At 38.8% G+C, this 118,567-nt stretch overlaps 17 protein-coding genes and 1 long non-coding RNA gene across 29 annotated transcripts; 8 read left to right on the top strand and 10 right to left on the bottom strand.

The window, feature by feature from the left end:
* The first annotated feature begins 1,066 nt into the window (after positions 1 to 1,066).
* Positions 1,067 to 1,738, top strand: LOC103971219 (auxin-responsive protein SAUR64-like). Its single transcript, XM_009385188.3, has one exon. The coding sequence runs from the start codon at positions 1,163 to 1,165 to the stop codon at positions 1,598 to 1,600; it is 438 nt and encodes a 145-aa protein (XP_009383463.1). The 5' UTR covers positions 1,067 to 1,162; the 3' UTR covers positions 1,601 to 1,738.
* A 3,522-nt stretch (positions 1,739 to 5,260) lies between these two features.
* On the top strand, positions 5,261 to 10,413 carry LOC135631378 (rop guanine nucleotide exchange factor 1-like). Of its 2 annotated transcripts, XR_010494376.1 has the most exons (6): positions 5,261 to 5,795; positions 5,922 to 6,038; positions 6,129 to 6,670; positions 8,638 to 8,985; positions 9,273 to 9,859; positions 9,938 to 10,413. XR_010494376.1 is itself a non-coding variant. In XM_065138998.1 (5 exons), exons 1-5 carry the CDS (start codon positions 5,570 to 5,572, stop codon positions 9,687 to 9,689), a joined length of 1,650 nt encoding a protein of 549 aa, XP_064995070.1. In that variant the 5' UTR covers positions 5,261 to 5,569; the 3' UTR covers positions 9,690 to 9,919. The 2 variants fall into 2 exon arrangements, 1 of the variants encoding a protein (XP_064995070.1); XM_065138998.1 differs by lacking the exon at positions 9,938 to 10,413 and having other exon boundaries at positions 9,273 to 9,919.
* An 869-nt stretch (positions 10,414 to 11,282) lies between these two features.
* Positions 11,283 to 12,536, bottom strand: LOC135631523 (pentatricopeptide repeat-containing protein At5g56310-like). Its single transcript, XM_065139260.1, has one exon. It carries the CDS (start codon positions 12,534 to 12,536, stop codon positions 11,283 to 11,285), a length of 1,254 nt encoding a protein of 417 aa, XP_064995332.1.
* A 9,091-nt stretch (positions 12,537 to 21,627) lies between these two features.
* On the top strand, positions 21,628 to 28,435 carry LOC103971199 (protein DETOXIFICATION 33). 4 transcript variants are annotated; one of them, XM_065140580.1, is made up of 9 exons: positions 21,629 to 21,933; positions 24,714 to 25,255; positions 25,339 to 25,425; positions 25,507 to 25,563; positions 25,647 to 25,885; positions 26,128 to 26,246; positions 26,357 to 26,443; positions 26,509 to 26,656; positions 27,727 to 28,435. In XM_065140580.1, the coding sequence occupies exons 1-8, from the start codon at positions 21,661 to 21,663 to the stop codon at positions 26,605 to 26,607; spliced, it is 1,503 nt and encodes a 500-aa protein (XP_064996652.1). In that variant the 5' UTR covers positions 21,629 to 21,660; the 3' UTR covers positions 26,608 to 26,656; positions 27,727 to 28,435. The 4 variants fall into 4 exon arrangements, with proteins under 4 accessions (XP_018676518.2, XP_064996652.1, XP_018676514.2 ...); XM_018820969.2 differs by having other exon boundaries at positions 27,677 to 28,435; XM_065140579.1 differs by having other exon boundaries at positions 27,621 to 28,435.
* Positions 28,436 to 34,264: 5,829 nt separating this feature from the next.
* LOC103971190 (uncharacterized) lies at positions 34,265 to 41,009 on the bottom strand. The gene is made up of 7 exons (XM_009385152.3): positions 40,824 to 41,009; positions 40,654 to 40,738; positions 39,169 to 39,241; positions 37,713 to 37,806; positions 35,209 to 35,325; positions 35,059 to 35,125; positions 34,265 to 34,976 (listed from the first exon to the last, which is right to left on the bottom strand). The coding sequence occupies exons 2-7, from the start codon at positions 40,684 to 40,686 to the stop codon at positions 34,593 to 34,595; spliced, it is 768 nt and encodes a 255-aa protein (XP_009383427.1). The 5' UTR covers positions 40,687 to 40,738; positions 40,824 to 41,009; the 3' UTR covers positions 34,265 to 34,592.
* A 2,592-nt stretch (positions 41,010 to 43,601) lies between these two features.
* LOC103971182 (aspartyl protease family protein 1) lies at positions 43,602 to 46,854 on the top strand. 2 transcript variants are annotated; one of them, XM_018822423.2, is made up of 10 exons: positions 43,602 to 44,044; positions 44,169 to 44,292; positions 44,595 to 44,830; positions 44,915 to 45,139; positions 45,252 to 45,387; positions 45,472 to 45,551; positions 45,642 to 45,741; positions 45,813 to 45,873; positions 46,228 to 46,284; positions 46,370 to 46,854. In XM_018822423.2, the coding sequence occupies exons 1-10, from the start codon at positions 43,728 to 43,730 to the stop codon at positions 46,582 to 46,584; spliced, it is 1,551 nt and encodes a 516-aa protein (XP_018677968.1). In that variant the 5' UTR covers positions 43,602 to 43,727; the 3' UTR covers positions 46,585 to 46,854. The 2 variants fall into 2 exon arrangements, with proteins under 2 accessions (XP_018677968.1, XP_009383415.1); XM_009385140.3 differs by having other exon boundaries at positions 43,603 to 44,044; positions 46,213 to 46,284.
* A 452-nt stretch (positions 46,855 to 47,306) lies between these two features.
* On the top strand, positions 47,307 to 50,221 carry LOC103971176 (uncharacterized). 2 transcript variants are annotated; one of them, XR_670675.3, is made up of 2 exons: positions 47,307 to 47,733; positions 48,084 to 50,221. It is a non-coding gene; the product is annotated as an uncharacterized LOC103971176 (long non-coding RNA). The 2 variants fall into 2 exon arrangements; XR_010494363.1 differs by lacking the exon at positions 47,307 to 47,733 and adding an exon at positions 47,740 to 47,990.
* A 1,420-nt stretch (positions 50,222 to 51,641) lies between these two features.
* LOC135631350 (expansin-A11-like) lies at positions 51,642 to 52,846 on the top strand. Its single transcript, XM_065138952.1, has 3 exons — positions 51,642 to 51,828; positions 51,913 to 52,234; positions 52,314 to 52,846. The coding sequence occupies exons 1-3, from the start codon at positions 51,687 to 51,689 to the stop codon at positions 52,621 to 52,623; spliced, it is 774 nt and encodes a 257-aa protein (XP_064995024.1). The 5' UTR covers positions 51,642 to 51,686; the 3' UTR covers positions 52,624 to 52,846.
* A 1,910-nt stretch (positions 52,847 to 54,756) lies between these two features.
* Positions 54,757 to 56,508, bottom strand: LOC135630894 (putative UPF0496 protein 2). Its single transcript, XM_065138178.1, has 2 exons — positions 56,310 to 56,508; positions 54,757 to 56,085 (listed from the first exon to the last, which is right to left on the bottom strand). The coding sequence occupies exons 1-2, from the start codon at positions 56,377 to 56,379 to the stop codon at positions 54,902 to 54,904; spliced, it is 1,254 nt and encodes a 417-aa protein (XP_064994250.1). The 5' UTR covers positions 56,380 to 56,508; the 3' UTR covers positions 54,757 to 54,901.
* Positions 56,509 to 58,858: 2,350 nt separating this feature from the next.
* LOC103971142 (uncharacterized) lies at positions 58,859 to 62,335 on the bottom strand. 2 transcript variants are annotated; one of them, XM_018821856.2, is made up of 7 exons: positions 62,141 to 62,335; positions 62,007 to 62,055; positions 61,777 to 61,903; positions 61,603 to 61,673; positions 61,445 to 61,517; positions 60,095 to 60,218; positions 58,859 to 59,308 (listed from the first exon to the last, which is right to left on the bottom strand). In XM_018821856.2, exons 1-6 carry the CDS (start codon positions 62,310 to 62,312, stop codon positions 60,105 to 60,107), a joined length of 606 nt encoding a protein of 201 aa, XP_018677401.2. In that variant the 5' UTR covers positions 62,313 to 62,335; the 3' UTR covers positions 58,859 to 59,308; positions 60,095 to 60,104. The 2 variants fall into 2 exon arrangements, with proteins under 2 accessions (XP_018677401.2, XP_009383379.2); XM_009385104.3 differs by having other exon boundaries at positions 58,859 to 59,214; positions 62,141 to 62,334.
* Positions 62,336 to 62,477: 142 nt separating this feature from the next.
* LOC103971119 (bZIP transcription factor 27) lies at positions 62,478 to 71,328 on the top strand. 5 transcript variants are annotated; one of them, XM_065140105.1, is made up of 5 exons: positions 62,478 to 62,698; positions 65,470 to 65,618; positions 68,760 to 70,731; positions 70,807 to 70,884; positions 71,007 to 71,328. In XM_065140105.1, exons 3-5 carry the CDS (start codon positions 70,276 to 70,278, stop codon positions 71,127 to 71,129), a joined length of 657 nt encoding a protein of 218 aa, XP_064996177.1. In that variant the 5' UTR covers positions 62,478 to 62,698; positions 65,470 to 65,618; positions 68,760 to 70,275; the 3' UTR covers positions 71,130 to 71,328. The 5 variants fall into 5 exon arrangements, with proteins under 5 accessions (XP_064996177.1, XP_064996178.1, XP_064996176.1 ...); XM_065140104.1 differs by having other exon boundaries at positions 62,480 to 62,698; positions 65,473 to 65,618; XM_018820558.2 differs by having other exon boundaries at positions 62,480 to 62,698; positions 65,473 to 65,618; positions 70,990 to 71,328.
* A 7,505-nt stretch (positions 71,329 to 78,833) lies between these two features.
* LOC135631522 (1-Cys peroxiredoxin-like) lies at positions 78,834 to 79,945 on the top strand. Its single transcript, XM_065139259.1, has 2 exons — positions 78,834 to 79,202; positions 79,928 to 79,945. The coding sequence occupies exons 1-2, from the start codon at positions 78,834 to 78,836 to the stop codon at positions 79,943 to 79,945; spliced, it is 387 nt and encodes a 128-aa protein (XP_064995331.1).
* Positions 79,946 to 81,579: 1,634 nt separating this feature from the next.
* Positions 81,580 to 85,542, bottom strand: LOC103971111 (proteasome subunit alpha type-7). The gene is made up of 3 exons (XM_009385068.3): positions 85,245 to 85,542; positions 84,742 to 85,156; positions 81,580 to 81,918 (listed from the first exon to the last, which is right to left on the bottom strand). Exons 1-3 carry the CDS (start codon positions 85,415 to 85,417, stop codon positions 81,757 to 81,759), a joined length of 750 nt encoding a protein of 249 aa, XP_009383343.1. The 5' UTR covers positions 85,418 to 85,542; the 3' UTR covers positions 81,580 to 81,756.
* A 2,925-nt stretch (positions 85,543 to 88,467) lies between these two features.
* Positions 88,468 to 90,577, bottom strand: LOC103971101 (cytochrome P450 CYP94D108). Its single transcript, XM_009385057.3, has 2 exons — positions 90,439 to 90,577; positions 88,468 to 90,168 (listed from the first exon to the last, which is right to left on the bottom strand). The coding sequence occupies exon 2, from the start codon at positions 90,084 to 90,086 to the stop codon at positions 88,581 to 88,583; it is 1,506 nt and encodes a 501-aa protein (XP_009383332.2). The 5' UTR covers positions 90,087 to 90,168; positions 90,439 to 90,577; the 3' UTR covers positions 88,468 to 88,580.
* LOC135631827 (cytochrome P450 CYP94D108-like) lies at positions 90,538 to 92,456 on the bottom strand. The gene has a single exon (XM_065139797.1). The coding sequence runs from the start codon at positions 92,356 to 92,358 to the stop codon at positions 90,811 to 90,813; it is 1,548 nt and encodes a 515-aa protein (XP_064995869.1). The 5' UTR covers positions 92,359 to 92,456; the 3' UTR covers positions 90,538 to 90,810.
* Positions 92,457 to 103,210: 10,754 nt separating this feature from the next.
* Positions 103,211 to 109,635, bottom strand: LOC103973669 (peptidyl-prolyl cis-trans isomerase CYP19-4-like). The gene is made up of 6 exons (XM_065139492.1): positions 109,502 to 109,635; positions 104,909 to 104,956; positions 104,343 to 104,368; positions 104,051 to 104,252; positions 103,620 to 103,695; positions 103,211 to 103,533 (listed from the first exon to the last, which is right to left on the bottom strand). Exons 1-4 carry the CDS (start codon positions 109,574 to 109,576, stop codon positions 104,066 to 104,068), a joined length of 336 nt encoding a protein of 111 aa, XP_064995564.1. The 5' UTR covers positions 109,577 to 109,635; the 3' UTR covers positions 103,211 to 103,533; positions 103,620 to 103,695; positions 104,051 to 104,065.
* Positions 109,308 to 111,403, bottom strand: LOC135631712 (uncharacterized). The gene has a single exon (XM_065139490.1). The coding sequence runs from the start codon at positions 111,386 to 111,388 to the stop codon at positions 110,525 to 110,527; it is 864 nt and encodes a 287-aa protein (XP_064995562.1). The 5' UTR covers positions 111,389 to 111,403; the 3' UTR covers positions 109,308 to 110,524.
* Positions 111,404 to 111,539: 136 nt separating this feature from the next.
* On the bottom strand, positions 111,540 to 117,143 carry LOC135631713 (uncharacterized). Its single transcript, XM_065139491.1, has 6 exons — positions 116,815 to 117,143; positions 115,117 to 115,316; positions 113,944 to 114,084; positions 113,786 to 113,866; positions 111,996 to 112,120; positions 111,540 to 111,903 (listed from the first exon to the last, which is right to left on the bottom strand). Exons 1-6 carry the CDS (start codon positions 117,035 to 117,037, stop codon positions 111,855 to 111,857), a joined length of 819 nt encoding a protein of 272 aa, XP_064995563.1. The 5' UTR covers positions 117,038 to 117,143; the 3' UTR covers positions 111,540 to 111,854.
* Positions 117,144 to 118,567: the final 1,424 nt, after the last annotated feature.

Here is a 118,567-nt window from a genome sequence, read left to right as displayed (position 1 = left end):
ACAAGCTTGCCCTCCTTGTCTGAAGAAACTGTCCATTGGTACAAGTGGGTCTTTCTCAAGCCCCAGTTCCATGTGACATCACAATTCTCTCTCTCTCTCTCTCTCTCTCTTTCTTTCTCTCTCATGGATGGCAAGAGTCTTCGGTGAGTTGTATCGAACTGCATTCCAGAAAGATCTTCAAAAATATAGAAAAAAGAAGTGCAAGTTGGAAGCAGACAGAATATCAAACGTTGCATGGCATGTACGATAGCATGTCACAGAAAGATAGCCACAAGCCACAATAGGATGATAACTGTTCAGATAAGCATCACTATCAATGAGGCATGGATCCAACCAGTTCAACAAGGGTAACTCTCAGATCGTTTTCAGGTCTCCCAAGCACATGACTCTGCCTCTCACCAAACGATACCGAAGAAAGATACAGATTCACCATGGTTTTTCTTTCCTTCTGATACTAGACAATGATGCTTGTCAACAATGATTGCCATGCATGATCCACCAAGAAAGAAGAAACTCCAAGTTAGAGGGACATTATCACATGCACTTAGCTTTTAGAAAACATTAGCATATTCGTACATCAACATCTTTGTAATTGTGGCACTCATGAGCAGCAACTCGTGTTATGTCCCAAAATAATAATAATAATAATAATAATAATAATAATAAAATATAAGTAGTGAAGACGAAATTTAGGTATCTTACGATATATTGTCAAAATTTTTACCAATTAAACTATATGATGTCTTACATATAATGTCTTGCATTATACAATGAACAAGAGCATCTAGGCTAATCCTATCATGCTTCATCTCAAGAGCACCTGCCTATTTGGTAAGCTTGTCATGCTTCATATCTTATATAAAAGGACAAAATGATATTGGCCCAGCTACCATGTGGCTGTTTCCGTGTTGTCTTCCCCACCTCAAGAGGCGAGTCTTCGCCAAAATCCAGACATGCAACTACAAGGGCAGCTAGCTTATCCAATCAGCACATGGTTTTGGTCCATGACTCCACTGCCACATGGAATGTCCTTTCTTGCTCATCTATCTATATATGTACTGCTCGATCCGTCCTATTTCTTTGTGCCTCACAACCCTCACCAACCCTGTTCTCCTACATCTTGTGCCTCAAAGCATTCTTGTAGCCTTCACAAACAGCAGCCATGCTGAACCCAAAGAAGCTCATCAAGATGGTGAGGAAGTGGCAGAAGGTGTCTGCCTTGGGTAGGAGAAGAATCATGTCGAAGAATTCAGATACTAGTGCTACAGCAGACTCACCCAGTTCTCTGGTTGCAAGCAAAGGCCATGTGTTCATGTACACCACCGACGGCAAGCGCTTCATGGTGCCCTTGAAGTATCTAACCAGCAGCATCTTCCGGGAGCTCCTGAGGATGTCCGAGGAAGAGTTCGGTTTGCCGACCGATGGGCCGATAACGCTGCCGTGCGAAGCCGCCTGCATGGACTACATCATCTCCTTGCTTCACAGCCGAGTCCCAAGAGAGGTGGAGAGAGCTGTGCTTGCCTCCATCGCCAGTAGTCGGTGCACCACAGCTTTAGCTCCAGAGGGGCTCAACCAGCAGCTGGTCCTCTATGGCTTCTGAAAGAGTCACTTCCAAGTAGGATCTGTACATTGTATTCTCACCCTCGAAAATTTTGATCCTAATAATATCAGCGATCAAGTCTAACTTCGGGTACTGTAACTTCCGAGCAATAAAGCTGCACAGTAAGCGTGAATGATTCATTACGGATTTGCCATGCTCTATAACGCATGAACGATGACTGATACAGCGTGGAGATGATAAACCATTTTTAGGTGCTGATGACCATAATACATCAATTAGCACGTATAAAATTGTGGATTCAATTCAACCAAATTTCTTACTGTAACTTGCATCATGATCGTGAGGTCTTCAACAAGAAGGTTGATCCCATTGTGACAGATTTCAATTCATTAGTCAATTTATAACGTAGTAAAGCCCGAATATATGTTAACATATATCGGGATTAACACCGAATCAACCCTTCAGTTTCTCGATTATGAGTAGTAGAGTTTACATCTTTTCCGATTCTACGGGACGATTCACTCATCTGCGTCTATCCATGGCAATATAATTTATTTTTATTTTTGGCTCTAAGATCATATCAAAAATTTTGAAATGGCTAATTTGAATCATTCTAGTTAATGTTAACATATATCATGACAGATATCAATTCAATCCTAAAATTTAAACTTTTAAATTATGAGTTAAATCTAATATATATATAATCTGACTCTTTCAATAATTAATAATATGAGACTATTCTCTCATGATACTTATATAAATATTTCCAACAATTGATTTCTAAAGCACCATACTAGTTCGATCATGTTGGCCTTCAAGTTGACATAACTTCTGGGGCACATGAAAAATGCACGATAAAGATATATTAAGAAGCTTATCTTTTCTTGGTTGCAGGCATAGATACGAATACTTCACTAGCACCCATGTTTTCCTAAATGCTTCTTGGAAGTATTTGCCAATGGAGCTTCCAGAGGAGAATACTATGTCAACAAGTGGTCGAACTGCTTGATCTCATCTCTTATCTGAATAATTCAAAGATTTAGTATCCATAGATCAAACTCATCCTAAAATGTCTTGTAGAAATTAGGAACTTACTACGTTCGTGAAAACGTAACGGAAGCAGTTCTGATGGAAACAGTGGGCACCAGGTGAAGGACAGCCACCAATCGTATCCGGGCTGCCTGCCGCCTCCTCATATTGGAGCCCCTCGGCCGCGCAAAATGACGAGCGGCGAGCAGGCGACGCACATGAGTTGCTGCAGATAGAAGCTGGACCCGCCGTCACAGAGAAGGGGACCTGGTCACAGAGCTGCTCCGCTGCGCCCACAGTGTGCCCTCCCCAATCCCCCTCTTCTTCCAACGCAGATTCGTACTATTCTCCGTCGCCCTACGTATTATTAGTACTGTACCGTGAGCTCGATCAATCACACTCTCTCTCTCTCTCTCTCTCTCTCTTTCTCTGTCCGTCCTAAGCAGTTAATGTTGTGAGGGTCACGATGCCGGTTAACTTTGTTCTATAATCTGTGCCTTGTTATGACTTCACCCACGAGTGAGACAGTGCAGCTCGTTTGTCCGCTCAGAGAAAACTCCTGTAGCATTTGAATCCTCCAACTGCTGGCACTAAACAAATTAAAGAGAAATGTTTAGCTACTCTTGGTTTGCTGGCTGTCATTCTTCACTGAAACAAGCTTACACAGTCACGGCAAGTTAAGATATCAAACGGATGATTAGTTCAAGGAGGATGCTCCTTTATGCTCTCAGTTTGATCTTAAAAGGGATCAAATACTAGATTGTAAGCTCCTACCTCGTGCTGCTAATTAGTAACCCAGCTAATAAGGGAAGCAAACGGAACTTGGAATTTCCATTCTTGAACTTGTCCATTCTCGAGGAGCTAAGGTTACATTCGACGTAAGGTTACATTTGATGTCCAGTTCCTATATAACAGGTCGATGTCGAGAAAAGGGATATGCCGCTCATTCTCTTCGAAGTTTAAGTCAGTTTTTTGATAATAATAATTAATATCCTGGCATATGTCCTGGAGTAACGTTTTATACCTTTCGTTAAAGATTAGTTGTATGCGAGCTTTTAATGACTGTCGACATTCCAAGCGATTGATTCATCCACTCCGAAAGGCATGAGCCGACTGTTCCGGTTCTATACCATGCAGAGATATCTTATTCGATTTTGTATACTGTTTCGTATGGTCCGAGCGACGTGGTTATTATTATTTTTTATCTTTTTGAGATGTGATTAATTGTGTTACTTTTATATATGCATGTTATGTAGATTCGGAGATATCACGTTGGTTCCGAGGTAACTATCGTCGTAAGGTAATACCAAAATATCTCATATCACTGTAGAAATGGGAAGACTTATACGGCAAACTCATTATATTATGTTAATCAAACACTTATTCACGTGCAATCGTAGAACAAGCGATGATTACTACAAGTGCTCCAGCAAAATAGTGCTTTTACGTAGCTTCGGTAGGCATTGCTTGTTCCTTACGGCTTCAGAATCGCGAGGGCGTGATCCATGGGATTCCCAGCTTCATGATTGCACCACGCCCTCGTCTTCTCTTTCGGGAAGCACGACTGCACCTCACCGGAGAACGAAACAGCAGCCAACAAGTCCTCACGGGTCGAGTAAAAACCAGAAGCTAACTCTTGCAGCTACTCCTTCGCTCCACCACCTCAACCATCCTTCTCCCTGCAACCCTTTTCCTCGTGGATCGGTCATGAATGGTTCAGCATTAATGGAGTGAGTGAATTCTCTCATTCTGTGCGGAAGATGATGCTACAATGGGTCACAGAGAGCATAAACGTACGCTCACTTATGTTCTCCATTTATTTCACTTTCTGAGTGCCATAAAACTCACCCGTCCCATTTCAAGGAGGACGAGGATCATGCACCTTTCTATAGTTCCTTAATAGAAACTGCAAACCATATGTCTACTAATGAAAGTTACAAGAAAATAAAATAAGGAACATTAACTTCAGTCACTTCTCAACAGCAACAAGATCAAAAAGCTTTTGGATATGATTGTCCGATTTTTAATACGTAAGGCTCAAACTCGAATATTAATTGTGCAAAGTCTTTGCAATGGTCTCTCTGGCCTTCAATTTATTGATAGGTAATTTATGAAATGAGTTATTATTCCTCATGTTCAACTCAAATCCGTAGAGCAGATGAAGATATCATCACTAGGGAAATAATTAATACGTGTAAGCTAAAAAGGAATTTATGCATTGGTAACTGAAATATTATGATTTATGGATAATTTACTTTGAAAAGTTCATACTAATTAATTTTTAACATATAACACAGCTCTATTGAAAAACTATATATATATATATATATATATATATATAGAACCAATTTAGAACCAATTCAGGTCAACCTGTGCCGCTTCTTCTCCTCTACCTCTTCTTCCTACTCCACCCGTTCTTGCTCCCCATCGTTTCGGGGTCATGGAGAAGATGGGCGAAAGAAAACGAGAAGGTTGAATCAAATCGAGTTGGTCTTGTTTAATTCGATTTAACACAAAATCATGTAATAAAAGTTAAAGATCATATTTGTTCATTTATTAAAAAAATCATATTTGTACATTATTTCTTGTCACGAGAAATTAATGTAGAAAAAAAAGTCGGATGGACCAATAAAGAACAGAGCAAAAACCATTGTTTTATTATTTGAGAGACGGAAAAAAGATGACGACGGCCGGCATCGATCCTCGCTCCTACCCTTTCCATTTGTAACAGAGTGAGAGTGAGAGGTGGAAAGCGAGAAAAGTGAGAGCTCTTCGCTCGCGGCGCCTTCTTCTCTCTCTCTCTCTATCTCTCTCATCATTCTCCCCCACTCTTTTCTCCGATCTGAAACCCACCCCTCAGGCGGACGAGAGAGAAAGCGAAATGCGATCGCGGCAATCCCTACAAGAATCCGACGGCGGACGTCCCGCATTCTTTACCTGATTAGCTTCGGCATCATCACTTCTCCCCGGGCTGCGGCGATGGGGAGCGTCTCCTCCGAGGAGGCGGAGGAAGAGTACGCCTCCGACCAGCCGAACGATGGCGGGGGCAGCCACAGCCACAGCCCCAGCGCCAAGGTGCCCGGGTCCGACTCCTCCATCGATTTGTCTGGCCGCCGATTCCCCGTCGCCGGCGTCCCGCTGCATCCCGGAGGGGATGTGCTCTTCTGGGAGGCGAACGTGGAGGAGAGGGCGACGGATTTCTCCGGTTTGCAACCAACATCTTTACCTCATTTCCGCTTTCGAGTCTCAATCCCTTTTCCTTTTATTGACTCGGTTATGCTGAAACAGATGCGCTAATCAGCCTGACACTATGCTTTGATTTCTTTCTCAGAGGTGGAGATGATGAAGGAGAGATTTGCCAAGCTGCTCCTTGGCGAAGACATGTCGGGCGGTGCCAAAGGCGTCTGCACCGCTCTCGCGATCTCAAACGCCATCACGAATCTCTCCGGTGATACCCTGTTCCTTCTGTTTGCTTCACTCTAATTTGTTAGAATTACCATGTTGACATTTTTGTTCTTGTTATGAAATGCTGAATCAGCTGCAGTTTTTGGGGAATTATGGAGATTGGAGCCCCTGGCGCCGCAGAAGAAGACAATGTGGCGAAGGGAGATGGATTGGCTCTTGAGCGTAAGTGATTATATCGTGGAACTCGTCCCCTCCATCCAAGAGTTACCCGGCGGCAGGTCGTTCGAGGTGATGGTCTCTTGTCACCGCACTGATCTCCAGATGAACCTCCCAGCGCTCAAGAAGCTCGACGCAATGCTTCTTGGCATGCTGGATGGATTCTGCAATACTGAGTTCTGGTATGTAGACCGGGGATTCCTGGTCACTGATGCTGATGAAGATGCAAGCAAGACTTGTCCATCTTCCTCGTTCAGGAGGGTGTCTTCGAGGCAGGAGGAAAAATGGTGGTTACCTTGTCCGGGAGTTCCACCAACTGGTCTGTCAGAGGAGGCAAGGAAGAGATTGCAGCTGTCCAGGGATTGTGCGAATCAGATACTGAAGGCAGCCATGGCAATCAATAGTGCAGTGCTCTCTGAGATGGAGACTCCTGATGTCTACTTTGAAACATTACCTAAGGTATAGACCATGACTAGCTTGTTTATTTATCCTCTCCCTGGTTAAAATGAAGCATATATGTGACATAATACTATATGATTGAATGAGAGACATTGTTGAAACTATAGAGAGGGAGAGAGAGAATCTTTGATCCCAAAATAGCAAATCTGAAGCTATATGTTGTAGACAACTAAATCTGAAGCTATATGTTGTAGACAACTAAATAGATCAACCCTTGTGGATGTGGACATTGGGTACATCTTTGCTTGTTTTTGTAATTTATTACAATGACATTGGCATAGTTGATCATCTACAACTGTGTAATTTTTCATAGTGAAGAATACGATTATTCACAATTTTAAATAACTCTTATTTTTCTATGATGTAGCAATTTTAAGATTCATGTTAATTCTACTTGTCCATGAATATTTCATCTTTCACATTCTCTATATAATCCAAGATGTGGACTGAAGACATGCTCAACTAGTGCTAGCTTTAACTATTAACAATTGATTCACATTCACTATATATTCACATTCTTCTTTGCCACCCTCGAAGGATATCTAGCAATTGATTCTTTATATAGACATAAATTATCATTTCTATATGGATTGAAGGTGCAACATGGTTGCAATACCAAATCTCTTTTCTGTAAAGGTTCTTTCTTCTGATCAACTGCCTTTTATGCTAAGTGTCCCATAGTAGGAAATCATATAACCTGATTGTTTATTTAGATACTTTTAGTAACTATTTACTTGTAATCAAAATTTGTCATGACAAATAATGTAAAAAGATGAATTATTTAACATGTTCTTGATGGGAAGATGGAATCCTTTGGGAACTTTCATGAATTTGCTGACTGAAGTTCTTTGATGCTTTGTTGTTGGTGCATTATATTAAAACTGACACAGACATGCATTGGACTAAAAAAGAAGTGATTTTAACATTTGCATGAGAGCAACTGTTGTTTTGATAGGGGGCCTTTTCGTGCTTCTCTGTAATGAATGCAATAAGCCAATGACATGGCATTGTAAGGCATATAAAGGGAAAGAATTTTATAAGAAATGTTGTGAAGAACTCATGTGATATTTGATTTGTACCTGTTTTCTCATCACTATAGATTGTGTTATTTTGAAACCAAGGAACAGAAAGGCACAAAGGAGGACAAGATTTAGTTAGGAAGAAGATTGTCAAGAATGCTATGGTTATCCTCAACTGGACCCATGACTGCATGAACAGAGAACAAAAAAGTGGTACTGATTGTTGTTTTTATGATGATATACAAACCCTGTAAACACTTCATGACACTTTTAGCAACATACCCTTGATACCCTCTGTTGCTGGAATTTAGTACCCTGAAAGAGGACAAATAGCAGAGTGATTCATGCTTGGGTAGAATAATAAAATCATATACACCAAAGACAAGAAAACAACAGATTGATATGTTAAGGGAATTTTGAAATGAGCACACATGATAAATGGGATACATAAAAGATGAACATGATTCACAAAAGACTGGGTAGAAAAGATGCAAAAATAGATAAAATAAAACATGAGATGACACAAGCACAAATAAAAGCAGGGAACACATTGTTGATGAGTTTAGATGGCATAATATCCAAGTTATCTGGCCCGAGATAGGAGCATGATCATGTAAAAACCTGAATGTCCAATAGGAGTGCAATTGTCATAAAATGATCATACATGCAAAAAAAAGATGCATTCAGTGGAGACAGTTGTGATGTTCTCGGCTTTTCCAAGTAGTTGAGCTGGTACATGTCACATTGAGCTGTTGCAGATGTTGATCTGGAATTACTTCCATCATATGTAAGCTTCAATCAGATAAAACAATGTAGCCAGCCCCCATCTATTCTTTCTTTCTTTTTCTTAAGTTCACGAGTCGTTCTAATTGTATATACCCAATAAAGTTTATCACATCTCATTATGCCTGAGTTTCTTCATTTTTCTTCAATTGTGATGAATTGCAGTATGGGAAAACCTGTTTAGGTGACATCATCTACCGCTACATAACCGCTGATTCATTTTCACCTGAGTGTCTACTCGACTGCTTAGAACTTTCATCTGAGCACCATATTCTAGAAATAGCGAATAGGATTGAGGCGGCAATACATGTTTGGCGGCTGAAGGGCCAAAGCAAGCAGTCTCAATCGAAGGCAAAGAACTCATGGAGTGGAAAGTTCATTGGACTTGTTGGTGACACGGAAAGATTTCTGTTCCTTGCAGAACGGGGTGAGGGTCTTTTGCAGAGCTTACGACTTCGTTACCCTGCTCTTCCACAGACTATTCTTGATATGAACAAGATTCAGTACAATAAGGTAATTCATAACATCCTCTTAATAGCTGATATTTTGCCCAAATGGTCTCAGACGCTTCTAAGTAGAATATTTCTATTACAACTAGCGGTGTATATTACTTGTTAACATACAAATTCCAAGCATAGTTCCTCCAAATTGTCTGTATTATTGGCCGCATCATGAATGTTAGTTGTACATTATGTGTAGTGAAATTACACCAGCAGTACTGAATTTTGTTTAGCAGACATGATTATCTCATGTGAGAAACTCTGGGGACATGTGATTAAGCATGTTAACCTCTCTTTCAGGATGTAGGGCAGTCTATACTTGAGAGCTACTCGAGGGTTATGGAGAGTTTGGCATTTAATATCGTGGCAAGGATTGATGACTTGATCTTTGTGGATGATGCTACAAAGAATTGTGCAGCTCCGGAATCCATTTCTATATTTAACCGGGGAGGAGTGGGAGGAATTCCAATTCATAAGAGGATATCGCCCAGCCCATTCTCGTTTCAGAATACGCCTTCTGCCTCACCATTTTGTCCTTCCACTCCACTTATAGGAAGTCCAGTAACAGTGCCATCTTCCTTGAGCAAGGGGAGTCGACAAGAACAACAAGAGGGGAAGGTGGAGAGGCTTATTTCTGGCAATGCAGATGAGGTATGGTCATATACTAGGGAACTATGTTCGAGAAAAGAGACAGGTGATGCCCCTGAAAGGAACTGACATGAAATAAAAAGTTAGTCGATTGGCCTCGTGAAAGATGGATCTGGCAGCCATCTATCACATGGAAAGCTTTGACGATGAGACATGAGCCGATGGTTGTCTGATTGATGGGCTTATTCCTGTACAGAAGTAACCGATATCAAGTTTCGCTCTTTACACTTTAGATGCAGGTATGGATCTTGTTACATGTCTACCTTCAACTTATTTTTTAAGAGAGTTGTTACCTATTAGTATTTTGGTTTTAAAAGGTATTCAAAACAACATCACCGGTGAAACTGTTCATGAAATTGATATGCTAAGCCTTGCAGAAATGTTGTGCTTGAAAGATTGAACTTCATAGCATGGCTGGGTCAAGTAATGGTTACTACAACGTCTGAATGGGGTGTAAAGAATGCTAACCTCTGCAAATCGTGAGAGTTATAGTGAATGTTTAGTTGTATTGTGATGTATGGCCTCAGACTTGGGTTTGTCGCACGACTTTGGAAACTTTCGGATTAAGACCTTTAGTTGATGCTTTAACTAATAATCTTTGTTTTCTTGGACAAAAAATTGTGATGTCTAACAGAAAAGTCCAAGAAATCTGTTCATTGGCTGATGCCATCCCCATCCTCCCTAAAACAATTACACCATTTAGCCCTAAACAATTTTGTGCCACTGTATTCATTGATAATTACAAATTGCAATGTCTTGAGCATCAAGTCGGTGCCCAACAGCCTTTTGTCAAAGCTGCTCTACGAGATCCGATGATAGAATCTGATTAAGAAGATGACAATTTATTGAATAGCCCGAGATGCTGTGATTCTGATTAGATCCCTCATATTGGTCTTGTGCTTCAGTGTAGAACAAAAGAACTGTCCGTGTGAGCATATTTTGTGTGTTGGTGCAGTGAGATGTCACCCATGCAGTCTCTCATGCGTCTCATATGGACTCATGTCATGTTCTATTTGAGGGAAATGTACGCTTCTTTGGAAGTAACTCATGCCCGAGAAGATTTGATGCTCATCTTCAAGTGAGAAGAAATGACACAGTGCAAAAGAAAAAGGAGATCAGTAAAGGCGAGGGACAAAGATGGATGATAGTCACCAACATATTCATGAAATGAAAACAAAAGACAGCATTAAATGCAAGTATGTGCATTTGGGGATGCAGCTCATCCCAAGTCACCGCCTGCAAGCCTTCCACGTGCTCACTGCTTCCCCTGCCTTAGCCAACAGATGACCATCAGCACGCATCTCGTAACACTGTAGAACCGCCGACCATGGCTCCCTCGCCGCCGCGAGGCACCTTATCCTCTCCGGCGCCGGCTCCTCCTTGGCATTGCCTGCGCGACGCACACTGGCCCATCTCATTAGCCTGCCTCTAACACCTACCTCTTTCGGAGCAGACTATATAATAGCTTTCTCTAGCTACGCGACTCTGCCAAACATCACTCTAGCTAAGTCTCATGGTGCCAGTATCCAAGATCTCCCTCCATTAGAGTAGACATTAGATCTCAAGCTAGCCGAAGCTACAGAGCTCATCTTTATAGACATTCTCCCATGGGGCCTTCCAGTATGCATTTACCATCACAAACACATCTTTGGATCGTCAATGTCACAAATCTCCTGCTAAGAACTCATGCACAACGCCTTCAACTTCAATCATACTTGTCCCTGAAGACCGCCTGATACCCATATCACACATCACCTTTCGCACCCTCAACGCATCTTCTGTTCTACCAACCATAGCATAAAGATTCTGCAGCGCTACATATCGACCTTCTTCCAATGGTTGGAGCTGAATGAGATGCACAGCAGCTTCTATGCCTAGTTCATACTTGCCGTGGGCAAAGCATCCACCCAAAAGAGCACCCCACGCAGATGCATCAGCTTCATATGGCATGCTCTCCAGTAGCGATCTCGCCTCATCTAGATGTCCTCCACGAGACAGAACATCCACCAGGCATCCATAGTGCTCGGCGCTTGGCTCGATCCCGTAGAACCTTGTCATGCAATCCAAACATCTGCGAGCATGGTCAACCATGCCAACGTGACTGCAAGCCATCAAAACCCCGACGAAGCTGATCCTGTCCGGCCTCACCCCAAGCTTCATCATCTGCGAGAAGAGGGAGAGAGCACAGGTTCCGCATCCATTTATCGCGAATCCAGTCAACATGGTGTTCCATGACTCCAAGTCTCTGGAACCGTGCTCAAGAAACGTATCCAAAGCAGCATTAATCTTTCCACACTTCGCATACAGATGCACGAGGGAATTGTTCAGCGTCGTCGTGCGCCTAACCTCCGGATGCCTCCTGAGATAACCATGGATCCATTCACCCAAAGCAAGACAGCCTATCTGAGAGCAAGCCGAGAGGGCACCGATGAGCGTGACCTCGTTCGGCCTACAATTCGACAACTGCATTTCCCTGAACAGTTGGAGAGCATCCTGCGGGAGCCCGCAGTGAGTATAAGCGCTCAACATCGCGTTCCAAGCAACAACGTCCTTCTCCATCACCCCATCGAACAAGGCCCTCGCTTGGGTAATTTCACCATTCTGGGCGTAGCCGATGAGCAAGGCGGTCTGAAGCGCAACATCCTTAACAAGAACTCCGTCGAACGCCTTGCGGGCAGAGTCCAAGTCGGAGCAGGAAGAGTAAAAGCTGATGACGGAGCTGGCGACGAATCTGTCGGTCCCCAGTCCGGCCTTGACGACGCGAGCATGGACGGCTCTGCCGTCATGGGAGGACGCGAGAAGGGAGCTCGCCTTCATGGCGGAGATGAGGGCGGATTTGCTGGGCACACGACACCGAGGGAGAGCGTCATGTGTGCTGTGGGAAATGGAGAGTTCCGAGGGTAGCGTTGCCGCCATATCCTTTGCTCTCGTAATGTTTGCGGGTAAAGAACGTTGTTTATGCTTTTGCTCCGTTCGACGGCTCCAATTGCAGTGTTTCTCGGCAATCAGAGCCACCACCACATACATACACACGAGATATTTTCGAGTGATGCTTATGGCTATCATTGTCTTGAATGATACAATTTCTTGATGTGGTTGAAACATATATATATATATATATATATATAGTTCATTCATTAAGGTTGAAACAGAGTCTACTGAGGTGGTTCCAATATTTACTGGGCCTTCAGATCCATCGTTTTGTGATCCATGGTTTGAAGGCCAATTCAAATCAAAATAGAATGTGGATAGACATTATCTAGCTTGAAACAATAAAACCAAAGAATGATTTATACTTTTTTTTTTTTTTATTGTAGAGGACACATCAAGAGAATTAAAAGAAGTATTGCCAACAAAATAAGAATTTTATCTTATCATGAACATACAAGAAAACACCTCAAGTAGGTACGAGCGCAAAGGTAGCAAGTCTTCTCCAAAAATAAAAGAATCTCTTCAAGTCAAAATACTGAGGATAGTTGACCTCCTCTGTTATCATCGCCATGAATAAAGAAAATTGGTAGAGACTACAAGTAGATGTCATTGACTTGTAAATGCAATTTAGACGATTTAGGTGGACTCAATGTCTATGATTTTTAAGAATAATTCAGTCCACTTAAATAGAAATGATCCAAAGTGGAGATGTGCATGAACTAGGTAGGTGTTGAAATATAATGATCCAGGAGAATCTTATTATTAGAGCCTAAAACCAATAACAAAAAAACATGAATAGCTAATGGCTAATGACACACATTTAGGAAATAAATTTCTTGCATCTGAATTCAAAGCAGCATCTCTCAAGAGTTTGAAGGCTTTATGTTCCAAACATTATGTATCATCTTCACACAGTACTTGGTGGAAGCTGTTGCCATATGGTTTTTGTGCATCATTGGAACTGTTTTGACTATGAGAAACCTTTTACAGCATTACAATCACATGAAAACTTGTGTCTGTCAAAACTGCAATTCCAAATCTCTGGAGTCAATCAGAAGAACACACCCCACAACATTCAATCTTTTGATGATTTATGAAAAAAAAAATCTAGTAATGAACTTTTACCATATTTAATTTTTATCAGAACACTTATTTTATTTAAAATCTTGTTAATATTGTAGAACCAAATTGTATTAAGCATGATCGATTCATAGACCGAGTTAAGTCAATTCGGATAAGATCCTTTTAGATTAAGTTGTGTTGGGTCAAATTTCCTCTACCAACCCATGAATTATCTCCGCTTTCTCCTCCTCCTACTCCACTTCTATTGCATCATCTCCCTCTCAATTAGTTTCCTCCTCCATCTCCGTCATCTCCTCCTCCTCTTCCTCCTCTTACTCTACCTCTATCACCTCCTCTCTCTCTCTCTCCATTAACTTTCTCCTCCTTCTCCCACTTTGTCGCCTCCTCCCTTTCTCCATTGACTTCCTCCTCATCCCACTTCATCTCACACTCCACCTCCATCGTCACGTCCTTTTTCCACTCTGTCGCCTCCTCCTCTTACACCACCTCCATCTTTACATCCTCCTCCTACACTATTACCTCCTCCCTCTCTCCTTTGCCTTCCTCATCCGCCCACTCCTCCCCCTCTTTCACTGTTCTCTCCCTCCCCCTCACCATCTCTGCTTCCTCATTCTCATAGTTTTACCTAAAATTTTTTATTACACTCGGGTTACAATCATTCACACAATCTATTAAAGATATATTAATTTTTATAAAAAAATATTCTAAATTCACCATAAAATAAAAAATTAGTATAATTTGTTAGAATTATATTATAGTAGAATTCTCAAAGTTTTGATAATTAATTATCCTAAAATTATCTAAAAATAAAAAATATTTATTTTTAAGATAGGTTAGGTGATCGCATTTAACTTAGTTCAATTTCTAATGTAACTAAGCTAACATAGGAAATAAAAAATATATGATTTTATGATTAGTTTTATGATAAATTTAAGATAATTTTATATAAAAATATTATATTTTTAATATATTATGTGAATGAGCATAACTTGAGTGTAATAACTTTTCTAAATAATTTAGGATAGTTTTATATAAAAATTAATATATTTTTAATGATAACTCATTTTTTAAATTTTATGATAAAATTAGGATAATTTTATATAGAAATTAGTATATTTTTAATATATTCTATATGAATGAGCGTAACCCAAGTGTAATAGTTTTTTAAGGTAATTTAGGATAGTTTTATAATAAATTTAATATAATTTTATATAAAAATAATATATATTTTAATACGATTTGTGCATGAGTATAATAACTTGAGTATAATTACTTTTTAAAATAAACTATGAGAAGGAGAAACAGAGGAGGAGGGAAAGGAGGGACATAAAAAGAAAGAAAGTAGAGGAGGAGGCCAAAAAAAAGAAGGGAGGTGATGGCAAAGTGTAAGGACGAGAAGATGTGGAGTAGAAGATAGAGAAGAGGAGAAGAAAAGGGAGGAGGAAAATGATGAAGAGAAAGGGAAGGGAGGAGGAGGAGAAGAAGAAGGAGGAGACAAAGTTGGAGGATAATTTGGAGAAAATTAAAAGACAATCTAGGATTCAATTGAACCAAATTAGATGATTAACATTTAGTTAAATCGGTCTGATCTGGTTCATCATAAAAAAAAAAAAATCAGTTTAACTCTAAATAATCATCATCTTTTTATAATTTTATTGAGGATATTTTAATCAAAATAAAAAAAATACTTCTAATAAAAAAAACAGAATGCCATATGTTAAAACTCGGTTACTAAAAACGTATGTTTTTGATAAATTACTGAATTATTTTCTTAAGCCATGTCTGCATCTCATTTTCTTGTTATGACTGCTAAGACAGTGCAACCTCAACCTTATAAAGCTGTACTCATTTACAGCCTTGTTAAGATGTAAGGAGTGATGCAGACTGTGCCTCCAAGAAAGCAATAAAAATGTTGTCTTATGTGCTTAACTTGTTCATAGGCCCAGAAAATATATAAAGTTAATGAACTTTCTGAATTGAATTGGTCACACTTTTTTCTTCTCAGCGACTATTCCTTCACCTACACCCGTACTGATGTGTTCGTGTTCTTAACCCTATTTAGGGTTTTAAGATTGAACAAGCGAGTCGCAATTTAGGTTGATTCATTTCAGAAAACTTTCTAGGGTGATTCGACTGTGATTTTATTTTGGGGGGTCTAAAAATATCGACCACCTTTATGTAAATAAAAATGCAGTAATTTTCGTGGACCTCTTGCATAATAATCACAATGCTAGTTAGGTTGATCGTGATCCAACCTAGATTTTTAGGTGACAACCATCCGTCTTCTCATTGATCATATATCTTCAATTTGGAGATCAATGATTGCTTCTTTAAAGTGAACCTTTTCTTTTTTCTCTTTTTTTTCTTTTTTCCGTTCTTAGATACAAAAGATTTGATATAGAGATCTTTCTCTATCTCTTAGTACAACAGCTATTTCTCTATGAAGTACTGCACATATCCATATGATCATGACGAGATTTAAGGTAGGAAAAGACTTTGATGTTAACAACGAATAGTTTTTATTGCCATCACACTTCCATTTTTAGGTCTACTTTCATGGCATTTTAATAGTTTCAATAAGATGCAGGAAGAAAAACTGAAATGTAAAAATTCTAATTTTTTTAATAAAATAATACAAATGAGGAAGAATTTGTTAAATTTTACCATTACAACTGTTATTACATTGAGGCTGCCGACTGATGACAGCTTGGTTTGGTTCAGAAACTATATATTCATCCTGGAGAGTTGACGTGGCGAACTATTATGGAGAGTCGACGTGAGGCGTGAGCATACAGAGCCACTTTGGAGAGCTGGCCTACGGAGATAGGCATGAGGCACCGACGTCGAGAGCAAACGTAGAGAGCTTCTTGCTTGTGGATGGAGCAAACTGGTTTAGGAGGATGAACCGTCTTGCTCATGGGGGAGTCATCTCGTAGTACCTCCTTTGTTGCGCTGGAGATCCTGCATGACAGGTCAGCATCAAGGGATGTCTCGACGTGACCTTTCTGATACTTAAGCCAGAGGGATGGGGGAAGAAAGAGTTAGCAATATTCAGGAAAGTATAGTGTTTACTTGCTTGCCCCTATTTGGCATGGGGCTCGATTTTTATAATGTAGGAAAATCTATGAGCGACATTACATACGTAGCGGAAGAATATAAAACAAAAATCTCAAATTTCCCAAAAAGGTGTTCGTCGTCGTGCGAAAATTGGTACGCAAAGACCCACGAAACTGAAAACCACGTGTGAGATAGTTGTATTACCTAGGGAGATCATATGTCCCTAAATTCCTATAGATCTGTAGAAACAGATAAAGGAGGTCAAGTGTTCTCCTCTCTAGTGGCGATCCACACGATAGGGGCTGCGAAGACACTCCTCAAATTGCTGCCCAAATCTCTATACCTGTTGGCTAAGGAGGAGAAGGGAAGAGGAGAATAGGAGATGACAGATAAAAAATTTAGTCTATGATCTTTTGGTTCCCTCTTATTTATAGAGGTCCAATGTCAACTTAATGGATCCTGCCCTATTAAGTATTGTATCTCTACCAATTACCCAAGCCTCTTAGATTAGTAGGTCTCTATTCAATAATCTCTTATTAGCTTTTATTAGATCTCATCTATATGTTCTAATAATTTAGGGGCTTAATGGATATCCAATAAGATATGGGCTCCAGCGGATATATGATATCTGAACCTCTACTCATCACAATACCTACCATATATGTGTGACCTTCTAAGCCCAATATCAAGCTGACCGTTAGTTATACCTGTTAGTACTCCTTCTAACTCAGTAAATTATTATCTTCTTAATAATTCACTCGACTTATCGACTGCGGACGTACTAGACCACTACGCCATAGTCCCGAAATGATATAGGAGAATCTTGTTAGGACTGAAATCGACACTAAGAGGGGGGGGGGGGGGGGGGGGGGGGGGGGTGAATCAGTGCTTTCGTAAAAATTATATTGATTTGAAAATCTCATTTGATAAAACTCATATCGGAAAGATATTAACTTAAAAATACGTTCATAAGCGTAGTGAAAGTAAAAAATCAATTTATAATGTAAATAAAAAACATAAATTAAATACAAACAAGATTTATAGTGGTTCGGTCGTCGTGATCTACGTCCACTCTTGATTCCTCTTCACTTGAGGTCACCAACTTCCGTTATCGATCTTCTTTCAACGGGCGAAGATCAACTACCCTTACAACTCTTTTTTCCTTTTCATAGGTTTAGGAGAGAACATTTACAACCTCTCTTTCTTAGACCTCACTTCTCCGAACTTCTAAATACTAGGAATAAGTGACCCTACACTTCAAGAGAGATTACAACCTTTTTTTCTCAAGAATATTTTTTCCCTTTCTACTCTATTTCTTGCTTATCCATGTAGGAATATCTAGGGTATTTATAGACCCCAAATAGCTTAAAAATGAGCGAAAAAGATTTTATCCCATGTTTCCCAGGTCTTGGCGATACCATCGCCATTATTGGGTGGTACCACCTATCGACAGACTAACAACTAGCGATTCCACATATCTCAGTCTAACATTGATACTAGGCGGTACCACTGCCCAGTCTAGAAGATTGTGACTGGCGGTACCACCGCCCAAACTGGTAGTACCATCGCTTGACATAGTCTAGGAGACTATGTCTAGGCGGTACCATCGCTATTATAGGTTACTGAATAGGCTAAATAACAAGCCTAATTTAGTCCTGATTCAGGCCCAATGAGCCCCTAATCAAGTTGGCATGGTTACAACTAAAACTAACTCAATTAGACCTAACAAACTCGATCTAGACATACACGATTACAAGCACGAATCTTTTATTGTCCAACATGTCATTGGTTCATCCAACGCTTCATCTAATCCTTTCGACGTATCGTCCTCTCTTATGGTGTATTATCTAATTGACATGTTGACCTCCATAATATCTGATCTTCTTAGCGCAATGTCCGATCCTTCTGGCCTAGTACCCAAACTCATGGCATGAAACCTTCTACTGATATGTCGACCGATCATCCAGCCCGACGTCCAATCTTCTTACATGTTACACTCTGGCTCAACGTCCAATTGCTTTTGCTTTAATCGATTTGCCTTTTCTGATCGAAGTTAGTCCCGCATCACTCAAAATGTAGATTAGATCGTAAACTCATCAATTGATTTCATCATTAAAATCTAAGATTCAACAAATCCAACCCTTTGGACCTATTTGTCCTTAGTTATCATGTACATATAGTCCCTCATATATCTAATATCTTAGAGACCATACACCGGGCATAGTGTTGTCAGGCTCATATAGTTACTTCTCGAGTCTCACTCTAATAGGATTTTCTCAGAGAACTCTTTCTCTCTCAATCCAAATGACCTTGGCCAAGGAAACAATGTCATGAGTTAGTTTATTACTAATTGAGTCAGTTTTCGGATTAAACAATAACAACTCAAGTCAATTGGGCCTGAATTAGGATTGAATTGGACATGTTGTTTGGCCTATTTAGTGGCCTAGTAAGGTCTGACTGTGGTACCGCCCAAACTGTGTCTCCCAAACTATGTCAGACAGTAGTACCACCAGATTGGACAGTTGTACTACCTATTGTCAGTGTCAAACTAAGTGATTGTACCACCCATTATTAGACTGACAGGTGATGGAACCACCATTTATTAGTTTGTCAAAGGTGGTACCGCCAAGATTTGAGAAACCCAGATGAGAACTTTTTTTGCTCCATTTTTGAAATCATTTGGGGTCTATAAATATCCCAACTATTCTTGCTTAGAAAAGCACGAATTTGAGTAAAAAAGGGGGAAAGAATACTTGAGAAAAAAATTAGAAACTCTCTTAGGATTTAGAGTATCTTCCTCCTAGAGTTAGAAGTTTTCTAAGGGAAGAGTGAGGTCTAAAAGAGAGGTGTAAAGGTTCTCTCCTGTGAAAAGGAGAAAGAGTTGTAAGGGTAGTTGATCTTCGCCCGTTGAAAGAAGATCAGTAGTGGAAGCCGGTGGTCTCGAGTAAAGAGGAATCGATAGTAGATATATGTCACGACTATCGAACCACTATAAATTTGGTTTGCATTTACTTTAAACTTTCATTCTCATTGCAAATTGATTTCTTACTTTCACTATGCTTAAGAACGTTTTTTCAAGTTAACATCTTCCCGATATCGGTTTTCATCGAACAAGAATTTTTAAATTGATGAAATTTTACGTAAGCACTAATTCACCCTCCATTTTAGTGTCGATTTTGATCCTAATAATATTGTCCCGAGGTTGACAACGATGCTGGGCGATCGGGATGGCATTCTCTGTCCGACCTTTTAGCCGCTGTGCGTTAAGCAAGAGTGATCCCTCCTTCGGTCACCTAGAAGAGAGGTGGGGGAGGTGAACCATGATGTCATCCATTAATGCGAGGGCATGATCTTTTCTTCAACCGTGGTGTCAATAAAGAGTAGGTCTTGCGAGCTTTTTTTGGGAAGTCGGGACATGCATGGATCGTGAGCTGATCCCTTGTTGGCGGCTATAGAGTATTGGTGGGAGCTTTCATACTTTTACTCAAGTGGCCTTCTCGATCCGAGTTGTGTGATGAGTTTGTACTGCTAGTATTTTTCCTATCAATAACGTTTTTTAACCTTCAATAGAATGTCAACTTACATGCTGTTATTTTATACTTGCTATGTTTATCTATGACCTACATGCCAACATTAATATGTTTTTGTCTTTATTTCTAGATGTTGATCAAAATTAGGATACATTAACCACAACAATATTAGAAGCCTTGGAAGATTGCTTGTCCCTTCCTTTATATACTGAAACGATGGGGCCATGCATGTGATTTTTAAATGCGATGATCTGGCATCTCAGAATTCACCGTATCGGCAAGATGCAGAGTTCCACCGCAACACACAACACACACACGCAATCTATTACTGTGATAAATAATCCAACTATCAGCACGACAATTCGTCGTGCATGACCTACATATAAGTAATATGCCTGATTTTGTGTAACTGCAAAATATACTTTAAAAAGGATGAATTCATAAAAAAAAATAGTTGGTTTTAGAAAGTATCTCTTATTTTCAGGAATCTGATTTGGAATTAACATGCTTTTCTTTTTGAGCCGATCTCAAGATGTATTTCTTTGAGAATCATCTAAATTTTATTTACATCAAGAAAAATTTTAATAATATCTTTCTGATGCTTAAATCAATTGATAAATTGGACAAGTGCGGTGAACATATTTAGTGTGCCAAGAGCCCCCTTTTATAGTGGGCATTCCAAGTTGTTACAATAATCTATTATATGTATCGTACGATTACAAAGATATAAAATTCGATCGTAACTATCGCTTGTCTATGATGAACTCGGGATTATGTAGCCTTTTAACATATGATATTGATCGGGCATGATCAATTGTTATATATATATATATATATATATATATATATATATATATATATATATATATATATATATATATATATATATATATATATAAGTCTTCTCGTTGTCGAGTTTAATTAGTGTGGAATTGAATGACGATAATACGTCACATCCGTCTTAAAGACTCCAGCTATGTGATTGAATGATACTGTTCGGGAATTATCGTCACATCCTCAAATGAAACGCAGCATTTCTTTTTGATGTCATCTTTGGCGACGAAGACGATATTATCTTTTATTGTCACGAAAGTTAAAGCATGCCAATTAGATAAGAACATTTGTTCAACGGATCATTTCCCACTTTTATTGAAGGGAAAGTTAAAATTTGAAGTACTATTAAAAAAATGCAAATCAATAAATAATGTGGTTTTTCTTGTATTTTGCGATAGGGTTAATCTACGGTATGTGAACGAGAAGCCATGAGGGAATCTTTTTCTATCTCATATGGCAACAAAGACCAATCATTGAACGAATTATGTTTTTTTGATGTCACAAAAAAAATAATTGGATCAGACACAGAGTGGCCACTTCCTTTTGATATATAAGGACTTGGTAATAGGAGGAGAGGGCCCAAAGGAGAGATAGGAGGAAGAGTTATGGCCAGTGAACAGATGGCGGAGCCTCTGCTTGGGAGCGGCAAAGAAAGAGGCGACTTGGAGGAGATCAGGAGCTTGAAGCAGTTCCTCAAACAGTGGGTGGAGGAGAACAAGAGGCTGTGGTACTTGGCAGGCCCCTCCATCTTCACCTCCATCTGCCGCTACTCCCTCGGCGCCACCACCCAGGTGTTCGCTGGTCATCTCACCACCCTCGAGCTCGATGCCGTCTCCACCGAGAACATGGTCATCGCCGGCCTCGCCTTCGGCATCATGGTAATGCAACCGATCAGATCATCCTCTCTTTCTTGTCTCAATATCCTTCGCTTTCTACTTTCCCAGATAAGAACAAGAGTAAGACATAGTTATGTTCATGGATATGCATCCGATATGTATATTGGAACCTGATATTATCCTGTCATGTCATGGAATCGGCTGTCTTTTATTTGGATTTTGTGGATCCAATCCATTGTTTTGAGTAGTTCAAATCAACCTTGCTGCTATTTCTCTTTCCAATCTCCTCTGCTTTGATCAATTGCAGGATAAAAAATGCCCTGTAACTCCTAGAAATTAATGATAACTCTTGTCCTTATGCTTTTATTATCTTTTGGAGGGTAATAGAAGATTATAACAGATAATAATTTTATATTTTTTTAATATATTTTAATCCTCAATCGATTTAAATATATAATTTAAGTATAGGATCAATTAATCTATAGATCTGATCACGGCCTCTCGCCCTCCTTACTGCTGCCTTAGAGATCTTCAGATCAAGCCCCACTCTTAACACTTGATTTTGATTTCCCACTTTTAGATTCTAGCATCGTCCGACTCCTCATATCTCCCGTCTGTAATTTCACATATCTAATCCTCCCTTATGTACTTCTCAATCTCATTCATTAGATCAACAATAAATCAGATCTTTACCAACTATGCATCCAAATCAGTTAATTCTATATTTCTCCTTTTGTATCACAATATCTTCGTCTTCCTCATCTTTATTTGATATTTTAATTATTATTTTATCAGAGAAATAATAATTAATTTTAATTTATAAGATTTATATATATTAATATAGTAACTCTCCAAAGACGATAACTATGCATCCTAACGAGTACAATTCATCAACCTCTTCTTTGGATATGATTAATCATACTACATTGATGAATCTCTTAGTTGTCCATTAGAAAAAATTCAAATATTATGAGAACATATTCCAATAACAAATTCAAGAACATTTTATTCTAAAAGTCATTCAAGGCTCAATCGTTAGCTCTATAACACCACTAATCTCTTCGTGTAGTATTACAGTATAACATGGTCCAACTTATAAATCACTTTTGCCAATCACTCTCATACTTGTATGCTAAGTGTTTATCTACTATAATGAAAATAAAAATAACACAAGAGGGAAGTACTATTGTTGAATATATATACAATCTAAAAGTTATTAAAGATGAATTAATTTTAATAGGTCATTCCGAAGAAGTCATTGTTCATACTCTTGATGACTTATGAGACATATAAAAAACTAGTGATAGTAATTCGAGCATATGACTCACCAATATTATTTGAAGAATTGTATGACAAGTTGATTGATCATTAAACATATTTGAAACGGAAAAAGAGGAAGATAGGACTAGCTACTATAATTTAATTTAATAAAAAATCTAAAAAAAAAAACAATCAAAGAAATAAAAATTTTAATATGGGACTGAACAAGATACCTCCTTGATACATCGATAACACACAAAGTCATCATCCTTCATTACACTATTAATTCTTCAATCATGATGATAATTTCAAAGTAAATAATTCAAGAAATAATTTCAATAATAATCACTACAACTATCGATAGTTTTATCATCCAAATAATAACAATCAACAAAAAATCATTAATTAGCTCTATGATAAAATTAGACATACAGTAAAAGTTTATCGATCTCGACCCAAATCTATTGTTATACACAACTAGGCTCATCTTAACTACTTTGACTGTTCATGCAATATAATTATTAACTTTGTTACTTCTCATTATATTACTTTTGATCTATAAAATTTATCTATTTACACTAATTATAGAGACAATGAAGACATTATCATTGGTGATGGTAATAGAATCTCTATCACTCGGTTCCATAATACTTAATACACACACAAACACTTTTACGATTGATTATGTTTTGCATGCACCTCATTTCAAAAGGAATTTTATTTTTGTTTTTCAATTTTGCAAATAATATAACGTTACTATTAAGTTTTTTTTCCTGATTCTTTCTTATAAAGAATCTGAGCACGAGAATATCATTATTCCGAGGCTAGAATAAAGACAATATATACGAGTAACCATCAATTTCATAAATCATTCCATTAATCGTTCTTGCTTTAGTTACTGTTCTAGTTGATGTGTGGCATTGTCGTCTTGATCATTTGTTATCCTTCATTCAATAATAGCTAATTTCTCGTTATTCCCTTTCAACTTCAAAATCAAATAGAGTTGCAAATATGCTTGCATTAATAACAAAAGTTGTATAGTACCTTTTGAAATGTTTTTTATATCTTATATTAAGTCATTTGAAATTATTTATATTGATGTATGAGACACTGTCTCAACCATTTCCTATGATAATTTTAAATTTTTATGTAATTTTCGTCGATTGCTTCACTAAATATAGATAGTTATATCCTCTCATTTTATAAAGATGATGAAATTTTTTTTTTCAATCTATCATTAAAATAATTTTCTCATATAATAACAAGCTCTAACATTTTATCTCTTATTATGTTGAAAACAATATCTCTAAGTCATCAACGCACCTCAAATTCTTTTACTTTCTAAGTTTAGTCATCCAAATGACGATCAACTATTGTAAGAACTTGCGATCCCCTCCCCTTCCTTCCCTTTCACTGTATGGTCCAGCAGAGACGGAAATTTCATAGCTGTTCTGTACCTGCAATGCACTTGGCATTGTGCCCTTTGCTTGTGATCGTCTTCTTTTACAGTGTCAAATCGAGCGTCGTTGAAATGGAGACTTAACATCTCTGAGTTCTACTAGATGGGCATGGGAAGCGCCCTGGAGACACTGTGCGGCCAGGCCTATGGCGCGAAGCAGCTCCACATGCTTGGCGTCTACATGCAGCGGTCCTGGGTCATCCTTCTCACCACGTGCACCTGCCTCTTGCCGGTCTACCTGTTCGCGGCGCCCATCCTTCGTCTGTTCAAGCAGGACGCGGATATCGCGGAGCTCGCCGGGAGGTTCTCCCTGTACATGATCCCTCAGCTCTTCGCCTACGGCCTCAACTTCCCCATATCCAAGTTCCTGCAGGCCCAGAGCAAGGTCATGGTCATGGCGGTGGTGGCGGCGATCGCCCTCGTGTTCCATGTTTGCTTAAGCTGGCTTCTGATAGTCCAGTTCAAGCTCGGCCTCGTCGGTGCGGCAACCTCACTCAACATAGCTTGGTGGATCGTAGTGCTCGCACAGTTCGGCTACATTGCCATGGGTTACTGCCCTGGTGCTTGGAATGGCTTCAGCTGGGGGGCTTTCAGGGGATTAGGATCATTCGCCTGGCTCTCAATAGGATCTGCTATCATGCTGTGGTGAGTAAACCTCTCATCTTTAATGCATTGCACCAAGTCGTTGCTATCTCAATCATGCTGCATTACTCATCTACGATTTCTAGCTTGGAGTTCTGGTACTACATGATCATCATAGTCTTAGTGGGCCGCTTGGAGAATGCTCAGATAGCTGTGGCCGCCGTATCTATCTGGTGAGTTACTCGTTGATACATGATCGTAGACGTAGCCAATTGCTAATGCTTGATTCTCAACTATTTGTCTTGCACTGGCAGCACCAACATTAATGGTTGGGAGTTCATGGTGTTCTTCGGATTCAATGTTGCAATCAGGTAAATATATACTCACTTCCCTTTGTTTTCGAAGCACAAGAGGCTTAATTACCATAAGATGTTTGGTTTGGGTAATGGCATAGCGTGAGGATATCAAATGAGCTCGGAGCAAGAAGGCCGAGAGCAGCCAAGTTTGCGATAGTATGCGTCATTATGTCGTCGTTGACGCTGGGACTCATCTTCTTTACCCTCGTCTTGGCTCTTAAAGATGTGTATGGGATTCCCTTCACCAACAGCCCCGACGTAATCCGTGCTGTCTCAAGTCTCGCGGTGATCTTCTCCTTCACACTCCTCTTCAACAGTGTTCAGCCAGTCCTAACAGGTAGGAATTCACCCATGGCTTTCATATGCTCGTGAAGACTAAGTGCAGAGTACAGCAGATGGTGAAGATCTATATCGTTCATAATCAAAAAATTTGATGCAAGCGAGGCAGTTCTGATCCCAACTAATACAAGAAGCATCAGGAATCTGTTCTAAAAAAAATAAAGAGGTTTCGACTAATATGCTTGAGGTAAAAGAGAGAGAGAGAGAGAGAGAGAGAGCTAATCCGGTGCAGGATTGCAGGTGTTGCAGTAGGAGCTGGGTGGCAATGGCTGGTGGCTTACGTCAACATGGGGTGTTACTACGCGTTTGGGATTCCCGTGGGCTGCTTACTGGCGTTCCATTTTGGCTTTGGAGTTAAGGTATACATGTCACAAGCTGGAAGAGGGTCTCCCTGGTGGTTTATGTTTCCTCCTCCGATCCTTTGCCTTGTTATGAATGATTCTTATTGAGTCGAGTTCATCAAACGCAGGGGATGTGGAGCGGGATGTTGTCGGGAGTAGTCTTGCAGACCATGATAATTGTAGCCATGACAGTGACTACAAACTGGAACAAGGAGGTCTCTCTCTCTCTCTCTCTCTCTCTCTCTGTGACAGACATCTGACCGTGTCTTGATCATTTCAGGCAATGGAAGCAGATTCTCGAATAAAGAAGTGGAGTGGTTCAATCGAAGAAACAAGTATGAATTATAGAACATCTGAAGGACCAGATAATCTTGCATAGTTCATGGTCGTCAGTATTAGCGAAGATGAATTCAATAAATATTCATTCAGTAAGATCTATGTTAGCTTTTTTTTTAATTTTTTTGTCAGAATATATTTTTGTTGTGTGCTACAAAAGGTTTAGAATTCTCACACTCACAAATATCCATCTGAACTAATGCAAAAATCATGAAAAACTATTTTGTTGTATTTGGAGATTTTTAGGAAACAAACGCTTTCCTTGTTGATTGCTACCTTTGCGACTTCCATACCATCTTCACAATCTAATGGGGTGCAAACCTTATCCTAGTTCAGTTTCAACATCAAAAATCTAAGAGCAAATTGAATTTTATTTTTCTTTTCAACATACAAAATCTTCACGAGAAGACGAAGAAAAAGGCAAGTTATATCAATTGCAGAAGAAAGAAGAAAAAGGTAAGTTATATCAATTGCTATCCATCTTTATATTTATAAGCCCTCTTTGTTTCTTACATTATGTAATTCTATTTAATGTAAAGTTGCATGAATTGTTATCCATCCTCGGATCAATCAAGTCCTCTTTGTTTGTTAGATTATATAAAATTTTTTAGGAGATGATTTTGATAAGAAAGACTCTTATAATCACATATCTTAAATCCTTTATTCTCATTTATAGATAAATATGACCTCCTATATATTATATATGATACATGATCTATTCTATCTCTTTTTAACTCATATTCCATCGCTTATATTATTTCTTTCGATGATAGGAGAAAAGCTGAAGATAAGTCTAATTCTCTTGATCAGTATTATTGAGTTGTACGGATCAAATAAAAATATTTTTAATAGTATCGAAAGGCATGCATGCTAATAATATGATTATAATTTTATATTTATAATTAATATTATAGTTAAATTAATATTTTATATATTAAATATTATACTTTAAATATATATAGATATATTTTGCATTTAGATTTATTTGTGAATATCATTCGCTAATGAAAAGTATTATTGATCTGGTTGTTCATCTTTCCTTCTGAGAAAACGAAGGTTTCCTTGCCCACGGTTGAAGGATCGTCATGAACATTGGGTTTCCTGTGTTGTAGCTGTGGTCAGAAGCGGGCGGCGACCTGATTGAGGGCTGTGGGCATTGCAGGCGGCCGAGGGCGATGAAGTCGTGCATCGCAGGAGTTGGTGGTGAGGATCTCTGCGGAACAGTGGCACAAGTGGGACTCGGCCGCGCACTTGGTCGTGGCCGAGTGCTGTACTCGGGCGTTGGTCGCGGCCAACAATGCCGAGGGCTGTGAGGTTTCATAACGCATGCGAGCGACAGACATCCGCACACAGTCGACGCCGCAAACAGCATCGCCGTCGTTCGATTGGGGACAGATGGTGACGGAGGCGACGCCCAACGACGATACAGCGTCGCGGCAGGGTTGTCCTCGGCCAAAGATGACGCTGCAACGAGGAACGATACTTCCCCGTGTTCCTTCGCTGGCAATGGGCGTCGCAGTGATGTTGGCAGCGACGACGCGTAGGACAGACGGCGGTGCAACACTGTTGATCGCCGATGAGGGATTGTGCAGACGTCGTGCACGACGGAGAGCGGCGGTGAGAAATCGCTGCAACTGCTCGATTAGGGGAAAGCCCTAAATTTCACCCGGTCAACTTCCCCAATTTTATTTTGATATGGTCAAAGTTCTATTTTGATCGAGCAAACTTAATTTTTAACTTTACTCTCGTCGAAGTTCTATTTGGTCAGATATGTCCAAATTGGTTTTTGACCTAATTTTGACATGCCTTGGTTAAATGTTTGACCAAAATCTTATTTTCGATCCTGATTTGAGATTTTGATTGGATTTTCATTTTGACTTTTGTCAAAATCTAAGTTTGATCCAGATCAATTTTACTTTTGGCTGACGTAATTGGATTAATATTTACTTTTGATAGCTCAATTTTGGGTTGTCCGATTAAAAAGGATTAATATGTCTAATTTAGGATTTCATATGATATTTTAAAAATAAATTATTAATTTTTTTCTATTTTTTCATAAGAAATATTGATAAAATTGTAATATTTATGATATTTTAATTAAAATTATTATATTTAAATATTTATTTAGTTATTCATCTACATATGTTTAAAAATTATGAAATAATATTTATTTTTTAATAAAGGCATGATCTTTATTTTATCATAATTATAATATATTCTTTTATATTGATTAATATTTAATAATTATTATGATTATTGTTATATTATTATTATGTTATTTTTATATAAATTAGATTAATAAGAACTTAAGTAAATATTATTTATAATTTATATTCTTAAGTTTTATCTAACTAGTAGTCGTTAAAGTGATATATTTATCATCTAAAAGATATGAGATATAAATTGTAATAAATATTTATCATCTATAAGATATTTTAAAATATATTTTATATTAGTTGTAGATCGTTAAAGTGAAATGGATTAATAATTTATAAAAATATATTAAAAAATTAATTTTAAATTATATTAAAATAATATTTATAAATAATATATATAATTAGAAGATCTAGAATCTACATTAAATAATTATATGATTTGGTAGGATGATATTATTTTAGGATTGTATATCAAAAGTAATAATATTATTTTGCAACGATGGTATAAATAAATTTTGAATGAACACTAGATATTTAATATTCCACTTATGAGTAAAATATGGATGAAATCAATAATCATATTTTGAAAACTTAAAGTATTAATATTATTTTATACTTTATAACAGTACTACTTTCTAAGTATTCTCATACTTTTAATGTTCTTGTACTCTTTGATTTAAATTATTGTTACAATATATATAGTCCACACTTGGTATATTACATCTTGATATAGTATTAGTTATTGAAGGGCTCATAAACTTGATTGATAAAAGCACTATAAAATAAATTAATGAAATGAATGTTTAGAAAAATACTAATAAACTTCGTCTAATATTTATAAGAACAATAATTGTAAATAACATCAAAACTTAGGCTAGTGCACAAAAATATTTGAGAGCTATTGAAGACAAACATAAATATACTAATAAGTCATTAGTTGACACATAGAGAATTTACAACGACTTATGATAATACTCGAGGGATTTAAGATCACATCCCTAATATAACTGATAAAACCATAAAACTTAAAGTATTAAACATAAACGTAGATAATTTTTTTCTCATACAATTCATCGTTAATTCTCTTCGTCGGCCTATTCATGATTCATACAAAATAAATAATGATAAATAAGGTTTGAATAAGTTAAGTAGTATGTGTGTTTAGGAAGAATTAAGTTTAAGTCATGAACGATCTTATAATGTTTTGATTATTATTCTAGGAGTTGGTAAAAAGAAAAAGGTTACAACGTTATCCACAAATTAAATTTGTTAGGTTTGAAACTATTAAACAGACTAATAAAAAGAAAGTCATCATAGCAAAATATTTTTTTGGTAAGAAATAACATATAAAAAAGGACTATGTAAGACTTAGTTTGAAAAATATATATATAAACTTGACCTTTATATGTTTTAAATTAAATATTATAAAGATTTTTTTAATACTTTATAGATTGATTTTGGTACTTCAACTCATATTACTTATAATATGTAGATATTTTTTTGAACTCGAAACTAAAAGAACATGAAAAAATTATTATTATGATAAATCATTTTAAAAAGAAAGACGACTTATGACCTATGCCTATAGATGAGTAATCTAATGGATCTTACATACATATGTTATGTTTTTACTAATTCTAGATATTTAGTTTCTTCCTATAAAATTGATGAGTTATTATATTATATTTCTTTAACCGATGGTAAACTTAGTATATTTTATGATTCAATAAGAGTAAATTTTAAAATTCTATGTGATGATTTATACAAAATTAATTGAGTCTAAGTTTACAAAGTCATCGGTGATCTTGTAATCAAATTTTGGATCGAAATATAATTTTAATGATAAGAAATTTTCTATCTTGTCACATGGATATTTGAAATATTTCTCCAATAAAAGAATCAAAATATTGGTAAAGAATAATATTTTGAAAGATTTAGATTTTACTAATTTTGTTTATATAGATTGCATTAAAGGAAGAAAAAATAAGCACATAAAAATAATACCACAAGAAGTAAAATACTCTTTAAGATTATTCATTGATATACGTTGACCACTTCATATTTTTTTGTTTCAGTAGTAATAGATATTTTATCATATTTATAGATAACCTATCAAGATATGTCTATATGTATCTAATACATAAAAAGTGATACTGTTAAAATGCACATAAATGAATTCGATAGATATTTAGATAAAAAATTAAATTATCAAATCTAACAAGGGAATTAAATTTTATGATAAATATGATTAGTCAGAATCTTGGTCTTTTTGTTAGATTTTTAGAAAATCGAGATATTTATACTCAGTATGCCTTTACATGTATCTCACAACATAATGATATTGTTGAATGATAAAATAATATAATTATAGATATGATTGGGAGCACAATGAGTTATTTCTTTGTACTCGAGTCGATGTAGGGGTGAAGCTCTTAGGATAGTTATGTATATCATAAACAAGATTCATAGTAAATAGATTTCTATTAGGAAATCTTGTTTGAGACATCTATATATTTACAATTGTCAAACAAAGATAAGAGTCTTTAATTCAAATAAAAAAAATTGGATACAAGAACTATTTCTAGTTATTTTATTGATTATTCAGAAAAATTCAGTAGATACAAATTTTATTACCTTAATCATGAGAAAAGTAGAATCTAGTAATTTAATATTCCTAAAAATGATAAAATTAATTGGAGTAAAAAATCATGAAATATTAATTTTGATATAGAAGAAATACAAGTTGATGCTCGTTTATCATTCCCTATTCGAGAGATTGTTGTTTCTCAAATTACTAAATAACAAAATAACATTAATGAACTCGTACATGATGTTGGTGCTAATCATCATGTAGAACAACCATAACATATATTTTTGAGAAGATTTTAAAGAGAAATGAGACTTGTCATTACTGATGATAATGTGATATATCTACAAAAATTAGATTATGGCATACGAATGAAAAGAGACCTATTATCATTTTCATAAATCATTGAAAGCAATGATCCTAAAAGGTGGTACAATGTAATAAAAGAAGAGTTAAAATTGATGAACCAAAATAGTATTTGAAAACTCATTGAATTACTCAATAATTATAAAAAAATCAATTACAAATGAGTTTATAAGGTGAAACTTGACTCAAAAGACAATATCGAATAATATAAAGCCAAGCTTATGGTCAAAATTTTTTCTAAAAAAGGAGACATCAACTGTAATGAAATATTTTCTCTAACGAGATAGATGTGAAAATAGTATTTTTGAATGAGAATCTAAATGACAAAATCTGCATTGAACAACTTGGAGGATTCATATAAAATGAAAAAGAAAGTTAGGCTTGCAATTTTAGGAAATCCATTGATGATCTTAAATAAATTTTGAGATAATAGTATATAAAATTTTATGATATCATTACTTCCTTTGAATTTAAGAAAATATTATTGATCAAAATATATATATATATATATATATATATATATATATATATTTGTAGGTCAATGAGAACAAGCTTATTATATTTGTCTTATATGTGAATAATATTTTACTTGCAAGTAATAATCTTGGTTTATTATACAAAACTAAGGTATTTCTTATTATGAATTTTAAGATGATTAATAGGAATAAGATATGTAGATGAGACAACTTATGTTATTCGCATTGAAGATATTTAGGGATAGATCTATATGATTGTTAGGAATGTCTTAGAAAAAATATATTGATCGAGTTTTAGAGAGATTTAGTATGTAGTTTTGTTTAGCTAGTGATCGCCTATAAATAAAGATGAAAAATTCAATCAAAGTCAGTGTCCTAATAATGACTTAGAAAGGAATCAAATGTTAGTTTATTATAATGAAGGATGTTTGTTATGCATACATAAAGGTCTATTATATATTCAAATATGTACAAGATCATATATTAGTTTTATAGTTGGAATGCTGGATAGATACCAAAATAATCTGAGAATAAAATATTAAAAAGTTATAAAACAAAGTGATGATATGTCTATAATGGATAAACGGTTATATGATTACATATATGAAATTAGATCTACTTGAAATGATGGGATATTCATATGCTGATTTTATAAATTATCTTGACGATAGAAAGTATATTTTGTGATTCATATTCATATTAGTTGAAGGGGCAATTTCATCTAAAAGTATAAAGTAATCACTTATTACATCATTAATAATGAAAGCTAAACTTATGATATGCTTTGAAATCATATATTAAGCTTTATGGTTGTAGAATTTAATCTCCGGACTTAATGTGATTGACTTAATTACCAGATCCGAAGATACTTTAAGACAATATTGTAATAGTGTTCTTCTCTAAGAATGATGAGTACTAGAATGGTTCAAGCATACTGAGATAAAGGTACTTGTGGTTAGAGAATATATTCAGAAATAACATGTGTCAATTGAGAACTTAATTACCACTTTGATGATCGATGATCTACTTACTAAATTTTTACAATCTTAAATGTTTAAATAACATGATTGGGGTTTGTGAGCAACTCGTAAAAAATATGATGATATATTATTATTTATATTTATATTTTATTTAAAATTACTTTTTTTGCTATCATGTTTATATTTATGTGTATATATATTATAGTTAAATATAATAACAAGATTGTCTTAAGAAGACAAAGTTATAACGATTATAAAGGAATACATTATGAAAGATCAATAGTATTATGGTATATAAAAGAAAATATGACATTAATAACATATAATCATTATGATTTATATTAGTAATAAAACTTAATGAAGTATTATTATATTTATTAGATTTATTGACTTATTTTAAAATTCATGATCATATGTAAAATATTTTTTAAAAATTTTAAAATCTAATTATATAAAATTATTTTTAAATATTTTTTTATTTTTTATTTTTTATTTTATATTTTTTATTTTATTAATTAATGAATCATGTGAAACAATATTAAATTATATTATCCTGTTTAATTGATAAGATATATTATAATTTTGATTGATTTTTTATTATGATTATCAACTAATAAAAAGAAAATTCATAGTAAGATGCCTCAAAGGAGATGATGTGAGGAACTCTTGTTAATCATTTTTCCAAACCCTCTAATCTCACTTATAAATAAATAAGAATTCTTATGGAGTACAAAACACACATAATCTATCCTCATTTCCCTTTAATCCATATTATATTATTTATAGTGAACTAGGATAAAAAAAGAGAAAAATATTTTGATGTATCAAACTATAAAATATATTTTATAAATAATCTAAATGACATGGATAGATACACATCTTAATCTCGATTTATTATTATTTGATTTCATATTTTGACATTAAATTTATTTTACATAATAACATAATTATAAATTTATTTTACATAATAACATAATTATAAATTTATTTTACATAATAACATAATTATAATTGTATGCTTCCACTCTTTTCTCACAAAATTATTTAACTGTTTATAGTCACTTATAAAGAGTGTTAACTCTTGATCATGATTAATTTCATAACTATTTTTTGCTCAATATATTTAAATAAAATGTTTCAAGAACTAGGAAACAATTAGAAAACTATTGAAAAATCCATTACAACACAAAACACTAATCTGCCAGTGACCTAAAACTATTGAAAAATCCATTACAACACAAAACACTAATCTGCCAGTGACCTATTTGTCTTGACAAACCTAAAGATTAATAGAAATGCTACTATAGCATTACATCCAGCATTAGACATGAACCATCAATCAGTTGTGTATCTGACCCAAGTTCCACTAGCGCGCTGGACATAAGGAATAGCCAAAATGTGCAGTATGAAATTATTTACAGAACAAGATAGCTTTGTTAGTATCATCTGGGAAATCATATTCTCTAATCTTCTTTGTCATAATCCTCGTCCTCATCTATCTGCATTGTTAATTGTACAAGTCTTGATGGTTCTATGCTGATGCTGCCTACTCCATCGGGAACAGGCCAAGCTGGGTGCTGTTCTTGCTTAGTCTCCATGGGTGAAGTTGCAGCTACATCTGTAACTGCAGTCGAGGAAGGATGTTCACTCTGATGAGTGCTTTCCTTCTCTGCATCTTCATGCTGACCTGGCAACGCCGAGGGGGCCTCATCATGTTCACCAAACATGCTGCTGTCATCCTCATACTTCACATATCCTACATCTCTATGCCTTGTAGGTGGTCGTCCTCTACCTCTTCCTCTGCCTCTTCCACGTCCTCTAGGGTTAACATTAGCATTTGTCATAGCCTGTCATAAAGTCAGCTATCAGAAAAAGGAAAGATCTAATTACTTTGCAGAAAAATCAAGCAAATACGAGCACATATACTACCATCTTAGAGGACCTTGACTGGAGATCCTCATTGCTCTCAACTTCATCACCATGTGGTAGTGTCTTCCTGACCGTTTTCTATGACAGTCAGTGATTCATTATTCATAGAAATAGTACCATGGTCGTAAATGAACATGATTAACAAATTACCTTCTTCGACAAATTCCTTTTTCATCTTCACAAGGTTCCATGCCACCAAGGTTTGGTACCTTGTTGACAACACCAGTTAAGAAATCATAAGCATTGTAAGTCTTCACACACTGTTTTCTGTAAAGGTCGGAAAAAGACAATGACGAACTATTACTAATGACTTCCACTGTTCCAATCAGCTGCAAACTTGTTTAACTTTTTAAAGAGAATATGTAAGATAGAATAAAAGAATTTGCTATAAAATAAGATCAGTTCATAAATAGGTTTACCATCAAACTTAAATTATTACGCACATAATAAACTGCATGTGTTTTTTGGTGAGGAGCGAGTCTTGAAAATTTGTCAGGTGGACCTTTCTCCTGCGCAATGTGATGATTTTTGGTTTTGAAAGCCCGATTTACATGGGAGTGTTTCTACAAAATTTGCTTATGCTTTTCTCCTCCCTAACCAATGTGGCTCGGTTGACTAAGGGGATTGGTGGCGCCAATTGTGGAAGCTACCATCGATACCTCATATTAGGGTGTTTTGCTGGAAGCTTTTACACAGCCGCCTCCCCTTGGCTAAGAGATTTGTCAAGATGGGGATGGGTGAGTCATTCCTTTGTCCTCTTTGTGCTGATGCCCCTGATTCTCTTGAGCATTGTTTCTTTTTGTGCTAATTATTCATCTTCTTTTGGCAGCTTGTGAACTAAAAACTTCATCTTAATTTGCTTGCTCCTTCATGGTGTATGGGTGAATGGATCATTAAAGGGGCTGATTTGGAGGGTGAACTGGGACTCAAGGTCACTGCCCAAGGGGAGGTGCTGGTTTTATATTACGCAGTGTGAGTGTTAAGCCTATTTTTGTTGGATGTAGGTTTTTGGAGAAGGGAATGTGTGGGATTGCAAGCGGTTGTGGTAGTCGTGGCTAGATTGCAAGCGGTTGTAGCTGAAAGATTTCGGCGAGTATATGTGAAATCTGATTCATTTGATCCTTATCAATACTTTAAAACACATTTTGCATGTTCCATGGTCCATTAGAAATGTTATTCTTCATATTTGGGCCGCGTTGGATTGTTTTGATGTATATAACCTTTCCATGTGTATAGGGAGGGTAATGAGATGGCCAATTGGTCGGCCAGGTATGCTAGGGAGTCTCAGTCTTTTATTTTTATAGAGAGGGGAGTGGCCCTCTTGGCTGAGTTTTTTGATCCACTCTAATGCTAGGAGTGTCTTTTGTAATCCTTTGATATAGTTAATCAAGTTTAGTTTCTTTGGGAAAAAAAAGAAAAGAAAACATCCCCTACCACAAGGTCACCTCATTTTTGAACATATATCTCTTTTTATTGTGCAATTAATACCAATTGAATTACATAACTAAAGCTGGATAAATGAATCTTCTCCAACTGTTTAGCTCTATTAAAGACCACATCCATTAATCAAAAAATCATCAAGATCACTAATATTTCTAACCTGGCTGTCTTTGCTCTTCCTGCCCCTTTATCACATAATATTTCTCAACCAACAAAACAAAGTGAACATTTCATCAGCAACTGCAAGAATCATTATCAAATACAAATGCAACAACTTCATAAAATCACTTAAGACTTCCAGATCCACTTCTGATTTCTGTTAACACCAAAAGTTTCGAGGATCTCTAGACAAGTAGGTTAAAGGGTTGCATTGAGTTTCATTGTGCTGAATCTTCGAAAAAGCAAATTATTCTCTCCCAGAAGGCATCCAAGTGAAGGCCTACTTAACAAGTAATGCAATTGGAAACAACATGCATGCCAAAACCAAGGTAGTAACTGATCCCAACTGGTCTCAAAGCAGAACCGATATGGACAAGTTATATTAGTTCCACGAATTTAATGTATCCATAACATGTAAGTTTCCAACCCCAACTCACTGTCGCACAGTTGCGAATCACAGATTAACTCCCACGTGCTCACTCCCAGGCATTCAGACCTTCCATTTCTTATAGAGTTCCTGAAAGCGACTCGGATATTGAGATTCATTTCTAGAAGCATATGCTTCCTATCACTTTTCTCGAACAAACTCTTTATGCAAAGCCAATTGTACATGTTTACTGCACATATACATAAAGTTCCTGATGGAACCTCGGAAATTATTGTTTCTACAAGCATGCTTCCTGGTGCTATTCTTGAATAAATACTTTGTGCAACATAAGTCAACCATACATGTTTACTGCACATGTACTATGTACGACATTCTTAACTCACCTTATTTTTCTAGTCATATTCAAATATCAAACATTGAGGACCATCATGTTTAACATCGAATTTTCAGACGGGAATGCAACCATAGTACAAAAATAAAGCAAATCCAAGTACTAATATTTCAGTCCTGATATCCTTTGTTAAACTTATCATAAAACTAAAAACAGTGACCAGGTTAGACAACTTAATAATTGTTCCTTAGATATGATAGCAATAATCAAATCTGCTGAATTTTAAATATGAAACTGCAAGTTCACTAAGGAAAAAAAAGGTGTGAATTTTCTTACAAGTGTGATGAATTCAATGTCTTGGCTCCCCTATGAAGGGTGATTTCATATGTCCTGTCACAAAGATCTTGCAAGAATAACTCCAAAGCTTTTGCTGTCAGTCAGTCAACAAAGAAGACATCAGCCACTCATAAAATGGCTGCCACTTCCGCAAATAAAAGATAAAAATTACAATATTTCAAAGATAAGAACAGAAAGTATTGGCAGAGCTCTACTTGTTCTTTCACGATACGCACATACTGAAAAAGAGGAACTTTATTGCAGTAACTTGCAGAAAGTAAAAGCAAAAAATCATAAGACACACAAGTGAAATAAAAATCACATACCAAGATGAATTCTAACCGATCACCTACTCATATTTCTGAAGAAAAAAAAAAAGAGAATCAAAGGATTCCCTTTGATTGTCCCGGCAAGAAAGTTGCCAATCATAGTTCCTCGTGATATAAACATTGGCTTCTCTTGAAATGTCACTAATGCAATATATAAGCAAACTAAATTGCAACTTCATTAGATTCAGCATGGTTCCATGTACTTGTTCTCTTCAGTAATAATTTAAAGGCTTAGTCAAGTTAAAACATGCAGTAATCATACGAACTTGATTTTATGCATCTAATAGATACATGTGCACCTATAAAACATTAAGAAAATAGGTTTTTGCCAAATTGGGCACACAATACAACTGCACCAATTTCTGAAACGTGGATTCTTTTTTTTTTAAATGAAATGCCAATTATAGGCAAGATATGGCTCAAAACTCAGCAGGTATTGTTAGAGGAGGCTAACTATATCATGATAAATACAACTTGATTTAAGTTGCAAATGATCTCAGCACAGCGCCATCATTCGAAGGTCCATGATGGTCAACTTATGAAAGCCAATGTGAAAAGTATTGTCTCCCCGCTAAACGAATCTTGGTCGACGGTAGCAGTCACAGGACTTCCGGTGCATTCATGCCTTATTAGTCAACTATAAAATTTCTAGTTAAGCCTTCTATCTTTTGAATGTCAAATGAACTGGATATGCAAAGGAACATAAATGAAACATACATTTATGTTTCATTAAGGTTCGAAATTTTCTACGCATGAACTGGATATGCCAAACCTATGCATCAAGGTTTGAAATTTTTACAGCTACTGGTTTCCATGAGAAATCCTCATTATTGATTAGTGCACAGGCTGAAGCAGGTAAGTGGCTAGTAGAAAAGATGTTGACAGCTAGTAGTACAACAGAAATCTAGCCAAGAGATATAAGTCATCACAAACCCAATAAACTATCATAGTAATGTCAAAGCAAAGCACAGGAGATATGAAGAAATAGATCCTTTAAAAGAACAATGAGGGAGCAGAAACAATAATGCAAGTTCATCTCTTGTAAACTAAATAATGAGATACAAGTACTTCATCAGAGACAAAAGAGTATTCTACTGCATGGTGACTAGAACTGCTCAAACACTTACAAACAAGAAGAGGCACAGCCGATGCAATTTTGCCAACATCTTCATCTGCTTGCATTATCTTCTTTATTCGTGACTGTTGAAGCAAAAATAAAACAAAAGGCATCAGTTCCAACTCATTGCTCAAATGACAACACCATAGACAAAGCACCAATTTATTTTCCCAATGGCATGACAATGTTAAACAAAGAAAGTACAATAAGTGGTTTCCTCTAGAAGATCATATACAACAACCACCATGAAAAATTATCCCTTAGTGATACTTCATTGAAGTAACTTCAGAAACAATCATTTAAATCACAAAAGTAAGCCGAAAAAATAATTTGTTCTGATAAGTTGGGTCCAGGATAGACCGTTGCACTAAAGATCAATAAATTTTAATCAATAAATTTTTAAATGTATAAGATAAGTGGGAGGTGATGACACACAATGACCAATCCTGAAAGACACTTACCTAATATACCAGAAGCTAATGGTGTGCTTGCACCATGACATCTACAAACATGGACAACACAATACAGGGAAGCAAACATAATCCATACGACACCAAATATTAATGTCATGAATTCATTGACTGTCAAGAAATCAATTAAGACTAAATCTAATTATAAGAAATATCCGAAGTGAGACAATTGACGAAGAAAAAGGTTCACTTAGTAATCATCAGATTACAAAATAATGTTATGAGTATATGCATTCAATTGTAACACAGTACATTTAAATCCTAGGTACATAGAGAAAGAAGCAAAGGATTGTTGCCAACAGTCCATCACTGACACAGAAAAGGAATCAATAACTTGCACTGATATGGAAACGCCGTGTATTTTATGTATGCTTCCCAATATATGGGAAGCATCCAAGGAAACCAAGCTATCTAAATTAAAAATCTGATGGACTGTCGGATGGATCTTTTGGATAGAACACATTGCTCAGACCTTAGGATTATTCAAGCACATAAGGTTAAACTAAAAGCCAAAAGCAGTCGTACCATACAAAAGAAAGATTTGGATGAGAACACTGTTCACCACATGCATGTTTCTTTACCACCATACAATGATCCACCTCATGTGCGTCAGACGTATCAGCAAAGGTTGCAACCCTAGGCATCACCGTGTCAGTGGCTGAAAACATACTCACCTGTCCAGTTTCTTCACTGGCTAATTTAATCCCCAACCGATGGCTATTTGACTATTATTCTGACATGCAGCACCACAATAGTTCCCTAAACTCACATGCTCTCTATGCGCCCATGGTTAATGGAGAAAAGAAACATAATCAACGATATTGGAAGATCCAAAATGAAAACCTAATTTAGGGCCTCCTCGATCAAACGAGCCATGAGGCAAATCAGAGATCCCACAGAAGAAAAGACCGATTCACAAATCAAACAACAGATCCACCAAAAATCCCTCAAATCATAAGAAAGCCTAGCGAATCCGTCGTTCCAAACGACGGAAAAAGACGAATGGCCAAATAAGGGGGAATTACCGCAGGGAACCGAGTACCGAGCTTCTTCCTCATCTCCTAAATCCTCTTCTGCTTCCTCCTCCACAAATTACCGATCCAGATCTCGCTGATGGATGCAAATTACAGATACAGCATCAGCAAGGGTGAAATTTACGCGAAGCAAGGTGACAAAAAGGGAGAAAGAGCTTTACCGGTCGCCGCATATGATGCCGTGGTCTTCGATCGTGATCTATCGTTCCATCGATCATTCGGCTTTACCTTGCCCCTGCCTTCCCTTCTTCTTCCTCGTTTCGCTCTCGATTTCTATGTACGAAATAGAACGCGAGCGTCGGATCGGAAGGAGATTCGGGGCACGGCTTCGACCTTTTCCCCGTTTCTTTTTCATTTCTTGCACTTGCGGTTTTTTTTTATTTTTTAATCGAGATAATTAGGCAAGTCACAGAACACGTGGCCACATCTGCGAGACTGTCACGGTTACGATTCCGCCGTCAAATTGTGATCGTTGACTTTGGAGATATTCTACTTGAGGTCCTTCAAATTCAATTATTCTTGGTAGACTACCTAACCTTTTAACGAATAAATTTGGATGATTTTCTCAGAAAAAAAAAATCATTTTTTCATTTTTTTTAAAAAGCCTCCACATTTTTATTTTCTCTAAATCATACTTTTAATTTAAAAATATCCAAATTACTCCTAAGTTATATTAGATGGTTGAATTTGGTTTAATCATTTAACCAATAGTTTGATCTGAAACAATTAAACAACGATTTCATATAACACTACATTCTATAAAGGACTATGGTCCAAATTAACTAAAGCAAACCTTTAGCTAATTCAATTCCAGACTATTTTTAGAATTAGAACAAACTTCATGTATTGCTTGGGTTAGTTCGGTTGACATGGCAAAAATTATTTTAATATTTTTCATTTAAGTTAAATGTAATTTATGAACTCTCATCTGACATAAAATATTTAAACTCATGTTAATAATATGTTTATTAGATTCTTATAATTCAATACACTTTTATTGTTGGACTAAACCTGAATGTGTCTTGTTTAGTGGCAGCTCCATCACACATTGCTCATGTATTACCATGTTTAATTGTTTTTAATTTTTATTTATGTTAAACATAATTAATCATAAGTAGTACAAAGGTTCAAAATATTTAAGTTCAAGTTAACAGTAATATACCATCAAACTTTTGTAAAACAATCCACATCTTTTTTCTTACTTATGAATTAAATCAGGATTTTTTTCCTACATCAAGTCATAATACAGTGTATATGAAATCTAGTTTAGTAGTAGTTTCATATTGTTCTAATCTCGCCTATGGATGCCTTTTTTTCATTTGAATCCCTCATAATATTCAATACTATTGATTCATAATATTGAAATTTAATTTATTAATAATAAATCCATCCACGACTGTACCCATTGAAACACTAAATCTGTAACACTGTTGCTTTTGAGTTTGAATTCATTCATCACTTTTGATAGTCGTCCTTTACACCGTGGTAAAGGGGTCATTACGGTTTGGTCCGATCCCGGGTGCGTAAAATTGTCCACGTTGGTGTTCGAGCGACGAAGATCGTCGTCTGATTCGATCAGGCTCAAACTCTAGCTTCGAAGATCGAAAACTCCTCTCGGTTGATCGCCTGCTTTTCTAGCGTCAGTCCCTGCACACGGGTTGGGGTTGGGAAGGGGGCTCTTGACTTCGATCCCTCTGAAGATTTAGTTAGAACTAGGTGAAAAAAATCAATTCAGACTCCCCTGTTGGTGGCCCTGTGATGGGTTTTTATCCTCCCGTTGGGGAGTCAACCGTACATGTCATGGCATCGGGCGATGGTGTTGTACTCGGTAACATCTTAACTTTCGCGGACCTATGTTGTACTTGGTCAGCGTTGTCCCGATCCTCACAGGACGATACTGTACTCGGTTGGAACTGTCCTGATTTTCATGGGACGACACTGTACTCGAGTGGTGCTGTCTTGCGAAGATCGGATGGCATGATACTCGAATGGCGTCGTCCTGCGAAGATCAGATGACGTGATATTTGGTTGGCGTCGTCCTGACTTTCGCGGGGTGGTTCTGTAGTTGGGTAGCATCATCCTGCGAAGATCAAACGGCGCGATACTTGATCGGTGCCGTCCCGAGGGATCGGAACGGTATTGTACTTTGGTGGTATAGCTCGTTATACTGACCTTGATATTGTCGGAGTTATGCACAGCGGTTGAAGGGCAAGCTGTCAAAATATGCCCTATCAACTAAAGTTTTATATCGAGTCACTCGCGGTACTCGGTGTCCGCATTTGCTATAGATGTTTGGTGCCTTCTATTATATATAATATGATTGATTTCTCCCTCGGACGAGGCGTTGGACCAAAGTATGATGACGATGGAGAAGGTAGAAAGAGAAAATATGAGACAGTGACACTGCAACTACCCAAATGGTACTCATTTCATCGGTCATAAATGCTTGATGAAGGCTCTCTTGATTTATCAACCTTCTCGGCTTCCATCCAATTTATTATTTATTCATAGGAACCGTGTAATAGCTTGTGATACAAAGTTTAAGTCCGCTGCCAAATTCAAGGATTTCATATATGTGAATAACAAATCATAGTTTATTAATTAGATACGAGGAACACAACATAATCATAACAAGCTTCTACTTAATCCTCTCACCTAAGCACTATACTTTACTCTTATTCCTATTTTCTAACAGATTTCTTCGTTGACTAAATGTCGAATTCAATTTTTTAGCTCACAGTTCACAGTCGACCGTCTCAACCAAGAGAGAGAACCTAACTACATGGAATTCTGAAAGTAGATCTACCACCATAAGTTTGTGACACTGACACTGTGAAGAACCTTCGTCGCTGCTGCCATCATCATCATCATTATCATCTTGTTCTTCCTGTTGTCTTAAATCTTTAGTTAGACTCTTGCAAATACATTATTATGATTCGTATTATATCATTACCTTCCCAATTTGGTTAGGCAAAAGCCACAGGCAGAATTCTCAAGTAGTACCTCTCGACGTCAACCACTACCCATTTAATTGCTAGCATCCAAAGGCCTGCCATTTGATTCCCATGGCCATCGCCGGTAGTCGAAGCCGACCGCTCATCCGCCTATGGGTTGTCCTCGCCGCGGCGCTGGGGCCGGCGGCTTCCTCCGCCACCGGGCTCGGCTTCGAGTTCCACCATCGGTTCTCCGACCGCGTGCGGCAGTGGGCTGAGGCCCGCGCCATCCCCGGCGTCTGGTGGCCCGAGAAAGGCGCCGCCGAGTACTACGCCGCCCTCGCTCACCACGACCGCGCCCTCCGCGGCCGCTCTCTCGCTGACGCTGGCGGCTCGGATCTCACGTTCGTCGACGGCAACGCCACCGTCAGGCTCAGCTCCCTGGGATTGTAAGGCCCATGTTTCCTTGTGCTCCTCTTCTCCTCTTTCGGGTATAGGGCCTGCGAGTCCAAATTGTGATCTTTCTTCTCCGAAAAGATTGCTCTTTTGATCTGGTTGAATATTTGGAATCAGCTTGCATTACGCGATTGTGGCGTTGGGGACGCCGAATGTAACGTTTCTGGTGGCGTTGGACACCGGGAGTGATCTGTTCTGGGTGCCCTGTGATTGCTTGCAGTGCGCTCCCACAGAATACGGAGTAAGCCTATCGAATCCAATCCTTCTCTGTTCTAATCCTCGAAGCAGCTTTGTTGATCGGTAGTCCTGCTTGTTGGTGGATTAAAGATCACAAAGTCACAAGGTCTTGGAAACATCGGTTGAGCATGCCATCTTTGTTGGCATGATACACTGTTTTAAAAAATGCCGGATTTAATGTTCATCCTTCTGATTGGAATAGTTAAGAGTGAACCAAAAAAGTTTAGAGATGGATGAGAAGCTTTTATTCCATTTTATTGTTTGTTTTGGTACTTATATCTGATTCATGTATTGAAATTGCAACAGAACCTTATGTTTGACATATACAGTCCCAGTAGATCATCGACAAGCCAATCCATCCTCTGCAACAACAGCTTATGTGACCTCCAAAATAGCTGCCCTGGAGCAACCAGCAGTTGCCCTTACATTGTTCAATACTTATCTGAAAACACTTCATCTTCTGGAGTACTAGTTGAAGACATTCTGTACCTGACGATAGAGGACACTACTGCTCGAGTTGTTGAAGCACCAATTGTATTCGGGTAGGTTGCCTTCAAGAAGCACAATCAATTTAGGCTTAAACTGGCTAATTGTGTTGGTAACTTTCTATCTGTTGAATCCTGCAGTTGTGGAGTGGTTCAGACTGGTTCATTTCTACGCAGTGCAGCTCCTAATGGCTTGTTTGGACTTGGCATGGAGAAGATATCAGTGCCCAGCATTTTGTCGAGTAAGGGATTGACTTCAAATTCTTTCTCCATGTGCTTCGGACGTGATGGTTTTGGTAGAATTACTTTTGGACATAAAGGTAGCTCAGACCAACAAGAAACTGCACTCATTATTGACAGCAGACAGTAAGTGTCATTGTTATCTCTGCTTTATTTCCATTACATTGTGGTTGGATCAATGATTCCATTGACTTTTTAGCATATCATGTTCATATAACTTTTGAATGTTTCTATGCAGCCCATCCTACAAAATCAATATAAATGGAATAATAGTCGGGAATAGTTCCACTGACATGGTGTTTAGTGCTATTGTCGACTCTGGTACCTCCTTCACATACTTGGCTGATCCAGCTTACACAAATCTCGCTGAGAGCGTAAGATGTTTACATCTTGACAAGGTTTAAAACCAAATTTAGATTATTTAGCAATTATGAATCTCTTGTTTCCTTTTTGAACAGTTCGATGAACAAGTTCAGGAGAAACGGTACAAAGCAGATGCAAATGCAGGTTTTCCTTTTGATTATTGCTACGAGTTGAGGTCATCATATCTACGATGAAACAAGCCAATCACTTGAAAGTTTAATCCTTTATAGACATTATCTAATATATTTGCTGATGAATTCTGCAGTCCCACGCAAACTACAATCTCAGGACCTAAAATAAATCTAAAAACAGATGGTGGAAGTGCTCTTCCCGTTAATGATCCAATTATTGTGATTGAGATTCAGGTAAATTCATCAATATGTTATCTGTCTATTCTAGCAAGCAATATATGAATTTATTTGCTTGTGTTATGCAGAAAATGCAGTCTGTATATTGCCTGGCTGTTCTGAAGAGCACTGGACTGAATATAATTGGACGTAAGATTTCCATACACCCTTTGCAACATATATCAAAATTTCTTATTTCTTGTTTCATATTGAAGATTATAATTTCCTGGTAGAAAGACAAAAATCTTGATTTTGAATCATAAGTGTACTTTACTCCTAGTTATTTCATACTCTAAAACTTCAGGGTGATATAATGAACAGAAGATCTTAAAGAAGTTCGAGAAAAATATTTCTAATCTATATCCTCCTAGACTAGATTTTGTGCAGTAAATGATCTGGCTTTTTTGATAATAGGATTAAATACTGAAGAAAGTCATTTTTCTCCAATTAAATCTGGAATCTGACACAAATTTACATGCTTTCATGAAGAAAATTTCTTGACAGGGCTTCGCGTAGTCTTCGACAGAGAGAGGCTGATCCTGGGTTGGAAGAATTTTGACTGTAAGTATACACCCACTTCATAACATATTTCACAAGTCAACTCCGAAGCAGATTTGAGTGAGATTACCTATCCTTAACTATGCAGGCTACAGTTTGGAGAACTCTGGCAATCTCTCTGTGCACAATTCTTCGACAACTCATCCAGCTGCTCCTGCACCAAGCACTTACACTCAGGAGGCCACAAAGGTCAGGAGCAATACTGCTCAGGCTCCAGCAGCAGTTGCGCCTTCAATCCATTCATCACACTTCTTTACAAGTCTCTTCCTGACATCTCTAATTTTCTCTCTGGTCAGCCTCTAATGATTTCATTTCAGACTCTAAGCCTCATACCAAAATTCACACAGGGAGCTCAGTGATTATAATGTTTTCCTTTTACCTTAATCCTTACTATACTTCCAGTCCCATGAATTGTCTGATGTATAAATTGCAATTGATGCCAATAGAAATCATTCCATGTAAAGATAGATGTTATAAGTTAGTTGTCTGTAATTCTTGCTAGCTACTATTAAATGTCAAACTTATATAAGAAAGTCATCTTTCTGCGGAAAGAAAATCCACATTATGGTAGCTTATGATTTACGATTATTGTTTCAGCATAACAAATCATGCCAAATTTCTCATGACATTACTAAATCCTGCTGGGAAGAAAAATGAAGAAAAAATAGTATGTTTCTTCTGATTAAATTGAGTTTTTTCTCCATTTTTCATCTTACGTTTGTGTGTTGTCTTTTAAGTCGATTTTTTATAAAAAATGAAAATAAGAAAATTATGTCAATATATTCAAATTTAAAGATAATCCCTCTTCCTATTAATTTTGGGTAGCAAAGTCATTTTGCTGATGAAAATAAAGATGGAGATATAGATAGCAGCATTATCTACGGGCCTTTTTGGTTGCAAGGACACAAAACAATAATATCATCACATAATACTAACAAAAGCACAATACAGGAAAAATTTTTCACTTTTCTATGTGCTTTTTCGGTTGCAGGGAAACAAAAAAAATAATATTTTTTATTAAAAACATTTTTTTATATAAGATAAATTAAATCTTTTTGTATTAGAAGAATAAATTATTATTTTTTACAACAGTCCTATTCGGAAGACATAACGAAAAGTTATCAAATGAAGTTATGAGTTCTCTTTATTTTTTTTAAGTATATATTATGTAATATTTCATAATATTTTCATATACAGCAAGCATGTTTTTCCATACCAGATTAGTATTTATACTACAAATACGTTTCTCGTACCAAAAGGGGAGTAGCGGCTCTTGATCTCCGTACCTAATCATCCTACGGCAGTGGTTTTCTCGGCCTTGATGGTAATTAAATGGTTGGCAAGGGGCTATTAACCGGCCAAAAATCGAGACGGAGCCCTAAGCCGGAAGGAGACCAGTTTTCCCGGCTCCATCGAAGGATTGGCTGATACAAGATGAAGCGGTCTGCGGAGGTAAGGCAGTGCGGGCAGCCCACTCGATCCCCTTCTTTCTTTGTATTCGTTTGTGTCCGCTTTCCTCGGGTTTCTCCTCCGCGCTGACTGGTTCGTTTGGGGTCAATATCTGCGTGTTTGTTCGGTTTTATTTGGACCTCTTGATTTCCAGATGCAAGTTGGCCCAACTTGGATCCCTTGTTCCGTTTTCTTCTCTACTTAATCCTTTTCCATTTGAAGTTTGAAATACTGAAGGACCAAGATCATATATGCACAGAGTATATGCTTCACCTCGAATTGGAGATTAGTTAAGCAGGTTTTATGATCAAGTGTTTCTATATCTGAATATTGTTAATGTTATCTCATTGCAGGTTGTGGTAGTGGGAGGGACCAAAATGGACTGGTTCATGCTAGTGCCATTGAAGCTTAATATTGATCTCAGATGCAAGATTTCTGCTTTGTATTTGGACAGATGCTTGCTCTGAAGAGTATTTTCTGTCTTGTAGCGCTGGATTATGGATAGGAGTTCTAGTGTCATGCTATAGCCTTACAATGTATCTCTATGATCCCAATATCTTAGGCAGCTGTTAGTTTCATCTTTATAGGTAGACTAATTGTAGGATCTAATTAATAGATCGGTATATTCTTTTATTATTTATTGATAGTGTGATAAGTGCTTAACCATCTTGTCCATTCTTACTCATGAGTTACCCATTTTGATGGCTGTGGTGCTATCTTGTAATAACTATATTTTAGTCAAATTAACATGTCTAATAAAAAAATTTGACAGATTTTTGCATTAGGTTCAGCTTAAGATTTTCCGTGAAGGCTTTGTTTTGGCATTTTATGTTATTGCAGTCGTTCTTTCTCTTTCCTACTTTATGTTTGGCTTCTTGTTGTACTTAAATCCATTATATGAGTATGGTAACTCAAACAGAGAGCAAGAGTTCTAGTCAAGTCATGAGAAACTAAATTAATATTTGAAAGGGTCCTGTTTTTGGGTTGTTTGGTGTATTTGCATCTATTTAAACTTGTAACATAATTCTGTCTATGTCGAGTTCTCTATACTATTAAATGGATATCTCTTCGCAACAGGCACTTTGCTGTTTATCTTTCTGGCACTAATTATGTTAATAATCTGGACTTTTTCTAATGTAAATGCTTCCAACAAGTGTTCAATTCAAGACTGATTATTTTCTCTTTGTTTTTTTTCTTTTTTTTTAGTTGCTACCTTCTGTTTCTGAATCCTATCTCCAAGCCTCATTAATTGGCCCACATCGGCCACTACAAAAGGGTATCTCCGCACGCAAATTACTGTTAGCATATTTGGATTTTTCATGCTGAAAAGAGCCTCTGACAGTAAGTTCAACTCTCAACTTGAGAGTTGAGACAGCTCCATTTGTTGGAGCTATTCTGGTAGTCAGCATCTACGCTTCAATTAAAATCTTTTTATTTGAGAAGAAAGCACAGAGAGTAGAGTGCTGTCTCAGTTGCTCACTGTGAGCTTTGCAAAGTCTGATAGAGAAAGGATGTTGTTGGAGAGTTTACTGGCATGTTTACTGATTAATTTCTGAGTCAGATAAGGATGTCAGGTATGTGGTTATAGCTATGTTGCTTGCTTGCTGGTATACTTATCTGGTATTTGAATAACAATATATAGATTCTTAACTATAATGCAATTTCCCATTGATTGTATCTTGAAACAGTCACATGCTAGTGTTGGTATTCTGTTCTTGTTTGACAGAAAACCATGAGTGTTTAATGAATTTATTCTTTGCAAAATAACAAAAATCAAAGTAATTTAAAGCATGATTTTAGATCTGAATACTGGGCAGCGTGCAACACAAGGGATCAGGAGAGAGAGAGAGGTTATAAAGAAGACGACAACAGTTGTTAAAATTTTAAAAGAAATTGCTGCAATTATCAGACTAGTTCGGGCGAAAAACCCTTCTCTACATACCGGTTCAAGACTGGACCAATAAAAACTGTCTGGTATGTACCAAAATTTGATACCATTGAAGAAATATCACAATGTTGCTAAGGAAGCAGTCAATTGAGATCCTCCATTTTAGTAAAGATCAGTTGTTAATCTGCTTTAATGGGATAGCAGTAAGGGAAATGTCTGCTTAATTAGTTGTATTCTACCACATGAATTGAAGAGGTTGTTTGGTTTTACAGGATGGATATATGCTGGCTAACTGCTTTTGTAACAGAGGCAAATATGGGCATACAGGAGTAAGGGAGCATGATCTGATATTACTGACGCTGCACTGAAAGCTTGCTAAGAAGAAATAGAGGAGCTCCTTGTTATCACTTTTATGCTCCAACAATGTAATTATATATTTGTAAGATATCAATGTTTTTTTACAGTTGATCACTATAAATTTGACTGTAGTGATGATGATTGTGGAAGCAGCAAGGTTCACTGATATCTTGTTGTAATTGTGTGGTTATCATACAATCATCCTTGATCATGACTTTGTTTGAATGCATTACTTTTTTACTTTTATTGTGAGATACGTGGAAAGCAACTTCCATCTTAGTTTTGGATACAAGAGATGATCCCAATGAGGTAAAAAGTTGTGTGGTAAGATTTCCGAGATGATCTATTTCCTCTGTTCACAACAAAGCAGGTGGATGAAAATAATAATAACTTAGTTATATTGTTGCTTGCAAGCTGTTCTTGGAAACATAGGTAAACTGAATTCTGATATCAACCTTTTTTTAACCTACAACTTAGTCTGATGGATCAATATGCATATTAAATATAAAAATAGTTCTTCAATATGAAAGAATTTTTTTCTGGGCAGTTTATGTGGTTTTTGTGGCCTTGGCTCTGAGTTGTAATTGCTCAACTTATTCCCTCTTTGACAATGCAGGTTCAGGGTTTCAAGCCTTTGTCAATAATTTTCCTGGGTGAGGCAAGTTTCAAGAGACAAAGCCTTAACATGGATTTTATCTTCCCTCCTCTTTGGAAAGCTTGTTGAGAACAGTTGCAATCTGATACCAGATTCAATGGCTTAGAACTCTGATTAATTATGTGAAATCTTGTTCACAAAATGCTACAGATCCAGAACTGTTTTGATAACATGGTCTTGTTCCTTGATTTCCTGGCATGCATGTGAGTAAATTTGAAGTAGTTTCTATAGCTGGATGCTATTTTGTCATTGGATGACAGAACTGACTTTTTTGGCCCACAACATTAGCCTTTCAGCCAGGCCTTCAATATCACCTGAGACGGAAGATGCTGTTTACCAAGAAACAGTAGTGCAAGTTGAGATTGCATTGTCATATACCCCCTTCTAAACAAGTATGTCTGTTCCATCTTATACTTTGATCCTAGGCTTGTGTGTGTCAAGGATCTAGGTTGTGGTTGAACCTTATCCCAAACAACCATGGTAGTAAAGTGTGGTCTTCCAGGATCTATCTTGCCAGATGGTTATGACCGACTCTGTCGGTGATCTTGAGTCAGAATCCATCTGGTTTTGCCACTTTTCTTTAAGGACTGATGATCTTCCATGACCATTTCTGTCGGTGATCTGGAATCAGAGCCCATTTGGTTTTACCACTTGAAGTGAAACTGCACCTGATGAGCTCCCAGGCTTGTCCATCACTCTCGCCTGGACTGCCTTCATCATAAATCCAAGCCAACCAACCCTGTCTTGGTTGCTGGCACTACAGAGAGATCAGGAGCCATGTGCAGGGACACATGACCATGTGATCCCTCTCATCTAATAATTCCAGTGAACTGGAGCACCAAATGGTTCGCATTGCAAACGAAAAATGGACCAAAATTGCCACAGATAAGGTCTAGAATATAGCTATTGGGCACCCCACAAGGGATGGATGTGACTGCATCATGCCATGTGCAAAGCTTGCATCCATTATTGGCTTTCTCCTTCTCGTATAAATCCCCACCATGGATCTTAGCATTCAGTAAAGAGAACTAAGCTTGAGGCAGTTTTATCTTTACGATGGATAGCGGTGTTGGACTTGTGCTGTTGATGGTATTGGCGGTGAGCTCCATGTTCTCCGTCGTCGAGGGCTTCAAGCCATCGGGATGGACGAAGGCCACCGCGACGTTCTACGGCGGAAGCGACGCCTCGGGAACGATGGGTGGGATATCCGTCGGCGTCATGCATTGTTGTATCTTGTTAGCTTAATCCAATACGGCGCTGAGTCGCGGTGGATGGTTTGTAGGTGGAGCTTGCGGGTACGGCAATCTGTACTCGACCGGGTACGGCACCAGGACGGCAGCTCTGAGCACGGCCTTGTTCGGCGACGGCGCAGCGTGCGGGCAGTGCTACAAGATCATCTGCGACTACAGGGCGGACCCGCGGTGGTGCCTCAAGGGCGTGTCGGTGACGATCACGGCCACCAACTTCTGCCCCCCGAACTACGCCCTCCCCAACGACGACGGGGGGTGGTGCAACCCTCCTCGCCAGCACTTCGACATGGCGCAGCCCGCATGGGAGAAGATCGGCATCTACCGCGGAGGAATCGTGCCGGTGATGTTCCAGAGGTGAGTCTCCTGATTTCCCGGTGACAGTCTTCGTCTTCCTGGTTTCGTCGAGTGCTCGACCGATGGGATATTGACGCAGGGTCCCGTGCAAGAAACATGGTGGCGTGAGGTTCACCATCAACGGGCTCGACTACTTCGAACTGGTTCTCGTCAGCAACGTCGCTGGCCCTGGATCGGTCCAGTCCATGTCCGTCAAGGGATCCAAAACCGGGTGGCTGCCGATGTCCAGGAACTGGGGCGCCAACTGGCAATCCAATGCCTATCTCAATGGCCAGCCTCTTTCCTTCAGAGTCACCACCACGGACGGGCAGACGCTGGTCTTCAGTGACATCGTTCCGTCTAACTGGGGATTTGGGCAGACCTTCTCCAGCCGCTTGCAGTTCAGCTGAAAGGCTGGGAAGCTTCCGAGTCTAAGATTTAGGTTGGCTGCGGCATGCGAAATATTTTGCTCGACTTGCCCGCCGTCCTGCGAAGTACGTGTGTTGTGGATCGAAGCTGTCGCTTGAAGCATTAAGTGGAGGTTATCTTGCTCGCTTCTCTTTGAAGATTAAGAGAACGTCAATGGCATTGCTTTTGCTGTGAAATAAATGCTGAGCGTTGTATTAAAAGAATATATATATATATATATATATATATATATATATATATATATATATATATATATATATATATATATATATAAAACTTGATAAACTCTTGTAATAACATATTTGTTGCTATGAATTTTAATAATAAGACCATGGAACGAAAAGGTACAAATGTTTGGCTATTAATCTTTTTGAATCTTTTTAAAATTAACATGGGTTATAAAAAATAATGGTAAATTATAATCATGCCACAATAGTTTGTACTGAATGTTGGAGAAGGTTTGAGTCAAGATTAAGCCTATTCTCATTAGCTTCAATAAAAGTATTCTTCAAGGCATCTTTTCCTCTCTCTCTCTCTCTCTCTCTCTCTCTCTCTCTCTCTCCCCCATCTCTCTCTTTGATAGAGCAGGTGTGATTCAGACTCGCTAATAATTGCTCACTCCTTCCAACCGCTGTTATCCAGGGAGGTTTTGCTGGATTTCCATCGTATAAAGATACATATAGTGGAATGTGATGACATTTGTGCTTTGGCTTTGACTAGTGTTCTTATGCCTCATCATTAATATTTCCTGTTCTGTTGAATGATTCCTCCTCTACCAATCTCTAGCCAGCATCTAGCTACTCTTCATTCAAGCTAAGTTTGCAGATCTGCTGCAATCAATCACTCAGTAAATGAAGTACCAGTGCGTTTAAAGGACACAATGACATAATCCAAGTCATAACTCCCTCTTCTTCTTCTCCCTATAGATTACCACCTACCCTTCACCTCCTTCAGACGACCTTTCCCTGCTAAGCTTGTACTCCATTTCGCCATTAAGGAAAGCCCAGCCTAAGCATCTCCTGCACCTTGAATCAATCTCATGGCTCAAGAGTAAAACTACGTACGCTTTATATTTATTAGTCATGAGGACTGAGCAGTGCATGCGAGAAGGTGGGTTTCTGCAGATGAGCTCCAGGTTATAGAGGAGGAAGCCTTCATGGTGCAGGTCATGCACTTCTCTGCAATGTGGAGAGGTCAAAGAAGACCCCCTAGTAAAGATTGGTGTAAGAGAAGACACTGTGTCTTGTTTTGTTGATGGGTTCCCTTCCTGCATTCCGAAGGTCTTCTTGTTTGTTCTGCTTCAGTTTGTTTTGTGAAGGTCTAAAGTTTGAATGCATGTCATATTCTGCAAGTTGAATAATTGTGTTTAGCTCTTTGTTGACTGTATATTTGTATATATGTAAGATTATTCCTTTTATTGTAAGATTTACTTGAGTTTGATGTACAAATCTTCACAGATGGATCATAGATGGTTCAAGTAAAGGACAAACTAATGGGTATGTAAGGCTCTGATGTTCAGCCCACTAAAAATTAAACATAGAAAATAAATTTCATTAAAAATGAGTAGCCAATGCACAAGACTTCTGAGTCATTAGTCTTATCCTTCCATATATTTAATTTGTTTCTCTGTGCTTGGTATCAATTTCATTTGTCATAAATAATTAGTGGAAGTAGTCAAATATTTTACTTGATAATGGAGTTATAAGTCAGCATGTGAGCCTAATGTATAATTCTTGGCACACTAAATAGGTAATTCATTCCAGATGAGTACATCCAGGCAGCTAATGATCCTATATGAACATATTGGTAATGCAGTAAGAAGTACTTTAGCAACAATTAAAACTGAAATTACAAGCATTATATTATCTACTAAATTAGGTTATCATGTTTCTTCTCTTCTCTTAAAGTTGTCCAATCAGTTAAAATTAGCAAGCAAGTGAAACCATAATTCATTTTTTTTCCTTAATATAGCAAGATTTGTGTCTCTTAGCCCACATCTCTTTGATTAGTATTACTTAATAATTAAGTAGCACAAAAAGAGAACAATATGAACCATCAATTTGCATGAAGTTGATTAATCAATCATCCAATGTCCAAACTTGAAACAATATTTGTTGATCATGTGATGCGGCCTAATTAATCGAGGGGGCCAACACGCATCTATCAAAGAAATATTTAGTCAGATTTTATGTACTCAATCGAACTGAGAAGAAAAAATTATGGAGAACTCAAAGAATATGCGCTATCAATCAAGCAATGTCATGGCATTGTCTCGGCTGCCGCCGGGGAAGGCACAGCATTGGCACCCATCGTCATCTCCTGCGCAACCATCCTCCTGCTCCTGTTGATCGTAATCAAACACAAGTACACATGCTCCTCCAGCTCTTTCAGCTGCTCCGCCATACCTGCCGTCCCGCCCTCCACCTCCCTCGCGGCCTCCCTCACGAGCTGCCGCTCCCTGTCCCTCAACACCATCCTCGCCACATCCCGCTCGTGCTCCACCTCGTCGTGCACCCGCCGCACCATCCGGCTCATCGTGTCGAGGTCCCTCCCCACGATGTACGCGCCCTTGGCCGCCGAGTCTACTTGTGCGCCAAGCTTCTCTAGGTACCTCGCTTTCCCTGCCCTCGCCCAACTCATGGCCGTCAATGGTGCTGTCGTCATTATCGCCGGAGCTATTGCCACCACAACCCCGACGCCGATCACTGTGTGCACCGCAATCACTAGTGCAACTGCCACGGCGATGCTAATGGTCAGGATTCCGGTGGCTTTCCTGGTCAAACGGATAAGTCGCGCCCTTCTGAGGATTCTCCGGTGCGCTGCCGTGAGTTGCTGCATCAGACGAGTATACTCGGATTGCGCAGAGTGAAAGTGAGCAAGGTTTTGTGGTTGGAGCGGATTCTCTGTGTTGACGAGGGAAGCAAGACGGTCGAACGCGGTGCAATCGCTGTCATCAGAACAAGAAAACGATAGTTTGTAGAGAAGATGTCGGATCGACCGATGGTGCACTCTGGTACGGTTGATGGAGGCCAAAAGATTCGTGCAGGCGGTGCAGGCCTGTAAGGTGACGTCAAAAAATTCGAGGAGGAGGGAGTGGACTTGGAGGTGGGCGCTGCGGTCGTCAGTGACGGCCGTCGCAGCGACAAGCGATTCTTGACTCGGCTCGAGAAGGAAGTCCGGGAGGTCAGCGTACGGGAGAGGAGACGACTCACTAGGCCGGCTCGAATCTAGCTTCTCCTCTGTAGAACCGCCATCGTCGTCATCACTGCCATCATCCTCCGAAGACGAGGAGGCGATAGATGAGACAGTTCGCCGGAGCTGTTGATGGACTTTGGAGCACATGTCAAGGAAAGATTTGGTTCTGAGTGTCTTCTTGTACTCCTCATTGACATTCAACGGGCTCCGATAATGGTTAGGGTTCCTCGCCATGGAGAGCTGTCCTCCTGTGGGAAGAACGAAGAGGCAGACAAGCAAGAAAAGCCAGAGAGATAAGTCCTGACATCATCAGCATGCTTACTTGAGGAGAAAGTAATGCAATCGTTTAACTTCCTGTCATCTCACCAAGAAATGATTCCTGCTATTGGCTTTTTATTATTAAGCTTTAATCCCATCTTAATAAAATTGAGATACGACCAAACAAAAAAGAAGAGATTAAAATGTTCCTCACCAGCCGCTAATGAGTCGCTGGATTTGGATTTGGATTTGGATGAGGAAGAATGCATCCACTTCCACCGCATCGCCTTCTCTTCCAAACTTGACGCTCGTACTTGCAGCGAAGCTCACAAAATAGATGCAGAGCCTATAGAACCTGCAATGACTTGAAAGCTTCAAAGCGTCAGCTGCACTGCCGTATATATAAGGCAACCAGAGTCTGCCGGAAGAGGAAGGCAGGCAGGAGCTTTCTTAAAAGGCACGGGAAGAGGCGGCTGCAGAGTCCCCACCACCACAGGACGAAGCCGTGGCACGCGTAAGAAAGCTATGGATTCCTCCTTCCTCCCCACGCGCCTCCATCTAACTGTGATTGCCGCGTTATCTTCCTTAACTTTGCCTCCCTCTTCCTGCCAACAAGCTTGCATCTGAGTGCAAACGCCACAAGCACACGCTACATGGTGAAGCCTCGGCCACCTCTCTATCCTCTTCCACTTTCTCACGCTCCTCCTCTCCCTTATCCCTGTTTCCCTGTGATTTTATCTTTTATGGCCATGTAAATCCACAGAAATCTACTGTTTCAGCACATAAATAGAGTCGATTTGACAAGGGAAGCAAGTTAAAAGTCAATTTAGCATGTAACTTTATCAAAAGTCAACATAATTCTATAAATGTATCTGATGGATGTTCCATGTATCGAGAAAAACACTCAAGCTAAGAATATTTTTCCATGTTTATAAAAGAAAATCAAATCCTTTATCATATAAGAATAATTAGCTATCAGACAAAAATCAACATTCTCTCTTGAATGAAATCTTGTGCATTAATTTTCACAACCTCAAGATCTTCGAAGAGAAAGAAAACATAAAGAAAAATTAAGAACGGTATTGGAGCATCTAATCCTTGACTTTGAAGGAATCATCTTTCTTCATCAGTATTATATTTGAGAGTTGAGCCTTAGGATATCTTTCATGCTAATATTAGGCCATCTTTATCTAGCTGTGGCCTTCAACGGGAACTCCGGAGAGAGAAACGGACATGTTTCCGTGTCCACATATATATAGAAAACAAGGTTTTGTAATATAAATGTGGCCATCGAGGAAGTCGTCAAACAGAAATAATGGAGACATCATACTATAATTCGGAAATCATGTTGTATTATATTTGTAGGACGAGCAAGTAGAAACTTTGTTGAGTGACTTGTTGCATTATCATCTACATAGCTAAAAATAAGATGCTCATGAAGGTATTGGTTTCTTGTGGAGTCAGGGGGTGAAAACCAAGAATCGAGTTGCTTCCGAAGCACAAAAACAAGATCTTTAATGTTTATAATGTATATGAATTTATATTATTTCTGAAAATTAAAAGAACAGGAAATAACCCATATAATGCAAGAAATATTTGCTACAAAAACAAAGAAAAAAGATTGGGTTTGAGTGGGCACGGAGTGCACTTCACCATCAACAACATCCTCCTCCTCGTCCTCCTCCTCAGGATCTCAATCTGACACAAACAAAGCTACGCAAGGTTCAACCCCTCTCATGCATATCCAACTAATGACGGTGGGGCACATGTCCTGTCTTCCCGGTGACTTGGCTGCTGCTCAGTTTTAGTTCCTCAAGAAAAGGTTTCCGTTCCGTGCGATGGGCGGCAACAGAGACGAAGAGTCGTGATTCATGTGAAGCGATTGGGTCACACGCGGGTCACGTCCGAGTCGAGATGCATGCGATTGTGATCCAAATTTCCAGCTCACTGTTAAGCAGGACTTGGCGCACCGACGTCAGCCGCAGGCCAAGTCAATGGCATGACGACTAATGCCCCGTATTGTGGGGCCCACGTTGCCGACCACTTTACAGAAAGTCAAAAGGTCACATAAATATTGCGTATGCTGATTTGGGCCACGGTGGCGACCAGTATCGTGGGGCAGTAGCGTTCTGGCAAAGTTGGAAGGCGTGACGTAGTGGTAAGAAAATAATACCTTTTTTGAAGACTTGGACGTATAAGGTTTAGGCTATTTGATTCGAAATGATACTGGGACTGTTTGATTACATGTTGTAAATATTTTGAAAGGAGAGATTGCCTGCACTTGGAACTGATACCTATGCTTGAGGTATTACGACTTGCCTTGGAGTAGGGGGTGGACTTCTGATTATTGAAATCGACTCATTTGAGATGGTCAAGTTGTTGACACCTTCAATTATCTCTCATTAAAAATTATTTAACCTTGTTAGAACGATTAAATGATCATTGTGCTGATTGATTGCTTGCTTGCTTTTGCCAAGTCAACCAAAAATTCTTATTTTTGAAAAAAAAATAAAGATTGTATATACCTTACTCTCGAATTACTAAAATGTCCATTCATATAGTCAAGACAATATTTGTGGCTAATAAGAGGAAAAAAAAAACAACAGAAGGTATTTAGAGTTGACAAACCTACACATGTATACAGTATATTATAGCATTTAGCAGATGTACATCAAAAGTTGTCCTTGTTTACTTTGAACATTTAGGTATAGCACACACTCGCACTAATCTTGACAGGTTGGATATATGGCAACTAATCAATGATACCATAATAACAGTTTGAATCACTGATATAATAAAATTAATCAACCATAATAACATACCTGCAAAGAGTCATACTGGAAACAAATGTTTTACAAGGAAAAATGGAGGCCTTCCCTAGTTGAAACATATCCTCAGGACCTTAAAAGATGCAGCTTAGTATGAATCCTTGGTTATCCCAAAAAGAAAAAAAAAAAAACTTGGTTATAGCTGATGCTTTAATTATTATTTTTGGGGATCCAGCTGGGGCCTAAGACTACATGATCATTGGTTGACAAATCTGAAAGAGCTGTGGTGTAGCATTGTCACTTTCTTCTTGCAACTGGCAACTCCTCTGTTCAGATAGCGGTTACAGAATCCTGCACCAAAATGCCTCTTATAAATGGATACAACACCTATGGCGCACAATGAGGGTGTGGCTTTATGACGAGAATCTTTGGCAACATTCTGGTTCTACATGCAGAAAGCAAATTCAGAGAGATTTTGTAACTACAATCAGATGATACTGGGCTCCGATGACTAAATTTAGTGCTAGCCAACAATAGGCTTTAGAAAATCCACGAGCAATATAAAAACGAGAGTCAACTAGGAATAAGTTGTTTTACAACGAACGAGAAGGATCAGAGACCATAGTTTTATATTTCCTTTTAAATGGTCAAAGAAGCCAACAGGTTGCAAGAAGCACACTTCAAAGTAGCACAACACATTTTTGAATGAACTTAAGAGCAAAACATGTGCAACTGTAGAATTGAATGCAAATACTAATTTTATGCCCAAACTCAAAAACATGACACCAGTAGCAATTGAAATGTTATTATACATGTCAGTCTCCACAGTCAGCTTCTGTCTAGTAGGTGAACAAGATAGTTGATTATATTTGAGAATGAAAGCTCCTAATTAGTGTGACTCCATTGTCTGGATGTGAAAAACAGAAATTATGAATGAAGATCCACAGATTGGTACTTGCAGTGAATAGATGCCTTGTGAATGACCTTGGTTCACCATCTGAGATTACATGTCCATATTTGACTTTCTAATGTTAAGTAGGATTGATAAAATTCTACCTTTGACAATTAAGCAAGGAAGGGAATACTCGGTGCAAAGTATAAAGTTTGGTTCACCATCTAAGGTTACATATCAAATTTCCATGTTTGAGTTAAGCATGTTTAATAGGATTAGCAAAATTTCACCTTTGACAGTCTGTTTATTTGTCCAGTGATAAGTCATAAAAGACAATACCTTTGTCGTCTCAAGAAAGGCCTCTCAATTTCTTGTAGTCTTCATGGCTCAATAAGGAATCTTTGATCTTGGGCCAATCTATTGGCTTTGGCATTATAATTGCTATGTATCCTTCTCTGTCAGCCTACGCATACAAACATGTACATGGATCAGAAAATAAGAGATAAGAAATCTGTATTTTAACACTAAAATGATATTCTTATTCTGCTGCTAAAGAGGCATAATTTTCACGTTGCTATACCACAATAGAAAAATGACTAACGCACAATAAGCCATATACTAATCATTTAGATTTCTATATTGAATATTTCGAGTAATTTAGCTTTGTGTGTCAGATTATCTACAAAAATAAATAAATAAATATCCATATCATTTCTTGTATATAATTGATATTATTTGGTCTTCCTTGCCCTAAATTGAGATCTCTAGCTTCATTGACCTAAATCAATGCACCAGTGCAATGCTCACACATTTTCTTCTTGCTTTGTGTTGCATCTAACTTTTTGCAAATGCAGTCATATCTTGCTCTATTTACTACACATACAAGATATCCATTATGATAGTCTCTTCTCAAATAAACTAGCTTTTAATATACCCAGTTTCCTGAATGTTTAAACCTCTGACTAATAAAGAATTTTTGGCTTCTATCTTATAAGATTTCAAAACAATAAAGTCATATTTGCCTGCCACATACAATTTTAACCACCCTGCACCAGTAATACAAGCAATATTAATATATGCTTTTCATCAACTGAACAATATATATTCAGCATATATTCAACAAAACTGGTCCTGATAAATGTTCTATTGGATTCTTTCTTAAAATCAATTCCTTTCATCAATATTTTGGTTTGTTTCATGGTTTTTAATTTCATTTCGACCAGTATGTACTGGGTGATATTTACCAGTCCGAAGCTAAATATATATGCAGACTATGCCTTCTTGCTTGGTTAAAAATAATTATTATATTTTAATTTTAGGGTTAGAATCTTTAACAATCTCTCTCTCTCTCTCTCTCTCTCTCTCTCTCTTTCTCTTATGAAAGAGGATTTCTCCTCACACTGTTGCTAGTCTGCCAAATACTCCTCTTTTCCTCCTCCTAGTCCATTCCTCTCCCTCCTCCTCTAGCTCTCATCCTCCCCCTCCTTTCCTCTCCTTCTTCTAAAATAATTGTCTAAAATAATAATCACAAGAAATATCAAACTACAAAAATTAAAAACCACATCATAAATTTAAAAAAAATCCCCAAAAACGGCTTCTATCTGATCACTGATTAGATAGATTGTTGTACAAAATCAGGACCACGCATTATGTATTATCTTCATGAGGAAAAGGGGAACTCATACTTACTGATGAATTAAGTAGATCAGGTTGCTTAAGTAATCTGTCATTTACCTCTAAGAGGGAACCTTTGACACAACACCTGCAGAAATCAGTCACCAAAATGATATATCTAAACATCACTACGGCTTAAATTTGAAGACAAACAGAGCTCCAAAATTTCCAACCTCACAATAAATTCTTTTCCATTTGCACAAACTTTACACAATGAAGTTTTGGCATCGAAATGCTGTGCATTCTGCAAAACCAAGCAATTCCATCATCGCTCAAGCCTCAACAAACAACAATCCATCAAGCTTAGCACTTCAACTAATCGACAATCTTCTTCAAAGTTCACTTACCCTTTTGCGCTTTCCGGTGACCTTCATCTCGCTCCGGTCAGATTTCCCCACATTGAAATTCACAGCTGTTACTCCACCTTCCTCTCTCAAGGCGACATGGCTTGGAGCCAAACCGACTACACACAATCTATGATCATAACCCGGAACAAAAACGGAAAACATAGACAGATTATGTCTCAGTTTACAGAGTGGTAAAGAAAAGTCTGGTTTTGGTTCATGTCTTGTGTTACCCATTGGCATGGCGATATACGTACTGATCATGCCCTGGCTTCAGAAAGTCTGAGTAATAAATTTTATGAATTTGAGAGTTCCTCTTCGAAATCCTTCGATCGTTGATGAAAATTTCCCAAGGTTTAAGGAGTACCTGCGGCATAGTAGCGAGCGAAGTTGGACTCCACAGCCGATGGAGGAATTGACGGGAGATCCTTTACATCTGGTATGAGAAGAGACCTGAGCTCCTCGTCTTCTACTATATTGTCCATTTTCACTAGAGCATCGCTCTGTAGGGGTTCGCCCTCTTCTCCACCCCCTTCCATTGTCGAAACAAAACGAGGTCTTTCGAAGCCGAGAAAGGTTCTTATGGGTTCAACCATCAAGTACCCAACGATCAGGATTAGATCTACTGGAGGCTTAAGGTAAATCCAACGGTGTCAGTTTATTTTCTTTACATGGATTCCTTAGCAGCGGCCGTGAGAGAAACCCATTAAAAAACCCTGATCTGTTGTCGGTCGAGTAACAAAACCTCATCTGAACCCTAATCTTAATCTCGCAGAAGATGGCGTTCGCAGGGCGGTGGTTCGTGTGGCCGCGAAAAGCAACCCGGGGGAACGACACTCTCCAACGAGGCTCTGTGCCGATCACGGTCTCGCTGACGCCGCTCGTCGCCCTGTTCCCTGCGAGGAGGAATCTCATGAAGTCTCATGTATGATCGGATCCCTAATCCGTGGCTTTCTCTATTGTAGATTCTCAACTTCGTTTTGTACATCAAATAACTTGAAATAGAAGAGGTGTAAGTTCTCATTGAATGGGAATCATATGAAACTTGCTCCTAATTATCGAAGAAGAAATGCAAATTTGAATCTTTTTGGGTAGTTTTTTCTAACAGTGCAAGAAATTGCACTGATGTACAGAACGCAATATCTCATAGTTGATCCCTTCAAGAAGTCTCACGTCGAGAATCTATTTCTTCTTATTTAGATTGGCATTATGTATAGAAATATGGGCATCAGCCAATTGTAAGGGCATTTTTCATGTACCTCAGAGAATCCTCTCATCCATCGTTAGCATACTTATCACCGTAAAATTTATTGTTGCTAGTGTCTCAGCGTATTTTTACCTAGAAAATATTTTACTATATTGGATAAGAAATCATTCGTGCTTTTCTGTTACTCTTTTTATCTTTCGCTTTTAGTAGATTTTCTTTTGTTATTTTACTGTTGTAGTTTGTTGGCTCTATTTCATGATATCATGTGAAAAGTAGCTGTAGCTTTCGATTATCCTATCCGTATGGTAACATTAATAAATGTTGGATGTGAGGAGGTGCACTGGCGTTTTTTGGTTTGGAAACTTTCTTGTGCTAGTGGCATAATTTTTGCTTCTTGAGTACCTTTTTAGAATTTAAAACTAGCAAGTAATGCTTATACCTTGCCTTTTCATTGGTATGCTTGTTCTTTTCTAACTTCTATTCAGATGCTTGAAGGTGGTAAATTCTTGTCATCTCAATAACATATATATTTACCTCAACCTGATGAATGAAGATCATGTATGTGCATAGGAGCTTGATTATTCTGCCAGCATAAGATTTGGGACCTTTTTACTATATTATTACTTGTATTCATGTCGCCATATGACTTGTAATTTTTCTTAATTTTCTGATGGTACTCGATGAAGACTATGAAATATATTGAGCTCTGCTATAGACATTTATACAGGACATGCAATTTGTCAGTCTTTAACTAAAATTTTGGTTTCTTAATCCCTAGGAATATATGCAGTTAGATTTTCTGGTTTCTTGAGGTTACATAGGACTGTTATCTCAGCCCTATGCGTTCAGTTGGTGCCTGCATTAATGGACCCAATCTTTGGAAACTTAGATTTAATGCCAAGGACTGTGGAATAAGTGGTTCAGCCTTGTGTTTAAGGGCTGCCAGAGAGCACTAAAGGCCTGGAATTTTTTTTTTTTTTTGTCTCAGATCATCTGCCCTTATTAAACAATAAAGTAATAATTTTGAATGAACTAGGACTTTGATGAATATATCTTCCTTGGAAAGAAAACAAGCAATAGTGTGATACATCATTTGTTTGATGCATGTCTTGTGTCGCTTGTCATAGATGTTGGTGTTTTCAGTTTTACATTGCATGACTCACATTCTAAAAAGTTTTGAACACTAATAAAACATCATCATTTTGTGTAGTGAAGTCACGAGTTGTTTGGGCGCTCGCCCAGGCGAGGCCCGAGCGCTCGCCTGGGCCCAAGCGTTGAGCGAGTTGAGCGGACACCTGGTTAAACTCATGCCAGTTCGAGCTTGAGTTGAACCAAAGAATCGTATCTGATTCGATTAAACTAATTAGACCCTTAATCGGTGGCTGCAGAGTTCGATTAAAACATGTCCACACACGAGACCTAATGCAGAAACCCTTTCTTACATGGTTTTTGTAGGCTAATTACAGATTACCCCATGTAGTTAAACCTCCTTAGCATTCCAATCCCTAGACTTTGAAAATTTACATTGAAATCTCTATAATTATGAAAGTGGAACATTTAACCTCATCTACCCTAACATCGTTGGCTTTACTGATGAAAGATATAATACGTGACAGCATGTTCATGAATAACACGAAAACGATAGGCAAAAGGGTAATTTTATTGGTGATGGTGAACAATAGTGCCGTGGGTGGCTGTTGTGGTGGTGGATGGCAAAAACAACACAGTAGTCGACCTTGTTGATCTTGATCTAAACATTGACAACGAGGAAGCAGAGCAGTAAGACATGTGCATAACACGCCTCATATAATTATGAAAGTGAAATATTTAATCTCATTTATCCTAATATCGTTGGCTTTACCGATGAAAAATAACACGTGACAATATGTGCATGAATAACACGAAAACGATAGGCAAAAAGGTAATTTCAATGGTAGTGGCGGACAATGGTGCCGTGGGTGGTTGTTGTGGTGGTGGATGGCAAAAACGACGCAGTAGTCGGCCTTGTCGATGTCGATCCAGACATTGACAACGAGGAGGAAGAGGAGGCAGAGCGGTGAGGCATCTGCGTTGGCGCCGAAGGAGAAAGAATAGGGAGGTGAGGCATTTACGTCAGTGTCGCACCGCTTTGCCTTGTCTTCTTCCTCTGGTGTTGCTCTACATCTGTGTTAGCATCGGAGGAGGAAGAAGAGGCAGGTGACTACCGTGTCGTTCTCGTTGACCACCACCACAATAGCCACCAACGACGCCACTGTTTGCCACCATCGTTGAAATTATCTTTTTGCTCATCATTTTCATATGATTCATGCACGTGCTATCTCGCACTGTATCTTCATTAGTAAAGTTGATAGCACTAGAGTAAATGGGGTTAAATGTTTCACTTTCATAATTATAAGGATTTCAATGTAAATTTTTTAAATTTAGGGATCAAGATACTAAATTGGTCTAACTAGAGGGGGTAATATGTAATTAGCCTCGTTTTTGCACAGCAGTGGAGTTTGTCCCATCGGCGAACAACGACAGCAGCGACAGTGTCTTCCTTCAGCAGCAGCAACAACGTCTTCCTCCAGCGGTAGCAGCGACGTCTTCCTCCAACAGCAGTGGCGGCAGTGGCAGCGGCTTCTTCCCCTCCCTCCCGGTATATCTCTCTCTTTCTCCTCCTCCCTCCTCCCTCCTACCTCTGCTTCATTCACCGCAGCACTCCACAGCCACTTCCCTATTATCTCTTCTCCTCCTTCCCCATTCACTGTAGCCCTCCTACGTTCACTGCAGCCTCTTCCCTCTTCCCCTCCATCTTCCCGTTCATCGCTGCTTTCTTGCCCTTTCACCGCTGCCTTCTTTCTCATTCACCGCAGCCCTCATACAGTCTCTTCCCTCTTTCCCTCCCCTCTTCCCCGTTCACCACTGCCACGTCTTTGCTGTTTGTCAATTTGAAACTAGAATAGCTGCCTGCTTGGCTGTTAGTCTTTGTTGTTTGTCTATGTTTGTGAGAACAGCAGCTGCTTGCTGTAGTGAATCAGTAGTGAAATGTCGATTATGATTGCTATTGCTGTAGTGATTAGTGCTACTTTTTAGTGTCTTGGATTGTCGTTGCAGCTTTAGATGGTGACAGGATTGAGATGATGAACAAGATCTTAATGATCTTTGATGTTAATCTCACTTTATTTTGTCATTTTGTTATTCGATATGGACAACATAATTTGGTACTTTAAATGAATGCAAGTTTGATGTGATAATTTTGTTTTAATTTATTTTTATTAATCGTGATATATAATTTTTAAATTATAAAGCTCTTCACTTTGCTCGAGCGAGGCCTAGCGCCTCAGCCATTTTGGGACTATGGCGCCAAAAGGCGCCTAGCGCTTTTAATCACTGATTTTGTGGTAAAATATTATCAGATCTAAATCCTATGTGCATTTTGAAATTTATTTGGTTCAAAAAGATGTTAAGGTGTGCAAAATATTTAAGTAGTTTTAATGGAAATTCTGATTTAGGGCTGTAGAAGCGAGACTATTAGGAGAGACCTAAAGCTAGTCTATTGAATGGAGTTCTGGGAAAGAGGAAAACGTGAAGCTAGAATTTCAATGTACTTATTACATAAAGTACAGAGTTTCAATACTGAGATAGGATCATTCAGAGACTTGTAGTAGTTGAACGCTAAATGTTAATTAATCAGAAGTCATGAGCTCTTTTGTTAAGAAGCAATTTTTTTTTTTGAGGAACCCTAATCCTAGTCTATTGATGGAGTCATGGAGTTAGAACTTGAATATGGTATTACTTAAACTACCTAGAATTTGAAATACTGAAGTAGGATCAGACAGAGACTTATAGCAGTTGAAAATTAGACTTGATTAAGCTGTTTAATCTGCAAATGAGTTTTTTAAGAGAACCCTTGCTTAGCGAATGCTTTCATGATTGCTTTACAGTTTTCGTTATCTTATTGGTGAGATTTATGGGTATGGTTGAATAACCCATTCTCTTGGGCATCATAGATTTAGTGTTTATGGTTACAGGACATGCAATGGGTAAGCTTTCCACGTACTGAAGTGAAGTATCAATTTGCTGGATGTTTTATTCCTATAAAACTGATGTAAAACGAATACAAGGAGACTACCAAGATAAATTGGTTCTCCGCATCTGTAGAGATTCTGAAACTATTTCCCAAAGTATGAAACTTTCTGGCTGCTACCAGAAGTCCATATCTTGACCTCATTTGCAATCAAGAAGTGGAGAAACAGAGATAAATGAAGTTGAAGCAACATATTTTTCATTTTGTGTTACTCTTACCTGCATACTAGTTTGACAAGGGAGTCAAAAGGTGTAGGTCTAGAAGTCATCAAATTGCAGAGTACATGCATTTTTATTCAGTCCATCAGACAGCAATAAAGTTTAACCAAGAAAACATAAAAGTTGAACCAAAAACTTAAACAACAGAATTCTGAAGCTTGTTTTGTCTTCACACCAATGGAAGATAGTGTACTATCTTGATTCATTTTATTAGCTAGTAAATTCTTCTCTCAGATCATACGAAAAATCATTCCAGGCTATTTGTAGTTCATAGGACATGTGTTCTAAATTAAACTATTTAAGATGAATGGATGAGGCTGGATGCTGACTGTTGATGAGTTGAAACTTGCTGTTGGAATAAAATGACAGGTGCTCATATTTATGCACAACCTGTAATTCTTGAGTTATTTTTTATCCTTGATGTCAAAAAGGACATCAGAGATAGGTGCATGACATGGAGACCAAAGACCTCTAGATTTGTCTTCATGAAATAATTATACATTAGTTTTTAATGGAAATTCAGAATTTTTTTTCACTCTGTATATATGTGTATATTACATTAAGATTATACGCATACCGCGTATTAAGTTTGTCTCTTCAGCAGCAATTTGGAAAGATCTTTTAGTCCATTTTGTGCTATCATTTGCTTTCTTATCTTTTCAATATTGTTACTTCAAAAGATTCAAGCGCTTTCTCAAATAACAAAAGACCAAAATAGAAGCATTATATGTCTTCTTTTAAGCATGAAATGTCCCTTAGGCGAGGTAGGGACTGTGTAGTGACTCTCTTTAGTTCCTGTAAGGATATAAACCGCAAAACTCTTATTGTCTTATCTTATTTAGATTGGTTCAATGGTTGTTTTTTGTACCCCTTTCAATTCACTTTTGACATTTTTGATATATGTTCTCGAACATGAGTTGGGGTGATCTCTCTTTCTTTCAATAGAACTAAAAGTTGGCAGTGGGTAACCTAAATGTAGCAGCTATCTATATATTTAGGATGAATGGACATGGGTGGAATTGGCACTGATCAATTCAAGTATAGCAAATATTTATATACTTTGGCTGATAGGTCATGGGTTTAGAGGTCAAAGATGTTCCATCACATCATAACATTAGGGTTCCAGTCACCTATATTAATATAGAATAATTGGATCAGAACAGAAGCCATACAATAATTGGTGATCCTAACCCTGTATTTTATGATATCTAACTTGACAAATGTGACATTCTTTTGACAGAAATAATATATTGACTTCTAAACTTTTCATACAAGAGACTTTGCATAACAGAGCTCAAAGTAAAAGACAATTTGGATGATCACTTGGTCCTCCATAGATTTTCTGACAAATTTGACTAACCAGTTATTTAAAATTTTTCCATTTGGCTTTTATTGCATGTTGAAATCTTAGATGGAGTAAGTTACACTTTCAATTTGTTTGACATATTTGGTTTTGATCAAACTGTTGTTCATGGTGCATGTTGTGTCGCAGCCCAATCATTTGGCCAGATGAAGGAAGCAGAAGGTGTTTCCACCAAAAGAGAGGGAATCATGCAGCTCCTCAAATTGCATTGCACAAAGCTCCTGTCCAAATCAATTTGATTTGGCATTTGCTTGTCGGAACCCAAACCAGATCACCTTCACAACCTGAGACAAAAAGGAGATCTGTTGGCTTTGTTATCAGCAATCCCATTTCTGCCCTCATGCACTAATCTTTCTCTTTCCTCTCACAAAAACACTGCTTTATATCCCAGAATTTGCTCTCAAAAGCTCTCTGTATCTTTCAGGTGCAAACTCGATCCATGGAATCAAGACGTCTCTCTCGATCGGAATAGCTTCTTGTCCGTGTCCAATGATCATGAGAAAGTTGTTGGGACTTTACATTTGGTGCGTGTATTGAAATCTAAGCAGGAGGTGAACACAATCTTATTCCAGCGCGCATGCACGGCGGAGAACAGCGAACGATTCCCCACCACCTGCCATCTTCCTGTCAGATGAAAGCTGCCTCCCTGTCCGTAAACCATGGAGCCAATCAAACCAAGGCGCTGCAGATTCTGAAATGGTCACATCCCAACAGATATCCTTTCCCCTTCTCCGCCACATCCAAAGCTGAGTCCTGTTCGTTTTTGGAATGCCGCCCATTTCCTCCTCCCTGCCATGAGTCTTGTTCTGACCACAGCCCGATGAGCAGCAGAACATATCCAGAAAAAGCCACAAGGAAGCAGAAGCATGGAAAAGAAAGAGGGCAGGCACTTTTACTGCGCACCTGGATGCCACGGAAAAGATGATAACCATGGTTGCTCCTTTGCTGCAAGCTAAATTGTCATACTTGATAGCAGTAAACTCCACTGTGGAGCTGCAGAGTTCAGATAGATACTCAAAACAGATAGAAGAATTCTTCAAGTACTGCAAAAACATACCAATGTTTGCTTTTCAGACCAAATTCAGGTGCATCTGAAGCATCTGAAGACCTCAACTCCGTCTACATGCTCTGACCAACACGAAGCAAGTGAGAACTGTTATCTACAGATTTGGACATGGAAGGATTTAAACGGGAGGAATGTTCCTGCGGATCTGAATCGCGAAAAGTGCCTTTCACGTCATGATCTGAATCGCGGCCTCTGATCATGGTATGTGACTCACGATGTGATCGGAGCGGCAGTGCGATTCTTGATGTGTGCCACATCCTGTCGTCTTGAGACGAGCCGGGACGTGGAAGCATGTACCACGAAGGTAAGAACAGGATCATCTTACAGCTTTTATGGGGCACATTAAAAGCTCTTCCTCGGACCAAGGATCGATCAACAAGCAACACTAGCGAGCAACAGCAAGTTGATGCTTTCGAGTACTATATTATGTTTTCCTGGTCCTACAGCCCCTTTGCAAAGCACAACATGATAACCAGTGTGCTTTTGAGTCGGTGCCTCACAAATCTGCAGTGAAGTGCCTGCCCTCTTCCTCCAGGTTTTCTTCTCGATTACTTGCTCTGTTTACCCTACCTGATATGCATGGAAGAAGTTTGGAAGGACATAAGCCTCAGCACCCTCCACCAAGACGTGCCCTCAACCCCTCTCCTCTCCTTCCACCACCACCACCACCGGACCTTCCACACTTCCAACCCCACCACCACCTCCTCTTTCGGAGGCATCACCCTCGAGGACTTCCTTGCGGATGCCCCCAAAGAAGCAACTCGGGTTCCTCCTCCAAGCAGCCGTCCTCCGGCTTCGATTGATCCCAGTCCTGACAACTCCGTCAGGTTCTTTGGCTATGATCTCAATACCAGCGCCTGTGATTGTAAAATCAGTGGCTCTTCCTTCAACGACGCTCACTCTGAGTGCACGAAGAAGCGTTCACCGGAGCAGCAGCCTAACAGGAGCATCGACGGCCAAGACGGCGCCGAGCGCAGGAAGAAGCGGATAATCAAGAACCGCGAGTCGGCTGCTCGATCGAGAGCCAGGAAACAGGTACTGTCTCTTCCAATGATGACCACTCTCAAATGGGTTCAAGAATTCTAACCTCGATCGTCTTCCACGAGACAGGCCTACATAAATGAGCTTGAGCTAGAAGTTGCTCGTCTGCTGAATGAGAACCATGCGCTAAGGAGAGAGCTTGAAGAGGTAACTTTTAACTCCATCCTTGTTTCTAGAGCGACATGTTAGATGATCTATTGTGGTTCTTCTCAAAATCTGCGACAGCTGCGTATGACAGTAGTAGCTTCACAGAACCCCACTGCTTCCAGGCGTGCGCTGCAGAGAACTGTAACAGCTCCATTTTGAGTTGGAAAACCAAGAAAAGAAGGTTGCCTTTGGCAGCAAATCCCACGTACAAGCCTGCTCTCCGATCTGTGTTCCAGTGCTTCTGATCTGTGCTGGTGTAGATATGGCAGAGTCCAACAAAGAAGAAGAGAACAGCACAGTATATTGATATGTACACATAGGTCCGTGTCTTTGCTTTCTTCCAATGTGTATAATTATCGCCACTCGGTTTGGTCTTGCTTGTATAGATATATAAATTACTTGAACAAGGAAGAATGGTACAGATCTGTGTTCTTTGCTTTGTCCCGATGGCATTCTGTCAAACCATGAGCATTTCTTCAACCTCTGACACTTGGCACTAACGCCTGTGTGAATGTGAAGTAGTTGGTGAGGAACTTTTGAGCATTGATGGCTTCCTGATGGGTGTTTGATGTTTGCATTGTAATGAAAATGTAGCAGAAAGAAAGAGATCCAAAACTCATTCACCTAGAGTTATAATTTACATAAAAGATGTAATGATCCAAATATCCTCTCCCTCTACCAATAGAAAAGAAACCTTGCCTGGAACTGGATTAAGGAGAATACATATAGAGATCACTAATTAGAGGTGACAATAGATGAAGTGAAAAAGATTTTGCAGTCATGGCTGCGACAGAAGAAGAAGAAGAAGATGAAGAAGAAATGGTTACAGAGTGACAGAGAAATCAGGATCACAATTTCGTTCCTAAGAGCACAAGAATCACAATAATGTATGACTCCAAGTGTACGTACACCATTGTTCATGCAAAACACTGCGAGTTAGGTTACGAGACGTCGGATATGGTGTACACTCGGAAGCGCACTAGTGTTCTCTACGTCGCATCATTCAACAGTAACATTCCATCTGCTACTCTGACGCCATGAAAAAGACGAGAAAGTGGCAGTGCCACCCTCATCTCAGGAATCAAAAGAAGGGGACAGCAACCGGTAGGAAGCTTAAGAGATGCATGGTTAGCTGACTTGTACGGTTTCATTTCATGGGATTCTGAGAGCACTAAGTATCGATATTGCCTCTGCGGTGATCAACCAAGAAACGAGAATAGCAGCAGCTGATGTCAGAATTGTCACATCAGCCATGGCATCTTCAACAAAAAGAAGAGAGGGAAGGGAAGAGAGAGGAAAACAAGTTGCGATGTTCCATTCCAGTGATTGCTGGGATCAAACCAAAGCATGCTTCTGGATCTCAGCAGTTGGATGGGGGTGGGGGTCGTTCTTGCACATATGAGCTTTTGGGGTGGAGGGGCGGTGAGATGCTTGGGCGCATTGATCCTAGAAAGTAGGAATCAAGAATCACAGGAAAGTTCGACTTCTTTAGCAAATATTGAGCGGTCTTTTGCGAGGAATAAGTTCTCCTATTCCAAAAATGATTACATCCAAATCTAACATAAGATCATGATAAGGATAAATATAAAATAATAATTTTATTTTTTATATATTTTAATTTTTACTCAATTTATAATTTAAGAATTAATCACATGATTTGAGTGTATAACGAATGAAATTATCATCACTTTTACAATAAAATTATCCTAATATCAAAGCTCCAAGCAAAGATTCCATCCTCTCCTTACCCTTCTCCTATTTCATATTGTAATGAATTAGTTTCCTTATCAAAGCTTCATCGTTGATCTACCCAAGTGATAGTTTGCTGATTTGCCTTGATCGCTCCTTCCTTGCTAATTTGGCCAAGCGATAATATTGATTTGTCCGGCATCAACGATTCATCATCTGTATCTTCTCCCCATTGGTGATTTGTCACATCTCATATTTATTTAAAAAAATAAATCATCATTTCGTTATTCATTATTTACAGAAGATTCTTTTATTTTATCTTTCAATTCCAATCCCTATCTTTATAGTACTAAATATTTTTTAACTGAAAAGAAAATCTTTCAAATGTTACAAGTGATGAAAAAGTTTCCTCTAATCAAACCTCAGATATGTTAAGTAGTCGATTAATTTGAAAATAAATATAAGATAGAAACCCATGAGTAACCACATATGGCAATAGAAACCTTAAAAATTATAAAAATAATATCTAATATTTATAATATACATATATATCAATAATTTAATATGAAATGATAATATATCAATTTATTATGAAACTCATATACAAGAAAAATAATGATAATTATTATATAATAAACAAAATAATACACATACAATATATCTCGATGATATACATAATAATAAAGTAATAAAAGCATACATCATAGTATATGGAGAGGTTTATTCTATAGGATGGATTTCTCTAAACAACGGATGGAGGGAACTTATATTACACTCCAAACAATAAAAGAAGTGGTATCCCTCACTTGTCCAAGTGGAGATATGTTTCTCCCAATAGTAAATGGAGGAATCATCTAACTGTCATGTCTGATAACCTATTAATCCCCAAAAGGAATTACCTTACTAACCCTTAGTAAGGATATATAGTCAATCATGATTATTTATTCATATTCATCCATTCATTCATGCATGTATCCAAAATATAGTATGATAAAATTTTATGAAGGATCATTTTTGAAGTATGATCTACTAAACTATGTCTATTGGTGGCTCCATACTATGATGGACCCTTAGCTTCTTTCATAGTTTACACTTCTAATATGGATCACTTAGCATAGTCATATATACTACATGGTAATAATCATATTAATATCATTAATTTAATCAAAAAATCAATAATTATTTTTAAATAATATCTTTAAATTATAAAGCAACGAGATATCAACCTTTTGATAGTTCTTAATCAACTAGAATCCAAATTGGAATAACTCAATTGACTTGAACCAAACTCAATTCAATTGGGATATGATGAAACCAAACTCAAATGCTCATCGAGTTGGTATAAAATTATCCTAGACTGATCTAATTTAGATTTGATTAATTTTAATTAGGTCAAGTAGGCTTGTATCGATTAAGTTAGTTTGGAATCATCATGAACTAGCTTGGACCAATTAAACATAGTGTGATCTCTCACTATGATCAATCTATTCTATATCACTCCATAATGGTTACATCCCTTCTATTACATCGATTCTACCTTATCAAATCTAATTTGTTTGATTTGATCTATATCAGCTCCACCTTAACTATCAAATTTAATCTATTCTAGATCTGATTAAATGTGATCATAAGGTGACACTTCATCATGTGCTTCATCTACTTTCTCAAGTTCTAACACTCTGGTTGTTATTTCATCTAGAAACAATAGGTTTTCTCAATCTGCTAAGCTTATATCTATCAATGCAATCACTCTAATTCATTCCAAGCTATCCACAATACGTTTTCTTAATATGCTAAGCTTATATCTATCAATGCAATCACTCTAATTCATTCCAAGCTATCCAAAGGGATAATTATGCATCTTAGTAAGAACAATTCAACCTTCTTTTTAAATCTATTAAGCTATGTCAATAGTTCCCTCAATTGTCCATCTAAAAATATTCAAATAATAGGAGGACCAACCTTAAGAGTAAATCTTAATCAAAAATTATAATTACATCAAGACTACCTTATTCTACAAATCATTCAAGCAGTTATTAATTATATAGCACTACTAATCTCTTCTTGTAATGCTGTAGCAAAAGCATTATCTACTTTGTAAACTACTTTCACCGATCACTCTTACACTCGTATGCTAAGTCATATTATTTACTTTGATTAAAACAATCAAAAAGAAAGTTTTGTTAATTACATGCAAAATCTAAAAATTATTATAAATGACTTAACTTTAATCAAGGTGTTATAATTTTTAAATTGGCATATTAATTTTATATGACTTAAAGTACTAATCCAAATACTTAAATTAAATTAATAATAATATACTTATTAGACTCTTATAAGTTAATCTTAGTCATACCTATTTCCGATGTGGGACTAATCAAGGTATTACAATTACACTATCAACTCTCTAACTATAATGATAACTTTAATCTAAATAACTTAGAAAATAAATTCAACTATAATAATCACTACAACTATCAATAGTTCTGATGTCCCAATGACACCAATCAACAAAAAAAGCCATCTACAAAACTTTAATATATTTGTTCTAATGGAAAATGTGAATATCAAGCTCTAATAACTTATCTTTCATTATATAGTATATAATATCTTAAATCATCATTATATATACCTTAACTAGTTGACCCTACTAAATGAAAGCACTAACATTTAGTTGAAATTAGTCTCACTCACCTCTACTAAGTTTTCACACCATTAACCTTTTGGTTAGTAGTCTTTATACATCTCATTAACCAAATTCTCACCCTAATCGTACAACACCAATCATTATTTGAATGACTATCTTATAAAATCTTAAACTTTAAAAAACTTTAACTATTTGATTACTTATGTTATCCCTAGTTATGCCCCTATGGTTCACACAAGTTAATACCAAGATTGAGGTCATGCATCTTCATTAAATGCACTCTTAAATATAATACTTTTTTGTGCTTCGATCCTTAAAAGGCTTTTATATCACATCATGATATTTTTATTAAGTATACTTTTTTCTTTCAATATCTTGCCCCTTCAATAATGTGAGCTGCTATAATAATCATCCATCATTGGATTCATATATATACACATCAAGCTCCCTTAAGCACACCTCTTATCACATCAACCAATAGTTTCCTTCTAGACCTATACTCACTTGTTACTCTAGTTGAACAGTACCTCACCCCTTCTATGACTTCTAAATCCATCTCTCCATCATCTCAATTTGCAACATTTGAAGCAATACCCTTAGCACCATAAATAATATCTTTATCCTCTTCTCGATCAAGTGACACTAAAGTTCAGCAGCCTGATCAGGTACGTGTCACTAACTCTTCACTGATTCTCATATTTTTACACAATCTAATAATACCATTAAGCCTAAATATCACACAACAATATGCTCACAAATTGACATTCAAATCAAGATAAATTTTTAATCTTCATACTATATAAGCTCTCTACCCAACTCTATCGAACCCACAAACATAACCTAAGCCCAATAATGTTATATGAATCCTTATATCATCTCATCTCACAAAACATACTATTGAAAGTGAATCTTTTGAATGAAGCAAAATTTAGATGAATCCATTACTAGATACAAAATACGTCTAGTGGTCAAAAGAATTCATCAATGACTAGGTATTGATTTCATAAATCACTTCAATCTATTTGTTAAATCGATAACAATTTGATTTATCTTAAGTTTGGCTATCACTTAAGGTGGGCATGTACACCAAATAAATGTTAACAATATTTTTTTTAAGGGATCTTAATTGAAGTTGTATTTATATAATAACCCTTTGGTTTCATCCACTCTCAATATCTAAATCATGCTTGTAAAATATGAAAAGTAATTTATTGACTTCACCAAGCTCCAAGAGTTTGGTATACCAAACTTGCTCATTTTTTATGTTAGTCAATTTCGTCAACTTTAAATTCGAAGCTCTTTATTCTTATGATAAGGATATACTATATTTCTATTGATTTATATAGATAATATTATCATCACAAATAATAATTACATAGAGGTCAAGTAATTTCTTAAGTAATTATCATATCGATTCTCCGTTATAGGCCTACCAACCTTAAGCTATTTTTTAGGAGTGAAGTAACTTTCATATCTTTTGAATTTTTTCAATTTAAAAGAACATTCAAAATCTATTATCAATGATGAATATGCATAATGCTAAAGAAGTTATCACTCTACTCTCCTCTACCGAGTTACTTATATGATAATAGTCTTATTACGGATCACATACAGTACCAACAAGTACTTGGTTCCTTATACTATTTATTTTTTATACATTCAAGTATTTTATTTATAGTTAATAAATTATCATAATTTATACACCAGCCTTCCAATACTCATTAGTCAATATTAAAATATATTTAATGATATTTTAAAGGAGCTCTCAATCACAAACTTCTTCATAAACACTCATTCCTCATTCTTTATAATTTCATGGATACCGATAAGGTAGGAAATACTGATGACAGAATATCTATATCAACTTATATTATCTTCTTTTGATCATACATAATTAGTTAAAGTTTCAAGAAATAGAACACAATCATAAAATCCACCACTGAAGTTGAATATCGAGTCATCACTACCATAACTATAAAACTTAATTTGATTACCAATTTAGTATATGAACTTGGCATCACTTTTGAATCCACTTCAATAACATACTATGATAATATCGGTGTCACTCACCTTTACTTTAACTTGATGTTTCACTCTCGTATGAAATACATTATTATCGATTTTCACTTTATCAAAAAATAAGTTGTCAAAAGGTAATTATGTGTTTCTCATATCTATACTTATAACCAACGAGTGAACCTCCTCACAAAACCTCTCGCGCATAGGATATTTCAATCACATCATTCCAAGATTGACATTCTTAGCGAAAACTCAACCTTATAAAGGTATAATAAAGGATTATGATAAAGATAAATATATAATGATAATATTATTTTTTTATATATATTTAATCAATTTATGATTTAACGATCAATCGTCATGATATATGTGCATAATTTGAGCACATAATTGAAAAAAAAAATCTCTCTATTAAATCTATATAAATATACATTACAAATCATCATCATTTTCATAGTAAGATTTTCAAAGTCAATCTACAACATAATAGTGGATGGTTATTATAAGTTAGTCCAATGAAAACCCAATAACTTGGCTCACCAATGGCCCTAATGGCCCTTATTGGAGACCATGGGAACTCAAAATTTATACAATTTAAAATTTATATGATTTTAGGTTTGATAAACTTAAATAATTTTTTTTAGCTATTACTGATTTGGAGTTAACTAGGTCTTCTTTTGTGTTTATCTCAGTTCAATCTTAGACGAAGAATTATTCATTTGACTTTGAAGGTGTCAGTAAGATCGTATTGAGAGTGTTTCGATAAATATCTCTGATGCCTAAGTTAGTGTATAGTTCAATGATATATAGGAGGCTTAAGAGCAATGTTTAAATATATTTGGGGAATATACTTGGGAAACCCTTTTATAGTTATCTATATTGACCATTATTATGATGATAGACATCGATCACGAAAGGTGGATGTAATAATGTATTTATCTTAGATTCAATCGCATTCGTATAGCACCAAATCCTAGATGCAATAATGCATGATATATTTGTTTGATCTTATCATTATAGTCTAAATATCAACCTCGTGCCAACAGCGCATTAGTTAACGGTGCTAGGTGTTTGTTTGCATGGCATTAAGGTGTCGGCCCATATAACATTAACGTGTCGACCATATGGATTTAAGATGTCGACTTGTATAGCACTAAGGTGTTGATCGACCATACCATCATTAAAACATTTAATTTTTTAATTGATGATGATTATTAGATAACAATTATTATCCTTACAGATAGCTCTCCTTCAAAACTCTCTAAGAGAATACTGAACTTTTCAATTCCCTGTGAAATTCCTTTACTCACAATCAAGTTTTACGAAATCTAAGGTAAAATCAAGACAACCAAGCTATCTGTAGCCTCTTTGATTCAAAAAGAATTTTTTTTGTCCAATGAGCTTGGACATAATCATTTGACTTTCACTCATGAATCATATGAACTTCTTCATAATTCTCAGATATAACTTTGCTACCTTGGGTTGACTGTAAATTGATCATCATATATGCAAATAGGATTGTTAGTACAGAGTAAATGATGTGATCTTCTTGTTTGCAGCTGACTTCACGCCGGTATGTACGACGGAGCTGGGCATGAACTTGCCTGCCATGTCTCATGTTCTTTCTCTTCATCGTCTCTTCAAGCCTGGATGCAAGGTGAGATTCCCGATAGTGGCGGATGATAACAGAGAGATGATTAGGCAACTCAACATGGTGGATCTAAACCAGAAGGATGCCGATGGAGTTGAGATCCCGTCTCGGGCTCTCCACGTGATCGGCCCGGACAAGACGATCAAGCTCAGCTTCCTTTTCCCTGCAGCCACCGGGAGAAACATGGACGACGTGGTGCGGGCGGTGGAGTCGCGGCAGACGACTGCAAACTTCAAGGTGGCCACCCCGGTGAACTGGAAGCCCGGAGAGCCGGTGGTCATCTCACCAAGCGTTTCCAATGAGGAAGCCAAGGTACTGTTTCCCCAGGGTGGATCTCCCATCCAAACAGCAGTACCTTCTCTTCACCAACCTCTGATCCATCTGCTGCAATGGTCACTTTGTGTTGTTTCTCTTCATCCAGTCTCCACTATGAAGTTTCTCCTCTATGCATACCTTTGGTACTTAAGTGTGTGCTGTAATCACTCTTCTTCTTCTTCTTCTTATGCTTCCTAGATCCAGTAATTTGATGTTATAATAAGGTTAGTCGGAGCGTAAGCGTGAAGCAGAATGGAAGTTCCACCACCATCTCAGCTGTGGTCTTCTGATGTTTGGGACTTATTTTTGTGTAGTTTTGAGCCCTGTCCTACTTTGGCTCTTAAGTTCTATTTCATTTTAGATGAATGTTAATGAAAAGTAAATACTTTGGCTCTGTATAATAATTATATAATGAAGATAGGGGGTATTTGGTTGCTCTTAAAAGATTCTGAGAAAAAATAGAGCACCAGATTATAAGTCTAACCATAACCACTGTTGCTTCATCTGTCTGTCATAGTTCTCATCAAAATCTAATCTAAGTGAGTAATACTTGATAATGCGTTTTCTTCTAATCTTTTGATCTCATATTTGTGCATGCAATCTGTATGTTTTGGTCCTCGGAAATCCGATAATAATATCTGTCAATGGTTCTCTTTATTTATCCTTCTTGGCCATGAACATGTTGTCTTTGATCAATGCTTAATTTCATCAAAACTTTGCAGCTTCCATCATTCAAATAGGATGATAGCCTTCTAAATTATTCATGACCAATACAAACGCATAAACACCGAATCCACACATTCTCTATGTACCAAGAAGATGCCCCACACATTCTTTATATACCAAGAAGACGCCGAAGACCATCCGTGGCGCCGGCATCGACGCCACCTCCACAAATGCCTCCCTTCACCTCTCCGAGTCCTGCTTCAGTCGAACCTTCGCTCTTGGGCTTCGTCAGAGGGAAACTCGGCAGCGGAAGACTGCTCGGTGGTGGCGACTTCGAGTACACCGATTGCAGGAAATCTATGCATCTGCTGTCATTCTCATCTACCTCTACCTTAACCAGTCTTTGGAGTGGATCCCGTGAAGCAACTGCAATGGCCTTCGCCTTTGGGTCCTTGGTGGGAGTCACAGACTGGCATCTCGGCTTCCTCTTGTTCTGTTGATGTGATCTCGGTCTCTTGCTCGGAGATGGGAGAGGCACAGGGAGGGGGAGTAGCGGCGATTGATGAGGACGAGGAGCACAAGGAAAAGAAGAACGAGGGGCGTTTAGTGGAAGCAGATCGGTGACAGAAACCAGAACACCCTTGGTAGCCGCAAACCTCCTGAGACTTACCGGAGATCGATCTACGAGAACACTCTCCATCACACCGATGATCTCTACAGGAATCAACTACTTTTATCTATGTTCTCACAACCGGAATCAAGGAAGAAGATTACAACTGCATGTAAAGATCGTTTGGGACGCTCTGTGGTCCGCAAGGCGTTATATAGAGCACAGTGCAACGGATAGTTTCACATCACTTGGGTCCTTTTATGATGGCGGAGTTCGCTCGTGGTTTGCCGACAGCCGCTGCAAGACGCAACTGCAAGCCCCGAGAAAGCTGCTCTTGGGCGGCAACCGGCCATTTGATGTGAGCCGTTGGATCTGGGCTGTGTTATAACCGTTGGAATCATCGCGGCCGTCGTTGGACAAAGGGCTACCTCAGAACGGCACGTGGAAAGCGATGGACCAGTGCTTCACCTTGATTTGTTGTTGACTTTTGAACCGCTGTTGACCGTCGAGGAAAGGTCGATATCATCGTCATCTTCTTACATTTATTTGGGGTTGCTTCGGCAAAGGCCCTCTTTGGGTCATTCGATGTTCATGCTGGCCTGTTCTTGAGTTTTCCTTTTCTTTTTCTTGTCATTTTATAGCCACTTTGGTAGTAGATCCGTAAAACCTACTAGTTTTAGATAAACGTGGTGTGCAAATTATTATTATTATTGTTGTTGTTGTTGTTATTATTATAACATTCTAATCTCTGTCCAGTTTCAAACTGTTTCTTATCGGTAGATACTTCTCGGACAAGCATTGAATGAAATCATATATAAGGTTCTCCTGTGTTAGAAAACTACATAAGCAACCACTTGTACCAGTGTACACAATTCCTCCAATACCATATCTAGGAAGCGTTAATATACACAACCTTACCACTCTAAATATAAAGATAATCTCCAATACGAGATGTAGGGAGAGTAAATATAATCTCTAGATACAGAAATAATCTCCAATGATGGACAGGATTAAACTGGCATTTCATATTACCAGAACTCGGAATCATGTTGTTGCCCGTCCAGTAACACTAATAAAGCAAAATAGGTAACATCAACATAATTAAAATCTGACATCATGACATTAACAATTTCAACCAACAAACAAAAGAGAATTCCATGTAAAATGAAAGGAGAATTCCATCGGTAACATACAGCATAAAGCCCACAAGTTTGAAAGTCTTTGGAAAATAGGAAAAGCAATTAATTGAAAAGGAAAAGTGAAGCACTTCCAAAGTTAAGTATCTCTAGAAGGGGCCTTCTTGGCAGCCTCAGCTGCAGCTTTCTCTGCCTCTATTTCAGCGACGATAGCATCGATCTCAGCTTCTTCGAGTTGACGAAGACCATGTTCCTTGGTCATCACAGCAATTTCTATGTTCTTTCCTCCACTCTCAACAACCTAAACAAAGCAATTACAATTATTCTCATCAAGTTCAAACAAAAAATTGCATTTATTTTCTTTTTTCTTTGGTGTTTCCATGAGAAATTCCATAACAATTGTCTGTTGGGCAATAGGAGAACAAGCCAACTGATGCTTATAAGGGTGTTGCAACTAGTTGCTAAAGGAAAGACAAATCGTCCAAGCAGGAAAACGAGCATAAAAAATGGCAACGGAACTAATGTTCAAAGGCATCAGGAGTTTAAATACCGAATAAAGTACATCTTGATAAATATAGTAGAAAATTGCCGCACAAGGATACTGAAGAAATTTAGGACTGCGTAAGAACTCTCAAGACAATTAAAAGAGTCCATCTGAAAAGAAGAATAATAAATAAAAGTATAAAAAGGTTATGAGGGCATCATAGCAAGTTGCATTTAAATCTTAAATAAATAATAAAAATAACAATAAAAGGATGTAAAAGAAATTTACCTTTTTTCATGATAACAACAAACTTTAACATTGTCAATCATGTGATATTGCTTAAGTCCAAAAAATATCACAAGACAATCCTACAAAATGATATGTTTTTGCTACAAAAAAAATAAAAATAAAAAAAATAAATAAATAAAAATATATATATATATATTGTAAAATCTAGGGAGAATTAATGTTCTTTGACTCTTCTATATTGTTTCACTAGTAAAATGCAACATTGAGACATAAATTAACTTCAAAAACTGAAGAGCCTGCACTTATGTAATTTTTACATCCTGGAAATAAGTCCTTGACAAACAAGTTTTATTCCCTACAATGAAATGCAGATTTTGTCCAACCTCGTCGCTTTATCTTAGTTGACCACACAAAATATAATAGAACAATGATCTGCAGTTCACCACAAGGAAAATTCTACTATCTTGTTTTTTAAGTATGAACTACACATGATATATCCGTAGATTCTTTCGCTAAGACTTGCTGCATTTGACAGCATATTCCAAAAACAGGAGACATGATGCAATCCTCCAATATGCAGATTTAATATTGCTTGTACTTGTTGGCTTTGTCATATTTCAAAACACACCTGGAGTCACTTATTTGAAATCACATACATGTGAGGCAATTAAGAGTAATCTAGCAATAATTTCTATGTTGCTTACGGCTTCGTTGTTGTTGTTGTAGCAAAAATTTCTATGGCCTAAATAATATCAAGTCCAGATTGGAAGTAGCATGATTAAGCATAAATACAAAAAGAAAAGACAGAATCTATTTTTCCTTACTTGGTCTAAATAGCAATCATTACAACTCAGAACCTCAACAGGTAGTTTATCTACCTTGTCCAACCCACCATGCATCAGCTTTAGCCTTTGGTTGTTTGAGTGGACTCAAAAAAATTAGTGACTTAAAATAGACATGGAGTGCTTTGCGTTTGCTTCTCACCTCTTTGTATACCTTTAAAATGTTAACATCCTCGTTCCACAGAATATGCAGTCTCATATTAATTTGAGCCATTTTTACTCCATGTCTAAGGCATAAAATTAAAACCAACTAGTGGTTTCAATATGATGATTATTAACTTGAAATTGACAAGTACTTAAGAACATTTCATTCCCTAAATGATAAAACTTCCGTAAGTTAATAAATGTAAAATCAATAACTTTTTTTTGTCTCGGCATCTAAAGCTAAGCATTTCTTGTTGTAGTTAACTAATTGGCATTTCTGGTATCAATTAAACAGCACTACAAAAATTAATCTAGTTTACTAGATTGCTCACCACTAGATCCAAATGTTCATCAACCATGGGAATCATAAACCTTCTAAGTTATGTAATGACGAATTCAATCTGCTCCGTAAGAGTAGTACCAGTACTCCTAGTAAGTCCTAAACAAGCTAGTATAGTAGTTTGGGATATTCAAAAAAGATAGGGAGATAATGGAGGTTATGGAACCAAATCTGAATCAAGAAACAGGTTCTAAAACAAACTCCTAATAAAAATACAACTTTTCTGAGCTTGAATATGCCCATCCATATGGACTGGGTCGACACCATATGGACAATCCAAGTGGACGACACGAGAAGCCCTTGTTTGGGGCCTATTTAGTTTTGTGGGGGAACAAAGACTCCAAGTACACCAGCCAACTGCAACAATGGTTATTTTCACTCCTGGAAAAGATTTGCACTAACTTGCAATGTATGTTTATACATTTAAAGACTTCCGTACTAGTTTAGAATTCTAATTATATTAAAAGATCTCAGCGCTGGTAGCCCTGCAGATCTAAGCCCTCAAACACTCACTCATCCTTGAAGAACTATCATTTCTCCACTTTTATGCTAGGTAAAGTTAGATTAGTTAGTAGTAAACTTAGTTGACAATTTGTGGGAAGCTTCTTTTCCACCTTCAGTTGGAGAAGCACGCATTGGAGTCAATAATCTTCGAAATTTTAAAGTCTTTGTTACTTTATGCTCAATACCTACTTGATTTAACACTAACACTGACTATCCAATGTCAGATTCTGACATACATAAGCAAGGTCATGTTTAACAATCACAATTTTTGACATAAATTTACATACATATGAAATAATGAAAAATAAATTACTCAATAATTAGAAGAAATGGTGACAATGTGTAATTCAACAAACTAACGATAAGATCAAGAGATCGCCTACCTTAATTAACAAGACCTTAGACATCTTTAACCTTTCAAGTCATTTTTTCGTAATATAACTACTCAAAGACAAATTTAGCAATATAAAGCAGTTGTCTCGAAATAATCAAAAGAAAACCAACAGGGTTATTTATGGAAACAACAAAATCATCAACCAAGAAGTAAGAGAAAGAATTTACTTCAAGCAGTGCTCTGATGGCTAATTTCACTGTCTCCTGCCCGGAAGTCTCCTTGTAATTCTTCTCCAGAAACTCCCGCATCGAGTTGGAGTTCCTCCCGGTGGCGTTGGCCTTCCAGGCTGAGAAGGTCCCCGAAGGGTCGGTCTGGTAGAGCGCGGGCACGCCGCTGTAGGGGTCGAAGCCGACGATGAGCGTGGAGAGGCCGAAGGGCCGGACACCGCCGCTCTGGGTGTACTTCTGCTGCAGGCCGGCGATGTAGCGGGTGATGTACTCGACCGTGACCGGGTCCTCCACGGTAAGGCGGTGGCTCTGGCACTCGATGCGGGCGCGGTTGATGAGGACGCGGGCGTCGGCCTTGAGGCCCGCGCACGCCAACGCGATGTGCGTGTCCAGGCTCACGATCTTGCGCACCGATCTGAAACAAAGATCAAGAAGGAAATGATCACAGGAGCCCTAACAAAATCGGGGATCACGTGGAGGATACCAAAAGGAAGACGGAGTACCGGGAGTCCTGGAGCTTGGGGGTGGACTTCTTCTCGACGCCGAGGACGATGGTGTCGGTGCCGCGAACGCCGACGGCAGCGTTGCCCTTGCGGACGGCCTCGAGGGCGTACTCCACCTGGAAGAGGTGGCCGTCGGGGGAGAAGACGGTGATCGCGCGGTCATAGCGGGCCATCTGTTTGGTACCGTGCTTTGTTGCGACAACAAAGAGCAGAAAAAAGGATCAGAAGACACAGAGGGTTTACTTGGGGAAGAAGAAGGGGCACCAGGGCTCTCGGCCCAGTAATATAATTATAATCTCACGGAAGCAATAAACGAGCATATAACATAATGGATGCTTATAACAAACTACAATAATAATTGCTGTGAAATATATGAATAAAAGAAGGATAAAAAAGTAAATTTCTAAAAAAATACTATTTATAACCCTTTACTATTTATAATTTTATTTTATTTTATTTTTTTAATATTTCTGATGAGGATAGTAATTATGATAAGACTTGACTGACATCAACCGACGCCTCACGCCTCGATCGGTGCGACTGCACTCGGTCAACCGAACCGGAACATCGGCTGAGGTGCATTAACGCCTACTCAAGCTCGGTTCTTCATGCCACGTCAACACCCATGTTAGACGCTACTAGCCTGCCTCCTGCAGGCGGGCACATCAAACAACAGTAAGCTTCTCTATAAATACCCTCTCGTTCATCAGAGAGAGGGGGAGCAGCGAGACACACACAAACACTCCTTCATCCTGAAACCCCCTCCACATCTTCATCTAACTTGATCGTCGGAGGGGTCGAGTCGAGCACCCCGGCCCGACCTTTATGCAGGTACGAAGCCGAAGGTCCCCGTCGGTCCTGCAAACAGAGACGATTACACCGTCTCGATCAGACACTGCCCCCGACCTCCTCAGCGGGCTCGTGGAGCGCCCCAGGGAGATCCCCGTCTTCCGGACCAGAACCGAGCCGCGTCGGCTCCGAGGCCACGGCTCAAAGTTATTTACACCAACAATTTCAATACTCTTTTTATAAATAAATATAAATACGTACTGGGTCAAATAACATTTAGCAAGTAAAGACTAGGGGAGCATAATGGACAGTAGAGAAAGTGGGCTAAGAGAGCCTTAACAACAAAGAGTGCAAGCTTGGAAGCGACGATCAACAAGGAGCACCAAGGATTATGAGAAGAAGAAAAAAATGGTAAAATCAAAACTAATGGGGTTATAAATAGTAAATTATTATTATTATTATTAAGGGGTTATAAATAGTAAATGGTTGTCAATGGTAAAAATAATTTTAAATATTAAACTCTAAAAATATCTCTTATTTTTATTTTTCTTTTTTAGGTTAGCGTTTTTTTTCCTATTTATTTTCACAAAGCACTCCTTATTTCCTAAAAGATAAGACTACTCCTTACCTTTGCATCGTTCATAGTTATCGTTGCCTTTGCCCCACTTCTCGTTACCTCCGCCACCACCCCATTGCCCCCACCTCTGCTCTCTTGCTCTACCATTTCTATCCCTTATTCGTTGTTATTATGGACTCGATGATGTATAAATGCTCGTAGACCTCTTTCTCGAGGGAGTTAAAGACATGGGATTGATCAGTGGGATGGGGAGCCAGTTAGGGTGGTGGTAATCAAGGCCACAAGTAGGTCTTGCATTAGGACTATCAAGGTGGATAGAGAAAGTTACCTATGCCAAGTGCCAACACAAGTCATGGTGGCGATCACGAACATCATAGACTACTGTAGCAATAACGGGAGAGACATCAATCGATCGATGGTGCACTTGGACTAATGGGTGTAGGTGAGGGGCTTGTTGTCGGTGGCACAGTAGGCGATGATAAAGATTCTTGAGTCTCAAATTTTGATAATAAAATCAATTAATAAATTTAATAAATAAAATACTTCAACTATGGACTTAAACCATCAAAGACAATGTTAAACTAGAGAATCGAATATTGTCTTATTAAAAATTAGATATCCGGTAGGAGGATTGATCGACGTATTGAAGGATTAAACGATATATCGAACAATATACCAAAAGAGTGGATATCTTGTTGGAAGAAGTGGTTGCTGATTTAAAACCTTTTTTGAAGATAATTTGAGGTGCAATTGTGCTTTAATTGAACTAAATTTATCATATATCAAGTTAAGGTCAAATTGGGTTGAATTCAAAATAGAGTTATAAGGTTCTCTTATGAGCCTTAAAAAATATTGTAAAAGGTTATTGATATGTATTGAAAGAAAGATTAATAATGAAAATCAATAGAATTACTATAAATAGATTTAACTTTATATCTTTGCTTGGTCTCTTATTCATACTTATTTCTTGATCTGTAATTTGTTGAAGTTTACAATAACATTAACGAACTCTCGGTGAACCTCCTGTGAGCTTTCGACGAACTTCCAAAGAACTTCCGACGAGCTTTCGGTGAAACCCTGATAAACCTCCAGCGAGTTTTCGACGAACTCCGAATGAACTTTCAACGAGCTTTCGACGAACTCCTGGTGAACCTTTGGCGAGCTTTTGACGAACTCCCAACGAACTTCTGGCGAGCTTTCGGCGAACACCTAGTGAACCTCCGACGAGCTTTTGACGAACTCCCAACGAACTTCTGACGAGCTTTCGGTGAACTCCCGGTGAACTTCCAGCGAGCTTTCACTACATCATCTGATCCTTCAGTGTATCCCCCGATTCATCTGACCCGATGCCTGATCATTGACTCTGGCCTAACTTTGATTCTTCTTTAATTATTTTATCTTTCTCTGTTATAGTCCAACATCACTTATCTTAACGCATAGATTAGATTATTAATTGACTTGATGTACCACTCGCATAGATTTGATTCTTCTTTATTCATACCTATTTCTTGATTTATAATTTTTTGAAGTTTACGATAACATTAATTCACAGCTTTCGTCTCTTGGTCTCTTATTCATACTTATTTCTTGATTTGTAATTTCTTGAAGTTTACAATAACATTCATGTCTCTCTTAGTGTTATATCATTCTAAACAAAGATCTCACGCCTCTCTTAGTGTTATATCATTCTAAACAAAGATCTCACGAAGCTCTCGAAGGAGGAGGGTATGTCGATAACGACAGTGAGAAAGAGGAAGAGATGAGAGGAGGGAAGCAAGGGCAATAGAGCCTTCCGTAATTTTATTTTTTACGAAATAAAAAATATTACGTGCGAATAAACGATAAATGAAAAGCTGATAGGGCAAAAAGCGAATAATTTTTTTTAAGAATTTACCCATAAAAATATCAAACAAAAAAGTACGGAATGGTGAAGAGATTCAACTGGCATATCTTTAGGGCAAGACATTTCGTCAAACAGTTGGGCGTAATTCCGTCTTCACCCTCACCGGCAAGCCTCCCTCCATCCTCATCGTCATCGCCAGCTGGTGTCTCCCCCTCTCGGCCGCCAACTCCACATCGAACCTCTCCAAGATGCAGGCTGCCAACGCCTTCATCTGGATGTAGGCCATGTCCTTCCCCAAGCACGTCCTCGGCCCCGTGTGGAACACCGGGTATAATGCTGGGCTTTTTGGCTGGAACACCCCCTCATCTAGCCATCGCTCAGGCCTGAACTGCCCGCCGTCCGGTCCCCATATCGCCTCCCTTCTCCCCATAGCATACGCGTTGTACATCACCAACCATCCCCTTCCCACTCGTACGCCGTCCGGCAGCTCGTCCGCCTCTCGGCACTCCCTCACCACAAGCGGCACCGGCGGGTACAGTCGCAGCGACTCGGATATGGCCGCATGCAGGTAGTTCATGTCCCTCAGTTCCTCCAGCGTGAACGACTCCTCGCCGATGTTTCCTTCTCGTTGTCGAGATCGGATCTGTTTGACTTCATCCCTTATCTTGTCCACCACATCGGGCCGTGAGGAGAGGGCCCAGAAGAACCAGGTGAGCGCCGAGGGCGTGGTGTCGCGCCCGGCTAGCACGAAGCTGATGAGGATGTCGCGAAGGTACTCGTCGGAATTGGCGCTTCCCAATGCAAATCGAGAGAGGAAATCATGGCCGCCGCTCTGCGGGTCTCTACTCGACCGCACGCATCGGTCAACAAATCCGTGGACGATCTCCATCGACTCCCGCAGCTGCCGCTCAGTTCCGATGTCGAGCCACTTCTTGATCCTCCAAACGAGCGTGAACGGCTGCATCGCCCGATCAACGCTGAGGCGCGTGGCCTCGTCGAACGCGTGGAAGAACCGCTCCCCCTCCTCGCTTCCACCCCCGAGGCATCTGGGGTCCTCCCCGAACACCAGACTGCAGATGTTGTCGAACGCGAAGCGTTCAAGCACGTCCTGGAGGTCCAACACCAAGCCGCCACGACTGGCTTCCGCCAAACAAGGAAGCAGCCGGCCGAGGAGCTCGTGGCGCACCTTGTCGAGTACGAAGGCGCGGAGGGACCTGGTGTTGAACTCGTAGCTGGCGGCCTTGCGCTGGAGGCGCCACTCCTCGCCGTTGGTGTTGAGGATGCCACCGCCGAGGCAATCGCGGATCGTCGAGATGATGGCCTCGCTCTTAGGGTAGTTGGCGAAGCGAGTCTTGGCGACGTGCTCCACGTTGGCGGGGTTGGCGGTGAAGACGAAGGGGGCGACGGTGACCGTGGGGGTGGGAGAGGCCAGGATGAGCTCCGTGGACCAGTCCAGCATGCGGCGGCTGTTCTTGACGAGATGGGGAATATTACCTACGACGGGGTAGCTCCCGAGGGGGGTGAACTTGCCCGGATTACTACTGTGTCGGGAGCATCGGGGCTTGAAGAAGAGAAGAAGGGCGGCGAAAAGGAGAGAGAAGAAGAGGACAAGGGACAAAAAACAGAGCTCCATTTTGCCAACCGCGTTGCCCACTCTCCTCAGTCCTTACCGAGAAGATTGTTGGCGTGTTGGTGACGGTGTTCAAGCTGCCGCCCTAAAACAATGAGAGAATTGTTGAGGCGGGGAGAGGACAGAACTGGAAAACCAAAAACCTTGTAATTGATCTGTGATTGGACTTTTTTGGATGATCCTGTATCTCTTGGAAAGCAAATCATAGAGGATATGTGGCACGGATTTTTTACACTTTAGTTAGATCATATGTTACGTTGTTATCAAATCATATAGAAATCATAATATGTTATTTTCAAACATTTTTTAAAGAAAAATAAAAATGATCTACAACCAAAACGGGTTCCCACCTCACCTGTGGGTTTCAGATCAATCATAAGACCTGAGAAACGTTTGGCATCTCGATCATGTGCGCTTCAGTCTGTAGATGCAGTCAACACAGAACGGATCAAAGTTGGAATGCATGATGAGCATGCTGAATTTATTATTTGATGTTTGGTTGGCACTGTCGGTGACTTCTTGTAATGGTCGGACGCAGGAAGCGACATGGTTTAGGGATCCATCACTTGTCATCGCACTTCCCATCCCAAGCGGCTACATGCACTGTTCTTTAAGCTTCAAAGATGCAAGAAGAAAATTTGTTGACATAATCTCAGTTGAAGTTCTACCGAACGCTGCGCTGCGCATCGAAGAAAGCGAACACCAGTAAGTCTAACCAGTCATTTCATCAAACACCCTCGATCGCCTTCACCCTCACCGGCAGGCCTCCCTCCATCCTCATGGTGAACGTCAGCAGGTGACGCGGCTGCCTCCTCTCCTCCGCCACCTCCACGTTAAACCTCTCCAAGATGCCGGCCACCAGCGCCTTCATCTGGATGTAGGCCATGTCCTTCCCCAGGCACATCCGCGGCCCCGCGTGGAACACCGGGAACACGAACGGGCTCTTCGGCCGGAACACTCCCTCCTCGTCCAGCCACCTCTCCGGCCTGAACTCACCGCAGTCCGCTCCCCACACTCCTTCCCGCCTCGCTATGGCGTAGGCGTTGTACATCACCGTCCATCCCTTCCGCACCCGCGCCCCGTCCGGCGTCTCGTCCTCCTCCGCGCTCACGCGCGGCAGCAGCGGCACCGGCGGGTACAGCCGCAGCGACTCCGATATTGCAGCGTGGACGTAGGCCATCTCCCTCAGCTCCTCCAGAGTGAACGTCGCTGCCTCCTCACCGTCGTTTCCCGGTTGCCGCCGAGACCGGATGCGCTTGACCTCTTCCCTTATTCTGTTCACCACGTCGGGTCGCGAGGAGAGGAGCCAGAAGAACCAAGTGAGCGCCGAGGGCGTCGTGTCGCGCCCGGCGAGCACGAAGCTGATGAGGATGTCGCGGACGTACTCGTCCGAGTTGGCGCCGTCAGCCGCGAACCGGGAGAGGAAGTCGCTTCCCATGTCGCTCTTGATCGGTGTTGATCTTCTCGCTTTCACGGCCTTCTCGATGACGTCGTGGACGATCGACATCGATTCGCGGAGACACCTCTCCGCACCGACGCCCAGCCATTTCTGCAGCTTCCACATCCAGGCAAATGGCCAGTTCATCCTCTCGATGCTGAGGTGCGCGGCCCGGTCGAACGCGTGGAAGAACCGCTCCCCCTCCTCGCTGCCGCCTCCGAGGCACTTGGGGTCCATCCCGAACACCAAACTGCATATGTTGTCGAAGGCGAACCGCTCGAGCACGTCCTGAAGGTCGACGACGTCGCCGCTCCGGCTAGCCCTGTTCAGGAGGGGGAGCAGCCGGCCAACGAGCTCGCGGCGGGCCTTGTCGAGGACGAAGGCGCGGAGGGACCTGGTGTTGAACTCAAAGCTGGCAGTCTTGCGCTGCGACTTCCAATCGGCGCCGTTGGAGTTGAAGATGCCGCGGCCGAGGAAGTCGTGCAGGGTGGCGACGTCAGCGTCGCCCTTGGGGTAGTTGCCGAAGTTGGCCTTGGTGACGTGCTCGACGTTGGCGGAGCTGGCGGTGAAGACGAAGGGGGCAACGGTGACGGTGGCGGTGGGGGAGGCGGCGACGAGCTCCGTCACCCATTCCAGGAGGCGGTGCCGGTTCTTGACGAAGTGAGGGAGGTTCCCGACGACGGGGTAGCTCCGTAAGAGGGTCAAGTCAGCGGGCTCGGGAGGATGCGAGCGTCGCCTGCAGAAGAAGAGGAGGGAAGAAAAGAAGAGAACGAAGAGGGCGGCCACGGAGCAGACGTCCATTTCCAGCACCATAATTGAGTCGCCTTTGGTTGTCATCGCAGGCCTTACTAGAAAGAAGAGAAGCGCGCAGGATAACACAGAAGTCGCGTGACTACGGCTTCGGCAAGTGCGCCAATTTAGTGCACCAACCGGAATCCACCGTCTCCAGTCACATGCGTCAGTTCAGGGTTCTATTTAATGATAGAGTCGGCCTTTCGTTGTCACCGCTCGCCATACTCCAGAGAAGATAAGCGCATCGGATAACTCAGACGTCACGTGACTACAGCTTGTGCGCACTAAGCTATTGTACCGTGTTCGCGGGAATCCACCGTCTCCGGAGACATTGGTGATGATGCGTCAGTTAACGGTTCTATTTAATGGTGTCTCGATCTGAGGGCAACAAGTCCCTCAAACCCTTCAAACAAGTCCGTCTATGAACTGCACGTTAGCAGTGGGCAAAGCCGCAAAGGTGCTTCGTTAACTAGGCGTAAAAGGTGTCTCAATTGCAAACCCAATCCTAGTCTTCGAGTGAAAGACGTTTTACATTTATACACATCGAGGAAAGTACTGTTGTCGTTCAATCATATTTATGGATATAAAAAATTATTTCTGAATTAAGAATTGATGAGACGTTAAAAATATAATGTTTCAATATCGATCATTTTGCCCGATTTGGTAGTTTTCATGATTCTTTATTATTGTTATCAATAATTTTTTTTATCATGCTAACGTAAAATTGTGCTGCCATCACGGATGATAATGTAGAAGCGGTGCATTTGGAACATCATACAAACTAAGTGATTTTGTAAGAAAGTCTATAAGTTGATTAAAAATATAGACACGAGATACATATAATTATTTCTGATAATTTGATTTTTGATGTAGTGAAATTAGATTATTATATTTCATATGAAAATAAAATATCAAATTTGAGTATAAATAGATGGCATGGATATTGTCATAATATATTATTGGACTAGGTTGAAAAGTGATATCGAGTTTATGGGGCAGGTTGATAATCTAGTTGAGCTCTAGTGACAATGACACAATACTCAATTTTCATACTCGATTATAAGACTATTTTTTATTTGTCGGAGCTTTTGATAGAGTTTGTTTTGATAAAGATAATATATACTAATATAAATATTTTATCGTTAGTATTGCCTATCCAATCATAATGAATGCATGAAGATGAAAGGATAATTATTTTCAAAAATAAAAGTCAAGAGTCCCTTTAAGATATTATACAATATATACCTTGGTATAGACAAGTAGTGGAAGGATCAATACATGGACTATAATAATTTATTGACTATAAATAGAATGTTTGGACTAATAAGAGGTAATTACTTTACGAACCAAAGTACATATTGATACTATATGAAATTCGTAGTAGGACTAATATCTTATAATTTGAATGACTTAGTGGAGAAGAGTATGGTAGCTATCTCTTTAGTATTTTACATGTTTGTTCTTGATAAAACATCTAAAATATACTTATTTTGAGAGAGAAAAAGATAATGAATGTGAATACAACCTCTACATCAAGAAAATAACTTAGTAGCCATAGATCCTTAATATAGAATTTATTTATTAGTTGCTTAAGGAATTATTTGATCTTAATAGAGTTATCTGTTGATGAGGATAATAATTACGATAAGACTTGCGTGATACCCGCTGACGTCCCACTCCCCTGTTAGTCCAATACCACGTGACTGACACGGGTTGGAACGCCAACCGAGGCCCATTAACGATCGCTCAGGTTCGATTCCACACGCTACGCCGATAGCAATGTCAGATGTCATCAGAAGGTACGATCCTACCCCCTGCGGGCAGGCACATCAGATAACACCGAACTCCCCTATAAATACCCTTGCATTCTTAACGAAAAGGGGGGGAGAAGAAAAAACAACCTCACCACGATTATTTACTGACTTGATCGTCGGAGGGGTCGGGTCGAGTTCTCCCGTCCCAACCTGTGTGCAGGGACGAAGGCGAGACGTTTCTCTCCGGGCGCGTTGGCCAGGAACCTCCTCCCGAAGGAATCGGCGACCCGTCATCCGGACCCGAACCAAGCCGCGTCGGCCCCGAGGTCACGGCTAAAAAGTTGTTTACACTAACATAATGGCGCTAGAAGGAGGGCCAATGTCAAGGGATCGCCAGGCCGACTCGGCCGAAGCCGTAGTCGAGGGGGCGCATCCGGTCGGGGTTCCAAGGGAACATCCCCCGCGGATAACTCTCCGTAGTGAATACCCCGCCGCAACTTCAGAACGCTATTGGCGAATCTTCAATGACCAGGGCTTGCTACCGCCCGACGCCCCCTCCATCAAACCACCGCCCGTCTCGTCCGAAGCTTTTCTCGACCTCACCCATTAGGTCCAAGTTCTAACCGGTATGATACAGTCCATTATTCCGCTCGTCTCAGGAACGCTGCATCCCCCGGCCACCGAACCGGTGCGACAGCAGGAGCCGCCTGCTCAGGCTCAGGCGCAGCCCCTGGAGCTTTCCACTTCGCCTCGGGTCCCGTCGTCCCCGCTCACTGATCGAGTCACGACGAACCGGAGGGGCCACACCCAACCCGAGGCCTTTCCTTCGGCCTCGATGGACTCCCTGCGAGCCCAGTTGCTCCTCGTCAGTCAACGGCTTGACGAGGTACAGAAAGAGGTCTGCAGGTCGAGAGGAGAGCTCGGGGAGGACATACATCAGGGATCCCCATTCGTCCCCGAAATACGGGATCAGACGGTCCCACAGAATTTTTGTCTCCCCTCTCTCGACACGTACGACGGCTCCACCGACCCAGCGGACCACATAGCCGCCTTCCGCACCCAAATGGCACTGTATGGAACTTCTGACGCTTTGATGTGCAGGGCGTTCCCCACAACACTAAGGGGACTAGCCCGCACGTGGTACGGCAGCCTGAGGACCGGGACCATCGCCTCATTCGACCAGCTCGCTAGAGATTTTGAGCTCCACTTCCTAGCCAGCGCGCGACCAAAACCGTCTGTTGCCTTGCTTCTCGAACTACACCAGAGGGAGGACGAGTCCCTCTCCCACTTTGTGAACTGTTTTGCCACGCAGATTTGGGGATTATCTGACGCTCACCCCTCTTTGTTGATGCAGGCGTTTATGACAGGACTACGACCTTCCCGATTCTTCTGGTCCCTCATTGAGAGACCCCCATCCGCGGTACCGAAGATGCTTCAGCGGGCAAACCAGTTCATCGCGGCTGAGGCTTGGATGGCCGGAAAGCAGGAAAAGCACACGAGGGTTAGACCAGAGCAGGTTCGCGGGCAACAGCCTGCCACAACTAGGCGCAGGCTGGACCAATCCGACCTACCCGCTCCGAGGCCTCCTCTGCCCCTCCTAGGCACATCTCGAACAGAGATATTTCTCCAGATAAAAGAGAGAGGGTTACTCAGGGCTCCCGTTCCGATGAAAAACCCGCGAGAGCTCGCCGACCAGTCCAAGCATTGCAGCTTTCACAGGCAAAATGGGCACGACACCGAAGACTGCCGTGAACTGAAGCGACAGATCGAGGAGCTCGTTCGCGCGGGCCACCTCAGTCGGTACATCCGACGTAACGGGGAGTCCTCGCCTCTCCCGGAGGGCCCCGTGGAGCGCCACATTGATGTCATCTCCGGAGGACCAGTGGCTGGGGGAACCAGTATGTCGGGGAGAAAGGCATACGCCCGTTCCGCCAGGATCGACGCTCCCCAACGTGGTCCCGACCCCAAGCTCGCATTCCCTCTCGAGGACGTCAAGCCACCGGAGCACGACGATGCGCTCGTGATAATGGCTCGAATCGCTAACGCCCAGGTGCAGAGAATCATGATCGACACCGGAAGCTCGGCCGATGTGCTCTATCTGGACGCCTTCCAGAAGTTGGGGTTAACAAAAGAATCCCTAAAGCCTATCTACTCGGCACTCACGGGGTTCACCGGCGACTCCGTCTCGCCATTGGGGACTGTCACCTTGCCCCTCACCTTGGGAGCGTCGCCTCGAACAAAGACGGTGATGCCCACCTTCTTGGTGGTGGATCTTCCTGCTGCCTACAACGCCATCCTCGGCCGCCCCACCCTCAACAAAATCATAGCTGTAGTCTCCACCTATCATCAAATGGTGAAGTTTCCTACCCCCGCCGGGACAGGTGAAGTTTGGGGAAGCCCCCGAGAGTCCAGACGATGCTACTTGACGGTAGTCTCGCTGCACAAAAAGGCGAGGACTGACCAGCCTCTTGAAGACCCGAGAGAAGAGAAGCGGCCGACGCCACACCCGGATCCGATGGCGCCCATTCGCGATGTCCGAAACCACTCCTGCGCGGCCTGTTCGCCCGAGTTCAGCTCCTCAGCAGCAGCCGCCTGTGTCGTGCTCTTCGGCCTCATGACGCCCGAAACCACGCCTGCGCGGCCTGTTCGCCCAAGTCCAGCTCCTCGGCAACAGCCGCCTATGTCGTGCTCTTCGGCCTCACGACGCCCGAAACCACGCCTGCGCGGCCTGTTCGCCCAAGTCCAGCTCCTCGGCAGCGGCCACCCGCGTCGTGCTCTTCGGCCTCGCGACGTCCAAAACCACGCCAGCACAGCCTGTTCGCCCGAGTTTAGCTCCTCAATAGCAGCCACCTGTGTCGTGCTCTTCAGCCTCATGACGCCCGAAACCATGCCTGCGCGGCCTGTTCGCCCAAGTCCAGCTCCTCGGCAGCAGCCGCTTGTGTCGTGCTCTTCGGCCTCGCGACGTCCGAAACCATGCCCGCGCGGTCTGTTCGCCGAGTTTAGCTCCTCGGCAGCGGCCATCTGCATCGTGCTCTTCGGCCTCATGACGTCCGAAACCGCGCCCACACAACCTACTAGCCCGAGGGGGCTACCGCCCCAACGACCGAGCCCAATCCGATCTGTGAGTCGCTCTTCGAGGTTCCTTGGCCATTCACTACCCAGCGCCGTGACGGCTCACCCGACCTTCCTCGATCGCCAAGCACTACGAGTTTACGCACAGGGCAGTGTACCGGCCTTTGGCCGACGAAGAAAGCTCTTTAAAGCTAAAGCCATGCCTCAGACCCCCCCATTACGGCAACTGACACATAGCTTCCTTTGGGGGGGGGGGGGGGGGGAGAATGATGAGGGTAATAATTACGATAAGACTTGCGTGATACCCGCTGACGTCCCACTCCCTTGTTAGTCCGACACCACGTGACTGACACGGGTTGGAACGCCAATCGAGGCCCATTAACGACCGCTCAGGTTCGATTCCACACGCTACGCTGATAGCAATGTCAGACGTCATCAGAAGGTACGATCCTACCCCCTGCGGGTAGGCACATCAGGTAACACCGAACTCCCCTATAAATACCCTTGCATTCTTAACGAAAAGGGGGGGGAGAAGAAAAAATAACATCACCATGATTATTTACTGACTTGATCGTCGGAGGGGTCGGGTCGAGTTCTCCCGTCCCGACCTGTGTGTATGGACGAAGGTGAGGCGTTTCTCTTCGGGCGCGTTGGCCAGGAACCTCCTCCCGAAGGAATCGGCGACCCGTCATCCGGACCCGAACCAAGCCGCATCGGCCCCGAGGTCACGACTAAAAAGTTGTTTACACTAACATATGTCATGATGAGTTAATCCATATAAACCAATAAGTATATGATGTCTCTCTTGTCATCAGCTATTTGATTTAAAATTGGCAAAGCTGATAGACATTAAGAATGTACCAAGTTCATTATATCAAGCTCTTGCAGCTTGATTAAGTCTATATATATAGTTTTTAAGAGTTTGTATATATGATTGCGACATTGAGGATGAATAAACCCAAATGTTGTTGTATAAAAACATCATCAGTCAAGATTCTTTACAAGAAAATATTGTTAACATTTAACCATCATAAGTGTCAACCTTTAGTGATAACTAAACATAGGATAAATCAAATTATTGTTGGTTTGATGACATAATTTATGGTTTTTGTAAATTCAATATTCGATCATTGGTGAAATCTTTTATTTACCAAATGTGCTTTGTATCTGGTAATAGATTCATCTATGTTTTACTTTATATGAAAGATCTACTTACTTCTATAAATATTTTGTATGGATTAAATGACACAAAGTTTCATGCAAGTAAGACATCATGTTCTTTATACATGACCTAACGTCAATAGGAGGATTTTTAAACTTAGAGTGATTTTTGTGGGTTTGGTAGGCTCAAGTAGAGTGTTTATGGAAGTGTAGAGATCAAAAATCTATTATGATTTAATAATATTATTTTTAAAGCATATTTTTATGTGATGTTCATGACTAGGTTATGTTTGTGGCATGAGAGTTGGTGATAAGTTAGTGATACATAATCAAGCTGACACATGATGGTGTTACTTAATTAAGAAGAAGACAAATAGCATATCTTATTATATTGAGGGTGTAACTACAACTATTGGTGATGCATAATGATCGAGTGAAGCCGTGTGACAATGTGAAATCAGAACAATAATAGAGTAGGGATTTCGAGGAGTGCTAATAATTGAGTTATGGGACATAGAATTGACAAGATATTGTCTCCAGAGAGTTTGGTTTATTCCCCTCTGAACCTAGTGATGGATGGCAATGGTGGCTCTCACCATGGAAGGAGTAAGATTTTAGAAGGAAAAATTAGATTCAATGAATATGACATGATGTGATATAAAGATCTTATTAATTTATGGATCAAAATATTAAAAAGCATGATACTCAAGAGAATACCCAATGAAGATAGCCTAGATCTCGATTCTAACTTATGTGAAGTATAGGATAAAATCAATGTTTCACAAATAATCAAATACTCTTAGTCTATAAAGACTATAAGGTTTGTGAGACAATCCTTCAAATGGTAACCGAAGTTATATGTTCATGGTCATACATGATAGAGTAGATTGAAAAGATGTTGACCATAAGACGAGTGTCATTTAGACTTGATGAAGGAGAGTGAGATTGGTTTTAACCAAGTATTGGTGTTTTTGTTCGATGAAACCAACGAGTTGGGGCATGTTTGATGATGACTTAATATATTATATACTGCAGATTAAAAGGTAAGATATTAAAGCTTGATATCAGAGTAGACTATTTTAATGTTAGACTTATCGAAGTTTTGGACCACCTATTGAAAATGAGTGAAGATTAAAGTAACTTCATATTTATGTTTATATTTATTTTTGAGATAGTATAATTATATACATTTGATGAAATAATCCATAAAAATAACATAAATTTAAAGTTGTCAAAGGAAATTATTAAGGTAGGATCCTAGATATTAGTGTAAATAACCTAAAGTGGTTCGAAGTAAGATATAGAAGATATTTCAGAAGGTAATTTGTGACTTTTATTACTACGATATGAGTCACAATGAGCAACTTTTATAGAATGTAACGAGATGTTAATACATTAAATGGAGGATAATGGATGGCCAAACCGATGATGCTATACATCAATTGGGGTAGAAATTGAAACAATGGTAATTGGTTAGACAATTTATGAAGTTGTTAATGATAACCACTTGTAGATATTGTTTTTCCACCTGTAGATATTATTTTTATTCTGACGAAGGATACCCCTATGCATATCACAAGAAACAAGTTAGGAATGAACCTAATAAAAGTATTATTTTGTTTAGAAATTTGAGAGATAAATATAAGAATCTTTTTTTCTGTGGGGTGCATATAAAATATCATCAAGTTTAAAAGCAACCACGTGTAAATTAGTGTGAGTGAAGAATTTTATTGTTATCTCCATTGATGATATCTTTATTACCGTCATAGTTAGCATGGATGAATAAATTTTGTAAGTTAAAGATAATATGATGTGAAGTGCGATGATCCAATTGCCATGATGAGTAGTCGGATTGTTCGTGATCTTTGCTTGATACTAGTTGGGTGTGATGTTGAGCTTTTGTCGAGATTAATATAATTTTATTATAAGTCTAATTTTATTAGACAGTTGACATATAATTCTTTGTAAATTATTGTTGTTAGGATATCATGACTCATGATAGTTGTCTTGAATTGTTTGGGTTAAAGTTGTCCTTCTTAGTATATCATAGGATGGTGACTCTATGAGTTACTACAGGAGATGTCTTGTTTGGCTCTATGAAAAATTCTTATATCTTGATTGTCTTTATCTTTAAAATTTTAGTTGAGCAGTCCTTAAAATATATATTAATGATATGTTAAAAATAAATCCATCATTTCTTATCTGATATGCTGCTTCCAATGATTTTCTATTACTGCTGTCAATGATTCTCTATCATTGGAAAGCGTGTGCTTAGTTGATATTGTTAGTTTGGCAATTCCCATAGTCTCACATCGGGAAAATCAGACTTGTTGTCTCGTCTTGAAACTATAAATAAAGGCCTGAGCTTTGATGTTAGACACACCACAAGAAGTACAGCAGGCATCACAAGAAAACCTGCTTATGGTTTGAAGTCTTCTTGTTTAGGAAGCTGAAGGTGTTTTATGGCCTAGGAACATCTTCCTAAGGCATTTGTAAGTGTCCCTCTTTTATAGTAGTAATTTGCTCCTCTTTCTTCCGTGGATGTAGGTCAAAGTCAATTGACCGAACCACGTATATCTGGTGTTTTGTTTGTTCTTGTCGCTTTTATCTTTCCGCTTTATTGTCTTTGTTGTGTTGCCAAAATTATCCTTTGGTAAATATCCTGGGGCTAGCTTTAACAAACTGGTATCAGAGCCCGGTTCTGGGATCTTTTGGCAACGATGACAATAACAAAGATTGTTGTCGAGAAATTCGACAGAAATGTCAACTTCGGCATGTGGCAACTCAAGATGGAGGCCATTCTGGTTCAAGACGGAGTTGATTTGGCACTTCAGGGTGCTGAGAACATTCCAGATGGTACGTCAAAGGAAGATCTTGTGGGTATGGATAAGAAGGCCCGATCCAGCATCATTCTAAATCTCTCTGACGAGGTTTTACGGGAGGTAGCTACGGAGACTACGGCTAAGAGCATGTGGGACAAACTTAAAGCCTTGTACATGAAGAGGACAGTGGAGAATCGTCTCTACTTGAAGCAGAGTCTGTATATGCTTCGGATGGTTGAAGGTACATCTATACTCTCGCATCTTGATAAGTTTGATTCTTTGGTTATGAATTTGGAGAATATAGATGCAAAAATTGATGATGAGGATAAGGCTTTGTTGCTCTTGTGTTCTCTTCCCCAATCTTTTAAGCATTTCCGTGATATTTTGATTTATGGAAAAGAAACAGTTTCGTATCAGGAAATTAAATCTGCACTAAAATCTAAGGAGCAAATAGACAGAGATATCACCGGGGAAAGTAGAGGAAATCAGGCTGAGGGTCTGGTTGTCAGGGATAAAATGGATAAAAGAGAATTTGACAGTAGTAGATCTAAATCTAGATCTAAATCTAGATCTAAATCCAGACATAGAAATTTGGAATGTAGATATTGTCATAAAATGGGACACATTAAATCTGATTGCTTTAAATTGAAAAATAAATTAAAGCAAAAGGAAAAATTTGTTGAGAAAACTATTGAATCCGCTGAAGCTAGTGTAGCATCTGATGAGAATTTTGGAAATATTTTCTTTGCTACTGATGACAGGACAAAGTCTAAAAATGAATGGATTTTAGATTCAGGTTGTTCTTATCACATGTGTCCCAATAGGGATTTGTTTTCCACATATGAATCTTGTAATGGTGGAATTATTTTGATGGGCAATAATGCTGCATGTGATGTTGTTGGTAGAGGAACAATCCGAATTAAAATGCATGATGGTATTGTGAGGACGCTCACTAATGTTAGACATGTTCCTGATTTGAAAAAGAATCTCATCTCTTTAGGCACCCTAGAGGCCCTTGGGTGTAAATACACAGCTGAAGGTAGAGTTATGAAAGTTTCTAGAAGTGCTCTTATTGTTATGAAAGCTTGTAGGTCTGGTAGCTTGTATATTCTGCAGGGAACTACTGTCACAGGTTCAGTTGCAGTCTCGTCATCATCATTGTCTGATTCTGACATTACCAAATTATGGCATATGCGTTTGGGTCATATGAGAGATATTCGACCACCACAAAGGTATGCAAATTTGGTTGCATATGCTTTGTCTGTTGCAAAAGAGACAAGTGAAGTTGGTGAGCCTACTACCTATTCAGATGCAGTTTCTTTTGATAATTCCGCTAAGTGGTTGATTGCTGAGGGAAAGGTCCTTGTTCAGAAAATTTATACGAAGGACAATCCAGTTGATATGCTTACGAAGCATGTTCCGGTTTACAAGTTCAAGCAGTGCTTGGACTTGGTTGGTGTTCATTGTTGGTGATTGCCCGTTGGGGCTTTTGTGAAGAAGGTGGAGCAAGTTTTGTTGGGACATGCCAAGGTGGAGATTTGTTAGTTTGGCAATTCCCATAGTCCCACATCGGGAAAATCAGACTTGTTGTCTCGTCTTGGAACTATAAATAAAGGCCTGAGCTTTGATGTTAGACACACCACAAGAAGTACAGCAGGCATCACAAGAAAACCTGCTTATGGTTTGAAGTCTTCTTGTTTAGGAAGCTGAAGGTGTTTTATGGCCTAGGAACATCTTCCTAAGGCATTTGTAGTCAAAGTCAATTGACCGAACCACGTATATCTGGTGTTCTGGTGTTTTGTTTGTTCTTGTCGCTTTTATCTTTCCGCTTTATTGTCTTTGTTGTGTTGCCAAAATTATCTTTTCCGCTTTATTGTCTTTGTTGTGTTGTCAAAATTATCTTTTGGTAAATTTTCTGGGGCTAGCTCTAACAATTATGAATTTGATGTTGTGATAAACGTGCAATCGATCTGCTTTGTATTAAGAACAGTAAATCTCTGCTTTGTATTAAGAACAGTAAATCTCTGGTTCAATCAATCAGAGAAAGCTCAAGTTTTTGTGAAGCTCAAATTTCTATAGGCAACCAAGTGAAGCGAAAGGGTTAAGACCCCGTTTGATTAAGTGATGACTTCAAAGGCACATTAACAAGGTTTACACGAGCAATGTGGTGGTGTAGCCTTAGCCCTCAAGAACCACTAACTCCTACTACTCTTGCAGCAACAGCATGGGGTGGCAAGGAAGCAAAAGCGGCTGATTTCTTCATCCCATCGGTGCTTTGGTATCTCTCCTGTGTCGACGATGACAACCTTCTTCCTCGGCTTCCCATTGTATGTATGTTCCTGCTCCTCCATCAGTTGCAAAGAACGTATCCGTACCTTGAATAACCCTTCCAAAGGCAACATGCTCCCCATCTAGCACAAATGAAACTTTAGATACTTGAACTGAAACCACTCAATATTGGCACTATTACATGATGTGAAATTGAAGTGGTCCTTACCAGCTAGCCTTAACTGTGGTGATGAAGAACGGGGATCCATTGGTATCAGGCCCCCTGTTCACCATTGAAACAATTCCTGGAAGGGCAAAACAAGCTGGTAAGATGTCTTGCATGTGCCAAACAGTACCATTAGATAATTAATCACTATAGTTAACTGTGTAAATGAATCAATAAGTTTTGTACAAGAACAAACTTCTTTTCCGAACATATTCTAACAATAAGTTGTCTACATTGATTCTTTCCCATATTAACAATTAGCTTTTGTAAGGGAAAATCCAAGGGGTATTGTCCAGTTAATTTTGCATTAAATAGAAACTTCAAGAACATTACAATCATGTATATGGAAAACCTAAATTTCACTTATTGCCAGCCCCAGGTCACTAGAATTTAGAAATATAACTTAGGACAACATATGAAATGGAAATCCAAACCTGCACGTGAATGCTTTATGGTGAAGTTCTCATCAGGAAAGGTGCCACCATGATAGATTCACTGCTCCTGCCATTACTGTTAGTGATATCGCCACCTTGTATCATAAAACCGGAAACTACGCGATGAAATTTTGTACCCTTGTAGTGATAATTTCTTACACCAATTCTGTTGCCCTTTTTACCTGCTACCAAATCATACGTGCTATACAATTGTTAGAATGTACATGTTTGATAAAAGATGAACAAAATCAAATAACAACACAGGAATAGCTACTGATGTAAGTGCAAATACCTCTGTGAAGAGAGCTTTACAATTTTCTGCACTATCCACGAGAAAAAAAGAAATGTATTAGCTGACATATCGGGAACAAGATATGGTAAAAATACCTAACTGGAGGACATGTTCATATCCAAAGTTCTCTTTTTGTGTGTAATTAAGAACATTATAGTCCATACTCAAAAAAATAATTATAACACTTCCAGTAACAATCAACATTAAAAGGTATATCCAAAATTTGGGAATTTCAACCAATCTGTATATTAAAAAAGTTGGAAAGGTATAGTTCTGAAAACCTTCCCACAGCATCTCTTGAAAGTTCCACACTATTCTTGTACTGTACACTTGTTTCCACCCAACTGGTGCATATATGCTAAGTGGTTGCATGTGTAGCTTACTAAAAGACTCAAAACAACATCTAGGGAACAGACAAATACATGTTCATGTACCAATCACTTTAAGCAAACTATCAGCCACAGTATACCGATGTCCCATATACAATTTTCCGAAGTTCAAAAGAATGGCAGCTGTGTCTAAAGTGAAAAGCCCAAGAATTATGACAAACTAGGAGTTAAACATACCAACAGTTTTTGGCGCCACTTCTCCATAGAGTCCAATAACAATCCTACCTGCATAAGATCACAATGAGTTCTGAACATAATGATACTATTTTGATCTTCAGCTGGAATTTATAAATTCAAAAAAGTTAACTATGATTGTGTATCATTGGAGTAGGCAGCAAAAATGTCACATAATTTTAACAACCAAAATTGAGGAAGTCCTTGCACATGGCATCGTTGATATTTTCATGATGTCTAAAAAGAACATGATATGTTCTATCACAAAAAAAAAAAAACAAAACAAAACTTAGTTACTTCAATACAAACTACTTCATAAAACTAAGCAAAAAAAGGAATCATCATTCACCAGAGGTTTACCCCACCTTCAGCTAAATAAATTGGTTATCTCAAACCCAGTCTCTAATTTTAATACTATCTGTGTAATTGTTGGTGTAAACAACCTTAAGCCGTGGCCTCGGGGCCAACGCGGCTTGGTTCGGGTCCGGATGATGGGGGATCTTCCCGGGACGACCCTGGAGACCGCTAAGGTGGCCGGCCGCGGTGGTCCGATCGGGACGGGGTCACCGTTTCCTCCGAGAGGGGGCTCCTCGCTTGGGAATCTAGCGGGAGGCCTCCGTCTTCGCACCTGCACAAAGGTCGGGTCGGGGTGCTCGGCCCGACCCCTCCGACGATCAAGTCAGTGGATGGTAAAGGGGGTTTGTTCAGCTAAGTTCTCCTTGTGTGCCTCCCCCTTCCCGTTCAGAATGCGAGGGTATTTATAGGGAAGCTTACTGTTTCCTGATGTGCTCGCTTGTAGGGGACAGGCTCGTACTCCTGGTAGCGTCTGACACTGGTGTTGGCGTGGCGTGAAGGACCGAGCCTGAGCAGGTTGTTAATGCGCCTCGGCCGGCGTTCTAATCCGTTTGACCAGGTGCTGTCGGGTCGATCGAGGCGTGAGGCGTCATCTAGGGCAACTAACGTCAGCTCGAGTCTTGTCGCCATTATTACCCTCATCAGTAATCATCGATGATTATTTCTCCCTTAACATAATTAATTACCATTAATAATGTGTTGCTATATTTAAATTATTAACTTCCTAGTTTATGTAGTATGGTTAAAGAAATGATTAAAATTGATTTTTTAATTATATGGACAAGTTAAAAATTGTCAATCAATTAAATTATTAATTTATTTATTTTCTAATGAGAGATGTGATTTTTAGAAAGTAAATAGTTCAAATTTCATTATTGTGTGTGAACATAAGAAATAAATATTACAATTCTATCTTTGTGTGTGAAAGCAAAATAAAAATAAATTATTTTTACCTTTAGGGGAGAGCTCATATTCTCCAATAAAAAGGGAGTTCCCTCAAAATTAAATAATAATAATATTTTAATTTTAAAACATTATTAATAAATAATGATCATTAAATTGTATGTTAGAATGATTATTTAATTTAATAATAGTTCTAATTCATTTAATTAGACATATTTATGTTTCAAGAACTTATATATAATTTTTTATTATTTAATTAGTTTTAAATTTTAGAATCATGAAAATGATTATTGATTTTCTCCTATTTTTAGATTAAATTGATGATATTAATGTGATTGTTACCACGTAGTATATGTGATTATGCTGTGTGGTCCACGTTGAAAGTACAACATGTGAAGGGAGCTATAGGTCCATCACAATGCAGAGCCACTAATGGATATAGTTTAATAAGTCATACATCAAGCATGGTCCCTTAGAATATTTTATCAAACTACTTCTTGAATGCATGCATGAATGAATAGATAAATGTAAATGAATAATCATAGTTGACTATGTATCTCTACTGAGGGTAGATAAGGTGATTTCCTAAGGGGACTACCAGGTCGTCAAACATGACAGTTAGACGATTCCTCCATCCATTGTTGGGATAAATGTGTCCTCAGTTGGGTAGATGAAAGATACCACTTCATCCATCGTTGGGAGTGCGAGATAAGTTCTCTCTATCTGTTGTTGAGAGGAATCTATCCAGTAGAGTATACCTCTCCATCCGCTGTTGGGAGAGTGCACTATTGGCTGTGATGTACGCCTTTGTTATATAACTGTTATGTATGTCATCGAGATGTGTTGCATATGACCGATACATGATTTTATTTACTACATAAGAATTATCATTGTTTTTCTGACACATGAGTTTCATAATAAACTGATATGTTATCCTTTCATATTAAATTATTAACATTTGTATATGTTTCACGACTATTGAAGATTATTTTTATGATTTTTCAAAAGTTTTTACTACGTGTGATTATTGATGTGTTTTTATCCTATATTTATTTTCAAAATACCCTACTACTTTGTAATAGATCTGAAACTTAAATGAAGATACTTTTTCATCACTTGTGCCCCTACTAAGAAAATATAGTTTTTTTTTTATTAAAAAATATTTAGTGTTGTAAAAATAAAGATTTTAATTCAAAGGAAAAAAAGAATTGTAAATTATGAACTATGAAATGATAGTTTATTTTTTTTAAATATGGGATGTGACAGTTTGACATCCAGTACATAAAAAATCCTAAAAGATTCACGCTAAGATGCAAATGAATTTATTGTTCAATTAGAAGGAAGATTTCACAAAGCCTTACATAATAGAATCACAAAATTTTCAGGTCGTAGCAGCTTTATTTTACTTACAATAAGAACTCTCTTCAGAAGTTCTATTAGCACCAAAACAGAACTCAAATAAACTAATTAGTCAAAAACTTAAAGTTCATTAATAAGAACCACCATTTTAATAGAATGCAAAAAAACTAATTAGAATGCCATAATATAATTTCAGTAATTTATACTTATATAGGTCTGTTTAGAGGATAAAGTAAACTGTGATTTATAAACTTCAAAATCACAAAAAAGATGAGAAATACTGTCTACTTATCAAACATAACCCAAGTTCTTATATCCTGCATCATATTTCTGAAAATATTGATAACTACATGGAACATTTAGTTGACACTATTGGGTGCTTAAATGAACCTGATGCTTGCATCACATGCAGCACCATAATATTCACCACAAATCCATGAAAATAATAGTAACTCAGGCAATCATATCAATTGACACTAGTACTAAGCCATTTAAAACATTTAATGTATATTTTAACAAAAGGACAAAAGCAAAGGTCTTTCTCAAAAAGTTTTACCATACCTAAGACATGAAATCAAGATGCATAACTTAGATTTTGGCATAGAATTACACAGACTTAAAACAAGTGAGCTTTAATTCTTTCAGCACAGCAGAATTATCATCTAATGACAACACTATATTTGATGCTAATGAACCTTTTCCCAGGCTACAAGGCTACCAGCACCGATATTTGACTAATACAATCGGACAATAGGTTTGAACCAGAAGAGTTGACATTATTATTCCATCCACCAAGTCAAAAAGTTAAAAGATGGATGGTTCATTCCAGAGCAAAGAATATAATAGCAGTACTACATTTGATACTATTTTCTACAATAATAGTAACAATTATTATATAGTCAACTATACGGAATGCCTCTCATGCTCCTTATAACCAATATACTGAATTTAATGTCTGTTGTTGTAAAGTCTTACAATGATCACGCCAATTTAGGTTGGAAATCCAACTCGATATGCAACCTCTCACACTCCTTATAACCAATATACTGAATTTCAAGTCTGTTGTTGTAAAGTCTTACAATGATCACGCCAATTTAGGTTGGAAATCCAACTTGATATGCAATGCAAAGGTGAAGGCAAAGTTGGCCACATGATTGGCATTCTATCAAATTTTTCCATGTTTCCACTTTCAGTTTGTTCTATCAATGGTGGACATGGCCAAATATTCCATGACAGATCCCAATATGACCATGTCTAATTAGAATTATAAATATTCTAGACATAAGGCCTTCAACTAATCCACTACATCTTCATCTTTCTATGTTGCACTTGTCATTACATATATTATGCTTGTCACCATAGACTAACAAACCCAAAAATGTCGACAAAGAAGAAAAGCATGAGAACATACAGAAGGTCCATCCGCATAAGCCAGTGGAAATTGCTTAAATCAAAGGGACAAGAAAGTGAAGAAGGATAATTTGTTCAATTGTCAAGTTCAAACAAACGTTTTAAATAACCACAGAACAGTGTCATGTCTGTTTTATGTCAATCCGCTAAAACTGAAATGTGATAGTGATCTCACCAACTTTTAAGCAGTGTTTGAAAACAGCACCGTGTAAATTAGATCAAATAAAAGGAATTACTGAAGTGAAAAGACTACTGTCAGGTGATGCCAAAAGGATATTAGGTCGCGTTAGACGTCTGGCTTCCAGTTATAATCTCATAGCAATTTTCCTTTTTTCTGATAAGATTCACAAAGAATATTAGAAATTAAGCAGCAATCTTCACGATAACCCAAATCATTGGTCAAATTCACCACCAAGATCAAGAATTATGACAGAGCGCATGTCCAGGCATCAAGTTCAAGTGAAATCGAAAACAAAAATTAGCAGAGAAAACATATAATTCAAGATCCTAAAGGGGAATAAAAGGCAAGGAGGGCAGTGGAGCCGAAAGAGACGGAGGAACGGCTTAGACCTCCTTGTGAACGACGGAGAAGACGAGAAGAACGACGGCGAGGGCGAGGAGCGCGACGAGGACCCTCCGCTTCATCTTGCACGGCCTCGAATAGTGTGCGCGGATCCACCTGCCGTCTCTGTAACCCTCGTTGCTTCCAGTTATTTCCTCGATCCCTCACTTGCCGCCGCCACCACTGCGCCAAGTCTCCGTTGGTAGCTCTCCTTGTTCTTCGTGAGCTCGAGAGGCATAAAAAATGAAATGTACCCAAAATTTGTGCTTTTTTGTGGGTGAACTTACAATAATATCCCTTTGAGATCAATTATATTTCAAAAGTCCATCTAAATCTAAGGTTAGACATGTCATTTAGATTCAATTATCTTGACCATTAGAATAGAGATATGAAAATTCTACTTAGCATTAGTATCTTAAAATGATACAATTAAGAAACTCTAGTTGATATAAGTGTGTCTGAAGCTTCCTGCCATCAACTTTCTCATCCCTTAGATTCTAGGGACATTTTTTCATTTTCTATATTAAGGATCATATTTTTATTCTTTTTAGTCTCACATATTAATGATACTATTTTTCTTTTTTAATCAAAACATCAGCCAAAATGATCTAGATACTTTTTACTCTCTCTCTCTCTCTCTCTCTCTCTCTCTCTCTCTCTCTCTCTCTACGGCATCATAATCCCGTTGCCGCAGTTCTTCAAGAAGAAATTAAGCAGATCTGCTTGTGAATTGCGGTCAATTTTCTTCAAGTTTTTAATGTGAAAGAGATTCTACGTTGGGCGCGGAATCCCTGTTAGAGTCTGCCGTTGCTTTCCCGAGATTCTTGTCGCAACATGAATGGAAATCGACAAGATATCATCCAGTCGTAAGAGTTAAGACTAGATTTAAGATACGTATCGTATCTAATATATATTAAAAATTCTAAATATCTACATTTTTCAAAGAGGAAAAAAAATCAGCATAAATCATATTATCCCACTATGGAGATCGGATATCTCGTACTTATTCTATCCAATCCGCTTCTGCCAAGCTACCAGCACTGGTCTGTCTCCCACATCCGACGTGGACTTGAGGAGTAGAACGGCCCCGCGGGCCGCCGCCCCACGGTCGCGGACGCCATCGACGGCGCGGCCGCTGCCATTACCCTGCGGTCGTACTCTGCGCGCTTCTCCGGGTCGGTGAGCGTGGCGTAGGCGGCATGGACCCGAATGAACTCGTCCGCGGGCGCGGCCCTGCTAGCCGCGGCCACGTCTGGGTGGCACACCCGCGCAAGCCGCCGGTACGCCGCCTTGATCTCCCCGACCGTGGCGCTGGCAGGGATCCCGAGGACGTCGTAGAGCGTCGCTGCAGCTGCCGGCGGTGGCACCGCAGTCGTTGCGCAGCGGGGCCAGAGTAGGCGACGGCTAGGACGGGAAGATGAGGACGACGACGACGAAGACGGGAGGGAGGGGCTCCGGATGCGAAGCGTGGGGAAAGCGAGGGTGGACGACGATATCATGGGCACACAAGGCGAGAATAAGTTGTTCGAGGTGAGGTTAAGTGGGATGTCAATCGAAAACTTCCGAACGAATTGATATATAGAGGTGTTGAAAACCATGGGAATCCGAATTGAAGTGGAGAGCTTATCCGCGTTTACGGCGAGCTGAGTCAGCGACAGCGTGGGATTGGGTACGGCTGTCAGCAATTCGAAGGCTGACACGGCTACAGCCAAAGGTGTGGAAGTCAGGAGACGTGGGGAAGAAACGGTGAAGCGGGTGGACCTGCGAGGGATGGACAACGTAGGAATGGATAACGTTGACGGGGTGGCGTTGTTGAGGGTTGGACCATTTGGTGGCGACAACGGAAGGAGGGCGAGCGAAGCAGAAGAGGATCGTGTCGTCATGTCCCTCGTCATGGTTACGGGGACGAAACGGAGCATTGATCAGTGCTCATAAACTATATTATTGAACGGATACCGAATAAGCTATTTATATAAAAGGGCTGTAGAGGCACATTGGTTTGATAATTATATTCAAAACATCAAGTCCTATCAAGAAACAGTAATGTGCGCAATGCTTCGCAATGTTTCTTTTCAGACCAACGGCATAGTACAACAGGAAAAAGCTAGCTAACAATCTAACAATCGGATGTTTAAAAAAGGAAAGTCCAACCCAAGATCCACCATTATGTATCCCATAGGCGCTCACATTAACAATCCATCTCTAACCACTTTAAAGAAAGAAAATCTTGCTACGCATGAAAATGACTACTTCATAACTTAGGATGCCACAAAGCAGGCCTCTCATGAGAGAAGAGGCATTGAAGTATTGAGAAGACGATAGATTCGTCGTGTGTTAATTCAAACTGATATGTGCAGAGGATCACACTACGCCAGAAGGAAGCCGTAGCACAAGTTGACCACCAACAAGACTGCAGGAGAAATATAAGATGATGCAAAAGCAGAATTAGAGACTGAAAATTAAATCGCATACAAAAATCTACAACGAGAAAAGCTGTATTACCTCTTCACATAATAGTAACAAAAATCAGCTAGGATGAAAGTTTGCACAATTTCAGCAAGGAGAACCATTGATGGCCACAAACCATAGCCCAAAGCTGTCAACAAGCGTCCTTGAGTATCTAGGACCTGTAAATGAATCATTTGTTTGCTTTAAGACATGTTAACTGTTAGAGTACAACTGGCAAAGAAGCTAGCTTTTTTTTTCTTTTTTTTTAATGGAACTAATTGTCAAAGACTTCTTTTGCCTGACTCATCAAACGGCCTATCCCTTTCATCTCATACTAGATTTTAAATAACTAAGCAAATCTACATGGTAACATATGCAAGGGTCTCCAGATAATTCATCTTTGAGATGTTTACATCTACATAAATCCCTCCAAAATAGTTATTTATGTTCTTGTTGTTTATTTCACAAACTAAAGTTTTTTTCCCAGTTGCTTAAAGAACATTTATGTTCTTCCTTTTTTTCATCAAAACCCTTTGAATTTTAGGAGAGAGATTCCAAGTGAAAATTGTCTAAGCAACTCGAAGGCAACACTAATGAAACTTATTTCAGACTACATTAACTATAAACCTGAAAATAGCAGATAACTCAAACAATATCCACATAGATCTAGGCATTTTAGGACATATATATGGAAAAAAAGGCCCATATTTAACTCATACCAACTTAGCTGCATGAGAAACAAGGCACAAATGGCACATGGATCATCGTAATCACGATTTCATGAGAAACAGAACAGCATATCAAACTTGACTAAAGTTAACTGTATGAACAAAATGTTGTATAGATTTTTATTAATTAATATTGCCCTTTAGCTGAAAGTCTAAATACTGATAGTATAATTAGAAACAGGACCAGCACATCAAACTTGACCAAAGTAAACTGTCTGAGCATGATGTTGTATGGATTTTCATTTATTAAATATTTCCCTTTAGCTGAAAGTGTAAATACTGATAGTTTTATGGAAAAAAGACGGGTTACACAGAGAGAATAACACAATAATAACAAAAGTGTTCTTACTATTTCATTATATGATTATTTGATCTGATTCAGTTACAAGTAGGGATAAATTATATAACAAAAATAATAAATAAAAGAAATGTGATGTTCACACAATGTTTTGCCTAGTCGAGTATGACAATTTGTTGCTGAGGCAACACTAGTAAACAAGAGGGAGAAGAGACGATGGGGAGAACCAATGATCCTCTTGCTAGTTCTTTCTATTTTCAGCTACATCTACCACCAGATTGACACATCCAAAAACCACGAAAACCATGTCTCACCTCCAACCAGTTACAAATTCCGAGCACAACCTCCATCCAAGTTGCCTTGACAACCCATTTTATCTAGACTGAGATGTTCAACAAGGTCCCTAGACTTCTTGTTACCTTCTTTCATAACCAGATACACATGGTAGAATGTTGTATGAAGGCAAACCTTGTAACCACAATATGGCACTAAGGTCTCAAAGAGCAACAAGACTTTACTATCTTATGAATTAAAGCAACATAATAAGAGGACAACAAAAGAGACAATTTATTAGTGTATGAATCCATGTTTCCCAATAAATAAATAGTCTTGCAAGCTAGGAGTTCCTTCCCTTCATTTTTTTTTACCTCTATAATGCTAAACAAATAGTATATTATCATCCTATGATCATGATTATGTTTAAGAAAATTACTGTTGAACATACATGGGTGATAATTAGTAACATGAATCACATGAAGCCTGTCAGAATTTAAGTATAAATAACATTACTGTAAAACAAGTTTCACAACAAACCAAACCTGAAGGACCCAGTGAGCACAACTCAGAAATCTTGCAACCCCAAGAGCAAAAACATAGTGAGCTGTGAATGGTTCTACAATCTGCAAAGCATGTTTTCTGATACAGTAAGAATATATCGATTCAAAGATGTACAAGGTTCTCAGATCTCAAGTTGTACCTTTGTGTTTTGCATCAAACGTAGCTGTGGCAACACTGAAACAGCTTCCAAATAAACACAAAAGGCCCAACAAATCCTATTGAAGATATTATGTGAGGTTGAAGGATGAACTGCAAGGGCTAACAAAGCACAAGGCACCACCTATAATCACATAATGGAAGCAGAACTCAATCAAGTTATAATCTTATAAATCAAAACCATACCGACAGCTGGTCAGTACACCAGTATGGACAGGTAAGGCGAACCATGGTATTTTAAACCCAACCTTTTTACATAGCATTTAGCTTAAAAGATGTTAGGAAGAAAAGCCACATGTATAATTTTTGCTTAAGATGAATCTTCTGAATTTTGATCACATGTCATGATTTAACATTCTACTAACAAGTGAAGGCTCTACAGAAGACAGTTCCTAGCAACCTAAATAGGCTAGCCTAGATCTTTAATTTGACCACTCAACACGTGGGTGAGTCTACTAATGTCACCATACTAAAGTAGCCCATGTTAAATCACATCCAAATCAAACCTACGGAGATTGAACCCAAGTCAAGACCAAACTGAGTGCTGAAGAGAAGTACTAGTTCCACTTGGACTAAAGAGGAGTCCTATTAGGAGTGTTTTATGTCTTTAAAATTCCTAATATGTTTTAGTATAGGTATGGCTAGATATTTTTATAGTTAAAGAGTCAATTTCTGAGAGTACTAAGATCCTCTTTGAGAAGATATGAGACTGAATTTTCTTGTGTGCATGTAAGCTCTAGTTTAGTCTCATATTGCATAAACATAAGAAAGAGCAAAGGTCAAAAGTTATAAATAAAGGTTTTGTAGGGTCTCTAGGCATCAAAATTTAGCTTATCAAATTTCTCTCTCCATTGTTCTTTTCTAGCCCTTCTCATTACTTCTTTATCCTCTATATTCTCTCAGAAATGTCCTTATTTCATCAAAGAAAGAATGCACTCAATAGAAGGTATGAAATTATAACACCATATAATAGTGTTCATATTTACCCGAAGAAAATATTATAGTGCTTATAAGCATGTTTTCTTATACAAACCAATTGAAATTGAAGAAAAAGCAATTGAAGAACAAATTCATCAATCATATACAAACTATCCAAGTAAAATAAAATTATAGCTTTAGTTTAGAGTACTTATTGGACATAAAAGAGATATCTTACCACATAATATATAGCAAAGTTGTCCTTATCCTCCATGTAACTTGACTTCAGTTTAAATCTAATCATGTAAATGACCCAAAGGGTAGTAGCAAGTGTGGCAGTATCTAGCACAGTGTGTATATCATATTCCATAACAAAGCTGCAATACATTCTGACAGCTAAAAACAAAGCTGTTAAGTCCTGGGACTTCAACGAAAGGCCTGCAATGTAGTCATTGTAGTAAATAACGTGAAATATAAAGCCACAAAAAAGAAAGTGATAATTTAATCCATTTAAGTACAGTAAGAAGAAATAAGAAACAGCTTCACATTTACATAATACATATATATCTTGATTAACCTTAAAACAATCAACTATTTGAAGATGCATGTGAATAAACTACAAAGTTAGAAAGTTCTGTTTTTCAGACAGTATTTGATGCCCTGAAAGAGGATCTTCCAAATTCCAAGAAAAAAAAAATCAAAGTTAATTTACTTTGAAATGCACAACGGACTCCCAAGACACAAGCAACACAATTTCCTATACAATTAAAGGCAAAGAACCAAAATAATATAGAGCACTTGCATCAGACAACTCAGTTCGACTTCTTATAAATATTTCACAATTCTGTCTTCTCATAAGCCCTTTAAATGATGGAATAACAACAATGATAGAACAAGAGTCCATGGGAAAACATAAATCTTACAATAAAAGATTGATAAACTCAAATCATATAAATCAAAAGTAGGCTTTTTAAAATCAGTCATAGGCAGATATGTTTTTACTCATATTCCCATGCTTCAGTTAGACCGAGAAAAGTTGCTCTAGACTCATCATCAACCACCCACAGTCTTTCTTTCATCTTCTTACTAAATTAGGTTAGTCCTTATGCAATATACGCAATAAGATTATGAGTCATCATAGAACACAAGCACCTAAACATTACACAAGGTGCCTGTTTACTCAAACTTTATATCCTGAAGGAAAAGGCACCAGCACAAGCAAATAAATCTGGTACCTATAGTTTGACTCTGATAGTTGTAATTTCATTAGTCTGAATCAGATCTTTATAATACAAAAAACCATGACTCTTTAGATGTCATCTCTGAAGTTCCCACCTACTGTTTGTTGACATTTTACAAACTTAGCTACTTTGATCCAGAAATTATTAACTGGAATTACCTTGTTATTTAGATGCATATCTGTAGTCGAATTCATTTGATTCTCACGGATTTCAGTTGGTGATCAGCGAAGAAATCATCTGTTACCTCACGAACCATATTCTGTATGTTTAGTAATTTCTGCCCCCAAAACTTTTCAACTTTGCAATCAACTAATAGTTCTGTGCTATTGACAGTGTCAAAAAAGTCTCCCTTGAACTTCCGTATCAAAACCCAAATGTTAACAATCAATCTAAATAAGATGAACTCTTAACTAAATCAGAACCCTCAACGAAAAATCAAATCCTCCCTCAGCCCATATGTTCCATCAGAAGGGAAGGGCAAATATCTTTCTGTTCATCATATATAGGGCATCTGTAACTTGAATCTAAAAATTTTCAGAATCCGCCTTCTCACTGCTCCATCCAAAAACAAATCAAGCACACAATAGCAAAACAAGATACGAATTTATCAGATTCAATGACTTGAAAGCCAATTTCTTGCATCCATAACAGATCAAAATAAAACAACAAAAGAAATGGGAAGACAAGGCAGGCACCGGCACAGGTCCTCTCCTTGGTAAGCTTGTAGATGAGGACGGAGATTCCAATGGCGTGAACAGCCTCAGCCGCAACGAAGAGGTTGTCGTGGTCGTGGACGATGAATCGGAGGAATACGAGGGCTGCCATGCCCGCCACCACGCCCAGGAACGCCTTCACCTTTGACGACTGCCGCCTCACCCATGCCGCCACCGCGTAGATCGGCCGTCTGCCCCCTCTCATCCCGACGCTTCGCTCACGGCGATCCTTCCCTTCTCCGAATCCAAGAAGCGAAGAGCGTAGAGAAAAAGAAGACCTTAAACTTCGTTTTGGTTCCCAAGCACTGCTGGGTGGCTAAAACACGTTTCGGTATTTATAAGACCAAAAAGCACACTCTTCATACACGTTGAGGTCGCACTTGCGTGTCATAAGCGGGTCCCGCAGACCCCTTGGTAGCCCTATCACAAGGACGGTAGTTATTCGAGTAAAGGGAAAAGGTAAGAAAACAAATTCATATTACACTCCGACCATCGATATCGGATTCTATTTATAGACTCCGAATCCGAACTTGGTCTACGATGCATTAGCAGTAGGAACATGGAAAGTGATGCGTTGCTTTCATCGATGTCGACTCTGTTTTGGTGGCATTTGTGAGTGCCTACAGCACTGCTGTCATCTGTCGACTTAAAAGTACTCCTCAAAGCTATCTATCTTTTTGTTTCTCTTGGCCATGGAGACAGATCAGTGCATTCTTCTTTGAAGAGTGGATCCAAGGTTGAAGAAGATCTCACAGCTAATCTTTATCAATGGTTGGTCCCAAAACTTGAGCTGCGGAGAGACTCCACTTGAAGAAGAAGTCAGTCTCTGGATCATTTTGTATCAACATGCCATCAGATTTATCAACTCAAAATTGAGCCTGATGTCACTCTTAACACTTTGTCAGGATTAACTTCTCAAAACTAAGTTGACTTCAAGATTTTTCTGTTCATTTGTCTACAGTACCATTTTATACAAGTCCAATTACATTTTAGATGAGCAATATGGCAGTGGATAACATTTAATCATTTTAAATACAATGCTCCCAATGTAGCAATGGAATTAATGCATCCAACATTTCAACTGCAAAGGAATTAATTTATCCATTAAAGATCAAGGTGGAAGACAGAAGAAGAGACAAATGCTTATAAAGGATTTTATGCTGGAATAAGAATGCCTTTCTTGGAGTTTCCTTTGTCTGGAAATTCCCTTTTCTCTGAACGCCTATGCAGAAGCAAACAGAAACATAAATGATATAAAATAACAAAAAAATTATAATTAAAATCAATTAATAAATATTTTAATCCAGCTTATATATATATATATATATACTTGATGCCCTATGATCCTTGATTATGATTGCCAAATATAATGTCAAATATATTTTCTAAAAATAATTTCTTTCTAAAGGTAATTAAAAATATATATAGATAAGATTTTGAATTTTTTTAACTTTTTGATAAATAAGTATGCCATCATTAGATTGATATTTTAGGTTAAAAAAGTATTAAATGAAATCTTAAACTTTCAATCTTTTGATAAATGGGTCTAATAAACAATCACCATAACAATATTTTATATATAAATATGTTGAATAAAATTTTAAACCCTCAATCTTTTGATAAATGAGTCTGATTTATTATCACCTGACCAATATCTTAATTATCAGCTAGCGATAAAGAGCATATATTGAGTTATAAGAGTTGCAATGAGTGTCTGTAGGATTCATTATAACGG

The sequence above is a fragment of the Musa acuminata genome, chromosome BXJ3-2 (assembly GCF_036884655.1).
Source record: "Musa acuminata AAA Group cultivar baxijiao chromosome BXJ3-2, Cavendish_Baxijiao_AAA, whole genome shotgun sequence".
NCBI lineage: Eukaryota > Viridiplantae > Streptophyta > Magnoliopsida > Zingiberales > Musaceae > Musa > Musa acuminata.
This window is presented reverse-complemented; position numbering and strand designations above follow the sequence as displayed.

What these genes read in the sequence shown, in the direction of transcription:
- LOC135631713 (XM_065139491.1), bottom strand. Translation starts at nt 117,037, where the DNA reads ATGAGAGGGGGCAGACGGCCGATCTACGCGGTGGCGGCATGGGTGAGG. An exon ending in GTTTGATGCAAAACACAAAG is followed by an intron (nt 113,867 to 113,943) that starts GTACAACTTGAG and finishes CATGCTTTGCAG; the next exon opens with ATTGTAGAACCATTCACAGC. An exon ending in TGTTACTATTATGTGAAGAG is followed by an intron (nt 111,904 to 111,995) that starts GTAATACAGCTT and finishes TTTCTCCTGCAG; the next exon opens with TCTTGTTGGTGGTCAACTTG.
- LOC135631712 (XM_065139490.1), bottom strand. Translation starts at nt 111,388, where the DNA reads ATGACGAGGGACATGACGACACGATCCTCTTCTGCTTCGCTCGCCCTC.
- LOC135631350 (XM_065138952.1), top strand. Translation starts at nt 51,687, where the DNA reads ATGGATAGCGGTGTTGGACTTGTGCTGTTGATGGTATTGGCGGTGAGC. An exon ending in CGACGCCTCGGGAACGATGG is followed by an intron (nt 51,829 to 51,912) that starts GTGGGATATCCG and finishes GATGGTTTGTAG; the next exon opens with GTGGAGCTTGCGGGTACGGC. An exon ending in GTGCCGGTGATGTTCCAGAG is followed by an intron (nt 52,235 to 52,313) that starts GTGAGTCTCCTG and finishes ATATTGACGCAG; the next exon opens with GGTCCCGTGCAAGAAACATG.
- LOC103971182 (XM_009385140.3), top strand. Translation starts at nt 43,728, where the DNA reads ATGGCCATCGCCGGTAGTCGAAGCCGACCGCTCATCCGCCTATGGGTT. An exon ending in GAAGCACCAATTGTATTCGG is followed by an intron (nt 44,831 to 44,914) that starts GTAGGTTGCCTT and finishes TGAATCCTGCAG; the next exon opens with TTGTGGAGTGGTTCAGACTG. An exon ending in TGGACTGAATATAATTGGAC is followed by an intron (nt 45,874 to 46,212) that starts GTAAGATTTCCA and finishes GCTTTCATGAAG; the next exon opens with AAAATTTCTTGACAGGGCTT.
- LOC103971190 (XM_009385152.3), bottom strand. Translation starts at nt 40,686, where the DNA reads ATGAGGAAGAAGCTCGGTACTCGGTTCCCTGCG. An exon ending in TCGGTACTCGGTTCCCTGCG is followed by an intron (nt 39,242 to 40,653) that starts GTAATTCCCCCT and finishes TTGCTTCAACAG; the next exon opens with TCACGAATAAAGAAGATAAT. An exon ending in ACATTGAATTCATCACACTT is followed by an intron (nt 35,326 to 37,712) that starts GTAAGAAAATTC and finishes CGACCTTTACAG; the next exon opens with AAAACAGTGTGTGAAGACTT.
- LOC135631827 (XM_065139797.1), bottom strand. Translation starts at nt 92,358, where the DNA reads ATGACAACCAAAGGCGACTCAATTATGGTGCTGGAAATGGACGTCTGC.
- LOC135630894 (XM_065138178.1), bottom strand. Translation starts at nt 56,379, where the DNA reads ATGCGGTGGAAGTGGATGCATTCTTCCTCATCCAAATCCAAATCCAAA. An exon ending in CAGCGACTCATTAGCGGCTG is followed by an intron (nt 56,086 to 56,309) that starts GTGAGGAACATT and finishes TTCTTCCCACAG; the next exon opens with GAGGACAGCTCTCCATGGCG.
- LOC135631523 (XM_065139260.1), bottom strand. Translation starts at nt 12,536, where the DNA reads ATGGCGGCAACGCTACCCTCGGAACTCTCCATTTCCCACAGCACACAT.
- LOC103971111 (XM_009385068.3), bottom strand. Translation starts at nt 85,417, where the DNA reads ATGGCCCGCTATGACCGCGCGATCACCGTCTTCTCCCCCGACGGCCAC. An exon ending in CCCAAGCTCCAGGACTCCCG is followed by an intron (nt 85,157 to 85,244) that starts GTACTCCGTCTT and finishes TCTTTGTTTCAG; the next exon opens with ATCGGTGCGCAAGATCGTGA. An exon ending in CCATCAGAGCACTGCTTGAA is followed by an intron (nt 81,919 to 84,741) that starts GTAAATTCTTTC and finishes TGCTTTGTTTAG; the next exon opens with GTTGTTGAGAGTGGAGGAAA.
- LOC103971219 (XM_009385188.3), top strand. Translation starts at nt 1,163, where the DNA reads ATGCTGAACCCAAAGAAGCTCATCAAGATGGTGAGGAAGTGGCAGAAG.
- LOC135631522 (XM_065139259.1), top strand. Translation starts at nt 78,834, where the DNA reads ATGAACTTGCCTGCCATGTCTCATGTTCTTTCTCTTCATCGTCTCTTC.
- LOC103971142 (XM_018821856.2), bottom strand. Translation starts at nt 62,312, where the DNA reads ATGGAAGGGGGTGGAGAAGAGGGCGAACCCCTACAGAGCGATGCTCTA. An exon ending in CGCTCGCTACTATGCCGCAG is followed by an intron (nt 62,056 to 62,140) that starts GTACTCCTTAAA and finishes TTTATTACTCAG; the next exon opens with ACTTTCTGAAGCCAGGGCAT. An exon ending in CTGATCTACTTAATTCATCA is followed by an intron (nt 60,219 to 61,444) that starts GTAAGTATGAGT and finishes TTGTATGCGTAG; the next exon opens with GCTGACAGAGAAGGATACAT.
- LOC103971119 (XM_065140106.1), top strand. Translation starts at nt 70,276, where the DNA reads ATGGAAGAAGTTTGGAAGGACATAAGCCTCAGCACCCTCCACCAAGAC. An exon ending in GATCGAGAGCCAGGAAACAG is followed by an intron (nt 70,732 to 70,806) that starts GTACTGTCTCTT and finishes TCCACGAGACAG; the next exon opens with GCCTACATAAATGAGCTTGA. An exon ending in TAAGGAGAGAGCTTGAAGAG is followed by an intron (nt 70,885 to 71,006) that starts GTAACTTTTAAC and finishes CACTGCTTCCAG; the next exon opens with GCGTGCGCTGCAGAGAACTG.
- LOC103971101 (XM_009385057.3), bottom strand. Translation starts at nt 90,086, where the DNA reads ATGGAGCTCTGTTTTTTGTCCCTTGTCCTCTTCTTCTCTCTCCTTTTC.
- LOC103971199 (XM_065140580.1), top strand. Translation starts at nt 21,661, where the DNA reads ATGGCCAGTGAACAGATGGCGGAGCCTCTGCTTGGGAGCGGCAAAGAA. An exon ending in ATTTTGGCTTTGGAGTTAAG is followed by an intron (nt 26,247 to 26,356) that starts GTATACATGTCA and finishes CATCAAACGCAG; the next exon opens with GGGATGTGGAGCGGGATGTT. An exon ending in CTACAAACTGGAACAAGGAG is followed by an intron (nt 26,444 to 26,508) that starts GTCTCTCTCTCT and finishes TGATCATTTCAG; the next exon opens with GCAATGGAAGCAGATTCTCG.
- LOC103973669 (XM_065139492.1), bottom strand. Translation starts at nt 109,576, where the DNA reads ATGAAGCGGAGGGTCCTCGTCGCGCTCCTCGCCCTCGCCGTCGTTCTT. An exon ending in TCTCCGTCGTTCACAAGGAG is followed by an intron (nt 104,957 to 109,501) that starts GTCTAAGCCGTT and finishes GATCTTATGCAG; the next exon opens with GTAGGATTGTTATTGGACTC. An exon ending in GTAAAGCTCTCTTCACAGAG is followed by an intron (nt 104,253 to 104,342) that starts GTATTTGCACTT and finishes ACAATTGTATAG; the next exon opens with CACGTATGATTTGGTAGCAG.
- LOC135631378 (XM_065138998.1), top strand. Translation starts at nt 5,570, where the DNA reads ATGGGGAGCGTCTCCTCCGAGGAGGCGGAGGAAGAGTACGCCTCCGAC. An exon ending in GAGGGCGACGGATTTCTCCG is followed by an intron (nt 5,796 to 5,921) that starts GTTTGCAACCAA and finishes TTTCTTTCTCAG; the next exon opens with AGGTGGAGATGATGAAGGAG. An exon ending in CGCCATCACGAATCTCTCCG is followed by an intron (nt 6,039 to 6,128) that starts GTGATACCCTGT and finishes ATGCTGAATCAG; the next exon opens with CTGCAGTTTTTGGGGAATTA.